The 144,179-nt window shown below is 39.3% G+C and overlaps 2 protein-coding genes across 8 annotated transcripts; both read right to left on the bottom strand.

Annotated features, from left to right (window-relative positions):
- Positions 1 to 37,950: 37,950 nt before the first annotated feature.
- fcho2 (FCH and mu domain containing endocytic adaptor 2) lies at positions 37,951 to 98,488 on the bottom strand. Of its 6 annotated transcripts, XM_088356059.1 has the most exons (29): positions 98,118 to 98,488; positions 87,658 to 87,749; positions 85,547 to 85,621; positions 85,336 to 85,477; positions 85,044 to 85,196; positions 84,722 to 84,826; positions 82,902 to 83,000; positions 76,898 to 76,994; positions 69,062 to 69,106; positions 68,914 to 68,983; positions 64,140 to 64,161; positions 63,875 to 63,931; positions 62,853 to 62,910; positions 60,681 to 60,856; positions 55,402 to 55,426; positions 54,686 to 54,725; positions 53,273 to 53,358; positions 50,604 to 51,008; positions 49,201 to 49,310; positions 48,977 to 49,103; positions 47,780 to 47,866; positions 47,533 to 47,592; positions 46,741 to 46,852; positions 45,573 to 45,728; positions 43,929 to 44,061; positions 43,653 to 43,852; positions 42,724 to 42,788; positions 40,160 to 40,324; positions 37,951 to 39,150 (listed from the first exon to the last, which is right to left on the bottom strand). In XM_088356059.1, the coding sequence occupies exons 1-29, from the start codon at positions 98,148 to 98,150 to the stop codon at positions 39,128 to 39,130; spliced, it is 3,018 nt and encodes a 1,005-aa protein (XP_088212185.1). In that variant the 5' UTR covers positions 98,151 to 98,488; the 3' UTR covers positions 37,951 to 39,127. The 6 variants fall into 6 exon arrangements, with proteins under 6 accessions (XP_088212185.1, XP_088212186.1, XP_088212187.1 ...); XM_088356060.1 differs by lacking the exon at positions 47,533 to 47,592; XM_088356061.1 differs by lacking the exon at positions 47,780 to 47,866.
- Positions 98,489 to 114,208: 15,720 nt separating this feature from the next.
- Positions 114,209 to 142,827, bottom strand: tnpo1 (transportin 1). 2 transcript variants are annotated; one of them, XM_088355361.1, is made up of 24 exons: positions 142,421 to 142,827; positions 137,877 to 137,952; positions 137,162 to 137,311; positions 136,973 to 137,079; positions 130,017 to 130,150; positions 129,823 to 129,904; positions 129,435 to 129,557; positions 126,323 to 126,441; positions 126,098 to 126,158; positions 124,944 to 125,115; positions 124,726 to 124,878; positions 123,534 to 123,759; positions 123,196 to 123,367; positions 122,568 to 122,654; positions 122,390 to 122,497; positions 122,016 to 122,174; positions 121,860 to 121,947; positions 121,682 to 121,780; positions 121,495 to 121,590; positions 118,761 to 118,836; positions 116,353 to 116,452; positions 116,198 to 116,272; positions 115,116 to 115,236; positions 114,209 to 115,033 (listed from the first exon to the last, which is right to left on the bottom strand). In XM_088355361.1, exons 1-23 carry the CDS (start codon positions 142,523 to 142,525, stop codon positions 115,129 to 115,131), a joined length of 2,676 nt encoding a protein of 891 aa, XP_088211487.1. In that variant the 5' UTR covers positions 142,526 to 142,827; the 3' UTR covers positions 114,209 to 115,033; positions 115,116 to 115,128. The 2 variants fall into 2 exon arrangements, 1 of the variants encoding a protein (XP_088211487.1); XR_015852996.1 differs by lacking the exons at positions 114,209 to 115,033; positions 115,116 to 115,236; positions 118,761 to 118,836.
- Between the last annotated feature and the right edge of the window lie 1,352 nt (positions 142,828 to 144,179).

The following is a 144,179-nucleotide window of genomic DNA, read 5'->3' as shown; positions in this document are numbered from 1 at the left end:
GAGTCCGTCTTTACCAGGGTCTCCTGCTAAATGTCTAAGATAGCATAAGTTTGGTATGTTGAAAATATGATACAGTGCTATTGGAAGACCAATGTAGTCGGCACTGTATTTGGTATTTCCACCCATCCAGCGTAATCCACAAAAGTGGGCTCAGGTCCTCCCTAGCCACTTTTTCCAGCTTAATCTCGTAATGGATCCTGAGGTGTTCCTGGCAAGCCAACTGAAAATCTTTCCACTGTGTCCTAGGTTTTCAAAGGGTCTTATGTCAATGTCTGATCCACAGAACACCTTTCCAGGTATAAACCAAATGCCAGGCTGATAGTTACCAGGTATTGAGACGCACAACATGCATCAGAAAAGCATTACAGCTTTTTTAGACCACATAAAAATGAAGCATCATTTGAAATCCGTACTGGTTTGAAGGACAAAAAAGAAGTTGGCCCACCGAGGTGTTACAAGCAAGGACGTACTGTAGAAAGTGTGTCAATTTGGCCACAAGACAAGGAAGGAGGTGTTATCCACCTGTCGCCCCCTTGAGGGAAATCCAGGGGGTAGTCAATCAAGGCATTATCACAAGGTAATCAGGATTGTAGTTGAGAAAGAATAATTGCGGGTATGATAAGGAATTAGAAGCCAGTTAAAGGTACAGATCAAGGATGTGAAACTTGGAGGATTCAGAAAGACATCAGGGTGGTATTAGGGGCATCTGAGGGCATCTGAGGGCATGCTGCGAGAAATCATCACCCAATCGTAATCCATTTTTTGAACAAGCTGTTGTTATCTATGTTAATCGCCTAGCCTATTACCATCCCTTGTTAGCATCTAACACTGAGCTCTCTGCGGCACAAGTCCTGGCTTGGAGAGACACTCACTAAGCACGGCACTGCTGGAACTTTACCGCATGGCACAGGGAGTGTGAGGGCTGGTGAATCGTTCATACTTAAGTGAATTTACCCGTAAGCGTCTGCACCCCACGCCTGTGAGCCACAAAGACCACATTTTATTGACTTTCATACGCTGGCAATCAGATCTGAAGTACAGGATGACAATTAGCCTCATTGTAACATTTTATGAGGATCATCGATATGGAGACTGCACGGGTGGTCTTGGGCAAGGGCCACACACACCCACATCTGCATCGATGTCCTGACACGCAAGTGAGAAACAAACCGGATATAAAGACATATCAAAAAGTGTTTTGCAAAGAATCAGTTATATAAAAACGCTGTTGTTGTTTGACCAGAGAACAGTTGTCATAGCAACAATTCAGGATTATTGAATAAATGTTTTGTACTATGTTTTTAATGTATACAATTTACTGGAACAGTGTACATGCAATATTAGCTACAGTCAGTCATTTAAATAAAAATTAAAAAATGAACAGACATGCGTACCAGAAGCTTTAAATGACCGCAGAGTCAACTTTTTTTAGGCTTCCCAGAAATAGACGCTAGTTTTTGGACTAAAAAGGCGTCTTTTACTTCTAGAGCCTTCTCCTTATAATACAGATATCTCATGGGTTTAGGGGCCCCTTTAGAACTTAAATCCTTTCTCTGGACTACAGTTTTATTTTCAAGACTGGACTAGAATATTACCTAAAGACTATGACCTTCTCTCTGGACTACAGACTTCCCTTGGGAGTAGAACTTTATTCACAGACAAGTACATTTCCTTGGGTTTTAACACTATGCAAGTACTAGGATATTTTCTCTGTAGTCCACGTTTTCTCTGTCTGGCCCATACACAGGACTAGGACTTTTTGGTATAATAGACTTCCCTTAGAAGTACAGTGGAACCTCGGTTTTCGAACGCCTCTCAGTTCGATCAAATCGGAATCCGACCAAAAATTTCGAAAAATTCTTGCGCCGCTGTTCGGTCAAAAAATCGGAGTTTGAACGCCAATAATGCGTGAGTGCGTATGCTAGGGTGCGATGCTGAGCGGTGCACGAGTGTAGATCGCTCTTTTTGTGACCAACTGTTTTCGCGTGCGGACGTGCTTCGTTTTGCTTTCTCTTTTAATATAGGTGTACGAAGTGTTTTAGGCCCTAATTATGCCTCCGAAGAAAGTCAGTGCAAGCAGCAAAGTTGCTAAAGGTGAAAAAAGAAAAGTAGTGAGTACAACTATTGCATTTAAGAAAGAAATAATAGCAAAATATGAAGGAGGTGTGCGAGTGTCTGATCTTGCCTGCGCCTTCTGCTTACCACCACAAAGGTAAGAAATCCTTTTCATAATTATTTTCTTCTTTTTTTTATTTTTACACGTTCATGTTAGCATAATCTTTCGTACGGAAGATTACGATAACGCAAACGTACGATTAGCCTGGGTTAGCTTTATGTTTACGTTTAACATTCAAGGTAAGCATTCATGGTGTTGGAACGGATTAAAACTATTTACATTATTTTCAATGGAAAAAAATGATTTCGGTGATCAAACAAATCGGTTTTCGAACAGGGTTCTGGAACGGATTATGGTCGAGAACCGAGGTTCTACTGTAGTGCTTGCTTTATGGACTACTACCTTCCTTTGTTTATTACACTCTAAAAGGACCAGGCTCTTTTCTCACAAGACCACATTTTCTTAGACTGACATCTACACAGGACCAGGACCTTCTCTTAGGAAAGTAGACTTCCTTCAGGACTAGGAAATGGTAGAATAGACCCCCTTAGAAGGAAGGCTTTCTTTATAGAGTAATACCTACCCATGTGTTTTTATATAGGGGCAGCACAGCGGCGCAGTGGTTAGCGCGTCTGTGGCACAGTTCTGGGGTCATGAGATCGAACCTCCTGTGTGGAGTTTGCATGTTCTCACCGTACTTGCGTGGGTTTCCTCCCGGCACTCCTATTTCCTCCCACATTCCAAAGACATGCATGTCAGGTGAATTGGCCGATCCACATTGTCCCTAGGTGTAAATGAGCGAGTGAATTGTCTGTCCCTGTGTGCCCTGCGACTGGCTGGCAACTAGTTCAGGGTGTCCCCTCCGCACTGCCCGAAGATAGCTGGGATAGGCTCCAGCACCTCGCGACCCTACTGAGGATAAGTGGTGCAGATAATGGATGGATGGATGGATGGGTTTTTACGTTGTCCAATGACTAGGATCTTTCTCTCTTGACAATGTTTTCTCAGACTACAACCAACACAGGACTATAGCCTTCTCTTGCATAGAGAATTAAAACAAGCTAAATGAAAATGACCCTATCTTGAAGCATTAGGGCTTTGGTTGATGAATTCACTTGTTCAGATGCTAACGAGGCTAACTTTGCCCCGTGTCCGGTTAAAAAATAAAATAAGACCCGAGTCTTCACGGTGTTGCACATGGAAAGCTCATAATGTACCATATTAGCGGTTTGTAGTCACATCGATGACTTTTACAGACACAACACGACTCGGCACTCACAAGGTTAGAGCATTTCTTTATGTGTGCGTGCCCCACACGCCCATGCACTTGCAAGCACGACACTCGCACATATGTATAATAAAATAAAAATATATATAGCGCAGTGGGACCCCGGTGGTCCGTGTCATGCACATTTGTAGCACATGCAGGCTGAGGTTTGGCACGGTTTCTGTCCAGACGGCAAACATCGCAAGACTTTCTTCTCATGTCGGACGCACGGAAGCGCCCGACATATCGTGGCCGCTTCAAGACAATGACAAAGGAAGCACATTTAGCCCCCATCTGTGCTAAATGTTTTAAAAGAGTTGAGTGCTAAGTCTCACCTGCTGCAAGACAGAATGTCAGGCGACCAGACTGTGTTTGTGTAACAAACAATAAGTGGATATGTATTATTACTAGTCTGAAGTTGTGGAAACAAATAGCAAACTAATGTACCTGTATACATATTGTACATGAAGTATCCATCCATCCATTATCTGCACTGCTTATCCACAGTAGGGTCACGAGAGGGGCTGGAGCCCATCCCAGCCTTCTTTGGGCAGTAGGCAGGGGACACCCTGAACCAGTCGCAGGGCACACAGGGGACTGGTAACTCGCTCATTCACACCCAGGGACAATTTGGACCGGCCAATCAACCTGACATGCATGTTTTTGGAACGTGGGAGGAAACCCATGCAAGCAGGGAGGAACATTCAAACACAGGAAGGCTGGTAGCTGGTTTTATCCCATGATCACAGAACGGTGCCGCAGATGCGCTAACCACTTGATATTTTCACCGCAAACTACAATTTCAAACTAATGTCTGGAAATATAAAAAAAGAACAAAGTTCAGCAAAACAAAACGAGCTGCAGATTGAAATAAGTCCACTCGATGTTGCCTTAGTCAGGTGCCTCTCACAAACACAGTACAGTGGAACCTCGGTTCTCGACCATAATCCGTTCCAGAACCCTGTTCGAAAACCGATTTGGTCGATCACCGAAAATCGTTTTTCCCATTAAAAGTAATGTAAAATCGTTTTAATCCGTTCCAACACCCTGAATGTTTACCAAGAACGTAAACATGAAGCTAACCCAGGCTAATCGTATGTTCGCATTAGCGTAATCTTCCGTGCTAAACATTACGCTAACATGAACATGTAAAAACAAAAAAGGACTATGAATAGATTTTCTTACCTTTGTGGTGGACGGTGGGGAGAGAAAAAACAGGTTGGAGTCAGGGTCAAAAAAGGCTTGCCTAGTGTAAACTGAGGTTCGCAGATGGACTGACAAAAGGGGACAGATAGGAGTGGGTTTAAATAAGGACAAAGAGCTAATCAGAGTCCGAGGCAGTTGGCGCCAAAGGAGCGGGCACAGGTGAAGCATATCGGTAATCATGACACCTCTACTCAGAAAAAGATGCACACAATGCAAAATCTAACCTACAGCAATGTCCGGATATTTTTCGACATCCCAAGGAAAATGTTCGTATCTACCGTTATTCGTAATTCGAACGGGCATAAGAAGGGGAACGTCTGTCCTTGCAAACTTTGAAAAACAGATCTTGAGTATTATGGCAGTACCCCAGTGATGCACCAACATTTCAAGAGAAAGCAAGTCAGACAGTTAAACGAAACCGAGTCTGACTTGTCTCTGTAAGATTCAAGTAACATTTGAGCCAATAAGGTTTTGATGACATGCATTGTTCATTTCATATGCGTATATTTCACTATAAAAGAGAGCTTAAGCGTTATGCCAGCCTGTGACAAACGTATGTTAGGGGCCTGTCACACAACATTTGCGGCTGAATCACGGCCAGAAATGTCTGCCTTTGAGGCGGACGCTATTGGACGCATTGAGTTCGCCATAAAGACGAGATACAGCGGTGCTCAACACGAGTTCGGAAATTCGCGCGCGGGTGGCAGCGCGAAATAGTTTTACCCTGCTCAATTCTTCAGGGCGCGGGTACACAGCCTTTCACGAGCGTATTGAGGCTGAACCACGGCCAGAAATTTCTGGCCGTGAAGCAGATGCCGTTGGGCGCTATCGGACGTTTAGAGACCGCCATATAGACGAGATAGAGCAGTGCTTTACTCGCGGTCGGAAATTTTCACGTGGTTGGCCGCGTTCAAAACTTTTGAGCTGCTCAAAAGTTTGAGCACGTGTTAAACCGCGTGCCGCACACGTGGTCAACACGAGGTAATGACGCAGAAATGACGCGGAACGACGTGCTCTGGCCGCGGCCAGGGCGTGCTTACACATGGGTAGGACGGGAAATTTCAGCGGGTAATCGTGGGTGGAGCATGGTAATAGCGTGTTCTGCGCCTGTATCGCGGTGTTATTACGTGAAATTAGCGTGTTACATGTGTGACAGTCAAATGCTTTTCTCCGCGTATAAACAGCGCGAATGCCGAGTTGTGCTTGTGACGTCAAGGGGGTGAACATGGATCCCCGTCAGCGTAGTTTCTCTTCATTTCGAATAAATCTTTCGGTGCATTCGCAATGGTCGCAGCAAGGTTTTAATGCTAGAACCTTAGCTTGGCCTTTTGGCTGAGAGCAAGAATCCCGGCACCTAAGCTTTGCAGCGTATTATGAACTTATCGATAATGGATAATGAATAAAGAAGGTAGGCCAATAACCCACAAGCCACACCCCCCCCGTCAGCATAGTGACCTCGTCTCAATCCATTTTTAATTCTTGACATTTCTTTTCAAGATAATAAAATAAAAATGATGCCATAGCTTGAATTCTTGATCTTCACCGGACTGTGTTTTGTGCGGTTGTGATTCCTACAGCCCGGTGCGGAGATTTGCATCCCTTCGCTACTACAACCACTTTAACCTCGATATATCTCACTTTTAGGGAATGTAATGGCGAATATATAACCTAAACCACTTCGTCTTGCATTTGTTGGAAATGTAATACAATTGAAACCATTCCGTCTTTGTTTTTGTTGTGAACGTAATCGAACGGTTAAATCCTCCCCCCCTCGCGTGAACGCGCATTCTGCTGCACTTTCAACGAAAGCGATCGTATTCTATATAAAACGCTTATTAAAACTATAAAGCGAGCTAATTATAACAATTGGGAGATCCTAGTCTATATAACGCGTTTTTTTAAACAATAAAGTGCGATCGTATTCTACAAAATGCGTTTGTTAACGTGGATGAAAAAGTCACGCGAGGGGGTGGGGCGGTGTGGGTGTTGCGTAGGAGTCGGATTTGGGCACAACACCGGCTCGGGAGCTTTTATACCCGTGGTCCACACGAGAAAATGACGCAGAAATGACGCGATGAGGAAGCGGAACAGTCGCCGGCGTCTTTTTTCCGGCCATACCACAGACGAACGGCGGGTTGTCAAATTTTGCGCATTTTCCATCCCGGGCAACCACGGGCAAAAAAAAACGCAAAATTTTAGCCGTGATTCAGCCGCAAATGTCTGTGTGACAGGCCCCTTAGATTAAATGCATGCAGTCCAGAGAACAAACTTCACTTGTTAAAACGTTAAAAATGGCAAATGTCAGTTGTTAAAACTGTTTGATTTGGAATTGTTGAGAATTGTTAAGTTCTTTTGTCAAAGACATTGCAGTTGACCACTGAATGTACGTCACAAAATGCAAACAATTGATTTTGTTACTATTCAAGTGCAGCTAATGATCCTGTTTTTTATTTACAGATATTGAAAATGCTTACTTAATTTTGATTTATTATTTATTTGCCTGTCCTTAAAAATGGGCAGAAGTTTAATTGTGGATCTATGTCTCTACTGTGCCTAATTGGTTTGTCCAATAAAATGTGTATTTTTCATTGAACCCAGTTTTCTTGTGTTATAATTTTCCACATATTTAAATCAACTTCATGCTAAATTAAAAAAAATAATAATAATAATAATAATCCGATTATTTGATTTGATTTACTCGTTTCAAAAGTCGGCAAATAGTCTACTCTCAAAATAGTCGTTAGTTGTATGGTGGTGTAACCTCCTCATTGGAAAGTGGAGTTAACCGTCTGCTAGCATGTATTAATAAAGCGGCTAAACAAGTATTGAGAAGTGAGGCAACCAGTTAAAAGTTGAAATAAGATGCTGATTTTATATTTTGAGACCATTAGTGAGTTTGTGTGCCTGTATACAAGCGACGAGTTATCCTTCACATGCCTACCCCTAGGGCTAATGTTTGATAACCCAAGATGTCAACAATTCCAAATAACTCTATTAAAAAGTCTTGTTGCAATCAGTTAATTGTATTTCCAAAAAAGTACCATATTTTTGAGAATACAAGGTGCACCTAAAAAAAACAAATTAGCTGGATATTTAAAAATGTGCCTTAAAATCAATCTGGTGCGCCTTGTGCATCGGAAAATACAGCGGATAAAACTGGAAATGCATGGCTACAATGAAATTATACAGCATATGGTAACTGTTCTGCCTTTGAGAAACATATAGAGGGGTCTTTAAATTCCTTCTTGTTGTTAACATGTTAATTGTACAAACACGCTTGTTACATTTCCAACAATGATAAAACATTCTTTTCATGACCAAAATGCAAAAATAACATTTTTTTTTCTTGTGTTTGAACAAATTTGAGAGATTTTCTAATAGTTTGTCATTTTTTATTGTGTGTGTTTAATCAAATAGCTATAATGTTTGCTTCACAATCTTTTGTGCCAGTGTGAGCTCACTGTTCTGCTTTTGAGAAACCTACAGACTGGTCTTTGAGTGCCCTCTTTTGGTTAACATGTTTTTGTTTTTTGCTAAAAGAAAAAAAAAGACAAACGCAGAACTTTGACGGCAGCACAGACGTATTGTCGTTGCGCTGCAAACCTGAGCCTTTTTGATGAGTGCCTCGGTCTAATCTTTTCGGTTTAATGCATTTAACCACAACTCTCTTCTTTTTCTTTGATCAGGAGAGTCCGATGGGTCCCTGTAAAACTCCAATTTAAGATAATTTAAGATCACTAATCTTTTTTTCTCCAATTCTGGCACACAAACACATGACATGACATTATAACACCGATATAGCAGAAACGGAAACTTGTTTTTTTTTCACAGTGACGTCACTCAAGAAAGGGTCTATAGTGCGGAAAATATGTTCCAATATATTGAGAGGACTATCAAAAATTATCTCCGAAAATTTGCTGTCCCTCAGTGGTATGTCTTTACTAGTGTCATTTCATCAACCCCCCAACTCAATCTCCCTCCAGACCCCCCTGACACCAACCGCCAGCCTTAATTGGCCTCCGTGGCGGACTGATGCGCCATCTTTTTGTGCGCTGTCTCTTTAGCGGCGATGTTACGAGCTAAATCTCCATTGTGCCGCCGTGTAATCTCTCCTGTCAAAGGAGAATATTCGCCGATTAGCACCCAGCCACCAAAGGCCCTGTGACAAGATTCCTCGGTGTGTCTGCGAAGGCCTCATTAAGCGCTAACAGAAGTCCATCAGAGCCACCCACACTAGCGGGACCTACGACCTATCACCCCTGACACCTGCAACTTTGCTCAAATTGGATCGGCTCATCTTTTTGGCCGCGTAGCACAAAACGAACGAAGGATATTATGAAACGCGAGCTTTTGTAATTAAGGAAAACACAATTTAATCTTTGAAGTGTTACACACCAAAAATTATCTTGGGAGCAAACAAAGGAGTCATTCGGTCCCACTTTTTAACTGTCAACCAGCTATACCACACAGTGGTGAGCTGTCATGGCCTTCAGGGCCTTCTCTTCTGGCCTGGAAAATATCTGAATCGTGTGATGTTCATTAAATTGTCCATGAATACTGACAGTATTAAACATTTCCAAATTGTCTGTCATTCCTTTTTCCTCGGTTGTGCTAAGATCATATTAAAGCATTTTAGCCATTATTTGTTGCCAGGGTCAGAAATCTAACCAGGGAAACAGTTTTGCAGGACCTGTGGCATAAGATAAATGATCAGGTTTTGCATCTAAAACGGACTGATTCATTCATAAATGGTTGTTGTATTAAATGGCGTTTACTTGAAATAATGCATTTCTGGTGAATACAGCGCACTTTGGAAATTCAATTTGTTTTTCTTTGGTGCACCTTATAGTCCCGAGTATACGGTACTTTAAAAAACTGTGAGTCATAATTGGCCTCAGCTCAATATAAAAAGTGAACTTAGTAAATGTTTTTCGTCTGCTGTACTCTTAATACCCTAAACCAGGGGTCGGGAACCTTTTTGACTCAAAGAGCCATAAAAGCAAAAAATATTAATTTTATTTTGGGAAAGAGCCACACCATATATTATGAGACAAATTTACTAAATTGCTAAACCGGCGCCCCAGACAAAAGCTAAGTCTTCAGCACATTTATTTTTGATGATTTGATCAAAATTATGAAAAGAGAATAATGCCAGAGCCCCTGTCCCAAATTCAACAAACATACCACTTTAAACTTGTCTCTTTCTTGCAATTACTCAAGATCGGTTAAACTCCTTTTGACCCTTTTTTTCATACATATTGGTTTCAAAACCAGATGCAAGCATTTATTTTGTAAAAACGTCACAACATTCTGAGAATAGGGAGCCTTATGTGCTTACCTTTGGCGAGAGATGGGAGGGAATGCTTGTACTTTTTGCATAGCTCCACCCATCCCTCCCACTCACCCAATCAAATGACTAAGTTCTCTTCCAGTGTTTTGGCATATTTACAGTTCTGTGGATTCATCATAAAGTATCTGAACACTGAACACAGATTATATAGTGAACTTTTAAATAAAGGATTCTTTAGCGTTGTACAGCCAAAACGAGTTTTTTTCCCCCCCTTTTTTTGTGTGACACCTTGACTGTAAATTGTAGTGAAAAATTTGCCCTATATATACTGCGAAGTGTTACCCTCGTGTTTAGCTTTGTTTTTGCTTTACGTGTACTTGAATAGGATTGACAACTCCGGTTTTGAACAAGATGGAGCAATTTTGCATGCAATCAAATTGGTCTCTGAGCCACAGATACTCATAGAAAGAGCCATATATGGCTCGCGAGCCATAGGTTCCCGACCCCTGCCCTAAACTAACAGTTGATATTAGGTACTAACAAAAAAAAAGCTTGCAAAAAGCATGAGTATATCTTTAGTCTTAAGGTTTTAATATTTAAAAGTGCATTTTCTTGGTTGATACTTATCAGCGGTGGGTCGTCAGGGCCTGCAATGCCTTCTGTGCTGGCCTAAAAATATCTGAATGATGCGATACGAATCAAATTTTGTCCATGTATAGTAAAAAAATCGAAATTGTCAGCTTTCTTTATTGCTTTTCCTCTGATTGAACTACTTCAAAATGTGTGCTTTCATATTTGAGCATTTAACTAATCAGATTTCAGCGAGTGACAGAAATCTACCTGGAGGCCTTTACTTTACTTTAACTATTTTGCAAACCTGCCATTTGAAATATTCAGTTTATTTATTTATTTTTGATTTTTTCATATTTCTACGTACTTGTTTATACGGTTGATATTCATTATTCTTTGTCTTACTGCTGTAACAAAATAAATTTCCCTGTTGTGGGACAAATAAAGGATTATCTTATCTTCTTATCTTACAATCAGTTCTGCAGGTCCTGTGGCCTAAAATAAGTGTCGATAAAGCTGTTGATTTTGCCAGTAAGATTCTGAGTTGGCACCAGTTCAACAGACTACGACTGCCTGGGGGCGGTAACGGAAGTATCACAACGAAAAAGCGAAGAAAATATTTCTGTGTCCACTTCTTCTGTCGAAGGGACATTTTTAGCCCTAACTAGAATAAAAGTGCATGCCAGAAATTCGACAGGACACGCTTCAGGTTTCAGCAATAGCTTCGATGGCGAAGAAAACAACTTCTTGATGGAACTGAAATGCACGGATAATCTGTGCGACAGACTAATCGCTGGCTTTTGTGGACATTAATGAAAAAATATTGGTGAGTAAAAAGTGGCTGAATTCCTAAATAATCCTGCCATTTTTTAGACTATTATTGATGCTTTTTTATACAGTATGTTTCGAAGCTGTAGCTGCAGTAGATTAGACAAGATTAGCAATCTACAACGACGTTGTCAACCGCTACAAGTGACAGAGACGATCCGGATTGGAGCCAAAATAGGCAAGACGAAATCAGTCTAACAAAAAATGAGGGTCTTTTTCATTTTTTTCTCTGTAACAAAAAAGTGTTAAACCGTATACGTGTTTGGGTAAACCGTATACGTTGACAGGTATGTCATTTGGTCGCTACCTGCGACTAGCACAACATTAGCAACTAGCTCTGCTTAAACAGGGATTCTCTCACTGGCTGTATTAGCATTAGCATTTAGAGGCAAAAAGTTAGCATTGACATCTAGCATTGCTTAATTGAAATATTGGCAAATGCAAATAACTCCTTGTGTTCAAATGTTATTTGCCTTGATTTTTGTCTGTTGCCATCCTGAACTAGCACATATTTAGCTTTAGCAGTTAGTTTTTAGCTGTAGTATTGTCTATCATTGCTTAAGTGGTGCTTAGCTGCGACTAGTACATTAGCAACTAGCATTAGCAGCTTCTTTCGCTTTCATTTTTGACCATTTGACTTTGACACCCCTGGTCTAGACAAATGGAGAAGATACTTCGGTATGAGCTCTGGAGTCAAAATGCTAATGTTAAACCTGACACAATTGTCTCACTCAAACTGAGATTTATTTATTTATTTTTTTAAACTTTTAAAGTCCAAAAATGAAATACATCACTTATTATGAATGGACCACCCGTGTTCAACCAACACAATTTCTTTTCTGGGCGAGGTTGTAATATCTTGCAGATGGGAGGGGACCCGGCCTGGCGGATCGGGGTTCGGGGGGATCGGAGAGGGGTCTTGGAAACGAGGCTGGTCAACTGGTCATTTCTAGCTACTCATTAACCACCTGGGATTGGCGTGTTTTGTCAGCTTTACTAGAGTTTTGGGTTTCAATCGGGCCGAAATCAAACACAGACGCAGAACACCCACTGAAACAAAGACACTTGTGTCTTTCAAGAGTCCTAATGAAAAATACAATTTGCACTGTTTACTAACGCTATAAGCTAACAAGAAAAGCATATTTACTGGTGCTTGTTTGTGTTTGGTATATAGTTCAATTTCTGTTGCAAATGGACACAATTCTACGAAAATTTTGTGCTATCTTTGTAGTTTTTTGGAACTGCTTCTGGAGGGGTTCATTTATGAGAAACAAGTCTTCCCAAAAATTGTTTTACTGACGGACATTAGCTATGGGGTTTGTTAAAGACATGAATAAAGGAAAGCGAGCAAGAAGGTAAGAAAGAGAACAATATAAAAGACAGAAAGCAAGAAAGAAAAAAAGACACAATATAGAAAGTTAGGTAGTTAAGTATGTAGGTGAGGAGATAGACCCCCAAAACAGACACTTCTAAGCAAAATGTGTCTTATTTTGTTGTAATTTACTTGAAGTAAAAAATAAAACACCTAAAAACAACTTAAACCTTGTAAAACTGGCCGGTTTCGGCACACATAATACAGGGAGTGCAGAATTATTAGGCAAATGAGTATTTTGACCACATCATCCTCTTTATGCATGTTGTCTTACTCCAAGCTGTATAGGCTCGAAAGCCTACTACCAATTAAGCATATCAGGTGATGTGCATCTCTGTAATGAGAAGGGGTGTGGTCTAATGACATCAACACCCTATATCAGGTGTGCATAATTATTAGGCAACTTACTTTCCTTTGGCAAAATGGGTCAGAAGAGGGACTTGACAGGCTCTGAAAAGTCAAAAATAGTGAGATATCTTGCAGAGGGATGCAGCACTCTTAAAATTGCCAAGCTTCTGAAGCGTGATCATCGAACAATCAAGCGTTACAATCAAAATAGTCAACAGGGTCGCAAGAAGCGTGTAGAAAAACCAAGGCGCAAAATAACTGCCCGTGAACTGAGAAAAGTCAAGCGTACAGCTGCCAAGATGCCACTTGCCACCAATTTTGCCATATTTCAGAGCTGCAACATCACTGGAGTGCCCAAAAGCACAAGGTGTGCAATACTCAGAGACATGGCCAAGGTAAGAAAGGCTGAAAAACGACCACCACTGAACAAGACACACAAGCTGAAACGTCAAGACTGGGCCAAGAAAAATCTCAAGACGGATTTTTCTAAGGTTTTATGGACTGATGAAATGAGAGTGAGTCTTGATGGGCCAGATGGATGGGCCCGTGGCTGGATCGGTAAAGGGCAGAGAGCTCCAGTCCGCCTCAGACGCCAGCAAGGTGGAGGTGGGGTACTGGTATGGGCTGGTATCATCAAAGATGAGCTTGTGGGGCCTTTTTGGGTTGAGGATGGACTCAAGCTCAACTCCCAGTCCTACTGCCAGTTTCTGGAAGACACCTTCTTCAAGCAGTGGTACAGGAAGAAGTCCGCATCCTTCAAGAAAAACATGATTTTCATGCAGGACAACGCTCCATCACACGCATCCAAGTACTCCACAGCGTGGCTGGCAAGAAAGGGTCTAAAAGAAGAGAAACTAATGACATGGCCTCCTTGTTCACCTGATCTGAACCCCATAGAGAACCTGTGGTCCCTCATCAAATGTGAGATTTACAAGGAGGGAAAACAGTACACCTCTCTGAACAGTGTCTGGGAGGCTGTGGTTGCTGCTGCACGCAATGTTGATCGTGAACAGATCAAAGCACTGACAGAATCCATGGATGGCAGGCTTTTGAGTGTCCTTGCAAAGAAAGGTGGCTATATTGGTCACTGATTTGCTTTTGTTTTGTTTTTGAATGTCAGAAATGTATATTTGTGAATGTTGAGCTGTTATATTGGTTTCCCTGATGAAAATAAATCATTGAAATGGGTATACATTTGTTTTTTGTTAAGTTGCCTAATAATTATGCACAGTAATAGTCACCTGCACACACAGATATCCTCCTAAAATAGCTAAAACTAAAAAAGCCCCACTCCAACTTCCAAAATATTCAGCTTTGATAATAATGAGACTTTTGGGTTCATTAAGAACATGGTTGTTGTTCAATAATAAAATTCATCCTCAAAAATACAACTTGCCTAATAATTCTGCACTCCCTGTAGCTGGCAGGGTTAAAGCTAGCATTAATTAAACTTTAACATCAGCGTGTCCACCTCACACCTGTCATGAATAGTTAGCATTTCTAATGCAAATGGGAGATTTTTCTTTACTAAAGGATCGGATGGAGACCATCTTATGACGTCAACAAACATTCCAATCGAATTTCTTTGATGTGAAGCAACACATACCGAGTAGCAGTTTACACGTTTGCGGATGAAAAACATCCGACTCGGTTTTATTTTGTTGTTTTCAGCTTCCTTCCTTGGCGGCCATGTTGGACTGAGGCCTTTGTGGCTTTGGCCTGTAATGTGTCTTTGATTTTTCTTGGTTTGGCTCTCACGCCGAAACCAAAGGATGCGAGCAATCGTGTTTTAAAATGAGGTCTGGCTTCCTCTTTGCCGAGGGCAACCGCAGGAGACACTCGTAACTCGCCGCAATTAGCTTAACAGTCACGAGAATCTGTCATTGTCTTATGAGTTGGCTTAAAATGTCCATTAAGTAGACATTTTTGAAGGTAGTTAAAATCAAAAAGCATTTAAACAAAATTATCTTGGGGATTAGAGTGTCACTTGCGGCTATGGCATGCACATGTCAGCCTAGGAGTGTTTTTTGTGTAGGCGTTAAAGGTGCACTGTGTAATATTTGACCACTAAATGTTGCTGTATTGTGTAGTGCAACCAAAAAACAAGTGCTAAAAGCACTATGAATATTACAGCTTACAGTTACTCAAGGTGACCAAACCGCACCATTTTTCTTCTCGTTTTTGGACACAGGTTTTACCGAAAAAAGAAAGGAAAGGATAAGAAAAAGAAGGAAAAGAATGGAAGAAAAAAAAAGACAAATAAGGAATAAAAGGGACACAACAACAAGAAAAAAAGAAATACAATCGAAGAAAATAAAAAGAATTGAAAGAAAAACAAACATAAAAAAACAAAAAAGGAAAGAATAAAGAATAAAGAAAAAAATAAAGGAAAAACAAGGGAAAACAAAGAAAGAAGAAAATAAAAAACAGCAAAAGGAAGAACATAAAGCAAAAGAGCAAACAAAAAAAGAGAAAAATAAGAAAATTAAAAATAAGAAAATGAAAAAAAACAAGAAGAAAAAAGCAAGTAAAAAGGAAAAATAGAAAAAAAAAGATAAAAGAACAATATAACAAATAAGAAATAAGGAAGTAAAGGAAAAAAAGGAAAAAACGGAAAAATAAAAAAGAAAATAAAAGGATACAAGAAAGAAAACAGAAGAACAAAAGAAAATAGAAAACAGGAAAGAAATGAAAATGAAGGAAAAGAAAGAAAATAGAAAGAAAATTAGGAGAAAAATCAAGAAAAAAAGAAGGAGAAAAAAGAAGAAAAAAATCAAGAAAAAAACCAAAATAAGAAAATGGAAAAAAAAAGTAAACACGAAAAATAAAAAATAAAAAAGAAGAAAAAGGTAATGAAAAACGAGAAAAAAAAGGAAAAAAAAAATAAAAAAAAAAAAAAATAAGGATAAATTAAACAAATGAATATTTTTTTACCACTAGGATGCATTACATAATGCACTCTGTCCATTGTAAAGCATTTCAACTATATCAGGTTGGGGATTGGAGCGCCACCGGTTGCTCTGAACTCATGTCAATCTGTAAGTGTATTTTTTTTGTGTAATCTTTAAAAAGAAAAAAAAGAAAAAGAAACGACTTCAGGTGTGGCCCAATAAAGTGCGTTTTTCCAAATAATTGTGTTGTAGGTGGTGACAGAGGCTAAGTTGTGCTCTTGTTTAAAAGGCTGCCATCAACACACATAATCTGTGGCCTGAGCCCATTGAAAGCCGGGTCTCGGGGGTTAATTCTCCCATCAGTCCACGTTTGAATCAACTCATGACTCACATCGAGATGAAAGCCGCCCAGGTCCTGCGGGGACCCCGCCCGAGCCGGGGCCCGAGCAGGAGCCCGATCCCGGGGCCCGATCCTGGCCGACCGGGGCGGATTATTGTATGTCGGACCTCCATCGGGACAGGCAAACTGAAAAGAAAAACAATAATTAGAGATAATTGCTTGTGTCCAAACACAACGTTTAAAGCCCCCCCACCTCCTCCCCTCCATGCATGTCCTTTCATGGCATGTGAGCTGGAATGAAAGGGACACAAACCTCCCCGACACACACACTATACAACCATCTCACACACAAACCCCCCGCCCTGTTTTGACAGCTGGGCAGGCGGACATAATTTGTGACAGCTGAACTGAAACGTCTTTAAGCGCAAGGGGAGAACAGCGACGTGATCTTCCCAGGAAAAGAGGTGGCCTCTTCGCATTGTTTCACCTCGAGAACAGAAGCCATAACATTTTGAAAATGGTAAGCATCAAAAGATCAAATCTAACTTGTACGGAGTTGTGTGTGTCTCAGGGAGTTGTCAAACCTTTCCGATTGGCTCTCAGCAATAGTTGAATGGGGTTAATGGATCAAGACCAAAACAGTGCATTTTATCTTTGTTGCTCCACATTGGCACACTTCAGCAGCCCACACAAAGAATGCCCCCCGCCGGAACCTGCTCCAACAAAAGTCGACTGGGATAATGGATCACGGCCACAACTGTGCATTTTAATTCAGGCGGGGCCACAACATCACGCCTCTTGACAAAAGTGCTTATTACTGGTCCCTGCTTGTAGCCATACAGGATTAGGGATAATGGATTGCCACCAAAACAGTGTATTTCATTTTAGGTGACACACAACCGTTCTTCAGCCTCCCGCCAGGCCCCTATTGTCAGCAATATATTACTGGTTGTATTATATCACAAACAAAACAGTGTATTTCGTTTTCGTTGCTCCACAATGGCACACGTCACAATGGCAAACTGAAATAAAAAGCACCCTGCCAGCCCCTGCTCCAACAAAAATCGACTAGGATAATGGAGTAGGGCCACAACTATGCACCACGATGGCACACTTCAGCGGCCAAAACTGAAAAAACAAATGCACCCTGTCGGTCCCTGCGCAAACAATAGTCGACTGGGGATAATGGATCACCTCCACAACTGTGCATTTAATTTCAGGTGGGCCACAACATCACACCTCTGACAAAAGTTCCTACTCCTGGTCCCTGCTAGTAGCAATATAGGATTAAGGATAATGGATTGTAACAAAAACAGTGTATTTCATTTTAGATGTGACAAATAAGCACTCTTTAGCGTCCAAATAGTCATTTAAAAAGTGCTCCACCGGCCCCAGCTCTCAGGAATATTTAACTGGGTATACGTGATCACGATTAAAACAGCATTTTTAATTTTAGGCGGGCCACAACGACACACCTCAGTGGCCCAAACCAGAAAAAAATGCACCCAGCTGGACCCTGCTCTAAGCAATAGTAAGCAGGATAATGGATCACAGTAACAACTTTGCTTTTCTTTCCAGAATGTGATGCCTCCAAACAGAAGTGCCTACCTTCAGTCCCTTCTCTCAGCAATATAGGATTGGGGTAATGAATTATGGCTGCACAAGTTCTGTTCATTTTAGGTGAAAAAAAAAGGCCCAACTGAAATCGACCATGCCGGCCCTCCTCACAGCAATAGTTGACTGGGGATAACGGATCGTATTGGGTGCGACACAACGGCCCGTTTCAGCGGCCTAAACCGAAAAAAAAAAAGTGCTCTGCCAGCCCCCATCCTCAGCAATGGTTGACTATGGATAATGGATCATGGCCCCCCCCAGAAAATCTATTAATTTTAGGTGCCCCACAATGTTCAGCAGCCGGAGCCGAAATAACGTGCACTCTGCTGGCCCGTTTTTTCAACAGTGCAGTTCATTTTAGACACACAACAATGAGAGATTTCAGGGGCCTAAACCCCCCAAAAATCCACTCAGCCCCTGTTCTCAGTAGTAGTCTTCTGGGGACAGTGGATTGTGGTCAAAACAGTGCCTTTCATTTCACGCAGCCCACAATGGCAACCTTCACCTTCCCAACTGGATAGAAAACGTGATTTGCCCCTGCCCTCAGAATAAGTTGGGCGGGGAAAATGGATTGTGGCCACAACAATGCATTTCATTTTCCCTTACATAGGTACCAATAGTTGGTCCCTGCTTGCAGAAGTGTAATGTTGGGGATAATGGCTCATGGCTTCACGAGTGTCACAAATTTTGGGTGGAAATAATGGCAAAAAAAAGCTGTGAGGCCTGACAGAAATGCACTCTGCAGCCTTGCTTGCGGCAGTTTTCAAACTGGGAAAATGGATCTCGGCCGCACGGGTACACTTCATTTAAAGCGGAAAGAACGGAAAAAGAGTCGCCACACAAAAATCAGACAAAAATCAGTGTGATACACAATTCAGATCATTATGGTGCATTATTGATTTTGTGTTCACTTAAAAAAAATCCCTTCAATGTGAATTCAGTCAGGCCTCTGAATGTGAACATGGTGTCATGGCGCCTTTGACACATTGGGTTAATTTGCTGCTCCCCGTGGTCGACCTTTGAACCTCCGGGGCCGAGAGAGCGAGACGGGCAGAATCATGTCATTCCGAGGAGCCTTGGGTCAAGGGTCACCGCGGAGATTCGGGCTATCCGGGCCCAAAAAAGAAAAAGAAAAAAACAGGACCACATGTGCTCTTATTAGTCATGTGTCGTTCGCGGACCAAACGGCTCTATGAACCGACTCTTGGAAGTAAAGGGCTGGAGCCGGCCCCCGCCAATATGAAGCCAGTTTTTCCACCATCTGCGAGCAAGGCAATGTAAAATTAAGTTTGTACGTTTGTGTGCTTGCCACCCAAGAAAAGGGGTAAGGAGTTCAAATATGACCACCATTTTTCACTGGCAGTCAGGTAGGTTACCCTAGATGTGAAAAATGCCATAAAAGCTGACTCAGCATTTTTCCCATAAATACATTCCACTCATCCAGGTCGGATCAACATTAAATATCAACTAGAAGGTAGACCGCTTATCAGGCGGGCCAATTCGACGGGTATCTGTATTTTTATGTATTCGACAAGCTGATTATTTAGGCTCAGCTACAGCCAAGCGTTTTTCTCCCTCTCTCTCCGTCCTTCTGTCTCACACGCTACCCACCGCAACCCCTCTTCTGATTGGATAAGCGACAAGGGGCAGAGCCACTGAAGCAGGAAGAATAAAGTTAGATTAGAATAAACAGCGACAGCTCTGCTAACTCCTGAGTCCAAACATGTCTGTGAAATAAGATCGCTGATAATACTGTATAGAGGGTTTAAGAAATCGATGGTGGAAAAGCGTCTGTGTGATTAAGAGATAGTGTAAAAAGTAGAGTTAACTTGTTTTAGGGAAAAACGTTCAGGTGGAGACTGATATATTAGCGGTCAACATTATCATTAGTTTGTCAATCAGGCTCTAAAACAGGAGTGCTAACACTTTTCAATTTGCTAACCTTGTTTAAATTTTGATGCACTTTTTCTTTTAAGTTGATTAAATTGGTTGTATTGACATTTTTATTTATTTATTGTCAAATTTGAGTTGCTGTTAAGGCTCGTTTAATTTCCGGCACTGTTAGTTTTTGGTTTAAGTAAAAGATTAGTCATGTTAGCTGTGTCAAAATTCTAATTTATTTACTGCGAAATGCTTCAGAGAGCTACTTAAGTTTTATTTGAATATAAACAAACATTCTTTGTTTCTTTTTGCATTTTTAAACATTCCATACGCCAATTTTCAAGGTTTTACAACAAATGAATATTCGCTCCGAATATGAGTTATTAGCCTCCTAACTACTAATACTAATATTTGGTATCTGTCCTGAAAAACCCAGATCCTTAGAAATGACCACCATCTTTCACAGGTAGATTACCTTAGATGTGAAAAATGCCCCCAAATAAATGATAACTTAGCACTTTGGGTTTTGTTGACTTTCCCAGAAAGACATTCCACTCTCTCAAGCGAGATTGACATTGAATATTAGTACCATCTTTACAGACATTCAGATAGGTTACCCCAGATGTGAAAACTTCAGAAAAAAGTGGACGTATGATTCTTTTTTTTTTTTAGATAATTAAATATTTTTATTTATCTTTCCTGTTTTTTTAGGGATAATGGGTTTCATGATTAGCTTTTTTTTACATAAAAAAATTAAAGTTTATTGTGTTTCATAGTTGTTGTTGCACTGAACACTACATACAGTATTTTGAAATTGACATTTTGTTTTGTGTTTTTCAGCGATTCTGAGATGCTTGTCATAAAGTTGCTTAATTTGAAAGGAGCTACAATTTCACTGTAGAGTGAACAGATAAATGCTATTATAATTTAGTAGATCATTTAAGTCGCATAAAAGTATTAATTTCGTGCATAATGTTCCATTATTATTGGTAATATACTGATAAAAGGGAACGTCTTAAACCTTCATTTTTCAAACATTGTTCGAGCTTCTTTATTCTTTTTTTTCTCTCGTTTTCTTTTTCCTTTTCTTTTTTGCTTCTTTTATTACCTGTTACCTTAGTGTTTTACTTCTTTTTTTATAGCCTTTTTAAAAAACAGCTTTTATTTGAGTTTTTTTCTTCTTTGTAATTTCTGCATCTTTTTTGTTGCTTTTTTCTTGTTTTTGTCTCTTTTATTTTCTTTCTTTATTCTTTTGTTTCTTAGTATTCCCAGATTTTGACTTATCCTTTTTTTTTCTTTTTTAATGAATTTTTTCTTTTTCTCTTTTTTAATCTTTTTTAAGCCATTTCATGCATAATGTTACATAATATTTTATGGATTAAAGCAGGGGTCTCCAGCATGGTGCACCCTAAGGATACCTGAGGTGCCTGCGTACCTGTTCTGAAAATAGCTCACCAGTGCTAGGTCATTGTGATTTTCTATTAACGGTCGTTTTAGTGGTTGACTGAGTCAATTTAAAGCCCCAGTGTGTAATATTTGACGACTAAATGGCACTGTATTGTCTAAAGCGAATCAAAAGCAGTGCCACAGAGCACAGTGTAGCAGCAAAGTGTCGGAATTCTACTATGTAAAGGAAATACAAATTTCCTGATATATGATTTGTTTTATAAATATTCACTTTGGTATAATAGTTATTATATTATAATAGTAGTATCTTTGCCTAGCATTTAAATGAATGTTTTTTTTTTTACAGAATGAATGTTTTTTTGAACCACTGGGAGGCCCCTGATATTACACACTTGCCCTTTAACCCCACTTCGAATAATTAACCTGGTAATTACATAGCAACAACATAGTAATAACATGATAAAAAAAAATTATCAGATATGCATATAAAATTGGGGGCCCCTTACACTAGTTAGTAACAAAAAGTGGATCAGCTTGATAAACGTTTGAGACCCCTGGATTAAGACAGCAAAAACAATGTGATGAGCCGTCAGTGAGTCGAGCCGAAAAAGCCAGTTCTCTGAAAAGAGCAGGAATTCCCATACTAGCTCCTACCTACAGACACATAGCAAGAAAAATAACTGGTGATTTTCCACCTTGAAATAATCCGGCCTCCTCTTGCTCACTCCCCTCTTCTTTCTCGCCAGTGCACTTCATTCAATCAAGTCACAAATCAACAACATCTTCATTCTTGATATTGGCAGCGACGGGAGTTTTCCCAGAGGTGGAATATTAATACAAACACAGGAATTTCTTCAACCTGAATAATTTCTCTGTGTTTACTTTTCTCGCTGGGCCCCTAATTTGTGTGAGAGGGGAAACGTTAGACTTACTGTTGCCTTCTGGGACACCTTGGAAATTTGAGAGCTTGTTCATCTGGGCCTGGAAGAGAATATATACCATGCTCTTTATCGTGTTGAAGAATCACACTTAATGTTTTGATCTATTGAACATTATTCATCACCCGCGAGCAAAGTGAGGGATGTGCTAATGTTTTCGTTTGGGATCGAAGTACAGTATGTCACAAAACTAAATACACCCGTCACATCGTTTTGACACAATGAAAAGAAGAATTTGAAAAAAAGACCATGTCTTACTGGAAAGATATCCTCTAGTCTGCTGAGACAAAGGACAATTTATTTGGCTCAGCCTGTGTGAAGCATCTGTGGCAGGAACCAGGTGAGGAGTACAAACATGTTTGTGTTGTACCATGTTTGTGTCAAGCATCGTGCTGGGGATGTCATTGTTTGGGGCTGCATGAGTGCAACATGCAATTGGGGGGTTGCATTTCATTAAAGGAATCTACAACTCAATCATGTAGTGTGAAATACTAAAGCAAGGAATGTTCCCCTCCCTCCAGAAACTGGGTCGCAGGGCGATGTTCCAGTCTGACAGTGACCCCAAATACACCTCTAAGATGACCAAGGCTTTTCTAAAAGGGGCTATGGGTAAAGGGAATGGACTAGCCAAGCATGTCTCCAGATCTAAACCCAATAGAACACCTTTGGGGCATCTACAAGCGGATGGTGCAGAAATAAAAGAGCTTGAATATCCCCCAGCTCAGTCATGTTGTCATGGAGGGGTGGAAGAGCATTCCAGCGGCAATCTCTGAGGCTCTCGTAAAATCCATGGCCAGGAGGATTAAGATGGTTCTGCCAAATCATACTGGCCACACAAAATATTGAACTTAAGGAACTTTTACTTTACGGTATACTCACTTTTATTACTAGGGGTTTAGCTACTAATGGCTATATTTTGAGTTTTTTTGTGGGGCAAAATAAATGTACACAGACTACCATTTTTTCATGTCTCAAAGCGATATTTCTTCAGTGTTGTTTAATTAAAGATAATGATTACATTTCTGCAGAAATGTGAGAGGTGTACTTGCTTTTGTGACATACTGTATGTATACTTTTTATTTTTCTTTCGTTGTATGTCTCTTTGCGTGTCTGTCTTTCACAGGCGGTCAGGTATGTTACCTTATATGTGAAAAATGCCCCCAAGAAAGCTGACAAAACACTTTTGGTTTTATTTATTCCCTGAGAGACATTCCACTCTCCCATTCCAGAACTACTTTAAATGTCATCAACAACTTTTGCAGATGGGTAGGTAGTTTACCCCTTATGTCAACACTGGTAAAAACAAAAAAAGCTGACTCAGCAATTTTGGTTTTGCTGACACGGCAATTTCCCAGAAAGACATTCAACTCTCTCCAAAAGAGAGCGACTGAGTCTAGAGTGAGACTAAAATCCTGAAATTGGGTTAGAAAAATGGTTTTGCCATTTTTGTTTTCTTATGATCTTAATATGTAAGAAAAATGAATTAAATCAATAATAAAATCCACTCAGAAAGAGCTTCATGAATAGTCAGTATGACTAGTAACTTTACATTTATTTGGTGAGGAAAATGCCCCACATTCAAAATACAGTAATTAGGCATTGAATTTATGTACAGTCTACAAAACACACCATTTGGCATAAAAACATACTAACAAACACTAACTAGCTCTACATGTTAGACTACCTCAATTCTCCCCTTAACAACCCCTACCGATTCCCAAAAAATATACATATTTCGTTCAAATTTAAACAAGAACAAAAACTTGACAAGACTAGTATTTTAGTCTACAACGCTTTATCGTGAAGCAAGACAGCCTTTGTGTGTGAAAAAAACGTTCAAACGATTGCATTAGATTTCCATTTTGGTTCAACTTGGCCGCTTCCGGTTTCATTAAAATGTTTATGTCTGTCATGGCCAGCATGGTCGCCTTGGCCTTGTGGGTTTTGCGGGGGCTGGCTCATTACACCTTTTCCGTTCTGTTATGCCCTGTCCTGTTTAGTTTGAATCGGAGGAAACCTGTACTTGCCCATTCTGAGTGTAAGAATGTTTTTGTTCTGTTTTTATCCTGGAGTTTTGGACGACTTTTATTTTGTTAAATAAAAGTTATGATTGTCAACGCAATTGAGTTCTCCCTTCCTACCTCCTGCCTCCGTTCTGGTCCGGTTCCACCTCGTGACAGAATGAGCCAGCCAACGTTTGAACTCAGCGGACGATCCCATCCGACTCCCGTGCCTGTCTGTCCGACCCCCCCTGCCGAGCGCCGAGTCTGATCCGTCCGACGCCGATGGCGCCTGCCTCTCCTCGTTCCTGCTTGTTCGGAGGAGGGAGCAGGGTAGCCCCAATCGAGAGCGTCGACCCATTCCAGGGTGCGAGGGGGGGTTTAGGGTATTGCCCCGGGAAGATTTGATGCCTGCCTGTTCGACTCTCCTGCCTGCCTGTTCGACTCTCCTGCCTGCCTGTTCGACTCTCCAGCCTGCCTGTTCGACTCTCCAGCCTGCCTGTTCGACTCTCCAGCCTGCCTGTTCGACTCTCCTGCCTGCCTGTCCGACTCCTGCCTGCCTGTCCGACTCTCCTGCCTGCCTGTCCGACTCTCCTGCCTGCCTGTCCGACTCCCCTGCCTGCCTGCCTGCCTGTCCGACTCTCCTGTTTTGCCTGTCCTGATTCTGTCCTGTCCTGATTCCGACTCTCCTGATTCCCTTGTTTACCTGTCCTGTTTGCCGGTTCTGATTCTGTCCTGTTTGCCGGTTCTGCCTGTCCTGTCTGGCTGTCTGTTTTCGCCTGTCCTGTCTGCCTGTCTGTTTTCGCCTGTCCAGTTTGCCCGCCGGACCCCCCCTGCCAAGCGCCGAGTCCGGTCGTCCGACGCCGATGGTGCCTGCCTCTCCCCGTTCCTGCGTGTTTGGAGGAGGGAGCGGGGTTGCCCCAATCAAGAGCGTCGACCCATTCCGACTCCGCTGCCGATCGCCTGTCCAACCCCCCCCCCCTGCCGAGTCCGATCTGTCCGACGCCGATGGCGCCTGCCTCTCCCCGTTCCTGCGTCTTCGGTGGAGGGAGCAGGGTTGCCCCAATCGAGAGCGTCGAACCATTCCGGGGCGCGAGGTAATAATTTTTCTTTTTGGGACCTCAGGAGCTGTCCCTTAAAGGGGGGGCTCTGTCATGGCCAGCATGGTCGCCTTGGCGACCGTCTGGCCCCGCCCCCTGGGCACCAGCTGAAGCAGATCAGCTAATTGCGTGTGTGCTACTTAAGGCTGGGTTGTGGGTTTTGCGGGGGCTGGCTTATTACACCTTTTCCGTTCTGTTATGCCCGGTCCTGTTTAGTTTGAGTCGGAGGAAACCTGTACTTGCCCATTCTGAGTGTAAGAATGTTTTTGTTCTGTTTTGTCCCGGAGTTTTGGACGTTTTTTGTTTTGTTAAATAAAAGTTACGATTGTCAACGCAATTGAGTTCTCCCTTCCTGCCTCCGTTCTGGTCCGGTTCCACCTCGTGACAATGTCTTTGCATTCGTTTTTTTTTCTTTTTCCCCCCGAAACATATGATGCTAAATTGGTGAAGGGTAACCAAAGCCAGCATCAATTGTTTGGACTTGCGAGATGAAGACGCGATTATAATAGCAATCCGTAGAAAAACCTTGCTTGGTATTGGAAAACTAAATCTCTCATTGACTTAATTTTGACTTCACCCAGTGACGGTGTGATTCACAAAGGACGAAAAACCCGATCTAGGTGAGCTTGGTTTCTTTTTCTCTAGTTTTAGTTAAGGTTCTTTTACCACTCGAAAAAAAATCCTTCTCTGTGATTCGAATGGCAAGGTACCCACTACCAAGACCAGGAAACTAACAAAGATCTGGTTCTTCATAGAACTTCACATCAAGGCTGTGGTAGGAATTGGATTATCCTCTATGTATCTATATTATCTATATCAGGTTTCACATGTGTCCCTTCAAAACGGTTGACAAATAAGGAGCAAAACGTGAGTTAGACGATGCCCTTGCAACATCTATTGCAGCCTGGTCATCCTAGAAGGAGGATTACCTCAGGTTTTGAGTTTTTCCTTGCCCTCATGTAGGTTTCAGATCAGGGGGATGCTGTCATAATAATCTGTAGTCAGTTATATTCTGAGATCTGTGCAGCTCTTTCAGACTTCTTGTGATTAAAGGCTATGCAAATATACATAACTTGACTTAACATTCTGGGGTCTGATCGTGTTTTGCGTGTAAAAGTACAATGTGCGGTAACATCTAATGCTTTTAATGTCAAAAGGTTGGCATGTATGATACTACTACAGGAATACTACAATAATTCTACAAGACTGAAAATTTAGTTCTTAAAAAAAGGGACTTAAAACGTTTTTTTACCTTAACGTTGAACAGAAAATATAAATACCCCAAAAAATTACGACAGAAATGGTACTGCAGAAATACTACTACAAAACACTACTAAAGAAATACCAGCCAAAATCAACTACAGTAATACTGTTAAAAAAATACATGAATATGCATTTTATAACAAGCTCATGTTGTTTTTAATATTTTGGATTGTTTCACGGGTAAAAATATGCACGATAACATCTGCTTTTTAATGTCAAAAGGTTGGCCTGTATACTGCTACAAAATACAACAAAAATAGAACAAAATGACTACAAAACTAGCAAATTTAGTGCTTAACAGGGATTTAATACATATAAAAACAGGGATATAATATATTATTTTGCTTCAATGTTGAAAAGAAAGATTAATACGACAAAAGTACTACAACCAATATACAACAGTAATACTTAGATTATTTATTCAAACAGGCATATGTTGTTTATTTAACACTCTGTATTATGTTTCACGCACATAAATAGATTGAACGATAACATCTACCACTTTTCTATGTCAAAAGTCGGAAAATACAAAAAATAATAATTACGTCTCGGAATTAAGTATGATTTGCAAAACAAAACAAAATAATAGAGTACAAAGTTTAATTTAAAAAAAAAAGGCAACAAAGTAATATATTTGTGAAATGAAAACATGACGGTCCCACAACAGATAACACGTGATACTTTCACGCAAAAGTATAACAAAAAGATTTCCTTTTACGATATTTGTTTATGTATATTTTTGTTACACAGAACAGTTTCACAGCTGCGACCGTTTAGTTTTATACTTTTTTCATCATTGTGCCTGGAATTGATTTGGCGAGCACAAACTCTTTGGCATGCACCCGGGAAAGGGAACATGACGTCACTTTAGGGCCACGTCGATTTTTAAATCTTGTTTTTTTGTAGTTTTATAATTTCTATACAAGTATTAAGAGAGGGAATGTTTTCTTTGTATCGATTAATAACGAGTTTATTTATTTCGATTAAGACGCAACATCTTGAAAGTAATTCAATTACACCCGAACGCCCCCCCCCCCCGCCCAAATAACACTAAATAACAGTAGAAGTAAAAATAATTTTAATTGATTAATTTTATTCAAAAAAACGAATACATTTATAATAATGTTTAAAAGTTTAGGATTTCGAACGACGTGTTTGTTAGTTGCACTTGTTGCGTTTACGAACCAACGTGGAAGCGGACGGAAGAAGTGCTGCGTCATCGTCAAAGGCGGCGAACATTTATATCAGAATAAATAATAACTTAAAACATATTCAATTGATGTCGACATATTCTTTTCTCCCTTTTGCTTCTTTGTGGTAAAAATGTTTTCCTTTCAAAGTTTTAGGATTCTTTTACGATTAAAAAAAATCAACAGTCGCAAATCTGTTTCGTGCGGAGGCTATTTTTGGTTTGTTTTTAAGAACATTTTAGTAACATTTTGAGGGGATTTAGTCTTTATACGCAGCCAACAAAAATATATTTCTCTAATCAGATTAAGTTTAAAGGTTTTTTTTTGCATAGCTAAGTATATTTGATTATTATATTCTTTTAATTAACAATATCGTGTCTTCAACGCTTTTGGATTACATTCATCAATTCATATACAATAAAAAACAAAAAAAAAAACAAATAAATAAGGCATTCAATCATGAACAATTCCTCTTTATGGATTCATCTTTGGAACTGTAAAATTTCTTTTTTTTTCTTTAGCCAAATGAGAGTGAACAAATTAATCACTTTAAATGAAATTAAGACAGCAGTAATCACATTACTCAAAAGTGTTGAAATAAGCCAGAAGGGACAGAAACGTAAAGAGTACATAGCCAACCAGCAATCAAGAATTAGAAACTACGCGGGTGTATGAGTGTGTGTGTTAAATAATGTAAACCAAATAAATAAAAATACATATTCTATGGAAAATTAAGAGAAAAATAAGGGAAGAAAATGTTAAATAAATAAATAAATAAATACCTTTTAAAAAGTACCGGTAATGTAGGAAGTTCTAATTACAAAACAACGAAAACTTTCCCAAATAAGAATACTGTGTATGAAAGGGTTGCCTAGACAAACAAACAAATAAATAGAGTATGTAGAAAAGAAAGAGAAAATGTAGGGAAGACTATTAAGGAATAAGTGATGAATATTAAAAAAAAACACCCAGCAAAAACAAGGAAGTCCAAATTTAGAAACATGCACCTTTGATCTGGTACTGTGATGAGCCACAACGTTCCGTGGCAGCACTAATTTATTATTCAGATAGTTAATGTAATTAAAGTCATTTCCAAATCCTAAATATGCAAAATGTGAGGAATTAGTACATTGTGTTTGGATAAAATGTTCTAGAGATAATAATGCCTTTTAAAGACAGCCTATCTCGTCTTTGACTTCCTGGGCTGTGACATCATGTGAGGAACACTGACACCCTAGTATGACAGTCACCACATTGGTTTACCTGTAAATTAGTTGACGAGGTTACAAGTGTTTTAAGCCAGGTTTTGGTAGTTTTGGTGGAATATACCTAGGTGTTGTGTTGCAGGTAGATGCAGTAAAGGGCAAGCAGCCAAAAAGGGGCTAACTGGCCAAAATGACACACGGAGAGCTAGCCCGGACTGATCAACAAAAGGAAGCCACGGCAGAAAAACGCAAGGCTGGCCGATTAAAAAAACGTGCGGTGAGCAACCAGGCTAACTGGGAACCAACAAAAAAAGCGGCAATGGCTACCCCGACAAATGCGAAACCGGGCCAGGAGAAAAAACAAGGTACACAGCAAAATTGGCGATAACCCCAAGCGAGTAAACAGCCAATGAGCGCCAAACTGGAGCCAACAAAACAGGAAAGCCTTCGGCAGCCCTGATGCTAATGGGGAGGTAGCTGGGGAAAAAAACCCACAAACAGATGGTCAAAATCGCCTACTTAAATGAAAAAGGCACGCACGGTGTAACAGTGGCAAGTAAACTTACCTCACACAACTCTGACAAAACAGTTACAAGGATCTCAGTGATTGGGTAAGCAAAGTTCAATTTTTTTCGGAGCAGAAATGAGCAGTTTGACATCACTCTTACAATCGCCGATTTTTCAGAGCTGCCTCACATGTTGTGTCAATTGGATTCACCATGTATAAAGTCTTGTCTTAACTTAATGACCTTACAGTTTTAGAGGAAACAAACCACATTGGTCAACATATTTGCGTCATTATGAGAGGGAACACTTGATATTTAATGCCTAGTTGAATAAAAATGGTATTTGGGAATACCTTTAAGGGCTAGAAGTGTTGAAAATTTCGACAGAGTATAAAAATCTTAAAGTGGTGAAAACATAAAAGTAAAACAATTACTAATAGACTTTAATAAGATTTCTGTCAGCGCTTCAAATGTATGCTTATTAAAAGCATACCTGTCAACCTGTACATTTTTGCCGTACAAAGTAGGTTTATTATGCATTTTAAGACGTGTACGACGTACAAGAAAATCTGTACAGAAAAACGCAAATTTGTCAATTATGGGTACCATCCGGTATACACCGACTATCACGAAATGGCAAATCAATCAAGTCAAACCAGTTCGAGTTGTGTAGTGCAAGGAAGTCCGTCTATTTTTAGAGGAGCGGCTTTTTCGGCTTAACTCATTAAAGAGAGCCGGCTCTCAAACGGCGCACTTGCTTTGATGCATTATATTACGAATTATTATGTTGTATAAAGAAGTTAAGAAAAAAAGGAGGTATAAAAGGAGAAAATGAAAAAAGACAGGTTTGTGGTTATCCCTTTAATCAGTATATTACCAACAATAATTTGATGCAGAAACTGAATTAATAATTTGAATAAGAAATGTATTATTCTACTTAATAATATTTGCATGTATTTTTTCCTTTGACAGTGAACAGGTACTTCATTTTTGAACTTTTTTGAACTTTTTTATAATAAACATCATTCATGTCGAGCAACTCAGTATCTCACAACAAAATGTTCATTCACAATATTTATGATATAACGAAGCACATGTACAATGTAACATGTTAAACTAAATAAATAAACATGTTTGAAAAAAAATGGTGTAAGATTATTTTGTATTTTGTAAGGGAAAACACGACAGTTTGTAAGGGCATGGAGCCCTGGAGGTTGACAGGTATGTAAAAGAAGTGTTTGACATTGAATTGTGTTTGAAGAGTTAGCCAAAGTGTAACGAAGCGTACCCCCTTCCGACGAACCTTCAATGGACCTGAAGCGAGCCGAACTCCTTCTTCCCGGTGTTTCTTTGCTTCCTCTTCAGTGCTCGACTTATCGAGCGACGCCAGGCCTTTCATGTGAGTTGCGAGGCCACTCAAACACGCAACATTCCCTCCGTGAGACGGTACTCGGCACGCTAGCAACACGCCAAAGACCTCTTATGTGCTGATCGACACACGCTGCACTTAATGCTAAAGGACCCCCCCCCCTAAATGTAAACAACCATCTGCTGTCTTGTGCGTGCATTCGTGAATTGTTCATATCGACACGGTTGACATGCAGACATGGTTTTCTTTGCATCGCATTTCCCGGTGGCCTAAAGTGCAACTATGTGTTTGTAGTGCACACGATGCGTCCATATGTGCCTAAAGACCCCCCAGAATGGATGCAATACACACTCCGTTTCAATTAGCAAAATCCAAATATTTATCAACTAGACTGTTCATCTCTCAACGAGTTGTGTGTTGAATTGATCCCCTAGGCCATTGATCCATTCGGCCTATGCTCATGGAGATAAAATACATCCAGAATAAGAAAATGTACATGATGGTTTATAATATTGAAATGTGTCACTGCTGTATGCATGCAGTCAAGAGAGGCAGGGGAGTCTCTGCCTCACCTGTCATCTTGGAAATTGAACATTGAAAATATATTAAATTGTTAAATGTATCCAGTTTTAAAGTTAATTCTCATTTAACCTCACCAGTTGTGGATTGATTTGCTTTTCATATTACATTATGAATATTATTAATATACTTACTATGTAACATATTACCGTTTTCCCTAGTTATACGTTAAAAACATTCATTTCTTCATTTATGGCTCCTCCGTGTTACGTGTCGAAGTGTCCTTGGGCAAGACACTGAATCCCTAATGCCCCCAATAAGCGGGGCGGCGACTTGCATGGCTGCTATTGGTGTGTGAGTGTGTGTGTGAATGGGCAAGTGTGAAGCACATTGTAAAGCGCTTTGGGAGGTCTTCATTGACTTGAAAAGCCCTATATAAATGCAAACCATTCACCATTTTACCTTTTATAAAATATACTATATATACATTAAAACCAAAGAACAAAACCTATTCCAGGCTCAACCATTTGTTTCCAAATAAAAGTACTGAACTTTATAAACACCATTTTTTTTCATAAGTATCTTCTGTACTGTCAAATTATAATTTTAAAAATAATCTTGCTGCTATACCATATTGCTCCATAGCGTTGAAAACGTCGACGAAATTGGGAAAACACAAATATGGCATATTAAAACTGCTTTTACCCTCCATTAGGATGAGGTACAACTCTATCGAAAGCATGTTCATCTACCTTTTGGTACTTTTGTTGACATGATGTCATGATAACCGATGTGAATCACCTGTGCCCGCTCATGTGGCGACAACTGCTGTAGGTTCTGATTGGCTCCCTGTGCCTACTTAAACCCAGCCCTGTCAATCCCCTGTTGTCAGTCCGTCTGCGAACCTCTGTTTGTACAAGGCAAGTCTTTTTTTGACCCTGATTCCCGCCTGTCCCGTTTTTGCTCCCGTTTGTCTCCGGCTATGACCTGTTTTGATCCTGATCGCGTCTGCTCTCCCGTCCCGGCTTACGACCTATTTTTGATCCAGACTACGTCTACTCTCCCGTCCTGGCTTCCGACTCGTTTCCGACCCCAACCACGCTTTGCTCTCCCAGTCCTGGCTACCGACCGTTTTTTCCGTCCCTGACACCGCCATCGCTCGCTACGGAAGATCCACTTCCGTGTTCGGATCACAATCCGAGTATGAGAGCGACTTGCTTCCCGCGTCCAGTGAGCATTGGATCGCAGGCGCTGCCCTTCATCTTTCTTTCAATAAAATTGTGAGAAAACGTTACACGATTGGGTCTACCCTGTGTGCTGGTCGTGGCACATGAAGGCTTTTAGAGAAATTTGAAATTGAGAAAAAAATATTGCGCGTACATAACGTAAGTTCATCTAGTGCTTTGTGTATGTTATGAAATGCAACATTATTAATGCACAGACACACTCAGGGGCGGGGCGACTCTTAAGCCAATCAGAATGCAGAACACAATGCACGTTGAAAAGCCCAAAGTAGCATAACTGCGAAAACCAAACCACGATACAGCAACAGATTATTGTATATCAAATCAGTTTCCAAGCAATGACTCGTAAAGTTTTTTTTTACTATTTATCTTTATTACTTAGTATTTATCCTGGAGTTCTATGTCAAATCTCGTTGCAGACAATAGTCACCAGGTTATCATCAATGACAATAAATAATTTTGCAATTTTTTTTTTAACCACTAGGAGAGGCTAAATAATACACAACATCCCCAAAAACAAAATTGTAGAATTTCTGTGGTTGCTGAACCCTTTTTGTTTTAAACAGATACCCTTTATCAGGGGTTGGCAACCCAATGTGTTGAAAAAGCCACATTGGACACCCCGAAAAAAAGAAAATCATGTTTGCCGCAAAAAAAAAAAGTTTTATATCTATATTGATTGAAAGCGTTAATAATGTTTGTGTAATGTTTATGTAATGTTTGTCCTCCTACATAAACCATAGAATTTTCCCTTATCAAACTTTTTTTTAAAAAAACGCTCCAGAGCTGCTTGTTGCTGACCCCTGCCTTCTACCAAGTAAATGTCAGGGAAATGTCAGGATTCAATCAAAAGCAGTTAGTTGTCTGCCAGTTTTACACTATTGATAGTTTGGTTGATTCTGCTAAATGACATGGTTCGCTGAGCGTGAGCAGACTTTTGCAAGCACACCATACAAGACGTCATTTTCTTTTGTTTTAGTAGTTAACAGAGCCGTTTTGAAAGGGCAGTAATTGGTATTAAGATGTGAGTACTTCTCAGTCATCCCCCCCTATCGCAGCATGCACTTACACACACACACACACACTTGCGCTTAGCATGACGAAATCGTATGTGACACGGCTCGGTGGACACGGCACGGAAGGGTCCACTTCCTCTCTCCGGGGTTGATGAGGAGGCGGCATCAGCGGCGGACCGGACATTTTTTAATGTGGTTCGTTTCCAAGAAGGATGTGACGGAGCTTCTGTGAGAACAATTACTGTGTAGGGTGAAGATTGGTCGACAGCAACTAGGTTGGTTGGTTTGTAACTGGTTCACAAGATTTGGTTGGCTGACTTTGCTATGGCTTCATTTAAGTGGTTGATTTAAGAACCAGTTGGATGGTATCAAGATGGCTCTGCTATACAGGCTACACTAATTGATTGTTTGGTCCACTTATTGGTTGACTAGTTTGCCAGTGGTAAACTGGCTGATTGATTAGCAAATTTGTTCAGGATAATTGCGTCTTGGAGGATTGGTTCGCGCACATTTTTTGTTGGCTAGTTGGTTTCTTACTCAGCCAACAGCTGACCAATTTGCTGACTCGTTTCTTTCTTAGCTTTGGTGAATGGGGAGTTGTTTAACCCAGTGATTTTCAACCACTGTCCCGCGACACACGAGTGTGCCGTGAGAGATCGTCAGGTGTGCCGTGAGAAATTATCCAATGTCACTTTTTAAAATTTGATTTTTTTAAAAACATTTATGAATCATTTTCTGCAAATATTATGTCCTATTCAAGTGTCTGTACTGTAAAAACTGGGGGTATCTTAAATTATATTGTAATTAAACATACTGCTCAGTGTCATTTTATAACATTTTAGGTTAGAAGTGTGCCGCAAAATTTTTACAATGAAAAGAACATGCCCTGGCTCAAAAAAGGTTGAAAAACACTATTGTTAGTGTCAATTGGAATAATATGTTGTTTTGCTACCTGGTTTGTTAGCTGGTTAGGTGTGAGCGGGCTTTGGTGTATGGGTTGGCCTACCAAGTGGTCTGAAAACAGACCGGTTATTAGACACTAACAGGGTATATTTGTAATGGGTGATCAGCAGTTTTGGGGTATTTTGGTGATGTATTGATTGGCTCATAAGTCATTTAGTTGATGCTTGTAAATTGGGTTAACAACCACATAGTTTTTTTGGTGTCAATTGTGGTGGTAGATTGTTTGACAAACTGGTTCAAGCTGGTTAGTTGTGACTGGGCAGTGTAGTTTTTGTAAGCTTAACAACTCGTTGTAAAAAGAACAGGTAAGTTAACACTGATACGTTGATTGTGATGGTTGATAATAATAGTTTTGGTGGATTCTGGTTTTATATCCCACCTTCTCCTGGTAAGCAAATCGACCCACTGCAATTTGCTTACCAGGAGAAGGTGGGAGTGGAGGATGCTATAGTATACATGTTACACCGATCCCTCTCTCACCTGGATAGGGCGAAGGGGGCTGTGAGGATTACATTTTTGGACTTCTCCAGTGCCTTCAATACCATACAGCCTCTGCTACTGAGTAGGAAACTGACAGAGATGGGAGTTAGCTCACACCTTGTAGAATGGATTACTGACTACCTGACAGGCAGACCCCAGTATGTGAAACAGGGGGGCTGTACATCGGACACTGTGGTTAGCAGCACAGGATCTCCGCAGGGGACCGTTCTCTCTCCGTTCCTATTCACTCTATATACAGTACATCGGACTTTAAGTACAACTCTGAGTCCTGCCATGTGCAAAAGTTTGCCGACGACACTGCGATCGTGGGATGTATCAGAAAAGGGCAGGAGGAGGAGTACAGGACATTGATTCAGGACTTTGTCCGATGGAGCGACGCAAACCACCTGCACCTAAACACCACCAAGATCAGAGAGATGGTGGTGGACTTCAGGAGAACCAGAACTCACCCGGTTCCTGTAACCATCAAGGGAGAATGTGTAGAATTTGTCCAGACCTACAAATACCTGGGTGTGCAGCTGGACAACAAACTGGACTGGACTGCCAACACAGAAGCTCTATGTAGGAAAGGGCAAAGCCGACTTTACTTCCTCAGAAGGCTGGCCTCCTTCAACATCTGGTAGGCAAAGAGCTGGACAGCCTAACAACAGTAGCTGAGAGACGAGCACTGAAAAAGCTGAGGTCAATCATGGACAATCCATCGCATCCACTACACAGCATTATCTCCAGACAGAAGAGCAGTTTCAGCGACAGACTGCTGTCACTGTCTTGTACTACGGACAGACTGAAGATATCTTTTCTTCCTCATGCCATGAGGCTCTTTAACTCCACCCGGCAGAGTTAAGGCCCACATTAAACCACACCACCTACATTGGATATTACCGAATCTTACTGCAATATGTATTCTGTGTAGCACTATTTAGTTACTCTATATAACACGCTACGGTGGGCATTTGCACGTCACACTGGGTATTTGTATATTGTATTCTTTTGGCTTATTATTGTACTGTTCTCAGCTCAGGGATGCTGCTGGAAATGTGAATTTCCCTTCGGGGATAAATAAAGTATCTATCTATCTATCTATATTTGTTGCCGATTAGTTGATGCTTGTGAATTGGTTTTAACAATCACTTTGTTTGGTGGTTAACGGTAATTGCAGTGACAGGTTGGTTTGCTAATTGGTTCAGTGGCTGGTTACTCGTGAGCCGGCTGTGTTGCATTAGTTAGCTTGCCAACAGGTTGGAAATGGACTGGTTAAGTGACACAGACAAGTTGTTGACTGTTTATTAACAGTTTTGGGGGATTTTGGTTATATATTGGTTGGCTCGTTAGTCGTTTAGTTGACACTTGTAGACTGGGTTAACAACCACGTGATTGAACATTTGTAGAAGTTTGTCTTCAGCTTCTGGCTCGCTAGTTTGTGGTACGGACAGTTGAGTTTTGGTGGAAAGTTGATGAGTTAAGGAATGGGTTGATGGTCAATGTAAGGTGATTTTGCATTGGGTGACTTGTGGCACTTTTGGCTGGTTGCTTGGTGAACTTGGGGGAAATTTAAAATTTGTGGCTTGACTGGCTAGAAGTTTAGACTTTGGTTCATTGATATCGTTGCTCATGCAACTGGTTAACTGCTGAGGCGATTGGTTGATTCATTCTTATCCAACATGTATTAGAGGTTTCTGTTGGATGGAACCTCATTTGGTTTATTAGTTGGCTGCGGGATTGGTTTGTTGGTTTTATGTTTATGACACCTGTATTAGCGATATTTAGAGATATTTTAACAGTCTTCTTGCCTTGTGGAAAATGTGACCCAGGCGGCTGCTGGGTCAGATTTATTCTGATGGGGTCCCACAGGGATGGGGAATCCGAGGTGGAGCAAGGAGTCCATATTCATGCAATTGAGTTACAGCGTCCTCTTGTTTGTCCAGATGGTTCTCTTCGGCGAGAGCAAACGGCCACATCAATTCTAAATGGTCCATAAAAGTCAGTGATGTGGTAGGGGTGGGGGTCCGAAGGAAACCTACGACTCCACCGAGCCTTTGGACAAACACGGACAACAAAGATGACGGAGACCCTCCTGGCATTCAGGTCGTCAAATCGACAACGGAGAACTAGGTTCAAAGTTGATTCCTTTAAATAGATGTTAAAGCTTTGTGGTTTTTGGAGTCGCTCCCGGCCGATCCAGTACAAATATCATGAAGGAAGTCAGTGTTGTCCTTCAAGATTAGTGTGAAACTGAAGTAATGTCAGTTTTCATCTTTCCTGTGGTATCCACAAGAGATTGTATTAAATGTAAGCATACTATTTCCATAAAGTTTACAAAAGGGAGTAGTGGTACGGATCACTAACTGTTAGATACGACGCACCCATGAACGGCTCTGGGCAGGGAGAAAAAAAAACATCACACCCAGGGGGTCTGAGGCTAAACACATGAATGGTTGAGTCCAGAACAGAAGTTCGAATGTTCATTCCTCGAAATCAATGAAGGACATTTTGCAGTGTTTTTTTTTTTAGAACATTCTTTCCTTGGGATTTTATGCAGTGCAAGTAAACCATATTGATCATGATGATATTTCATAAGAAATGTATATCAACAGGGCAGCACGGCGGCGCAGTGGTTAGCGCCTGTGCGGCACAGTTCTGAGGTCGTGGGAACCTCCTGAGTGGGTTCAAATCCAGCTCCCGGCCTTACTGTGCGGAGTTTGTATGTTCTCCCCGTGCTTGCGTGGGTTTCCTCCCACATTCCAAAAAACATGCATTTCAGGTGAATTGGCCGGTCCAAATTGTCCCTAGGTGTGAATGAGCGAATCAGTTGTCTGTCCCTGTGTGCCCTGCGATTGGCTGGCAACTAGTTCAGGGTGTCCCTGCCACTGCCCGGAGATGGCTGGGATGGGCTCCAGCCCCCCCCCCCCCGCGACCCTAATGAGGATAAGCGGTACGGCTAATGAGATAAGATGTATATCAACAAAGAACAATACAAAAGAAACTCAAATAATTGACACTAAGCCCTTTTGAGTAGTCATTCATATATTTGTATGTATTTATATATTACACATTTAATACAGGCACAGTGAGAATTCATTATGTAGAGAGAAAAGTGGCTGATATTTGTAAAAAAAAGAAAATAAAAGACAATTCATGAGATTCATTTACACAAATTTGCTTAAAAAACATCTGTTAAATACAATTGTAAAGAAAAAGTGACCAAACATAAAGGCTCGTAAATATGACGTATCTTTGTTTGTGTTTATTTTTGTTGTTACGGGCGAGCAAGAACCAGCTTGCTGCAAGTGGCGGTCACGGTTTTCAAAGGACAAATTTAATCAGGCTTTATTTTATTGTATTTCTTTTTTCAAGACAGATGAAGGTAGCTCTTGTCAAAATGTTAAATCCACGCGACACGCCTCCATTTTAAGTGTCCAATCGACAACTTGTGTTTTGTGTTAGTGTCTTCCTTTCAGCCTCTCTACAATATTGGGAAGCTAGCACTCAGGCACAATTTTGATTCTTGGCTGGATCAAACACAATTAATTGCAAAAAAAAAGAAGAAAACTTCAAGTTTCATTGAAAGGCTACAATTCATCTGGAGCAGTTTTAAAGCATTGCAACGCTTTTAGAGTTATTTATAAAACATTTAAAAAGGACGTTGACAAAAGAGCCCTGAAACCCAAAAGTGCGTTTCCCAAAACAACGCGCAGTTTTGCGAGGAGGCACTGAGGTCCTGATTATTTTGTCTTTCTTTCCTCACTCTTTCGTTTTGTGCTGAGAAACTCTTCCATCATTGCACGCCATCCACAATTAACTACAAAAAACTTTTTTTTTTTTAAACTTTTAGTATTTACACAGTGAGCAGATTTAGGGTGGAGTAAAAGCGACTGAAGAAGATTGTTAATGCATTTTTGTTTTTGTTTTGTTCTTCTGTCTCGCTTCATGATTTGAAATCTACACTAATGATTAGATTAAAAAATTCATGGAAGCAAAAAGAGCCGGCTAATTGTCTATGAAGTCGTCGTAAACTACTCGTACTATTCGAAGCTCACCTTTTGCTTTGCTTCTATTTTTCCATTAAACAGTGTTGAGTACTCAGTGCTGATTTATTGTAGTGATTCGCGTTGGCGGCAGGGGGTCCGGGGAAACATTTGTTTAAAGCAAGATGAGGAAATATTTTTTCCCGTCGGGAGCATCCTCAGCAATCTGCCATGTAGCGACCTGAGGAACAAAAAGAAAGGTCAACAATGTTTAGAAAACAACCAGACGAAAAGTTTTTTTAACTGTAAATTCTGGACTAAGAAACGCAACTGATTAAAACCCACATAAACATATTTAAGAACGGGACTCAGTTTTATCTTTGTAGGAGCTTCACTAGATTTTGAACCGTGGGCTTAAAGGCGGGTTGCATTATTTGAGGTGTCCTTAAAAATTCTAAATTTTTAAACACGTTTCCTCTTAAGTATGTATTAACAATGCTAAACGGAGTTTAAAGAGCCCCTTTTCCCCGCCACATCTATATAATTTTACCTTTTAGAAAGGTGTTCAGAGCAAACTCATTAGGAGGGAAGAATGGAGAATGGAGGGGTGAGGTGGTGGAGAGTGACGTTTGTAGCTCTGACCTCGCCGCCCGCTCTAATTTGCCTAGGTTACGCGTTTTCCGATCATGTGACCAACAAGATGGCGATTACTAAGGCGAGCATTATTTGATATGGCGCAAAAAAACAAGAATAAGGGCTGGGTCACACAATTGAGGCTGGTTTTTTTGGTCGTTGGAGGTTGCTGCTGTAATGGACCAAATTGCATTTGCTTGTCGTAGTTCCTCATGGATTAAAGGAAACTCCAGCAACCTGACATTCATGCCCAAGTGTAGCATTTTTGATTGATAACTTCCACTGCAGTTATATTCGGCTGTATAAATTGAGGACTAGATTTGTGGGTGCTTAAATCTAAATATTGTGAAGGAGTTGTAAATGTCAGGCATGAAAATGGGTCAGGGCTGTAATGTGAGTAGGGTGTGAAGGAAATACTGTCCTGTACTGTCAAATATTTTTCGACAAAAAATGTTCGTATGTACTGTTGTTTGTAACTCGAATGTGTGTAAGTAGGTGAGCGTATGTCTTGGCGTCTTTGTATTCGAGTATGTTGCTGCAAACATTTTTCTTTATGAAGTCCCCAACAGCAGCTTTATAACAACATCATATACAAATTAAATTGGTTGTGTCCTCACCTGTTCCGAACCTCTTCTTGCTTAGCGACAACCTGTAGCCGCTGCCCTGCAGTTCCATGTCAACACCCGACAGAGTTGTGCCTTCGCTCATAAACTGTACCGCCAATGTGGACGGGCTGGATGGGCCGTTTGAGACCTCGAACTTGGCTCGCAGGGAGCCAGCACCTGTGTCGGCAGGGTGGTAACAAAACACAAGAATGTCAGACGTCAAACAGGCAACTAAATTTTAATGTTTAAGGATCCTCTAATAAAGTGGTTCTAAATGGGACTGGCTTCAGGACCCATCATTCCCCCCTAGTAACAAGCTGTGACACAAATCAAGAAAAAAAAATCCACTTCTCCAATTTAGTGAATGAAATAATTGTCACGCCCCTAAAACTGCTTTTAAAAACCCATATAATAAAATAAATTAAATATTAATAACACTCGGACTAACCAACAATATTTATTAAATTATCTAGAAAATAGAGATCAATATACTGGTAAAAAGATAAAAAGATAACATTTTTGAACCATTTACATTACATTTCAGCAGAGCTTTAACAGCAGTTGTACACCATTTTCGTATTTCGAAATAATTTCCTCGTTGCTGTCACTGTTTTCCACTTTTCCTTCCCATTATCACTAACTTTCTTGGGACCCATTATTATGGCGAGAAAAAAAGAAACAATCACAATGAAACGAGATATGGGACCCTTTGAACACAATTGAGACGGATTTGATTAACTGAACAGGAAGATCGGGCAGGGAATTATCACCATGTACTGTAAAGGTCTGTAATTGGCCCGCTATTTTTCTTCTTCTTAGCGTTAATTTGCAAAGGCAAAAGTATGCGACCCACAGGAAATGGGTCTGCGACCCACTTTTGGCTCCCAACCCACCAGTTGAAAAACCTGCTCTAATATGCACTATTCTCCGACCGATCTCATTTTGCCCATTTAGGCCAGAATTCAGATTGTCTTTATCATTGGTAGCAGATGACAACGTTATAATAGATTGCTAATATCGCCCTAGTAAACCAGAAAATGTGTATTAATCATTTTTAATTTCTGAACTAATCTTATAGAAAGCTATAAATTGTTTGAATACTAGGGCAGACCAGACCAGACCAGACCCACAGATTTTCATGTGCCTGGTATTAGAGGTCGACCGATTATCGGCACCGATATTTGGGAATCTTACGGATATCAGTATCGGCTTTTCGATTAATTCAATTGGCCGATTGAATATATTTAAGTAAGAGGTGCCTGCGAGAGATTTGCTTTGAAGCCGAGTTATTCTCTCATTTCCTCCTCCTCTAAAAAAGGAGTGCCCACACTTTTCAATTTGCCTGATCCATTGAAATTTCCATGCACTTTTGGTTTTAAGTTAATTTGAGTCATGTTGGTTATATTGACATTTTTATTTACTGGTATTTAGTTATTTTTAACCCCAATTTTTTATGTACCTTTTTACGAGTTGCGGTTAAGCCTAAATTCATTTCCTGCACCATTATTTTTTGGTTTAAGTGAAAGATTAGTCATGTTAGTTGGGTTAAAAATGATAATTTATTTATTGTAAAACCTATTAAAATATTTCTTTGAATTTACAACATAATCTCTTTTTTTGCATTATTAAAAAATCCTTAGGCTGATTTTTACATATATACAGCAAATGGATCTTGGCTCTAAATATCGGTTATGGGCAGCCTCTTAATTCTAATAATCGGTATAGGCCCTGAAAGACCCATATTCGTCAATCCCTACTTTGTATCTTTGTTAAAAAAACGTTTCTTAGTCTTGAACTTTTCCATGAAATGCACTTAATTTCTGACTACTTTTTTGAGTCTTCCAAAATAAGTGTTTTGTCTCAAATCTATAGTATCGGTTAGTCTAAGAATTACATAACAGCATTATCTTTTCAGTAAAAGGGTAAACTAACTAAAAACTCTTTCTGCGGTTAACGTAACTGACTTTTAAAAGTGGCCCATCCTAGCTATCTTCGGGCAGTGGCCAGGGGACACCCTGAACTGGTCGCAAGGCACACAGAGACAGACAACTAACTTGCTAACTCACACCTAGGGACAATTTGGACCGGCCAATTAACCTGACATGCATGTTTTTGGAATGTGGGAGGAAACCGGAGTGCCCGGAGGAAACCAGCATGAGGAGAACATGCAAACTCCACACAGGAAGGTTCGATCTCGTGACCTCAGAACTGTGCCTCAGATGCGCTAACCACTGCGCTGCCGTGCTGTCTCTTCTGATTTTATTATATTGTTTACTGTTTATTTTGTTGCACTTTAAGTTTAGTATTGCTGGTGAGGTGCGACAAATAGTACAAGTTTCTATAACGCGACTACCTGTCTGTTCTTCTCTATTCAACGGACTTGAACACTGCTCAGAAAATTGCAAATTATTTGACAAACAGCAACTTATTTTTAAAGATACGGAAATAGTTACCTTCCCTGGTAACTAGTTACTTTTAATATAGAGTAACTCAGTTACTACGTAGTGAGTAGCTATAACTAATATGTTTTTCCAAGTAACATGCCAAACACTGGATTTTGGAAAAAAAAAACCTACCTTCATTTTCAGACTTTTCTGAAATGTCATTCAGCTTCCAGAGACATTTATTCTGCTCCGCGTTCCTGTAAGGACAAAAATTTAAATTCTTCATTACGCGTTTATCCCGGAGTGCCATATTCAATCTTGTAAACAATGTTTACTACGTTGTTAATAATGACAGTAAAGAAAATTATACTTCTCCAATTGTCAAAAAATGAAGTCTTAAAACCTTAGAGTAGTGGTCTGCAATCTTTTCTGGACTAAACATCTGTCCAATGTCTTACAATATTGTTGCAGCCGGGCCCCATAACGACATAGTAATGATAGCAATAATAAAACTATAATCCTATAACCACAGTGTATTCACTAGATTCCTAAGGATTTAGATGACATACAAAGAGGCATTATGTTTTATCTCATTATCACACCATTTTTACTCACAGTACCATGTGGAATATAAGGACGGAGAGAGGGGAGGGAGAGAGAGGTAGACGTCATTTTTGGCTGAACTCTTTCCCACAATACTATATTACATCGTTGTACAACGTATTACAGTGAGTGAAAAAGTGGGATGATGAGATAAACTCTTATACCTTTTCCCAAGTCATGTATAATCCCAGTGGTCTTAGTGGTCAGGATTTGGTGCTCTCACAGCCAAGATCTGGGTTTGATTCCTGTGGTATCCAATGCTGAGCAAAAGTGGTCAGCAGTATTTGTCGACTAATAGATCACTGCTATAATATGGAAATATACAGTATTACCGCAAAACCTTGTGAATAACGTGCACCCAAACTGAGTTTTTGGGGGCAAAAACAAACAAAAAAAAAGCGTGTATACACGGATACATTTCCGGTATCAAACAACCTACAGCACAGTACTGGTCCACGGCCTAGTGGTTGCTGACCACTGCCTAAAAGGACTAAAGGACAATAAACCGAGCAACCCACCAGAGGGCATTGGGCAGGGACTGCATGCTGGTGACGCCTCCGTCTACGGGCACCAAAATCTGCAGGTTGCAAAGTGAGCCAGGTGACGCCATGGACTCTGGATTGTAGCGGTAGTCCACTCGTAGGTCCGTGGCACCCGGTGTGCACTTCCAGTACACGGCCAGGTTGAGCGGCGTGGAGCGGATGCCGTCAGATTGCACCTGAACGCAACAAAAAGGTCGCTCAATTCAACTGGTTTCATGACAGCTGCGTTTTTATGCGATCGGCATTCCTGACCTGGTACTTGAGGATGTCCACGTTGTAGTAAGAGGCGCCGGGGTTTTGCTCCGAGGCTTTCCTGAGGTAGGCGGTCAGAGCTTGCATGTTGAACCAGAAGTCCTTGGACTCGGAGTCACCCTGGGATGGATCACTGCACGAGAGGAAAAGCGGGCACGGAATAATCGTTGGCTCAATTATTCATTTCTCCCTCACATCTCCGCCCGTTTCGCCTTTGTGCGCGAAGCTCCCGTTGTGTCCTACCGGCTTCTAAATCATGGATTCCGTTTGATTCAATTAGTCCAGTGGAGGTGAAAGCAGGGAGCGAATGATTCGAATACCAGAGCGAGTGGAATTGAAGACCTCGCTATAGCTAAATGCGACTGCCAGGAGGGAGTGCATACAAAATGCAAAGCAGCATAAATGGTTTTTTCATGCATGTATAGTTTTCATATAAAGTAGTGTACTGATGTTGTCAGTCTACAACTGATATTATTGCTGGTGCCTGATTTAATTCCCATTGCTTGAATGGACCTTTTTTTGTGGGATACTTCCTTTTGTTTTTCGCTGATGGTTTCATTCACTTTGATGAATTGTCCATTTTGATTGTTTTTCAACATTTTCCCATATTTGTTTTTTAAATTATATATTGTGAGAATATTGAAGGCTAGAGTTTGATAAAATATTGTCATTAAAATGACCTGTTAGGTAAATCTATATGTAATACACTGCCAATAAATAGCTCTGATAGAGTGGTGGGTTAAATTTTGCTTCAGGGGCATCTGTGGCTCGCTTTCCGTTTAAAATCAACTGAAAAGAGTATTAAAATAGATATTTCCTTCTAATAAATTTGTTCTATATCATTGCTGTAATGTAGTAAAAAAATCATATAAAAAACACTGATTTCCTCAAAAATGAATATGGGGATTTTTTTATTTTTACTACAAAAGCGACAGATTTAAAAACAATTACTCTTTAAATTATGCTTTGATAAAGCATTAACAGACAATTTAGATAATGAGTGAAGAAAAACATATTTCAGCCGAAAAAAAATTGAACAGGAAACCATTTTTCTTTATATCACCATTGCGAATACATCTTGTGAATTTAGAGATGGGATTAGACTGCTGTTCAATACAGATAATGACATTTTCTAAGAACTCAATTATATCAACTATTTGTCTTTTTTCAAAAACATAAATGCCTAAACAATATGCCAATGTTGATTGACTGATTTATGTGATCTGATTGATTATTTAACAATGTTCTGAAGAAAAAAACTTTTGTGGTTATCCTTTGGAACTGACAAAAAAACTGAGATTACTTTCTTGTCTGTTCTCGTTCATGTTACTACAATTTCCACATGAACGTACTAAAATGCTGTATATGTCACATAATGGAATAAAATACTTTTTTTCCTCTATACAGAAAAAGCAGCCTGACCGCAAACAGGGACACACTCTAAACGCAGCAGACATCCAATAAAGCCGCCAGCCGTGCACGCATGCTGGAAAATAGTTCAACAGTTTAATGACATGTTTAGTCCCGCTTGCTAATTCAATTGAATTATATCCCACACCCCCACCCCAAATAAGCATTTCCCCACGGATCATCGCTGTCCAAATTCACATTCCACTGAAGACCTTGCTTCCAAAAAAGGGTTACCTGAAGAGGACCTGCTCGTTAGGAAGGAGGTGTTCCAGCCGGCCGGTGTTCTTCAACTTGAAATTGAGCACGGCTGGCGAGGGGTTGCTTGTGAAGACCTTGATGATGCCCGACGGGAAAGACAGCGTCATGTCGCCTGTGATCTTTACAATGCACCTGGTGGAAAGAGCATTTAAGGGGGGTTATAATTACCATATTTTCCGCCATATAAGGTGCACTTTATTATAAGGCTTACCCCCTCAAATTTTTTTTTGTGATATATTTTTTTATACAAAAGGCGCACTGGACTGTTAGCTGCATGAAACAGACTATAGTAAAAGCTACTGTGTAGACTTAAGGGTATAGATTAGTCCATTGATTGATCAGTCGATACATGTCGCTGATTAATATATATCGCAAAACAGTTTTCAGCGGGAATCGAACCCAGCTAGCAGCGGAAAGGGCGCCGTCATTTCACCATTAGACTGCTAGTGGTGCAGATGACAGACAAAAACGGACTAGAGCAGGTGTCAGAAACCTTTTTGACCCAAAGAGCCATGAAAGCAAAATATTTAGATTTTTCTTTTTAAAGAGAGCCACACGATATGTTTAAGACAAAATTAAACAAAACAGCCAAATCCGCTCTCCAGACAAAAGCAAATTATTTTTTTGCATTTCATTTCACTGTGTGATGTTTGATTATTTCGTAAAATCCCGCAAAATATAATAATGATGTTAGCATGTGTACCATAGTAATAATAATATATGGTAGTACTTAAAATTAGTCACCCTCCTGCAGTTACTTAAGACTGTTGAGACTTATTGTGACTGTCATTTTTGTCATAGTTAGGGTTTCAAAACAAAATGCAAAGTTATTTAATAAAAATCACACAAAATACTGCAAACAAGAAGAATACCAACGTATTTACCTTCAGCGCAGATGGGGGAAGGGAATGTGTGCGCTATGTATACATAGCTATGTCTCCAAATTTCTAAACCTAGGTTGTTATATAGAATGACTGAGCTTGGTTGGGTTTGATGCATCTACTTATATGCTTGGTGAAATATGCCATTGACTTATCCTTGACTAAATCAATAGCGCTAAATTTCAATTTCGCCGAAATAGCCAATAAAATGCTTCACATGTTTTCCTGTGTCCTAAACTACTGCAGGAAGTGACAAGACTTACTTGGTGGGGTCGGCTCCTTTAAAGTAAGCATTGACCGACTCTGTGAAGGCCACAGCAATGGGCAGAGCATCCTGGGACGCCAGCGTCACAGGGCTAGGACCTCGGGACGTGCCTGGATAACCACAAAATAAAGATGACAATAAATAAGAGCGAAGGGCTCAGCTCATTGTTGACTTGGCAGCAGGGTGGAACTTTGGAGGACGGCTCATGTCAAAAGGATCATATGACAAACAAGCATCAAATTGTTAGGAACAAAGTTTGGTTATATGCAGTTAATCTTTTTTTCTATCTACCTTTGGAACAGAAGATCAGTCTTTTGTTAGAAACCCATCACTCATACACATAACTACAATTTACATAGATAAAAGTTCCTTATTCAATGCCGGTCCACTTAAAGTTAATAGAAATTGAAGTCATTGTTTCTACTGTGACGACAATATAAACAATGTTGCCACGTCAGTAAAGGAACTTCAATGACACAAGGCTACCATTGACTACCAATTACTATTTATTTGAAAACTAAGTTGTTAATGTGAACTGTGCATGTCATGCTTTGCAAATATATTCATCAGTCTTTTTGGAAACAATCACGCTCAAACAATGCTTGAGTAGGAAATGCTTGCCATTAAGATGGGAGGATGCAAACAAGTCATTTGTTAAAGATTAGTAGTGGATGCTGTCGAAAAGTCATAAAGAAGGATACATTACAACCACTACAATAAGAAAAATGAGAATATTATGGTAATGATAGCACAAAGATTAGTATTAGATATTGGAGGTCTTCCTGGATACCTGCTGGTGTTTCACAGCGCCTCTCAAACGTTGGCAGCTTGGAAACAAACATGTCGTCCTCTTTCATTAAAAGAAGGAAAGGCAGATGTAACAAATGTGAAGATAGAGACATACACACTACTACATTTTGTTTATTAAGATGGACTTTTAAAATCAAACACAGCAGATTGCATAGAATGTGCTGCATTTGAGCACAAGGGTGTGGGTAACAGATTATAGAAGGAGAGTTTGGGAACGGGGAACTCACTTTGGCTAAGAGGGAAGAAAGAAGGAAAACAAGACGAAGGACATGAGAAGACTTCCGACACACGGACAGGAACAATGTGATCAGGGCCTGAGAGACAAGGAAGAGAAGGAGCAAAGGAGGAGAAAAATAATTCAGGTAGAAAGAACAGTTAAAGGAAAAACACACTGGTAAAATATATAAGGTAATAACAATGATGGGTGGAGGAAAGACAGCACGGACAGATACAGTGCTAACAATTTTTTTGAGAATTTCGGTATGGATGTTTTTTTTTTTTTTTAACTAAAATCTTGCTCGTTATACATAATCTAGTGCAAGAGCAGTCCCAGAGGCTAGCACGAAAGACTACTTACCAGCTCGTGACTGCTTACCTCCAAAATACAGAATAGAAATTGCGCTGTAAGAACCTTTGTGTGTATGCCCATTAAAGTAATAATAGCTTAAACTTCCCCTTGCTCCTCTTATCAATGATTGCAAATATTCCTTCTTAAGCGATGCTAAACCTTTCAAACACAATGAGGCCCCCATTTATTCACAGTAAGACAGGCTATGCGGAATACCGCGACAATATTAGAAATCTATGATGACGTTTGACGTTAAACTTTTTTTTCCCTTTATGAAGATTACTAATCTTATGTACACAATGTGAAATGATCAAAAACACATAAAAAACTGGGAAAACTTACAAGTTGACGTGCATGCAAATTCTTTGACTCCTTCTTGCAACCGCTACCCGCTTCCTCCCAGGACGTGCACACATTCGTAATGCTCATTCTCAACTTGCATGTTATTTTGATGATAACATCTTATTTACCTTATTACTGTTATTTTTATTAGTTGGTGAATGATTTTTAATGATTAGGAGGATGAGTTTTATAGCTATCTGGGGTTCACTTGTATGCTTTTGGGATGACGGAAGTGGACCAATTAGTTTTTAATTATTTAATTTTGGGAAAATTCACTAGTTACAAGAGCAGTCTGAGCTATGAACACGATCTAGGAATGAATTAACTCGTAAGAAGTAGATCTAAAGAGAAGAAAGATTGATGACAAGTTGAAACACTTAAATTAAAGAAATAATGAAGAAATAAATGGAGAGTAAAAAGTAAAAAGAAAGGAAGAAAAAAAGGAAAACCAAAGGGTCGAGCAATAACAATGGCGCGTTCATGGGCAGAGGAGAAAGCGGCGTTGACTCCTTACCAACAGTGGGCGTGTTTGCGGTGCTGAGTGAGGCGTTCGACGACAACGAGGACGAGCTCTCAGCGCGGGCCAATGGCACGGGCGGCGGACTAGCGCCAGACAATTTGGGAGGACTAAAGGGTCTCGCCTGGAGAAAAAACAAAAGAGCATAAAAACCCCAACATTGATGAAAGTAAAACCAGCGTCCAACTTGTCGATTTAATTGCCCAATTGATTTTCCTCACAATTTCATTGATACCGCTGAGTTTTCCAGAGGGGAGTTTCGGCCTAGAAGAAGGACGGGGAGGCGGCACCAGTGCACCTGCCGTCAATGGTGTGGAAGGACGGTTAGAAGCTATGCAAAGCAAAAAAACAAAACAAAAAAAGGTGCTAAGTGCGACAGTAATTTCTTGTGTGGCCAAAGCAATGATTACATCAACTCATTCCAAGTACATCTAACACGCAAATATGAAAAAAAAAAAACAGGCAATTACAAACAAATAATAGTTTATCAAATCACATTGTAAAGAAAAACAGGCGGCATGTCAAAAAAGTCAAGTAAAGATGCACAAAACTAGAAGTTCACACGAGTTGAAATTTCAGGCAAAATGAAAACGTGTGAAAATTAAAAAAAGACATACATTGAGGAGAAAATAAGGGAATATATTGAACCAGCCACAATATAAATCATACAAACACTGATGCACGAAAAATAAATGAAAAATGAAAATACAACAAATAAAACACACAAAAAAGCACGCTGCATAAGACTTTTTACTGACAGGTAATGCTGCTTTTTGTGATTGTATTTTTCTTTTTTTACTCACAAATATTGATACAATTGAGAACAAAGAAATAATAATTTTAATGAGCAAATTCATTTTCTTAACCGAACTCTATGCAGTGGACCAATTGAAAAAAAAAAAAACTACTATATACCGTTTCAGGATATAAAAGAATAGAAAAAAATAAAAGATATAAAATATAAAGCTACTCCAAACATCTAGCGTGCCGTGCATTCTTAATACCGCATTTATTTGTGTACAACGCGCACTACATAATTTTTTATTACAAACTGGTATGAAATGTTACATATGTTTCTCAGCATTGTAAGTGACTAACGGTATTAGTTTCGTACGGCCATCGCTAAAAATATTTTTTAACATCGTAAACTAACAATACAATACCACTGTCAAATTTACAATGTATTTATTGAATGTCCTTCCAAGTCAGATTCATCACCAGTTGCACCAAAGAGATGTTCCCTTGTCACGCTTTTTTGCATTTGATTATATATTTCAGGGCGACATTCTGTTTTCTCCATTCCCTGGTACCGTAAATAAAAAAAAAGTGTGATAATGAAATAAACTCTAATGCCTTTTGGTATGTCATCTTTATCACTGGTGGTCTAGTGGTTAGGATTCGGCATTCACAGGGCCGCGACTCTGGTTCTATTCCCTTTGCATCTACTGTTTTGCGATTGTGGTCAGCAATATTTTTTGACTGATCGATCATAGCACAAATACAGTAATAAACCTAGGTATAACGCGCACCCAAATTATGAGTTGTTTTTAAAGTTTAAAAAAATGTGCGTTATACACAAATAAATATAGTACTCGAAAGTCAAGCATCGGGTTTTGAAAGTTACCCGGCAGTATTTGCACCACCCCATCGCTCAACCCGAAGAAAGTGTCGGAAAACCCTTGGACGGATTTTCCGTAGGGGTCGGCCAAGTCTTCTGAAAAGAAGCGGTTCGCCCTGCCTGGTGGACGTCGGCCAGGGGCCATCTTGTCCCCGAAGGCCACCCAATGATTCTGGGACCAGACCACTTTGACGACGCCGTCTCCTCCGCCCGATGAGTCCTGGAACCTCTCGGCTGGTTCCGGTGGAAGTGTGACAGGGGCGCTGTGGGCCCGCACGTGGGGCGGCCGGAGCGTTTTGAAAGACATTTCTGGCTGATCCCACAGGGACGATGCAGACGACGAAAACGGCGAAGCGTCTTTGGAGCACTCGGCCAAAGGGGGCGAACCCTCTGGTGGCAACGATGTCACCACTGAGGGTTTTTGAATCCAGAGCACAAATTACAGGTAGAAAAAGTCTAGACACACACCCTATAGCACATAACCAAGAATAAACTTTTTACACCAGGGGTCACCAACGTGGTAACCGCAATCACCATGCGGTGCCTTGAAAACACCCGAGTAGCCCACAGAAAAGTTCTGAAAATATGGATGAGTGATTGAAATTTTATTAAAAATTTGATTTATAACTAGCATGATGTTTCTGTGGTTGACTGAACCTACTTTAACCCTGCTCCTAATAATTACGACCTGGTAATAACATAATAATAATAACATGATAAGTTCTTGTTTTAAAAATGAATATCAAACCGATAGCTTTTTAGGCTAACAAAAAGTAGCTCTCAGCTTAAAAAAGGTTGGTGACCCCTGTTTTATACAATACACTGCTTAAAAAGCATTTTTGTGCGCACACATATTTATACAGCAATGGGCCTGGTTAGGATTTAGTGTCTTGCCCAAAGTAAAGAGGGGTTGTAAATAGGGTCTTCAAGTGCAAGTTTATTAAGGGGTGTAGCGTTTTCCAAAAAAACAAGTCAGGTTAAACAGGAGTAAGCAAGTGCATACTTGCCACAATTTAAAATTAACTCCATAAAGTTTGGCTTTTTTGCCATGTAACAGGATCTTGAAGGTTTTTTTAAATACAAAACCACACAAATGTGGCCATGTTGACTAGATTTCCCACTTGCGTTGTATTTTAGCAACCAATAAGGGAAATGATGGCATGAAAGCATTACTTTTGTCTAATGAAGCGCCTCAACTTACTACAATACGGAAGTATTATAAAGAATTCTCTGGATAAGGGTATTCTATTTTACAAACCTAACCATCGCTGTTTGGTAAAATTTTAACTATTACCAAGTTTCCTTTAGGATATTTACTCAATTTTTTTCTGACTTTGCTTTGCAATGTTCCTTCTTTTTGCTACATATAATAATGATTTCAAGTCAGATAATTGCGCTCATGAAGTTCGATTTTTTATAATTTGACTATATCTAACTTTTATCATGGGTAATATTTTTTCCCATTAATCTTTTATGTGCAAACAATTAGATTTTATAATTCACGACATGATTTTTTTCTTTGTTTTTAGGTCGACAAAGCTTTTTGGAAAATAGAATTTATTCTCGCTTTACAAGGTATTGGTACTCAAAAACCAGCAAAATGAGTACAGTATTAACCTTTTTGAACAATTTTAGTTATTACCTATTTTTATTGTTTATGTTTACTACGTTTTGTATATTGTTACCCAATAGAACATCTATTGCAGCCTGGTCATTCTTGAAGGGGGTGACCTCCTGTGTGGCCCCTTCTCAAGGTTTTTTTTGTTTACCTCATGCTGAGGGTTTCAGTTTTTCAAGCCCGCATACAGGTTTCAGATCAGGGGGTGTTGTAATTGTGGCATAAACTGTCCTTTGAGACTTTTTTAGGATTAAGGGCTACACCAGGGGTGGCCAACCCGGTCTTCGAGAGCCACGCTTTTCCGCCTTTTTTTCCAATTATTATTCCTTTACACTGTATATTCTCAATTTTAAAAAAAAGACAATTTACCTGATTAAAAAGGTTTGAAAAACAAACAAATTAGAATGAAATATTACCAATAATAACCACAACATTTAGCACACTGTCAAACCAGGGTGACTATTAATTAAAAATAAAACTTAGTTGGGGGGTTTAAATGGCTGGCTATTACCTGATGTTGCAATTGACTCTTGTGTCAGAAAAGACGAAGAGAGCACAATACAGGATAAGTCTGATGAAATCAAAACCAAAAATACAAATCATTTTCTCAAAATCAGAAGTAGTCAAAACGGAAGGAGAAATAAATGAATCATGAGGACTATGATGGAAGAACTTAATCGCCCGATGCTCATTTTGACTTTGAAGCTCTGACAGTAACGAGACGGTGTTTGACAACACCCATGCCGGGGGGGGGGGCCGCTCAACTCGACCCAGACGAGGTGCCAATTAGCGCTGGATTATGGCTTGAGTTTAGGCGGCGGGTCAGCATTAATGTCACGCCTCTACACGCCATGGCACGGAAAGGCCGCCACGCTCACAAAGCACGCTTAGATATCATGCATGTGAATTGACAGAAGTGATTGCAAAATAAAATAAAAATAAAACAACAACAAAAAGCTATTTTAAATTCTTTGACATTAAGTCTTGTTAGGCAGGAGTGTTCCTGCGGGTAACCACAACTTGGTAGACGTATAAAAGAATGTCAATGTTTGCATACCTGCGGACATGGTCCCGGGTTGGGAGGAAGCTGCTGTCATGAAGGGGCCAAGCGGATCCAGGGACAGTAGGTCGTTGTTGGTCAGTCTGTGACACACAAATGAAAAGTCACGTTTCAAACAAAACTTCCAAAACTAAATCGGTTGGCTAAAAGTTATTTGATCTCGCTCAATGAGAGGCTACATTAGCAGGATTTGTGACTAATCTTTCGTTAATGTATATTTTTCTATACCATTGTTTTTCAACCAGTGTGCCAGGGGAAAATAGTTTACCGTGAGAGATTGTGTAGTGCGTGCAGGACATTGCCCAAATTTACATTTCTAAGTTAGCGTGCCATTGTTCAGTACATATGCTTTCTTTTAGTGATCAACTGTGTAAATGTAGTATTTATCCATATCGATAGGTAGCAGCAGATTTCTATTTTTTTTATATATACTAATCTATTCATGAGGTAGTACTGGGAAATATATTCAATAAATTATTTTATTTGTTGAAGCTGTTTAGGATTGAAAAAAAAACAATAATACAACAAATAAAGTAAAAACCTTGCACTTCACGATTTTGCTCATTATAATTATTATTTTGTCAGTTTAAAAGAAAAGTTAGAATGTAGTGAAACATAATATTGACTGATCATTTTTGCTCATTTTAAGTAGTATTTTTGCTATTTTTCAGAAAAAAACAACAACAAAAAATCAACAAAAAAAAACAACAAAACAATGTAAAATGTTACTGCATATAGTAAATATATTATAATTTGTTTTAGGAACTGTCGCTCTCATGCAATCTCTGTACACATTTTTACATATTAGATATTATTTTTTTCTTGATGTTCAGTATGTTTTGTGCACTGTTACCCAATACTAAATCTATTGCATCCTGGTCATCCTGGAAGGGGCATTATCCCTTGTGAGGCCCCTTCTTAAGGTTTCTTATTTTCCTCATTTTGAGGTTTTTGAAATTTCCCTTGCCCGCGGGTTGGTTTAAGATCAGGGAATGGTGTAATTGTAACCTGTGCAGTCCTTTGAGACATTTTGTGATTAAGGGATATACAAATAAATGTGACTTGACTTGACTGACTTCCTAAGCCACAGTGACCACAAATGATTAAAAAACATAATATTGTCAATTAAGACAAGATGATAATTTAAGATTTAAAACCACACAAAACCTTAAACTGGTGCCAGGAATTATTTATAAATATTTCTCATGAAAAAGATTGAGAAACGCTAGCTATACAATGCATTGACTTATCAATGTAGATATTCTTATCAAATAATTAATAATTTTAATTTAAGATTGAAAATATCAATCATCTAAATTGATAACAATCAGATTTATAATTAACATTTTTAATGAGTGTTAATAATAAACTTTTTTTTTTTTTTAATAGAAAATAGGCTGTGCTACTTACTCATATGAAGCTAGTACTCGAGATTTTAACAGCTCGTCACCTGTGGGCAAAAAATGAACAGGTATCAGCCAAAACATCGAGTTTAAACATTTACATTTTAAAGTGTACAAAAGATATCAGTGTTGTTGAGGCGTGCGGGTCAGTGGAAAAGAATTTGGGGGCTAAGTAGGTTGGGTTTGAATGTGGTGAAAACACATACTCACTGTGACGGACAATAAAATGATATGATTGAAGGGAAAATTGGTTTGAGAAAAAAAATGTCGATAAAAAATGCTGTTTATTATTCTGGAGTCAGGGTGAGTTCTTAAAAAACTATCAATGGGTTTGACCTTTGACGAACATTTGCTCAAAAGCTCAGCTAATAGAAGCACAACCCTGTGGGAAATGCTCAAAAATAGGCACAAAAAAATCCCCTTTAAAAAAATAGTTTGTGCTTTTCCAGAGGCACCCACCAGAGCAAGGGCAGATAACCCAAGCAGGAGCCCAAGACACTGAGGTATTATTTTAAATCCAAGCGGATGATTTGGCAATTAATCTCCCTTTTGTGCCGGCGGGAAGCAAACAAACGCAGACGCCGACAGCTATTTTCCTTTTTCCCGGGGATGTGTTAATCTTGGCTTGGCTTTCTGAGCGACTTCTATGAAAAACAAGCATCGAGGAAAAATGCACTAGGAGGGGTGGGGTAGGGACGTTAGTGAGGTGGTGGAAGTACTTACTGGATTGGTTCCTCCGCATTTGGCCCTGGAAAAGGAAAAGCACAAATTTGGAACTTTGTGAAAAATAAAGAAAAAGAGAAAAAGAAAAAAATATAACTAATGTGTCTGTCTATATGGCCAAGGTGTTACCAATAGTTATTCTTTTAAAAATACTTTTGCAAAAAAAGGATATCTATTTACTAATTACTTTGTCATTCTTGAGATAAATTCTGCAATGCGAGTGTATACAACATTTTAAAAGCACAGATTGCAATTGAAGAAAATTGCATAATACTCATTGTTTTACAAAAATAATAGTACCATATCATTTTTTATTCAAACAGAAATATCCAAAATACCACCATTCATGCATCATCTATGTAACTTTTTTTTAATGCATACAGCATTTTGTATTACTAAATGTGCATTTGTTTAAAAAAATAGGTATTACATTTGCCTTTATTAGCTTTGATGAAAGTAGCAGCAAATCTTTAATTAGGAAACAGGTGATATTAATAAGATTTCTATTGCCATTATATTCAAATATTTTAAAAATATTAACACTTTTGCATCAAAATTATGTATTGTTCCCTATGATCATGTGTGTCACATGGAATAGAATAGAGTGGCGAACAAATTTGGAGGGCTTCTTCTTTCAGTGCTAAAGTAAGACAAAGGAAAAAAGATAAGAATGTAAAAAAAAAAAAACCCAACAAAACATATATAGATATAATATACAAGATATTCATGATATATATGATATATAATAAATATAATAAACCATAAACAAGAACTATATGTTTCTGTATGTAAATTATTTTGGCATTTGAATTCCTCTTAAGTCACAATGCTGCATTTATTTTTGTGTATTCAAAATTCCACAAATTCTACCTTTTGAAATATTAATTATATTTATTTTTGTTATTGTGTTTTCTCTGATACAGCAAAAATGTGCAGTACAACTAAACTTTAAAAACATGCGTTGTTATTTTTCTGCACACACACATTAAAGGGCACTAAATGATATACGGCAATATAAGTCACAAGTGAAGCATCAATAAATACGTATGACCTCAGTCCGGCATTCCCGAGGTTTTTAAGAGCTGAACTATATCGTGACCTTGTGCTTTTTTCCCCACCTGCCCAGTATGAACCGTTAAAACAATGCTTTTAAGTGCTTGAAAAAGTTGGAAATAATTACTCCCAATGGTTTGGGACGTTCCTGCATCGGAGCGAATGGGCTAGTAAATCACATTTGATGTTGTTGGAAGCAACAGGGTGTCAGAGGATTGGACGCTGTGCAGTGACCATCATTCATGGATTACTAGACAAACGCGTAAATCTGCACAGTCAGGCTGCGTAACACAAGATCCTCTCCACTACTCTCCCGAGTATATATGTGTGTGTATGTGTGTGACAAAGGAGCAACAAGGAGGCTTTGAGGAATAGAAAAACATGCGATGTTCCGTCCCACCCGGCGCTACGCGGCAAATGGGTTCAATTACAGCTCTCCTCAGTGACCACACACACACACACACACACACACACACACACACACACACACACACACACACACACACACACACACACACACACACAAACACACACACACACACACACACGTAAATAGAAAAAAGAGGTGGAGGGAGAGCCAAACAGGAGGTAGAGGAAAAAAGAGACATTTCAATAATTGACACCAGACGATGCAATTGTGTCAGCAACTGAGAGGATGATGGATGGCGACTTAAATGGGAAAACCTCCTGTCAGTGTAAACAGGAAGTGACACGGGCAAGCGTGCAGGCATTACTGCACAGGTGACATATTTATAGCCAAGCAGAAAAAAATAAATTGATAAGTGATGATTATCGGTGCCCGCACAATAGAACCATAGGTCAGAAGACCAGACACAATTGGAGACAACAAATGTAAGCTCAAATTATGAGAGGCACCCAAAAGACGAATATTAGCCATAAATTTTAACGTGCACCTTATTATCCTGTGCTCCTTACATACAGACAAAATTGGTAACACGTTACCATATTTGTGCACTAACAACAATTGCATAACAATGGTGGCAACAGGGATAACCACCAGGCTGCTAAGACCATGGATGATTGATGATTATGAATCTGATGCTGGTCATGACGAGGAGAACGCCAATCCTATCCAATAGACCCCAAGGGATACAGACGACACAAGAAAAGGCATTTGGTCTTACTAAGCAAAGTGACAACACTTTGAATATGTGCGGCTATAAGTTTATTTATATTTTTCAGGACAACCGAATTTCTTCCCACAATGCTTTTTGCTTCATTCATTTCAGAATCTCGACTGCAAGTTGGCTGTACCACGGACTGGTGTTCTGCCAAAACGTCCTATACTACCGTGGCCTGACCTGACAGCAGCAATAGTTTTAATAATCAAGTAGAACCAGCAACACTGAAACTCAGAATTATTGCCAACATAACTTTGATAGATGATCTAAAACGAGGGTTGGCATGGATACTTTCAATGCAAGATTACCATAGTCAACAAACACCATGCTCGAATGCTACCAAAGAAAAACACACCAAGCTTAAAAGCTACGGCAGAAAATGGTATTAGTAAGTAGAGAAAGACTCAAAAGAGACAAAAAAATCGTACTCACCGCTTTCAAATGCACAAATACTAATTACTTTGTGCGCATGCACACTGGGCATTAGACGTCTTGATGGGTGGGAATGATGTCTGTCAATATTCTCTTTGCCCAGGCCAATAATAACATTAACAATTTGGTACTATGGCTAAAAGTAGTGTGATGATGAGATACAATCCAATGCCTTACCATGAGTGGTCTGTTTTCCTTGTAGTCTTTTGGATTAAATCCAGCACACTCTAAACCGTGATTGGGGTTCGATTCCTGTCATCAAATACTGCTGAATTGTATGCAATTGTGATCAGTGGTATATTCTGACTGATCAATTTTTATTTTCTGTGCAATCCTAGCCCTTACAGTGGTTTCAATTCCATGCGCCTTACGGTCCAGTGCGCCTTATATGTGAAAAAAATATCACAAAAGACTATTATTTAGGGGTGTGCCTTATAATCCGGCGTGCCTGATAGTGTGGAAAATACGGTAAATCTAATCTTTTTGGTTGCCAAACCAGGAAACTACAACATAGACCAAAATCTTCCAGGAAAGATGCTTTAAACGCAACATCTCAGGTTTGTGTGTGTGAGGCCAAGCAGAGAGGTGAACATCAAAGACCATGCATGCCCTTTTTTTGCCACGCCAAGCTTGGCACGCAAACACAGTTGGCTTGAATTTTTAATGATTGTGCTTATTTTCAGAGAGAGTGAGGTCGTGCGCGTGTGATAGAGGGACAGCGTCAGTTGCAAAATATTATATTCCTTAAAGTGCATGCGGAATATAATAGTTATTTTGGGGAATAGAAGAAAATACAAAAAAAAAAAATAGTTTAAATCTACAATGAACAATAATTGAACACAGCAGGATAAAAGTAGTTTTTACCAAATAGAACTGTGCTATTATTACATTTTAGTAGTCAACAAATATGTTATCGGGCTTTAAAACTAAATGTTTTTGCAAGATGCTTTTGCAATTCTTTATCGAAAAACATGCCTGAAAATCCACGGGCCAAATACGTCAGTCTTATTAATTCAGCCTGCCAAACAAAAATGATAAAATATAATGATAGTATAATACATTAATAGCATGATTGCTCACTTTAGGGCCATATTGAGATTTTGGCCTAAATCATCTTCCCATAGAAAGCCGCACAAGTACCCAAGTGGGTCAACCAATAATATTGCAGACAACAAAACAAACAGCATTTTTGCCAAACTCATGAACTTGACTTAGATATTTTTTTCTCTTGAGACAAACATTCTCCCTAAAAATGACATTGTTATTAGCGTAACAGGAGAACAAAACGTTAAAAAAAGGCGCTACAAATAAAAAATACTAAAAAATTAAGTTTAGGTTATACATGAGGTTTTACGGTAATATAGTACCATATTTGTGTAATGACTGATCAATCGAAAAATATCTCAAACCACAATCATAAAGTATTGTGATGCAAAAGAAATCAAACCAGGGTCACGGAGGTGAGAGCGGAGAATCCTAACTACGAGTAACTAGATATCATTGGTAGAGGTGACGTATTCAACAACGTTCGTCACCTACGATGCTTAGTTTGAGCTTTTAAATGGTGAAACAAAATGTAATACCAATTTTTGAATAAAAAATAGGGGTGCACGTCATAAATACATTAGTAAACACAGTATATGTGTTTTGCAATTCTACTGTATCAAAAACATGCCTATAAATAGAGGATTTTAATTCTCTCATCATCAAATTTTTACACATTAAAAGTTGGAAGTCATTGAGTATGCCAAGAAATAAATATAATAACTATTAAATGACACAGTGGCCTTTTTTCCATTTCAACAGATACATGTAAAACATAGATATAAGGTGATTCATTTTTAAAACTTCTGTTTATTTTTTGTACTAGAAATATTCAAAATATTTTAAGAATTCACATTTTAGAATCTATTTGTTTCTTGCAACACGTAGTTTGAGGATTCTGTTATGTGAATAATTAAAAACCTGCAACATATTTTTTTTTTAAATCTAGGGCTGCTGGTTGCATGAAAACATGTTTGCCTTATAGAAACTGGTGGTAAACTGATGGTACATTTTTTTCTGAAATAATTCAAGAAATATTAGCTCCAAATCCCCAAGTCAAAGTAATACATTCTGGAAAATGTATGCAAACACTGTATTTAACTTTGTGGCTACAAAGTGTGTGGCTGAGGGGGGTAATGCAATCATCTAAAGCCGCATGTGACTCACGAGCTAATTCTCAGGCTCTGGTTAAGTATAAAAATAAAAGCCTTGAAAGGCTAGGAATGTCACTGGCGATCTGGTGTCAAGCGTGACTAAACCATTCCACTGTTGCCCTCTAGCGTTACTAAACGGTATCGTTTTTTCTGTTTCCCTCAAAAGTCCAATGATTAACAAGGGCAGAATTATTCTGATTACAGTACTGTACTTACAAATGTAAAACCTCTGACATAAAAATTAAAGCCACTTTATAAATATTTGTGAGTAAAATAAATGAAAAATTTCAACAGGAATTACTGTATTGGACCTGCTGTGGCAGTGCATAAGATACAGAAGTGGATCAGTGTAGTCACATTTTTATTTTCTAATTTATTTTTCTCAATCAATGAGAATCAAAAAAATTAACCTTTGGGCCGGGAAAAGACTTTCTGTTTGCATTTAGGGACGTACCGAGGTAGATGGTGATAAGACGATGTTGCCAATGGAGGCCTTGAGCTCGTCGATGGTGGCGCGGTTTTGGTGCGTGCCGTTATTGGGTTGCACGGGTTTGATCTCCACATGGAACTTGCGAGGCTCATCCTCGTCCTCAGAATCACTGGAGGAGTAGAAGGAATTCTCTTTGGCATGTTCATGCTTTCTCGTTAAGGAAGTGACAAGAGAAAAACAATAAAACAAGCAAGGACATCGACAAAGGCATGATAGAAGCTAAATTATAAGGGCTATTCATATTATATATACAGTGGTACCTCTTCTTACAAATTTAATTTGTTCTGGGAGTAGCTTTATAACCTGAAAACTTAGTAGGTAGAGACACATTTTGTATGTAAATGCACTAATAATAATATACTGATAAATCATAAAAGAGCGTCAGAACATGAAACAAACACATGTTAAAATTAGATTACCGAACATAAACCGTGAGTGAGGCACATAATGTAAAAAAAACGAAATGAATAAAATATAATGAAAATATAATGCTTTTTTGCCTCACGTGTATTGAAAAACGGATACAATGACGTCTGCCTTTTCCGGCTTTTGACAATCAGTCGGAAATGCGGAAGGCAGACGTAGCAATAGCCAGACTTGTCAACACTATTTCTGGGTGATTCCTTTTTACAAACTCCAAGGCTTCATGCAATTTCGCAAAAGTGTCTTTCATTTGGGCTGAATGAAGTAGGGCTACGTCCTCTTCCCTGCTATCGTGCCAGAAAACCTCCTTGTCTGTAAACTCTGAACTATGACGGTGACACGAAGAGTATGCTGGGAGAACGTATGCACACTGGTTGCCAGGAAGAATTGAAGCGATAGCCAATTTGTTGACCTCAGTGATAGTCTGGGAGCGGCAAATGGCAGCGCGGTACTGTACTGTCTTTTGACTTCGCAACTAGAGGCAGTCTAACTAACTTGTCTCTCTAATGTAGAGAAATTCATAAGTAGAGGTAACACACACACACACACACACACACACACACACACACACACACACACACACACACACACACACACACACACACACACATATTTATATATGTATAATTTAAGGGTATTGTAATTTCTTATGTTGTCGATCAATGTTAACATGAAGAAAAAGTCCAAGAAAAGGTATTTTAGTCAATTAAATTTTGTATGACAAGCAAGTCTTTGAACAACGTCACGGTTCGTACGCCTTTTCAATGGCAAAATTTAAGCACTTCTTAACGACTTTCATATTAAATTCCTCCAATACCATTAAAAGAAGAAATCCAAAGTGAATCATGTATTTTGCAGATCCCCAAATATATCTGCAATTTACATAAGCTATTTTTAATCTTGCGTGGGCATTTATCAAGACACACAAATTAAAGATTCTGAGTAAATCACAAATGTATTTGTGGATCTTAACAAAACAATTTTGGTACAAATCTTTCCCCATATAATAGTTGGGTGAAAATGATCTTCACATCACAATTTACCACTGGGAAACGCTACCTTATTTTTTACATCATCCATAAAAATTGTCTGCAATACACAAACCCTGCACATGTTCGCATTTCATTGTGCCCTGTATAGATGTAGCATGCGTGATCCGTAGGGGGCGATGGTGTTTCATAGGACGTTAATGACGAGGGAAAAAGAAATGCAATAGTGAAGTGAAGCCACCAGAGGAGGCGTGTCATCCTTATTAAACAGACTTGTTTTATGTTTCTTCATTTGATGCCTATTGATTCAGAATGCCGAGAAACATGGCAACAATTCCAAGCATTTATAAGATATACAGCCACAATCCGGGCAATTTTATAACCTTGAAAACACAACATTAAAATTCAAGCATTTTCAGGGATTTCAAGCACCCGTACAAACCCTGACACAGCTAACAAAAATGCAAATGTCAGTTCACAAAACTGAATCCAATAGCTAAGTTCTGTGTTAAATAACCAAATTGATAAACATTTGCTTTCATGTGGTCTCTAACACCCTCTGGCGAACAAATTGGGAACTGCAGCTACTGACCACCAACCACTCCAAGCTGCCGAATCCAATCTACTATTGGCTGGGCAACGCTTGGCAATTTTGCTTGTCTATTCTAAAGGGACTTAAAACACATTTTGAAAGAATAAGTAAAAACAGAAAGTTAAAGGATATCATTCTCTAAGGATTCTGGTCGGATGCAGAAGCCCTCGTCGTCGACTTGTGGAACATTCTGGGAGAAGCAAATGGAGATCAATTAGTACTGACAAATGTGTTTGTTCCAATTCACAAGGGTAAGTTTTTGCCAAATGGAAGTCAAACATTTGGCTGTTGTAAAACATATTCGTCCCTGGGTTCATACACCCTTTTCTTGGCCAAACTCAAGTACTTTTTAAACACTTTCAAAAGCAATTTTCTAATTTCTCCAGTATCATTAAAAGAAGAAATCCGATGAGAATCATGTATTTGGCAGAACCAGAAATATATCTGCAATTTCTCATATGGGATTTTTAAACCTCTGTGTGCATTTATCAAAAAACATGATTTTTAGATGTAAAATAAATCGAAAAAATATTTGTGGATCTTTACAATATCTGTGTAAATATTTTTGAGACACATCACTCCCCATACATGTGTTGGGTAAAAATATAATATGTAGCTTACATTTTCAGTTGCAGGAATTTATTCTCATAAGGATTTACCACTGAGAAACGCTACCTTAATTTTTTGCAAGTCCCATAATAAATATCCATAATCGACAATTAATCCTTGCACTACTGTAGGCGGCGATGACGCTTCACAGGACAATGCCATACGAACTACTGCTAGCTGCAATTATTCACGAGCGAAGAAGAAATGGAATGGCAAAGCCACCAGAGAGAAGTGTTGATGTCATTTTAAAGCAAACTTATTGTGAGAAATGGCAACAATTTCAAGCATTTATAAGCATTTCACTCAAAAGGCAAGCACTTTTAAATCCTTGAAAAACTAAACATTAAAGTTCAAGCATTTTCAATGATTCCAAGCGCACACACGAACCATGTATATGTACGAACTGTGACTTGTAAAATAGAGAGCTGCATGGAGAGCGGGAGAGAGAGCAAGAGAGAGATTGAGAGCAAGCCCGAGAGAGAGAGAGAGAGAGAGAGAAAGAGAGAGAGTGCATGAGTGTTATTTGTGTGTATCTGCTTGCTTACGGCGTTCTGAATGTCTATGGCCCCGTAGTATCCGGGGGGAGCGCCGTTGGCAGCGTTCTAGGAGCATAAACAAAGACAAGCGGAATGAATGAATGAGCAAATCTGCAAAACAAACAAGAGGGAAGCGGGGAGAGTGAGGCAGACAGTGAGAGAGAAGCAGTCACATGTTGGAGTAGTACGACGCGACACCAATTGAGCAACTCCCCCGCTGCTCGACATGGACTGCGACGACAACAAAACAGGGAAGAAGAACCCGTTTACTCACACTTTCTGCCTCTGTTGATTCCCTGCAAGACAAAAGGGACACGGCACCGTGACAAAACGCTCTTTATTGTCACGCTTCGCATTGACATTTTTAAAAAGTGAACATTTTTCCCAGGCTTGGGATATAAAACTTGATTTGTTTTATTTAATATTTCCTTTCACAGATCAGTCATATCACGTTTTTTTTCCTTTCTTTGTTAAACCTACCAAAACTGTTTGGAAATACTTATCGTCTTTAAGGGTGTTAACCTCATGCGAAATTAGCATTTTAAACAAAATTGGTTTTCGATAAAAAGGCTAAAAACTGTTAGATTTTGAAAACAATAGCTCTATTTCGTCTCTTAACGGCCAGAGGCGGTGCTTCAAGCACGGAATTTCACCTTTGTTCATGCAGAGTTCGAAAAACGAATCCCAAAAATTAGGCACTGAATTGAACCTGTCTAATTAGGAATGTCTAAAAATTCCAGTCTCTTTACAGGTGCGCTACCTTTTTATCTTCTTGCGTGAAGGGTACATACCGCTTGAAGGAATTGGCATTTTTGCCATCACTACTGCTATTAGCCCCTAGATGGTTTTTTCGGAAGTGCGCGTTATTTTGCCCTCCTAAACGCCTCATGGGATTTGCCGCCGTTGCAACTTGGTTTCTGGCTGGTCTTTGCCTCCCCTCAGATTGACAATGTGACCTTTTGTTTTTTTCGCCGCATGTCGCAGTTGTTTTGATTCTTCCCGGCGTAGCTTCCCGCCATTTTTGGGGCGACTGGGTCTGATCTCGGTGTATGTCCCCTTTACTTTCCCCAGGTTCTTTGGTCCAGCCGAGGCTTCTCAGTGGGGTTCGTTTCTTGAGTCCCTCGTGACTACGTTAGCATTAGTCATTCCGTGCTTGACGCACCGCCTCTGGCGGTCAGGAGGGACTAAATAGAACGAAAGTTATGAATGTAACCACGGTTCTATGAGTTCCGTACGATCGCCAGATCAACTTCTCACTTGGAATCCTCGTGTTCATGCAAAAAGATTCTGAAGGTAGCGCACCTGTAATGAGACTGGGGTTTATAGACATTCCAAATGAGACAGCCGCGATGGAGTGATTCATTTTTGGTATGCATTTCTCAAACTGCCGTGATTCCGTGATTGAGGCACTGCCTTTGGCGATCATGCAGGACTCATAAAACTATAGTTACATTGGCATCTTTCGTTGCACTTAATTTATCCTATTTTTTTAATTAGTATTGATAAGGTTCCACATTGTCTATTATACATTGTAATAGCCATTTAGCAATCTGTTTTGAGTTTGCCACTTACTGTATGCTTGTGATCATTATTTTTTTCTTTTCTTTTGGTGCTACTTAAAACATTAATTAGGATGAATTTATTTACAATAACCATGTATCCATCCACTTTCTTTCCCTTATCGGGGGTCGGGTCGCAGAGGCAGCTGCCTCAGCAGGGAAGCTGCCTTAGCAGGGAACCTTAACCTCCCTATCCCCAGCCACTTCATCCAGCTCATCCGGCTGGATCCCGAGGCCTTCCCAAGCCAGCCTAGAGACGTAGTCTCTCCAGCGTGTCCTGGGTCGTACCCGGGGCCTCCTGCCAGAGGGACACCTGGATGATTTCCCGAGGCATCCAGGAGGCATCCTTATCAGATGCCCAAACCACCTCTCAATGCGGAAAAAACTCAGTTCTACACTGTTTTCCTCCCTATCTCTAAGGGAGAGCCTAGCCACACTGCGAAGGAAACTCATTTCAGCTGCTTGTTTTTGGGATCTTGTTCTTTCGGTCATGACACACAGTTCATGACCAAAGATGAGGGTAGGAACGTTGATCAACCGGTAAATCTGGAGCTTTGCTTTTCAAATCAGCTCTTTTTCACCACACAGGGTCCGCATGACGGCAGATGCCGCACCCTTTGGGGGGTGCTGATTTTCATGCTGGCTCAACTCAGCTGCTAACTGCGCCATTGAGAGCTGAAGATCACGGCCCGAGGAAGCCAACAGCAGCACATCATCTGCAAATAGCAGAGATTAAATGCTTGGGCTTCCTGGTGGAGTCCAACTCCAAATGGGAAGCAATCAGACTTACTGCGGGAATTGCTGACCAAACTCTGGCACAGAGCATACAGGTACCGCACAGCCCTGATAAGACTGTGCAGAACCCCACAGGCTGATAAGACTGTGCAGTACCCCACATAACCAAAGCACTCACCACAGGACTATCCCAGGAACACTGTCAAATGCCTTCTTCAAGTCCACAAAACACATGTAGACCGGAAAGGCAAAATCCCAAGCACCCTCGAGGACCCTTAGTTGTGTGGAGAGCTGGACCACTGTTCGATGGCCCGGACCAAAACCACACCGCTTCTCTGGAATCAGAGATTCAACATCCTGAGAGACCCTCCTTTTTAGCACCCCCGAAACGACCTTACCAGGAGAGGCTGAGAAGTGTGATTCACCTGTAGTTGGAACACATTCTGCAGTCCCCCTTCTTGAAAAGGGGGACCACCACCCCAGTCTGCCAGTCCAGAGTTACTGTCCCTAATGTCCACACAATGATACAGACCATTATATGCCCACAATATCAAGAGCCCCAATGATCTCTGAGCGGATCTTGTCAACCCCTGGAGCCTTACCACGGAGGAGCTCTTTGACCACCTCAGTGACTTCAATAACAGAGACATGAGAGCCCTCCTCTGAGTCCTCAGGCTCAAACACACCCTCCAAGGACCCCAAGAAAGGTGGGTAATCTGAACTGCTGTTTGATGCGTAAGCACATACAACAGTCAGGACCCGCTCCCCCACCGGTAGGCGGAGAGAGGCTACCCTCTTGTCCTCTGGGGTGAACCCCAAGGTACAGGCGCTAAGCCATGGGGCAACTAATATGCCCACACTAGCTCTGCCCGTCTTTTTACATTGTGTGCCTCTCATTAGTTGTGATTGCTTCAGCGAAGCAGGAACAACTATTATAATCCCCAGAGATCTTTTTATTATTATTATTATATCTATCTTCCGCCGAAATTTAACGGGTATCTCCTCCCAGAGCTTTTGGAGTTACCCACCGATTCATGTACCAAAAATTCCATCCCGACCGGGACTCTTCTGGGTTGTCTTCTGACGAAAAAAAGTCCCCATCCGCTCTAATGTATTTTGAGAGTCTCCCATCGGGAATACATGGGCCTATTCATTTCTATGGGTAGTCATGGAAACGAGGGCTTTTTCAGAGGGTTGTCATAGTAAGCAGGGACTGTTCAGGGTGGCTTGAGGGGGCCCGACCCACATTACCTTTAACCATGGGTAAATGGTGAATTCCAAAGAGTGGATGCTAGCGAGAGGATGCTAACAGCTATGTGCGCCGCTAGCAAAGTGTTGGGCTGGGATAGCCAGCCCAAACATTAGCGCAAGCTAGCTGTAAACACTGTTGGTGATCAGTTGGGCTGGCATAGCCAGCCTGAGTATTAGCGATGAGAGGTTGATGCTATGCTTACTCATGCTAGCAGTAACAACTGTTGGTGACAAGTTGGGCTGGCAAAGCCAGCCCAAGTTTTCGCTCAAGCGAGCTGTAAACACTGTCAGCAATGGGTTGGGCTGGCTGTATTAGCGCAAGCTAGCTGTAAACACTGTCGGCAATGCTAACTTCTTCATAGTAAAAATTTTTGGTAATGGCAATATTTTATCGATTTCATATTTAGAAATTATGCTAATGGATATATGTTGACGAGTTATGCTAATGGATACCTGTTAAAAAGTGATTTTAACTATTTAATGCTAACTTCATTGTAAAAAAAATTGGTAATGGCTATATTTTAACAACTTCATATTTACAAACTATGCTAATGGGTACATGTTGATGAGTTATGCTAATGGGTACATGCTAAAAAGTGATGCTAACAGCTAAATGCGGAGTCCCCCCACAGAACCAAGTACAAAATGACAGAAACATCTCTCTGAGTTAAAAACTTTATGCTAACTCATAATGCTAAAAACCAGGGTTATATATACATACCTGGATCATCTTCCAGATCAATCACAACTCTTACAATTGCTGCTGGAATTGTCTAGTTTTATATTTATTGTGCAGTAATCTAATTCTAACATGTATTTGTTTCATTTTCTGAAGCTCTTTCATAATGTATTAAAAAAAAGTATGCTGTACTTTTGGAACCGATTAGCGCATTTCCATTCAAAATGTGACTCTACTTACAAAGTTTTCAGGTTATGAATCTAATCCATGATCAAATTAAATTTGTAAGTAGCTGTGCCGCTGTATTGTGTAGTGCAATAAAACACAACAAATAATACAAACTACGGAAAATCAAAGTGACCAAACTAATATTACATTATTTGCCCAGCCTTGTCAGACTTCTCCAGCATCCAAACATAAGGTTTATTGTTTTGGGGGGTAACCGTAGCAGAAAAATCTTTTTAGCTCACTCTAGGCGAGGCTCATCTTATGTAAAATAAATACAAATATCTCAACCAATGAGTATCTAGAAAAATGCACGTTTATATCATGGTTCAGGTATTTTTGCTTTCAATTGAAATCAATATTGTTTTTGTGAGTGAATCAAGATTTATTTTACCACTAGGCACGAAATAAGACAGAATACGCCTTAACAAGGTCTAAAGAGTTGGAATTTCTTATCGACGTATTAGTAGTTTAAATAATTCAGAAAATGTGTTTGTAACTGGATTTTGAGTTAAATCAATCCGTCAGCAGCAAAATGAAACTTTGAGGTCAATCAATAGTGGATGAATGGAATGACTTTTTTTTTACGCTTAACTTACGTGGAGTCTGTGTCTTTGTCTTTCCTGCGTCCTGGGATGCCAAATGGCTTTCTTCTCCTCGGTTTGGCACCTTTGACAAAACAAAGTGTAGTCAATAAAAAATGAACCCAAACATATGTTAATAAAGAATGTCAAGTAATTTTTCTACCTTCAGTTGCAATGGCTGGATTACATTCTTCAAATTCAATGAGCCCTGATAAAAAAGGGGAAAAAAATCTTTTGGGCTTCATTAAGCACACAAAGGGTCAACGAGTGGCCCCTGTGAACACTGCAAATGTACATCACGCAAGAATCGCACACACATACACACTTGGGTCATGTACACAGAACACGCAGACACACAAGGAAATTGACGTGCAGCGCAGAGTGTACGCAAACAGGGCAGAGCTGATCCCATGGGGCAGACCGGGTCAATGACTGAGTCAAACGCATGTCTGGTGGCTGCGCTGGCAAACACAAACACCAAAAAGACTCAAATGATGACTCACAATGTTTTTAAATGCTTTTATGAATATTTAAGTATCTCTCAAAAATATAAAACAAATACTTTATTTGACACAATTGTTCAGAGGGCTTTAAAAGAGCTGAAAGGAATTTGCAGCCACTGTCAAGCTCTTTATGATTAGCGTGCAAGTTCGTGCATTTCTTAGGCACGCTTGAATAAACGTTTTTCTTCCCAACCATCTTGGGGTTAGAGTTGGTGTTTGGACAGATAAGCGCAGTGGGGAAAAAAATCACAAGGGCTCTTTGAACTGGGTATCTTTAACATATACTTAAGGGAGTTAACGGAATTTAAAACTTTGTTACTCTCTGCCGTCATCTCCTGGCCCAAAGTTATGATTGCAGCATTGGTCAGCTCATTCATGAGGCACGTGCGAGAACGTGCATTTCCTGGACTCACTCGAATTAACACTTAATTAATTAATTAATTAACTAACATAATTCACTTCTTTAATTTTCTTGAGGTTTGGGTTGGCGTTTGGACTTTACTAGAAGCAGGCCTTTTCTTACTTTCACCATTTTAATGCTACACTGACGAAAAAAATAGTGGGACTAGCATGATGTCAGTGTCCAGAACTTCCGCCAGCCCCTTTTCCTCGAACAAAATGGCTTACGCCCCAAACAACTCTGCTAAAAGTAAGATAAAAGAAGATAGTTGCGCTGGGAAGAAAACGCATAAAGGCTCTTTCAACTGAGTTGGGCATGGATAACACAAACTTAAAATAGAACATATTTAACTTTTTAAGCAACCCTAAAACGTCGCACACACATTTAACTCGGTGCTGAAGACTGGTCTAGATGTCATAAGTGCATCTGAGAGAAGTAGTTTGATTGAAAATAGGCGTTGTTTTTACTACAAGTTTTTTTCCCAAGAAGTCAGATTAGTTGTATTACCTATAACATAAAATTATACAAAAGTATAACCAGATACAGTCAAAATGCACTTGTTCAACAATATTTGTCTGACTGCTTATGTTGTTTTTTTGGTGTTAGTTTTAACATAGCAGACATGTAGGATTAATTGATTTAGTTATGCGTTGCAACAGAGGACACGCAAGGTTTGTTAACCCTATTAGAATAAGACAAACAAGTCCAAGATTACATGCGAGCAAGCGTTTAAAGCCACACGGACAAAGCAGCTCAGGAGGATTATTAGGATGCCCTTTTTGACTTATCTCAGCTGGAGGTTGCAATAACGATAATAGAGACTTGTTCATAATTACAGTTTCAAATACACTGGGTAGTAGATGTTACTATTAACATAGAACATGAATACATCTCAGTATCACTGGAACTGACATTGTAAAAAAAGAGTGGATCTCCATGTATGCGGCAAGCTACACAGATACCAAAAAAAAACAAACAAAAAACGGTCAAAGTTGACTATTTTATTTCTCTTTTTTGATTGAAGTCGGAAAGGAATTGATTGTTTTATCATCCAGATCTCCAGATTATGCACTGGGATTAGCCTTTGGTTTGGTTTGTTTGAAACTTGATTGTGTTCAGTCCCTGAGCTAGGACATTTGCAACGGACACTATGACGTCAGTTCTTCACCAGCAGGGGCACCCCTGGATGAGATGTCTATCCCATGAAATAGATGAGCACAGGTGGATTCAATCATTTTTTGTGCTTGTTTTTTTTTCAAATAAATGAAAATAAATTACAGATAAATTAAATGGATAGTAATAAATAACAGATAATAAAGTCGTTCAACAACTATACATATATACTATACAAGCTCTTTAACCTTCCGTATACATATTAAACTATCAGAATGCACTATGCAAATCAGTGTTTCTGGCACCGTGGGTAAGGATAGTATGATAATGATGAAAGCTCGAATGCCTTATTGTATATTATTTGCACCACTGGTGGTAAAATGTAGGTGACATTTCGCCACGATCCGGTTAGATTCCTGTGCAAACAATGTTTTGCAATTTCAATCAGCAATCCTTATTGACTAATTAATCACTCCACTATTGTATGCCATAAGTGTATAAAGAGCCCAAATGTTTTACACAAATTAACACAGTAGCTTGTACTGTAGTCCCAATTGTATGCACCTTACAGTCTGGTGTGCCATATGTATAAAAATATATGACAAAAGCCCATTTTTTTGGGGGTGGGGTGGGGTGGGGTGTGGGTGCTTATATTCCAATGCCTTAGTGTGGAAAATATAGTAATCAAATTCAAATACAATAAAGACTTACCGAATTTACATTATTAATTATAGTACCACAATACGATGTATTTTATATAGATAAAAAAGATGACAATTTGCCAAGACAGTAATTATGCAAACAATGCAGGTCTAGGTGTTCACAGGCGGAAATATCAGGTTCAAAATGGCTCCACCATGCCAAAACAAGGTATTAAAACCTAACACCCCAAATAAAACTCACGTATAAAGCAGAAAAGTTAAGTTACTGTCAGGCTACAACAGTTTCTATGCGTGAACAAGGTCTTAAAGACAGGAAGTGCGTTTTGCAATCAGAGCAGATACTTGAAGAGGCAGCGCCCTACGGCAAGGCGGCATGATACGCTAACGCGCCTTGACCTGGAAAGAACAAAAGCCGGCAATGTTTTCACTCCCAGCATATACATTAGCAGAGTCGTCCGCGACTGCCGTCCTCTGGGGTAGTGGTGGAAAGGAGGGGTAGGAAGGGTGCTTTGTGGAGGTTGGGCTCCATTGATGCATTGTTTGGCGTGTCGCAGCGCCCCGATGTGAAGCGCATGCAAGCAGGCGAGTCACGAGAAGAACCCATCACGCCAAGTGAAGTGGATAAAGTACACCGATGACTGATCTACTCTAATGTGCAATATCGGCCCTTAACTGCTGGAATATACACACACAATAGCTGCAAGAATAACTATGTACTGTGTGTGTGTGTGTGTGTGTGTGTGTGTGTGTGTAGGTGTGTGTGGTGGTTCATGCCAATCAAAACACAATTGACATTCAAGAATAGCACATCACACGGGAGGGCGGACAGACGCTGAAATCAAACTCATCGGGACATTGAACTGACGGGTTAGACGCTCCTATGTATGTGTGCGTGTGAGTATTCTAATAATTCCGGTGAATAGTATTGACCTGGTCGACACAGGAACATATTTGAAATAAACACGTGAGGGTTTAGGCATAGGTACACAAGTCCCGTATTTTTGTAGGTAATATTACCGAGCACCTATTCACATGAATTGATTACAACTAATGTTAATTCCAAAATGTCTCAATTCAATTCATACTTATTTGGAAAAATTACATGTAAAATGAATACATCACAGCATCACTGGAACTGACATTGTAAAAAAACAGTGGATCACCAGGTTAGCAGCAAGCTACACAGATACCAAAGAATAGGCCAAAGTTGACCATTTTATTTCTCTTTTTTGATTGAAGTTGGAAAGGAATCAAGTGTTTTATCATCCAGATCTCTGTATTATCCATTGGGATTTTTTTTTAAAAAATTGTTTGTTTTTGGTTTTTGGTAACAAAGAATATTTGAAATGGACACATCTGTCTCATCTACCACATGGTAGATAATTTTTCTGATTTAACAAAATATTAGATCAACATTGGAAAAAAAATCTTAATATTAATCAAATGGGAATATTTTCGAAATACATCAAAATGTACAAAACAATCTACTTCTGCTATCAATCTCTGGTAGAAAAGATAATTTTGTATATTTTAATGATGATTTATCTTATTTTATTACAGAAGAGAGATCAAATGTCTTAAAATATAAATATGTGCACAGAATAAAAAAAGAAATTTGTAAATAAAAAAATATACCTGAAATGTGCCAAGGTTTTTAAATGTGTGGATGGATGGGAGGTGGTTGGGTTTGATCAGGCTTTATTTAATTGTAACGGTTTTCGAGATGGTGGATGACACTACCATTGGCTAGATTTTTGAGGATGCTTAAAAATTTTGAATTGACATCAATAAAGTGTTTGTACTGCGATTGGCTGGCAACCAGTTCAGGGTGTCCCCTGCCCACTGCCCGATGATTGCTGGGATGGCCTCCAGCACCCCCGCGACCCTACTGAGGATAAGCGGTGCAGCTGATGAGATGAGATGAGAACGTGTATGTAGCGTGGTCCTGGATAAAGATATTATTCTGGCAATATAATACAAAAAAAGAATACAAACACTTAGCACACAAATGCCAAAAGAATACAATTACAAATTGACTAATCCATCAAGGTCAATTACATTTAGAGTTGCTGTAAGGAATTTTGAACATTCTTACTCGCTGCTGCCATAACTGATTTGTGTCATCATTGCCGCCTCTGTCAAGCTGTTTGCGTGGCGTGTGCAAGTACATGCATTTCTTAGAGGTGGTCAAATAAACTTTTCTTTTTTTTCTCTTTTGGGGGTTTGGGTTGGTTTATGGACTGTACTGAAAATGGGCCTTTACTTACTTTCATCATTTTCATGCTACACTAACAAAAAACAAAAAAAAACAGGAACCAGCATTAAATCACTCCTCATCCTCCCATTCCTGCTTTTAAATGCGTTCCGCCTCGAACACCTTTGTTAAAAGTAAGATAGAGGTGTATAATGGTGGTATAAAATAATGAGGGCTCTTAAAACTCAGTTGGGCATTGTTAACACATACATAATATAGAAAGTATTCTCTTTTGAACTTTTTTAAGACACCTCAAACGACAAACCCTACCTTTAAACATGGATCTCGAAAATTGAGCAACGACACTGGCAATGGATTTACCTGAATGAAGTAAAGCCTTGAATAGCATATGCCATTAACGTTATAAAAGTCCCACAAAAACAAAAACAAAAGCAGATATGTAGTTTTTCGACAAAGTGTTTAAGAATCTCCAAAAACAACTTTTGTTGATCTAGGGAAATGTGTTTCCTTTCTTTAGGACTTGGCAGGCAATCAAGTGTAAGCAGCGGATGCTCTCCCTGTACCCCAACCCTTTCAAATCACATATGCTTGGCATGGCATTGTAGGGGTGGGTCAGTCGGGTGGGTGGATGGATACTGAAAAAGGGGAAGGGGTAGGGTGGTGGTGGCAGAGTTTGCGTGTCTGGCCCACTTCCAGTTGACAGCTCAGCTGGATATCGTTGAACACTCCAAACGTGCACTTCCCCCTGCCGCCCACCTCGCAGCGTGTCACTTTGGGATCGTTTCCCCAATAAAAAGTTTATTCAACCTCGCTAGCACGCTCGGTTAAGCGGGGGCAGGCAAAGTCTTGCCTACAGGCTACATGCTCCGATCTTTATTACGGACTATCGCAACCAGACAAAAATATTTAAATGTGGCTCTAGCAATTACTAACTATATTATAGGTCCTGTGACCCAAGAGAGGGTCATTGGTTTAGAAAACAGATGGATGGATATTATAGCTCATGCCCCTAACTATAGGCTATCATGTTAGTCACACTGCTAACATAATTGTTTCTAAATTAAATTTGCATTATAATACTTCACCACTAGACGGCCAAATAATTTTACGTTAGTATATCAAACTGTATTTGTGCGATCAAAGTATATCGCTGACCACAATCGCAAAACATTGGATGCATGCGGAATTTAACCCAGGTCACGGCAGTGAGAGCGGCAAATCCCAACCGCTGGACCACCAGTGATATAGATGACATACAAAAAAAAGCATTCATTTCTATCTCATTAGCACACTTTTTTATTCACGGTAACAGAGAGGGTTGTTAGAGGATGGAGAAAACAGAAAGTTCTCCTAAAAGATATAAATAAACTCAAAAGAGCACGACATGGGAAACAACTCTTTTGTGTCTGAATGAGTCTGATGAATGTGACTTTGAAGGACATTAAATAAATACATTTTAAATTGTATTTTTGTCGCTTATAGTGCTTATTTTCAGAGGTGAAAAGGTGGAACAAAATTTGATTTTTAATCAAAAACTAGGAGTGGGCGTTCAACACAAGTGTTCATTATAGACGAATAAATACGGTTAGCCATCAAACTCAAATAGCATAGTAGTATTCATTCTCATTGAGATTTGATATTTTCCAGCTGAATTTATATTTATAAAATGTACGGATTATAATAGAGTTGGTTAATTACTTATAATGAAGAACATATTTTCAAATATTCAGATAATTATGTAGATCAGCTACTTTATTACAGGTGTGTTTGTTCTTTTATCTTCTACAAAAATATCTTAAATATTGTTTACTTTAAATAAAGAAAATTTGGTCAAATTTCAAAACAGATATAGAAAGCTTATTTATCTATTTTAACTGAATCCAAAGAAAAAAATAATAACAACTTGCCGATCTTAAATAATTGATGTTTTATCAGCTACATTACCATGAATATTACAATAAAAAGATGGGATGAAGAATATTTGTCTGTAATAAAATTAATAAAAGGCACTCTCTGTTCTAAAAAGGCCCCTTCACATCATATTGGCAATAGGTTATTTTTCTGAAAGGCTGCAGGGAAAAGGCTAATAAACAGCTCAGTGCAGGCCGAATCTTATGCCCTATTATTCCTTAATACTCAATTAATGCTGCTGTCCAAACAAATGAAGGCCACCATTCGGCTTGCTGCAGTGTTTGAACGTACAAGAAAGGATGCAGGAGGGAGGGTCACGCATTGTTTACACACAAACCACAGAGGTGAGCCGCCTGCATGCCTGACGTAATGCCACGCATGAGTGGAGATGAGGCGAACGCTGGGGTTGTTCAACGAGGGGGGGCGTAGACGTAACATCCCTCAGGGGCTTTAAATACTCACACGCAACGCATTTGAAGATGATTAGCATTTAGTCCACAGATTTTGCCTTCAATAGAAAGCATGTCACAAGAAGGTGAGTTTAGGGGCTGGGGGATCATGTGTGCGGGAGTTCTGGCTTATTATTATTGTGTGCAAAGTTTACACAAGAGTCATTGTTGAGCTTTGACCTCGTCGAAAAGCTCTGTTGTGCCCGCTTAAGTCAAAGCCCACCATGTGACGCATGCTTACTGGAATGCCGAGCCTTGCCTACCTTTACAGCAGATTATCATGATCGACTGTGATGGCCGCTTGGCCGCGGTCTAATTGCCCAGCTCTTTAGCGCCGCCGCCCACAGGGGCGCCTTTGTTTACACGCAACTGACCCGATTGTTATTATTATTAAGACAAAATGCACGCTCCCCGAGTAAGAGTGGTTGACGGGTCTGCATTACAGTGCTGGAGATTTAGAATCAAGGCCTTCTTTACAAGTCAACCAAAGCTTTGTGTGTGGGTTTTCCAGGCATGCTGGCATCCTCCCACGTTTTTAAAATATAAAGCCCATCACACGCTGAATCACAAGACCGGAGCACAATTGGAGTTGACCATTGTAGTAAATTTAGAGGTATAGACTTTTTGTTTTATGATGAAACACAGGAACAAGAAGAAGGGAATATTGAGGAATAGTGGATATTGAGAAAGGTTGTGGCCAGAGTAAAAAACAAACAAACAAAAAAACATGTCAACAACTGGCTTACCTGGTCTTTCCTTGCCAGTTCCTTTGCTTTCAGCCAGTTTCTGTATCAGGCTCTCCACTGAGGTGTTCTCTACATTCTTTACAAATTCATTGTGAACCTGCACGATCAAAAAGACATCAGAATACATAAATTAAATGTGACCATCTCAGTCAAAAGGCAAAATAAGTGAGTTTTTTTAACATATGACAGAATGTTATACTGCAGTTGATTATGCCTGAGTCTGCTACGGAACCACATACGCAAAAAATAAAATACAGGTAGTAGATTAAATGAAAAATATATACATAAAAATTCAATAGGAAATTAAAAAAATAACAAGTGAGATCATGCAGTTGCAAAGGTTTGCACTCTTTTTTATGATGCTGTGTTTGCCCAAATTAATGCTATATTTGAGTCACCATTATAAGTGCCTATGATTACCTCCTGATAAACTTTGTATCTTTTCCTTGACCTCCTGACGGATTTATAAACATATCACATTTTCTTACATGATGAAAAATTGGAGTATTAAATAGTTTCTCTATTAAGTATGTGTCAACACCGCCCAACTGAGTTCAAAGAGACATTATACTATATTTTCCACTGCACTTATCTGCTTTTATCTTGGATTTATCAGACCTGCTCGGGGCGGAGCGCATTACATTCGGGGAAAGTGTGCTGTATGCTCGCCCCTGCAGGTTTTTTATTTGTATTTCTATTTGTTAGTGTAGGATGAAAACGGTTAAAGTAAAGGGGCTGATTCTCTGGTAAAGTCTGAACGCAAACCCAAACCCCAAAAAGGTGAAGAAAGTTTATTCCAATGTGTCTAAGAAATGCAAGTATTTGCACGTGCATCTTGAATGACCTGACTGAGGCTGCAATTATGACTTTAAGCCAGGAGATGGCGACAGAGAGAAGTTCCAAATTCTGTACAGCTCCTTTAAGATATTTTTCTTTTCTTTTTTTATAAAAGGATAGCTTCAAAGTGCCATAGCAAGGCACGGTGCACCCACATCAAAGGGAATATTTTTCCACAGTCGCCCCCCTGTGGGCAAGGGAGACAACGCAGTGTGGTGCCGTTTGTTTACAGAGCGGATGCTCAGAGGGAGTTGGAAAAGCGTAAACCAGCGGAAACCGTCTGTGTGCCGTGTCAACGCTGCGCCATTTAGATGTGCGTGATATACTGTACGAATGATTCTCGCAAAAACACACGCACTCAGACATACACATACACACACATGCCCAGAAGGTACCATGGAGAGGTGGAGTGCATTAGCTTTGCGAGTAGAGCATGTTACGGGGGGTGGTGAGGTGTACTGTGTTGATGGAGGTGGGGGCAGAGAGGTTGCATGCTCACGCAAGCTGTCAGGTGCTGCTGCCATGAGGAGGTCGTGCACGCACACACTGAAACACAAACACACTCATTGAGGCATTTGCCCACATGCATCTCGCTTTAAGGCATCCTCAATCTCACACACAAGCTCACTTACAAAAACAAACAGAGCACGCACACTGACAGATACACCTGTCACACACACACATAAAATGAAATACAAAACACACACTGCCCTTTTCCCACTTCTGCCCATTAAAAATGTTTTTCCCCTCTGTATCATCCCCCCTCACACATTCTTTCTCTTCTCATGCTTTTACGCTGAGCTGGAAATGTACTTGAGCGTTAGTGTGACTTCACATCACTCGATTGGTGGTGTGTATCATTATATTTGCCAAACTGCCAAAGAGTGTACGTTCTCATGCATGCGTCATTATCGATGGGTCACATTCACCTGCCATCCAGGCCACCAAAAACAAAACGATTTTGGATCCGGACTCAGACTATTTTTAGATTACCGTATTTTCTAGATTATAGGGCATACCTAAAAAAAACACAGAATGGCCAGAAACTTGAAAGTGTGCCTTGGATGAAATGGGAAATGCATAGTTGCAAACAAATAAAGCTGCATACAGTAACTGCTCTGCCTTTGAGAAACATATAGAGTGGTCCTAGGGTGCCTTCTTGCGGCTACCATGTTAATTGTACAAACATGCTTCTTACATTTCAACTAATGATGAAAAGAGTTTTTGTAAAAACCCAAATGCAACCCAATTGTCTATGCAATTTTCAGGGATCTGATGACTTTTAATCCAATATTTTTTAGTGATTTAATTGAATACTTTAAAAAAAATAAATATAAATAATGTCTGGTTCACAGTATATTGTGCCAGTGTGAGGTCACTGTTCTGCCTTTGAAGGACATGTAGAGTGATCTTGGAGCGCCCTCTTTTTAACATGTTAACATGTAAAATACTTGTTGCTAAAAGGAAAGAAATAAAGATGCTGAGGTTTGACGGCAACACAGACGAAGACATTCGAAGGCTTGTTGCAAATCCTTTTCTGTTGTTGCACGTTGTTTACTAGCTGTCTGGCTGCCAAAATAGAGATACTTTGGAGTGAGGACAGCGCAGTAACCATTAATTAAACATGTTCAAAGTAAATTTGCCAGTAAATTAGGAGCAGAATTACAAAAATTACCAAAAAGTAAAACCTTGTCTTGTTTTTGGGGTGGCCGATAAATTATTTGAGTGTTAAGTTCTTTAATGTGATATAAAAAATATGAACGATTGTTCATGGTGTAGAGCAAATAGGCCCAGCACAAAAATGACTACCACATTCCTCTTTTTCCCATGTTATTTTTTTTTCTTTTCCACAAACAAAAACTGAACAGTTACAGTTGCCCAGTTCGAATAACTCAGAACTTTGGAATGGATGGAACGACTGCGTCCCCTTTTGGACAGTTCCTGAACGTACCAATTCGCAATGTACCATAATGATATCTGATAACACGAAGTATTGAATGTAATGAAAACATCCAAGACTGTATTGATAAAATAATGTTCTCGGCGAATATATTTATGTCGATTGAAGGGACATTCTCAAGTACGGAACATTATGCAAATTTCCCACTTCTTTGGCTTTCTAACAAGTTTATCAACTTCAAACACCATCATCCGATTCTGGTGCTATCAGATATCTGAGACCGCGCCCAAAGAGGCATGATCTAGTCGAGCGTCACTGGTCCATATAAAAAGAACTGGTTGAGCGATAGTCATCTATCTTTTTTTACCTGCGTGACTGATCGCACACCACAGCCTGCACTGCGGCCTTGAAGTCAGCACTTGGGCCATACGTTGCGACCATCCAGAGCACGAGACCAAATCTCTTCATGACGACAAATAAGGTGACAGTTTCAAATGTAACCCCATGTTTGCTGGTTCTTGGGAATGAGCGAGTTTTTTTTCTCTACAAGGGAATCTCCCCAAATCGGCTAGCATTATATCGGGAAACTTTCCTATTGTGCTAGTAACATCCAGACTTTTAGCGGGCGAAAACTCCCACAATTTATGGCGCTTGCACCCCCCCCTGTTTTTTCTATCATTTAATAAATTGTGTGTTCTATTTCAATCGGCCTGGTTCGTTGATTCCATTTTGGGGGGAGTAGTAATTCATATCAGAACTCCAAGAACTCAAAGTCATAACATAAACAAATTTTTTATCAGTGTAGAAATTTCTAGCATCCTTTGGGGAAAAGAAAGGTGCATGGTGAGCTCAAGCAATACTTAGAAGCAAATTTGTTAAGTGATTGGAGTAAAGAAATATTGTTTCAATCCTAACGATTTTCAAAATAAAGCTAGAAAAACCCCTACAATAGGATTCATTTCAGTTTGGACTCGCGAATGTCTATGTCTGTTGTTTGAAATAGCTATTCCCAGTGTTAAGCCCAAGTAAACATTTGCTCAGCTAGTCAGCACGCTTGCTGCAGGCTACGATGACTCAGTGCAATATTGCAAACTGTGACTATGAGCTCAAGCTTTAGTCGCTCGCTTAAGACAATTTTTCACCAGACCACAGAGGCCACTTTGAAATGTTGGGGCTTGGAAACGGTCAGGCCTCAGTTTTTAAAAACAAGTAGCACCACCGTCCATCATACCAACAGCGGCGTGGCGTTAAGTAGCCTGCGGCGGCCTGTCGCCACACATTCTTTCCAACTTATTTGCCCCCTCAGCTGCAGGCAGCCACACGAGGCTCTCAGTGGACTTGAGCGCCTCGAGGAGGAAACTGGCGGAGTCAAATGTTTTTTGATCTTGTGTGGAATTACAAAAGCGTATTTGAGGCACACTGAAAAAAAATTGATGATTGCGAAAAGAATCCAATTAGATTTTTTTCCTGAAGATAAAAGTAAAACATTTTTACATAAGGGCGGCAGTAGTTCAGGAGGTAGAGCGCTCGTCTTGGGATCAAGGGATCCCAGTTCGAATCCCGGCTTGTCCGTGTTACATGTCGAAGTGTCCTTGGGTAAGACACTGAACCCCTAATACCCCCAATAAGCAGGTTAGCGTCTTACATGGCTGCAATACAAGGCTGCTATTGGGAAATGTGAAGCACACTGTAAAGCGCTTTGGGAAGTCATTGACTTGAAAAGGGCTATATAAATGCAGATCATTTCATTTCACATTTACATGGATTTTACAATGAATTATTAAGTAGTATTGTGGAAAAAGGTTCTCATAACTTACTACTATGGTATACCCTTACCTTTCATGGAAAAATAGATGTAAAGATACATTAAAATGTTGTATACATTTTGTGTTGAAATTCTTTCTCAATTGATTTTAAAATTTTGCATTTACTTTTTCAAAATTGCTGAATTTTCACATTATATCATGAATATCATTACTATAGTTAGTATGGATGATTACTGAACGTCTGCAGGTGCAGAATGAGGGAAGCAACTTTCTTGCCTCAGGGCAGAGGGCGATAATGGAGTATAACCCGATCCAAAAAGAGCAGACAATAGACTTAATTTTCAAGGTAAAGGTGGGCTGGGTAGTTTGAGGTGTCCTCTAAAAATGGAAGCCACATTTGTATGTGTTAATAATGCCCAACTGCTGTTAAAGAGCTCTTATGCTTTATTTTTCATTATGTCTATCTGCTTTTAGCTACCTTTTGACATGGTAGCCGCAAGAGGGCACACTAGGACCATTCTATGTTTCTCAAAGGCAGATACCTGTTCAGGGCAGAACAAATCCCCCAAAAGATAAAGAAAAACAAAAAACAAAGAAGAGTTTGTTCGAGCACGTCTGGGAAATGCAAGAAAAACATTTGTTATTCTGCTGCCATCTCCTGGCTAAAAGTCATGATTGCAGTCTTAAGTTTTCAAACGCTGCACTCCACTTTAAAGGTAAGACAATACAAGTTTTTTTCTATGCTACAGTTTATATATTGCTTTCTTGCACTGCCAATCAAATGATGAGTAAGATATATGTTCATTTATTTCATATCTGGCGGCTTCACCAGGCACGAGTCTCACCGCACGTCACTGTAATACGTCATATTAAAGTAAAATTAAAACTATTCTCAAAAGGTCAGAACCCTTCGAGAATTAAACCAAATTACTCAACCCCCCCAAAAAAATCATTGTATTTTCATCTTTAAAAACTGCACTTCTCAAAGAAAAAAAAGCCAATAATCTTATATTTTGGGGAAAAAATACCACATCTATTTTGAAGTAAAAACATGTTTAAAAAAGGTTTATGCATTATAAAAAACAATTAAAGATTTTTAAAATATGATTCTATTTCTGAAAATATATAATTATCTCATCAGTGAAAGCATAAAATTCAGAAAATGGTGTTTTAATTTGCTGCGGAGTTGAGTGCCCCTTAGTGGACGACACAAAAACTGCAGTATCGTGTGCATTTTCCCGCTGTGTCTGCTTCTGAACTGAATCGTAAAAAATGGGAAACAACTGGAAACTATGCTGGAAGCATGACAGAGGTGTTTTAGATGGGTTTTGATCACAATTTAATTATCAGGCCGGAAAGTGCATTTCCTGTTTCCCAGTTCAACGATTAGTAAGATCAAAGTCCGCACTAATTGATATGACGCCCAGTGAACTCCAGTCAGGTTGACATTTACCTCCGCCTGCTGGAATGTTCTAGGGCTCGGATGTATGCGTGAACTCACCTCTCCTATTTGGACGTGCGTTTCATCCACGGATTGGGAGTACAACCGGATGATGTCCTTCATGTGGATGATGTGACTTTCTTCGATGTCTTGGAATTTCTGCACCAAAAACATGGGACAATTAATACTTTTTTACAATTTAGTAAAACAGTTATAGGTTTTTGTTTTCTTTTTCCAGGATTAATGACTATCAAAATGTTTAATGTGGTTGCACATTAAACCAACATTTGTAGTCCGTGCCAGGGGTGACCAATGGGGTGCCTGCGGTATTAGGTAGCCCCCTAAAAACATCTCACAGCCCACCGTGGACTACTTCAGAAAATAGGTCACCAGCGATGGGTCATTTTGATTTTCTAGGAATTGCTTTCCCAATTTTCATGATGTTTTAGTGGTTGACTGAGCCTATTTTAACCCCACTTCTAATAATAGCAACACGGTAATAACATAGTGATAACATAGTAAAAATATTTTAATAACTGGGGTTGCAGCGCTTGGTCGACATTGTCGACTAAAATTGATAATAGAAATAGTCGACAATGAGATCTCTAAGTGCATTTGTCACCTCAAGACCGCAGGAGGGACCCACCTAATGCCTCCACCAGAGTCTAACCCACCCTGCGAGCGAACGAATCAAGTGGCCCAAGATGGGTGATCCTAGGGAATGGTACCAACTAGACCAGAGGCGTGTTCAGGAGAGTGATCAGACATGTAGTCTCTTGATAATCGCTTGCCGCGCACTGCTGAACGTTTTGTAATCGCTCACTGTGATTGCCTTACTGATCCAAAATGGCCGACGACAGTACAATGGATTTCGTTCTACAGCTTGCTTTGAGCGAGTTGGCTGATATGAGCGACAGTTCGCATATTGACACAGTTAAGGTTATCCTAAACGCAGTGGAAGGGTCATACCTGTCTTTGCATTGTTCACAAACATTACCAGGCAATGTAAGACGATATATTACATCGCCAACAGCACTCGTCAGGGTGAGATCCTCCATCTTCTGCACTGTCGACGCCATGTTGGAAATCAAAGTAAGCGGTCTTTCTCCCGTGATTACTCGGGCACGCGAGCGCTCAATAATCACTGGCCGTTCAGAAGCTAGCGATAGCTCGCGATAGCAATCACTCACTCTCCTGAACACGCCTCTGGATCTCGACCAAATGCTGTGCAGAAAGTCAGTGGTCGGTGGGTGGGTGGATCCCTAACCACTAGGCTCGTAGGGGCACCATTTCCAGTCGTGCGTCATGGGCAAGAACAGCCTGGTGGGGCCCATCCCTCTCCATCCTAACCGGGGACCTTTGGCGTGTTAGTCAGTACTCTCACAATAATAAAATACAATCTGGCACAGAGGAAATGAAGTTTAACATAAAAGCTGTACACCAACCAATCAGAGGAGGCCGAGAAATCTATGGCCAGAGGGGAGAAATCAAATCAGTCAATAAACAGTTAGGCCGACGAAAGGCAGCAACAAAGATTTGACGAATCAATTTTGGGAGCATCTCCGACGACGCTGAAGAGCAGAAAGAATTTGGAATGAAGGCTATGGAGAACAAAAGGGCTAAGTTAACCAAAGACCACTTCCATTTCACCAGAACACTGCTGGTTGAAACAAAATCTCGACCAGCCCTAGAGATGTTGTGGAAGTGTTCTTGAGAATCCAGGTGTAGTCAGAACCTCTTGCATGACTGCAAGGGGAAAGGGTGGCAAGCTTGGTGGTTCCCATTCGAGGTCCACTATAGAAGATTCAAAAAAGTTGGTAACCCCTGGTTTAGGCCATTACGACAAACTTCAAGGGGAAAGTCTCCTTAAAATAGAATACCTGTGCAGTTTCTTCCATCTTGAGTTCGAAATCAGACTTGGCATAGGCATATTTCTCCACGTATGACTTGTAGGTTTCAGTGGCTTTTTTGGCTTTTAATCCCGCCTGAAAAGAATAGATAAAGTAGTTAGTTTACACAAACCTAACACAATTAGATTTCCAATCACCAAATATAACATGTTTCCGTTTAACTGGATTCTTACAATGTACCATAATGTTGGATAAAACACTGAAACAATTAAAACTGGAAAAATTCTATTGAATTAAATATTTTACAAGTCCGTTTTAAACAGGATAAAGCTAATTAAGATTCTTGTCCTACCTTGTCTACTTCTCTCTGGTTTGCGCCTTCCTTGCGCAGCCGCTCTTGCTCCACAGTTTTGGCATTGTAGTTCTCCTTTGACTTCTGCAGGGCCTGCCCTGTGCTCTGGATGTTCTGCACGGCTTCCAAGGTGGAGGCAACCTCTTCTTTTGTCTAACAATCACCATAACAATTAGATCATTGAGAGGAGGTGAACATTTCACCATAATTTCAGAGTGTCTGCACTTGCTGTTGTTGATCTATGTTAAACTAAAGACTGATCACACTCTCAAAACTAGTGCTTTCCAATCACCTTCTTGTGTGCTTTGGCCTGCTCCTCCACATACTTGTGCACGTCTTTGATGAGTTCCTGTAGCTTGCGCACCAGCTCCATGTGGCACATGGCCAGCTTCTCTGTTGAGCCCTTAAACAACTCCCATACCGGCGCAAATGTCCTAAAGTCAAGAGTCCTGTTAATGGATGTCATTATAAGTTCACCTCTCTAAAAAGTGTACATGACTCACCCAAGCTGTGAAAAGTTCCCTGCAGTCTTAACGAGCTTGGTCATGGACCTGGCGTAGGCTTCTTCAATGACACTCCTGCAAGAATAGAAAAATGTTAAAAAAAAAAAAAAAAAAAAAACTTCAAATAACACGTATTGAATGTGACTTCCATCCATCTCATCCATTATCTTCTGCTTATCCGGGGTTGGGTCGCGGGCGCAGCAGCCTTAACAGGGAAGACCAGACTTCCATATTCCCAGCCACATACTCTAGCTCATCCGATGGGATCCCAAGGCGTTCCCAGGCCAGCCTAGAGACATAGTCTCTCCAGTGTGTGCTGGGTCGTCCCCAGGACCTGCTGCCGGTGGGACATGCCCGGAACACCTCTCGAGGGAGGCATCTAGGAGGCATCGTTAGCAGATGCCCGAGCCACCCGAACTGGCTCCTCTCAATGCGGAGAAGCAGTGGCTCTAAACAGAGTCACTCCCGGATGACTGAGCCTCTCACCTTATCTTTAAGGAAGAGCCCAGCCACCCTGCGAAGGAAACTAATTTCAGCCACTTGTAACCGGGATCGTGTTCTTTCGGTCATAACCCACAGTTCATGACCATAGGTGAGGGTAGGAACGTAGATCGACCGGTAGATCGAAAGCTTTGCCTTTCAGCTCAGCAACCCTCTTCACCACAACGGACCGGTACAGGGTCCGCATGACAGCAGACACTGAACCGACCCATTTGTCGAACTCTCGTTCCATCCTACCCTCACTCGTGAACATGACCCCAAGATACTTGAACTCCTCCACCTGGGGCAAGATATTATCCCCAACCCGGAGGGAGCATGCCACCCTTTTCCAGCTGAGTAACATGGTCTTGGACTTATAGATGCTGATCTTCATCCCGACCGCTTTACACTCACACAGCTGCGAATCGCTCCAGAGAGAGCTGAAGATCACGGCCTGAGGAAGCCAACAGCACCACATCATCTGCAAACAGCAGTGATGCAATGCTGAGGCCCCCAAACCGGACTCCTTCGCCTAGAAATTCTGTCCATAAAAGTTATGAACAGAAACGGTGACAAAGGGTAGCCCTGGCGCAGTACAACTCAGCCTGGAAACCAATCCGACTTACTGCCGGCAATGCAGACCAGGCTCTGTCACCGGGCATACAGGGACCGCACAGCCCTTGAATGTGACTTGCATTTCATAAATTCAAGTCAATAGACATGATGGGGTTTTGAAACTGCAAACTCAACATTGCCACCAGAGGGAGACAAAATACAACATTCATGTTTCTAAGCTTGGTTTTACATAACAATTAAAATCTTACATGCAATGTTCATTAAATTTAATGAATATATGGCAGTTATTTCATAATCAATAACTAATCATTTTATTTCACATATTTTTATTTATTTTAATGCTTTTATGTAAATCAGAATGTTTACTTGTACATTTTGTCTGTCATTTAAAAATATTCACATTTATTTTAGTTCACATAGTCATAATATCCCTTAACGACTTAAAGGACAATATTATTTTATATAATATAATTATTTGGAAAGACCATCTTGTTTTATTATTGATGCATTTTTTGTGACGTTCAGAATATCATAGATAGTACGATTAATTGGTTACTTTCTACTATTATTGCAATATTGTTTTGAACACAATAATGTAAAACTGTATATATAATTAAAGATTTAGAACATACATTTCATTTTTATGTTTGGCTTTGAGTCTAAAATCCAACTGTATGTTACAGCTGTGAAGCATTATTGCAGGATACATAAGAAGATAATAGAAAAGGAAAATTATATTACACCACACCACAGTGTAAAATGCTTATTTTATATTACATGATATACTATTATAAAAGTAAAAGTGTTCTCATAGTACTAGAAAAACAAGTTAAAACGCCCGATCATTTTATTGATATAATCCCATTTTTTTTGTTTTGCTAAAAATAATTATTTTATTGTATTGTAAGAAAAATAATATTGCTAGACAACAAAATTGTCTGCTAATGGTACAAGAACATTTTACCTGGAAAATTTAATTGTTACCTTTTTTTACAACTTTATTTTTTTAGTGTTGCTTAGGTGTCCCGAATGATTTGAAAAATATTGATATTTACCTTTCCCTTATAAAGTCGGTCAGCTCCTTGGAGGAAATCTGTCCATGCTTCATGTTGTGGTACAGAACATCAAAGCCATTGTTTTTGTCACCCTGTCAAAACAGTGGAAAGATGTGAAGAAAGTCACTTGGCCAGCGTTCAACTCTTTATTGCCAATAGGTTTTCTACCACTTCAAATTCTTGAAATTGACCCAGATTTAGCCCCGAGTCAAGCTAGCCGTCAGCCTGCATGATAGCGAGAAGTGTGCATTCTTGCTGCTTGGCAATGGCATCAGCTTGTTCAAGCATTTCAAAAATGCAAGCCCTTTCTGGATAATTCAAAATATTGTTTTGCCTTGTTTAATAACTGTATACAAGTGCAGGTAGGGATAAGTAAGAGTATTTAGTCTATCAAGGTTTGATCAAATAAACATTCAGCATCCTTCATTATATAGTTAAAAGAATGCATCATGCTCATTTGGCTAATGTGAAATTGGTTATTGGGGCCTTTTCACCCACAAACTAGAAAGAGTTGTCCTTATTTTTAAGAAGAGATTAATTGTTCGATTTACCGCCATTCTCTCAGTTACTATACATGCACGAGACACAACCTCAGCAAGCGTCCTCATTCTTGCAGCTTTATTTCCTTGTTCCTGTACGTACAATCCCAGTCAGCACTTTGACATGGCCAACAACATTCCCACACAACCACCGATTTTACCGAACTTCTTCAAAAGTTCCCTGCCTTGCACTTGACTTAAGAGAAGGGTACTGTAAGAAAACAGGTTTGGTGGTTTTTGTTGCCCGCAGCTACAAGAATGGCATAAACACATGTGTGATGTGTTGAAAATAGAAAATGATCAGCAAGTGCAGTCCACATATAACCCTCAGATGAGCAACAACAATAAATGGGGGTTACCATACTCACTAAGAAACAAGTCAGTAGATTTTCTGGTTAAGGGCAAGTCAACAAACTTGACTGCCATACCCTGTTCAAACACCTCGACAAACACACGTCAAAAATGAACTTACATTGAGACTGCAAACTGAATCTAATATGACATTGTTCCATGAGATTCTTGAGGAATCTGACGGAACAGACACATATTTTGAAATGTATGTTAGTAACTGGCTCCCTGGGTTGAATTATAGAAAATATTGTGTTCATGAATCAGAACACACGGTGCTTGAAAGGGAAGTGATGAAAATAGGCAACAAAGGGAAGAGAGTGAGACAAATAAACACAATCACATGGTATGGCATATCAATGAAAGCAAATACAAAGACAGGAAAGGTTTTCTGGGTGTGTTTAAAAGAAGAACAAACTATTTTACTTTGCTGGTTTGAACTTGCGTGTTAATAATTTTAAGACTAGATATTTGCCATACGTTCACTATTATTACGAAAAGAACTTAAAACCTAGGCCAGTCTCCAAGCAATACCTTGTACCGTAAAATTCAGACTATAAGCCGCAATTTTTTTCCCAAACTCACAACCCTGCAGCTTATGCAATGATGCGGCTTGTTTATGCATTAAAGGTAAGAGTGGGACACGTGGAATATTTGTGTCAAGAAAGACGCAAGTTAATGTAACATCGCGCTTTGGGCATGAATAAAACTAGCATGAACAGACTCTCATCATGGAAATGGTGTCAATGGAAAAGGGAGTGCTAACTACCATATTGGGAATAATTTTACTAGTCTGTTTATTTGTTAACATAAATAATGCCAAACGAACGGATTACAAAAAACAATGTCCAATGAAGCAAAAATGTTCAAGGCGGATTCCTATTCATCTGTCGGAATTATCGTGTGTTTTGGAGTAAATATTTTACACGGTCGTATTCTATGGATTGCCCTTGATGTAACAAAGGCATTTTAGCGGAAATTCAATGAAGATGAAGATGGCCAGGGGACGTAATGCTGAGTTACCTAGGCTTTATAGTTTTCAGGTATCTTGTTTCCAACTGATTGTGATGACTATATTTATTTTAAATGGTCATTATATCTTGAAACCCAAGAGTTTAAGCCTTTCAATGATATGATGCATGACATATTTCAGTGACTGGTGACATCATGCAGACACGTATTTGTTTATCAAAAGTCTGGTGGCCTAATGGCGGACCGTTAGAATGTAAAGGAGTGAAGGTCATATATATTTTAAAAACTCTTTCTGTGTACCGTCGTTCTTTGTAAATATTTCATGTGGGCATATGCGGCTTATATTCAGCTGCAGCTTATGTATGTACAAAATGTTTTTTCCTTTTACAATGTACTGGCTGCGGCTTATAATCAAGTGCACCTTGTAGTCCGAATTTTACAGTAATTATTTTTGCCTATTTATCCTGACATTCTTTAAGCACTTTTTTTCTTTTCTGTGTTTATTACATGTTTTTCTTGTTCATGCTGGAGTGTCATGTCTAATCTTATTGCAAAAAGTGTTTACTACATTGTTATAAATGACAATCAAGACTATTCTATTTTAACTCCGTATTAGACCAACTGTGGTAATTTTTGTGTATTGCAAAATTAAAACTGAGTTGTAAGCCACAGAAACCGACAAAAAAAATTTTTGCACCACTGCAATGGATTCAAAGAAGTGGGTTTTGCAGACTAAGATACTTGTTACAAATCTTTTATTTGGATTTAAACATGGTTTCACTCCACTTTCCCTTTTAAGAAACAGGGAACTGAGGTCAAGTCAAGTCATGTTTATTTGTATAGCCCTTAATCACAAAGAGTCTCAAAGGGCTGCACAAACCACAAATTATTGCAAACCACAGACTATTATGACACCATCCCCTGATATAAAACCTACATGAGGGCAAGGAAAAACTCAAAAACTTCAACATGAGGAAAATGAAGAAACCTTGAGAAGGGACCGCACATGAAGTTATCCACCTTCCAGGATGACCAGGCTGCAGAGGATTTTGCAATAACAAATAATAAACAGATGTTGTCAACATAAGGTCTAAAGTAAAGAGAGCGTGCAAGCTTAAGGTGCAGTAACAGTTAAAAAAATGTAGGGATTTTTGTAATCATCTAGGCATAGGTGCCAAATGAATGATGCAGAGAAAGCTTTACCATTTCTCTTGTAAACTCAGATGGATTATTAGGTGGGCAGAAAAGCCAAACAACAAAGTTGTGCTTGGTCCCGTACCAAAAAAAAAATGCAGGAATACATTTTAAATCATATTGGGTGCAGGAAATTGATTTTCATTTTAATGGCCCGGCGGGCAGATAAGTCGGCGTGGCATGAACAGAACTCTTGCTACGATAACCCTCAAAGCTCTTCTAATGCTGAGTTTAAGGCCAGAGAATTCTTGACGAAGACGTCTGAGGCTGCAGTTCCTATCGATCGCAAGAAGGTGCAGAATGTATCACAGGCAGGCTAAGTGGAGTTTTATTTGGTCGTTTCATGTCCAGCCAGCCAGCCAGCAAATAGAGGCGGGAATGTTCAGGTAAGTGCACTGGAAAAAAACTGAAGCCCAAATGGGATTTGTGTGCTGCAGGCAGACTTGTGTAGACTTAAAATTTGCAACATTCATCGAGCCAAAGCATATGTTTTCATAATTATATAAAAAGCAACACTATGCAAAATTCCCAATACTTTGTTTTGATAGTCATTGTATTTGTGGACTGAGAATTAAGCAGTTCCACCTTCTGCTGTTGAGTGACCTTGACATCATAGTTGCAAATGTCAAAACTCACTTGTTCGAGAATTAGTTGAACAAAATTGGCAGTGCCCTGAGATGGATGCAAATGGTTTGTGTAGTCTGCATAATATGTTTATGATGTAAGTGCAGTCCCACTACAGTGCTGTTGCGCACTTCTACCGGAACAGAAGCTTAAATCTATATGGCCAAGGACTAAGGTTTCAGAAGAATGGGTGATTCTCAAGTCAGACATTGGTTTTTAATTATTTTGTAGAACTCATATAAAAACACAATATCATTCAAAATGCCATTGGTGTGTGGCTGCACATAGAACTTTTGGGAAATTACAATTTTAGCCACTGAATTGTCCCAGAAAACTTCTACCCCAATCCCAAAATAATAAATTTCCTAACTTGTGACGGGGTAAAAGCTAAACACTTTAAAAATGGGAGTGCTTATGCTTAGACCACTGTTAACTAACAACAAAAAACTTTTTTTTTCAGAACTCTCCTGGAAAATTCCCTGTTTAACACACACCTTACACAAAGGGAAGTGAATCAAGTTTTGGTGTACTCGGTATAAGGGCTTATTCAATAAACACACACAAAAAAACAACAAAACTTAGTTTCTTTGTTGTGGTTCTTTGAATACACAGTTGCACAAGTTCCTGTCCAACTTCCTCCTGAGATAGAGACATGATGAAATGCATCCCGTTGTTTTTGTGAAGCGTTTTAATTGTGAAATTCGCAAAAATGAACTGTGTGAGGAGCGTTAGACAAACACAACGCAGATTGTTGCAAGTGAAAGCAGAGAAGTAATATGAACGATGGCGTTGTCTCCGTCAACTCTTAGCTCATCCAGAATGGACATTCTTTATTTCCCGTGGCATTTAAAGGCTAAACTAAGCTAAATCTTGGAATAAAAGGGAATTGCCGAAGCCAGTACTTTATAAATCTGGGGGGCACCAGGTATTTACTCCAGCAAAAGCTATTAATGAATGGTCTTGTTCAAAAGCAATGTCAACATCAGTCTCCAATGGACATTCACTCCAACTCATTTTTAGGTTAACAGAATATCATAGATATGTTTAAGCCAGGTCTGATGATCTTCTGGCTCACAATACATTTCTGTGTGTGTGCAAGTCTCTAGGTCATTCCTATAAAAAGTTGTGATTTTTAAAAAATAAATTCAACCAAATTATCCCTCTGGCCGCTAAAAGGCAGGAAAGAATATACTCGTTCTTTAGTAGGCCCAGCCTAGCAGTTTTATGCAAAACTAAAACTTGTCTCACGTGTACTTTTTATTAGTTTCAAACTAAAATGACAATTAAGACAAAAATTATATTTTGTTATAGCTCCCACTTGAGTTTTTATAGCATGATGAGTTTGTGCAGGTGTAAAATTGCATTGCATTCATTAAAATAATGTAGTAAACACATTCAATGTCAAACATGACAGTCATGTTTCCTCTGTTTGTGAATATATGTGTTATGTTTAGAAGGGAACCTTGTTATCCATGATTATTATGTGTAGGGTAGGCTACTGAAGTATGCATTTTATGTTATACTGAAAAACTTCGTTAAGATAAAAATTCAAAGTAGTCTTTTTTGATATTTTTTTTACTGTTCTGGCCCACCTGAGAACAGAAAGTCTTGATCCAACCCCAGAGCCAAACTGAGTTTGACATCCCTGGTGTCGGAGGACCTCTGCAGTCTTTTTTTGTATCAAATTGAAAACCCGTTACCTTATTTCCCATGCAAGTATCTGTGATGTTTATTTGTGTGCAGGGGAATTGGTTGATGATTTGCAGCCTAAGCAAAAGTAAACGTACGCCTCGCCGGGTGCCAATGTGTGTGTGCACGTGGCGCATGTTAAACACACAGCTGATCTTTGCCATCACTGGATTCTCTTGTGGTTGAGGCACAAAGGGCAGACTGAAAGAGTCACAAGTTTCCTCTCAGTGTAGTTCACTGCCGAGTTCAGATTAGCGATTGCAGTGTCGATTGACACCAAAAGGATAGATCTGTGGTCTAAATGAATTAACTCATCATAACTCATCTAAAAACGTTTTCAACTGCACATATTTGTACATAGTCTAACCCAAGAACCAAGAAGGCATAAATGGCTCTTTTCACAATTACTTGTGGCTCAGAGCGGAAACAGAGTATGCGCAATTATAAACTGCATTGCTACATGCAAACCCGGATGTTGCACGTCAAAAGCCAGGACAACAGTGAATACATGGAAGATTTGGTCCAGTATACATAGGGCAAAGTCTTAACTACAGCTTACAATCAAGGTGTCACACCAACAGACCCCATCTTTTTTGCACAGGTAAAGAATCCTTGATAAGGAAGCTCATTGCACAATCTATGTTGAGAGACTTTATGACGAAAACACACAGAACAAACTGTAAAAACCCCAAAAAACTCGAGCAAAGTACCTAGAGCAATTTGAATGGGTGACTGGTTGGAATGGGCGGAGCTATACACACAGCGCACTGCTTTTTCCCTCGCCCAGTTCTGTCTGCACAAAGGTAAATACTGTACATTGGTATCCCCGTTTGCAGTATTACGTGACATCTTCACAAAAGAACTTTGTTCGCACCTTGTTTGTAAATAAATAAAATCAAGACAAGAATGACAGTCAAAATGAGCCTCAACACTTCAATAACTGTTGGAAGGAGTAAAATTTTAGGTGGTATATTTATATTCAAGCGGACACTGGCTTTGGCATTATTATTCAAAATATTTTATCAAATCATCAAATGTCAGACAGTGAAATAAAATGTGCTGAAGAATTAGCATTTGTCTGGAGAGAAGGTTTGGCGGTTTTGTTGAAGTTTATCTGAAAATGTATTGTGTGGCTCTCTCAAAAAATATCAAAATATTTTTGCTTTGAAGGCTCTTTTGGTCAAAAATGTTCCCGATCCCTGGTCTAACCTGTAAAAAATATTGATTTCAAAAAGGGAAGTAGAAGTAATATATAATGAGATTAATTATCTTCTTGTTGACACTGTCAAATAAATTAGGATTATGGCTGTTCAAAAAAACCCAATAACACTTAAATGAGTGTTGGACGGGGGGTGGGGGTGGAGTGTTCACGGCGTTAGAGATAAGGTTGCATGGACAGGTGCTTGAAGAAGTTGAAAGCTTTAGGTACTTGGGTTGTGATGTGGATGCAGTTGGTGGAATGGAGTCTGAGGTATTGCACAGAGTGAATCAAGGAAGCAAGGTTTTGGGTGCTCTGAGGAGAGTGATGAGCAACAAGAGTATGAGTATGGATGTTAAAAGGGGACTGTATGAGAGTGTGATTGTGCCAACTGTGTTGTATGGTGCAGGACTTGGAGCCGGAACGCAGATTTGAGAAGGAAATTAAATGTTTTTGAGATGAAGTGTTTGAGTAGTATGTTAGAAGTGACAAGTTTGGATAGATTGAGAAATGAAATTGTGAGAGACAGAACTGGAGTAGTAGTGGAACTGAGCAAGCGTGTGGACAAGAGAGTACTCGGTTGGTTTGGACACATGGAGAGGATGGATGAGGACCGAATGTTGAAGACGATCTACAGAGCAGAAGTAAATGGAAGGAGACCAAGAGGAAGGCCGCGATTGACGTGGATGGATGGTTTTATGAGTGCACTGCAGGAAAGAGGTCTAAATATAATGTAAGCTAGAGCTCTTCTTGGTGATAGGAATGAGTGGAGAAGTGTTGTGAAAGAATAGTGGGATATTTGGACGCGTTCTAAGGTATGGGCAGGGCACTCGTATGATGCGGCAGGGGCAAACCAGTGAAAGCTGTCGAGCCCTGCTGTTGAACAGAAGAGTGTGTTGTGTCACCCTGACCCGAGTGACATGGTCGCTTTCTTGTGTCCCGTTTCATCTGGAGGGGCGAAAGCATGACCAATTTGGATGTCGAGGTGCTTAACTTGTTTGGGTGTTTGGGCATTTGGGTTGGCCATGGTCCCAAAATTTTTGTGTGTGTTTTTTTGCTTCTTTTTACCTTTTAATTTTTTTATTTTCTTGATTTTTGTATGTTTTCTTGCTGTCGGTCACCCCTCTCGAGGGATATGACCAGGGTAGATAGAAAGATAGAAGAAATATATTACAATTATATTACAATCATTCTAAAGAGCTGTAAAGTGTTTGTTTGTGATAATAATAATAATACATAGTATTTCGGAGCTGGGTTCAAATCCAGCTCCACACTTCCTGTGCGGAGTTTGTATGTTCTCCCCGTGCTTGCGTGGGTTTCCTCCGGGCACTCCGGTTTCCTCCCACATTCCAAAAACATGCATTTCAGGTGAATTGGCCGGTCCAAATTGTCCCTAGGTGTGAATGAGCAAGTGAGTTGTCTGTCCCCGTGTGCCCTGCGATTGGCTGGCAACCAGTTCAGGATGTCCCCTGCCCACTGCCCGATGATTGCTGGGATGGGCTGCAGCACCCCTGCAACCCTACTGAGGATAAGCGGTGTAGCTAATGAGATGAGATGAGTATTTCGGAGCGCCTTCCCGGTCACCCAAGGTTGCTGTACATATGAGTAAGACACAACAATAAACAAAGAGTAAGACAAGCAAGTAATAAATAGCCAATAAAAAACATTATAGTTAAAAGGGGCGGTGTGTGAGCCATATTGTCAAGAATGGGCAACTCTGAGGGTGAGTATGTGATGGGATGAATTCTAACCCAAGAAACTTCATGCAACAGGCTCCCTCAGGGCAGTACATCACTATCCTTGTTCAATTACAGCATTATTGCATTAAAAGTCTGACTTTATTTCTCATAAACTATAATCTACAACGTGATTGAGGACTCATCTGACCACGGCCATCACACTACGCTACACGTACATTAAAACAAGCACACAAGACTGTGAAAAATAAATATCGTGCCAATTTATTGAAAAATGCATGTTCATATATTATTTCTTCACGCTTACATTTTGTAAAATGTCGATGCTGATGTCATTGCGTTATTTTTGTTGCACTATTTTATGATGCACTTACAACTTAAGCCGTTCCACAAGCACTATGTTGTAAATATTGCAATTCTAATGTTGTTTACATTTTATTTTTCTCTCTTATAAGTATTTTATTTCATGTTCAATCTGAAGTGCCACATCTCCTCTCGTCGTAAACAATGAACACTAAGTTGTTATCAGTGAAAAATGCAATTCTCTTCAATGTAGTGTATGAGTTTACGATAGTAAAGTCACAGCTTAGAAGTTTGGACTCTCGTCATTAAAAAAGTAAGGCATTTAATTGATTAAAAAAATAGGACTTAATAGGTAATGAGGTGGGCAGCACGGCGGCGCAGTGGTTAGCGCTTGTGCGGCACAGTTCATGTCATGGGAACCTCCTGCGTGGGTTCAAATCCAGCTCCAGACTTCCTGTGCGGAGTTTGTATGTTCTCCCTGTGCTTGCGTGGGTTTCCTCCGGGCACTCCGGTTTCCTCCCACATTCCAAAAACATACATTTCAGGTGAATTGGCCGGTCCAAATTGTCCCTAGGTGTGAATGAGCGAGTGAGTTGTCTGTCCCCGTGTGCCCAGCGATTGGCTGGCAACAAGTTCAGGGTGTCCCCTGCCCACTGCCTGGAGATGGCTGGGATGGGCTCCAGCCCCCCCGCGACCCTAATGAGGATTAGCGGTACGGCTAATGAAATGAGATGAGGTAATGAGGTGTCTTTTTTTTTTAGGGAATTTTTTTTTGCAACACAAAGTATGATTTGATCACAATTTAAATGAGTTTCAGATAACTATATCATATAATAACCAAGAATTTCTAGCATCATAAAACATCTCTAGTAAATAATGCACGCATAGGCATGTATTTGATTGACTATTAGCCACTACCTTTAAAAGGACAGGGAGTATTTTATTTAGCACCTCCTAGTGATTAAAAAACGCTATATTGATTTCAATAGGAAACATGGGAGAAGGGAAAAATGATCATATGCATGTCAATTTTTTTTCAAGCACTCATAGATCGAACAATTTGTATTTAAGACGAGCCTCACCTCAAAAATAAAAAGAGAAGGGAGCAGTTTGGTCACAATGGGTATCCGTAGTTTGTATTTTTCTTTGCGCATTTCAGCACTCATTTTCAGTTGCATTGCACCATACAGTGACGAGGAATTATAATGGTATTAGTCACTAGACTTATTCAAGACATTTAAATAAGTTTTTTTTAAAAAGAGACATAACTGTTTATGAATGTATTATAAAAATATGATATCGAGTGTAAGGCGGGCCTCTACTTGTTTGAGCTAGCATAGCCACGTCAAATCATGTTGTTGATCAAACAACCTTTGGACAGTAAAAAGAAAACATTTCACACCACGAAACAGTCACTTTCATGATAAATATTGCCACTGGAAAATTGTTCAAGTAGGCAAAAAACTGCGTTTAGAATCCAAAAGATAACTTTCCAAACATCTGGCCTCTCACTAAAACTTTACGGAAGAAAAATGACGCGTTAAGACCCCCCTCCTCCGCCCCAGTAGCTTCGATTGACAACTGCAGCAACCAATGGCATCTTGTAAGCACTCCCAAGAAAATAGCAATAGCCAATCAGCAACGTTAAAGGAACCAGAGGGCGTATAGTTTATGAATTTTCAAGATAGGTGGTCTCCTGCTATACTCTCAAAGGCCCTAATAAATTTCGGCATTTACTAAATAAAACATAATAGTGACACCGTGAAGTTGATAACTAACAACTCTGGGGTACTTCCACGTGGGAACTTAAAAAAAATAGTAAAGCAATGTAAGGTGAACACGAGACAAGACGTTGTAAAGACCCGGTGTTAACACTCCCGTAACGAGACAACCTACCCAGAAATTGTCCACGAAATAGGGCGTTATCATCTTGTAGTCCTCGTCCTCTTCGCCGCGGCGAAACTTCAGATTTTCATTAAAAAAGGAAAGGTTAGATTTATCCACAGCGAGATCCTTCTTGTTTCTGCCGTCTAGTGCTTCGTTTCCCTCTCACCCTCCCTCCGCCCCGTCTTGTCCCGTCAAGGTTCGCTCGCCTCCTTCTCTTCTTTTTTTCCTCCTCCTTCTCCAGCCGACCAAACTCCACCTCCACTCCAAGCGCCCGCCTGTTTATCCACAAGTGTCTGGCTATTCCCAGTCCGCCAACAAACAACGGAGTGGAACCGCTAGGCGGACCCGACCAGGAGGAAATCGCTCTGCCAATGGCGGCCGAGAAATGAAACATACAGAAACTAAAGGCCAGTAAAGGCAACATCAAAAGTTGCCTTCATAGACATCTCGTAAATTGGAAAACACATTCAGGGACACTATGGAAACGAAAAGCTGTAAACCTTGATGGAAACAGCTAGTGGTCAAATAATACACACTGTCTCTTTAAAAAAGGACCTCAGCACATACAATTAAAAATGTTTTTTTACCAAATCTCATAGTTTTTTTTCGTTAGTTTTTAGTACAAAAATTTACAATTGTACCAATAGATAGCGCTAATTCTGTCCCAATAGCACATTTTCCATCAGATTAATTCTACAAATAAAGCTAATCTTCATTAACATATTTCTTGTACTATAACAGAATAAAAATTGCGCAGAAGTTAAGATTTATTAAAACTATTAAAATCAAATTAGATCTTACTTTATATTGACACTTTTGCCCTCTCATAAATTAACGCATTTTTTACCTTATTTTATCGCATCTTTGTAATATTATGGCCTATTTCTTTCCCAATATTAGGATTTTACTCCTGATAAATTACAGGATTTTCATAAAATATACTTTTTTTTGAAAAAATTAAATTAAGTTTTCCTAAATTTTATTCAGTTTTGCTGATTGTCGTGTTTAATAATAATTGTGTGCCTTAGTTCAATAAAAGTTGGAGAAACACTGTCTTTGAAGGGACTGTGTGTATTATTTGACCACTAAAAGTTGCTGTGTTGTTGCAGCGGAAAACAAGTGCTTAAAATGACAAGGAAGAATAAAATGTATGAAAACTCAAAGTGACCAAAACACAACAATTTGCTTCGATTTTATTTTTACAAAGCTTTTTTGAAGTTTTGGGGTACACGTAGAAACAAGATAGTAGACAATTATGTCAGCAGCTCCTTTTAAGTCGAGTCATGTTTATTTGTATAGCCCTTGATCACAAGAAGTCTCAAAGGGCTGAACAGACCATAAACTATTACAGCCGACTTACTATTATTACACCATCCCCTGATCTAAAACCTACATGAGGGCAAGGAAAAAATCAAAAAGTCAATAGGAGGAAGATGAGGAAGCCTTACCACACATGAGGTTTTACCAATTCCAGGATGACCACTCTGCAATGGATGTTGCAATACACGACATTGTCAACATGAAACATAGGCCATTCATAAACTATGAAATATAAATGTGTTTTAGGCCTCAATTTAAACAATTCCACTGAGGTTGCAGATCGAATCTCAGAGGGCGTAGCGATTCACAGCCCCAGGGCCCGAATGGAAGACGCTCTTGAACCTGCGGATCTCTTCTTGGCTCTTGGGATCACTAGTGCACGGGTATTTTCCAAGCAGGAACACAGGGGGAAATTAAATCTGAAAGATATGACGGGGCAAGTCCATGCATACATTTGTATAATACCAACGGAACCGTAAAAATCACGTCTTATGCTGACAGGCAGCCAATGCTGGTTAGCTAAAATTGGGGTAATGTGATCAAACTTTCTTGTCTTTATTTAAAGCCTTGCAGCAGGATTTTGGGAGACCGGAGAGTAGTACATTACAGTAATCAAAACGGGAGGTAACAAATGCATGAATTATAATCTCCGCACCCGATTGAGACAGCATAGGGCGAAGATGGAAAGAAGCTGTTCTAGTAATATTCTTAACTTGTGTTTGAAAGGACAGATTGGGGTCAAATATGACACCTAATTTTTGGGCTGAGTCACTCTGTGTGACATTGCATTTGTCACTATTCAGATCATTGTTTGAGAACGAGTCCTGGCATTTAGATGGACTAATAATTAACATTTCGGGGTTGAAGCGCAAAAAGTTAGGTGACATCAATCTTTTTATTTCAGTGAGGCAGGAGTCCAAATGTCCACAATTAAGGTTAGGTGAGGGTCATGTTATTTATGTCTATTACTGTATATGCTCATTTCTACACCTGCATGTTTTCAAAAACTGCCGATCTCTAGCACAGTTCATGTATTTTCAATATTAAATCAAGTAAATTTTGTTTCTTTGAACAAGTGCTTTTTCTACCACTAGAAGACGCTAAAAACACTACCTTTAATTTTAGGAACATGACAACAGTATGATAATAGTAGTAATAAACAAATTACATCATTCTTTCAAAACCAAATTAAATCCTTTATTAAGTATTCATTAGTTCTAACATATGGTACTCTTTTTAGCAAATAGAATTATTTTCATCTAATTAAAATGAATTCCCATAATTAAGGACAAATTTCCCATTAACATATTTACTCACAATAACAATTCTGGAATTTTCTTTGAGTAACATTTATAGTAAAAAAAAAAAACTACCTACCCGACTTCAAATTACATCTTACTTTAAAAGGGGCAGTTTTCACCTCTTATCCAATTTATTTTGGAAATATTAAATTCACTTTTTGTGAATTTCTATATTTTTGCTAATGTGCCGCCAAGAAGAAAACTCCGTCCTTAAGTAAATTGGTAAGTAAGTGAAGAATATCAATTTAAATTAATAATAATATATACAATGGAGGGCAACACGGCGGCGCAGTGGTTAGTGCGTGTGCGGCACAGTTCTGAGGTCATGAGATCGAATCTCCTGAAAGGAGTTTGTATGTTCTCCCAGTGCTTGCGTGGGTTTCCTCCCACATTCCAAAAACATGCATGTCAGGTTAATTGGCTGGTCCAAATTGTCCCAAGGTGCGATTGAGCGAGCGAATTGTCTGTCCCTGTGTGCCCTGCGACTGGCTGGCAACCAGTTCAGGGTGTCCCCTACCTACTGCCCGAAGATAGCTGGGATGGGCTCCAGCAACCCCGACTGAGGATAAGCGGTGCAGATAATGGATGGATGGATGGATGGGGGTTTTGGGGTTTTTAAGGGTTATTGATCTATCTTCGTTATTCATTATCCATTATCCGTTATCGGTCAGTTCATAATACGCTACAAAGCCTAGGAGCCGGGACACTTACTCTCAGCCAAAAGGCCAAGCTAAGGTCCTAGTCCTAAAGCCATGCTGCGATCATTGCGAATGCACCGTTCCCGGAGGTACTGCAATACCGGGCCGATGCGTGGAGTGGACAGAGCAAGCTCCATCTCCGAAATGCAAAAATCAAAGATGGTGACTTCATAAGTACTACAAAGCGCAAGGAAGAATATGGATGGATGGATTTTTTTTTTGGTTTGAACAAATTTATTGACACTAAAAACAGAAAACAATCGTGACAATCTCAACAGCAATTAAGCACATTCACAATATTATATTCCAATATTACGTTTTTAACAGCAAACACAAAGTGAGGTTTGAACAAACCTTCTCGAAAATCAAACATATTCACAATTTCATTATATAACATCTTTGTTAGTGTCAATAGATCCGTCCAGGCCAAAGTCGATTGTCCTCGGTCTGAACAAATCCACCGACACCAACAGCAGCAAAACACAGCCATCAAGCATATTCACATTTTTTTTATATTTGACAATATGACGTGACGATATGACGTTTTAACATTTTTTCCTGACATTTTCAACATCAATTAAACAATTTCAGAGTTATTTTCTTTTAACAGTAGTTAACCAGCGTGTAAAAGGCAATACTATTGTGCAAGGGCATAGCTCTGCCATCCCACCCTCCCAAGCAGCATTCTTCCAGTCCTCTGTGTGGGTCCTTTCCATTCTGCGTGGGTCCTCTCCCTTCTGGGTTCCACAACCCAGGCCGTTGCTGTCGGGACTCCCACAGTGTAGCTCCGGCTCCCCCCTCCGGGTGGGTACAGACGAGTCTTCTTTATGGCTGCGTCCTAGGCCCGCCGCTCGCAGATTGTATGGTATCTGCAGCCATTTGGAGCACAGCCACGGGGGGGATCTGCCTGCACCTCCATACCAGCAGGTTTCTGGAGGTCCAGATGGCGTCCTTGATGGCGGCAAGAGTGAGCCAGTCCCTGGCAAAGTCGTTCCGATGCCTCCTCGACCGACTCACCCCGTAAAGCACGTACTGTGCATCAGGGACCTCTCCTGCTGGCAAGTCCGGGAACTTTCCTAGTTGTTCGGCCATTGTCCACAAGACCTTGGCAGCGCTGCACTCACAAAAAAGGTGCCTCACCGACTCCTGGGCGCCACAGCCAGGTCGAGGGCACGTCGAAGTCGCTGACATTCCTCGGTGGTGCATTACGGCTCTGACTGGGAGAACTTCATGAGCCACCATCCATGACAAGTCTCGTAGTCTGTTTGGGAGGGCAGGATGATTCACGTTGCTCCAAACCGTTGTGGATTCGCCAAACGCAAGCCCCCGCACAGGGCTTACTGTAGCTCGCTCTTGCACAATAGCAATAAGGGCCCTGTGGTTTTGTAAAGTGTGACATTCTTGTGTCTCCAAATCAAACTTCTTCAAAAAATCCCGGATAAAGAGATGTGTTGGTGGCAAGTTAAACGAAACTGGAATCAAACGATTGTCTGGTACAAGCTTTAGCTTCCGCAAATATGATCCCATCCAAAAACGGGTCATTGCTTGACTTTTCGGGTTGTTGGGTGGGCCCACAGCGTTTTGGAAGTGGAGAGAGACATATTTGCTTCCCAGGAAAAGCTGGAGGTCAGGCACTCCTTTCCCCCCTTTTTCCTTTTTCTTTTTCATTGTATCTCTTTTTATCCTTTCCCACTTTGAGCCCCAGACAAAGCGAAAGATGGCTCGGTCCATTTGTAACAGCACGTTTCTTTTAGGCATAAAAATTAAACTGATTGACAAAAGCATTGGGAGGATGATCGCTTTGATGATTAGGACCTTCCCCTCTATTGTCAGTTTTCTTAGTGACCAAAAAACAAGTTTTTGCTTAACTTTCCTTGTCACGTCATCCCAGTTGGTCTCGCCTCCTCCATCCGCATTGAATTTTATCCCTAGGATTTTCTGGTCTGTCTTTAACACCATCAGCGGGAGTCCTGCCTTTTCTGTCTCTTTCCACATTCCATAAAACTTCACTTGTGATTTTTCTCTATTTAGCCTTGACCCAGACGCCCTCCCAAACAGGTCAGTCAAGTCAAGGGCTCTTTCAACAGATGCGCGGTCAGTACACAAAATATTAAAATCATCCATGTACAAAACACACTTGGTAATTTGTCCCCCACTTCCTGGGATATTGATGCCTTCGACAAATCTATCTTTTCTTAACATTTGTGCCAAAGGTTCAATGCAAAGAACATAGAGAAGGGGAGACATAGGGCAACCTTGACGTACACCGCAGTTGATCTCGATTGCTTCCGATAAATTCCCGTTAATCATGAATTTGCTGTAGATGTCTCGGTATAGCAGTCCTACCCAATTGATGTATTTTTGGGGAAAACCACATTTTTGCAATACCCTGAAAAGGTATTGGTGCGAGACTCGATCAAAGGCTTTTTCAAAGTCTAGGTTTAGGACCGCTAGTCGCATGTTTCTGTCTCTTGCATAACAAATGGTGTCACGGATCAGCATGAGACTGTCGCTGATCTTCCTTCCCACAATGGCACAGGTTTGGTCTGGATCAACCAAGTCTCCCAAGACAACAGACATTCGTGTTGCTAGAAGCTTGCTGAAAATTTTACAGTCCACGTTTAAAAGCGTTATGGGTCGCCAGTTTTTTAAGTCAATTTTGTCTCCTTTTTTGTGCAATAGAGTAACTATCCCGATTCTGAAACTGTCTGGCATATGGTCTCGACTGGAAAATTCGTTAAAAACAGTTAACAGATCTGGTGCTAAAATATCCCAAAAAGTCCGGTAAAATTCGAGGTTGAGTCCGTCCTCCCCGGGTGATTTGCCTTTTTTCATAGTCTTTATGCAATCATTCAGTTGGTCTTGGGTAAAGTCCGATGTTAAAAAGGGGTCTTGACGCACTGATCTTGAAATATGATCTAATACATGCCCCATTTCATTCTCATATGTTTCTTTCTTTTCAAATAATTTTTTGTAGTAGTCTTCGACCAATCTGGTTATTTTACTACATTCCTTTGTTATTTGCCCGTTTTCGTTTTGAAGTTTAAAAATCCCCTCATTTTTGCCCATAATTTTTTTTAAAAAGTAGCGTGTACATTTTTCCCCTTCTTCTATTTCTCTTTCTCTGCTTCTTATTATGATGCCTTTGCTCTTTATTTCCGCCAAAGCGTTTAGTTCTTGTTTGATCTCTTTGATTTCATCATTAAAGTCCATCCCCTTTTCTGTTAGGATGAAATAGCGTTGGAGTCTTCTTTGTAGTCCCGACATGCGTTTCATCTCTTTGAGTTTCTTGTTTTTCCCTGCATTTTTAAAAAAGGTCTGTGTTCGTTTCTTTGTCATTTCCCACCATTGTGCTCGTGAATCATACGAGTCTTGAAGGGTCTGCCAGTCTTTGTACAGCTCCCTGTATTGTGCGGCTAGAGCCTCATCCTCCAGCAGGGAGCAGTTTAACTTCCACAAACCCTTCCCAACAGTCATACCTGAAGGAAATGAGAAAGAGCAGGACAGTAGCAAGTGATCCGAAAAAAAAAACTGGAATTAATCTTGCATCACTCTGTGCTAAACCCCTCGTAAATATGTAGTCTATTCGAGAGGCTCTGGCATTGTCACTACTGAACCAGGTGAAGCCCTCCTCTCCTGGATGTATGGATTTGAAACAGTCCACCAGTTTAAATGTCCGGCACATGTCTTGTAATAAAGTTGATGTTTTATCTACTTTAAACTCCTCATCATTCCTCTTTCTATCCTTCCTACTTAGGATGCAATTAAAATCTCCTCCCACGATTAGTGGTTGATGGCCTAGCATATGCGACTGGATGTCCTCTAAAAGTTCGTACCTGAGTTGTCTGTCGGCATGGCCGTATATGTTAATGAGGTTAAAATCATTCCCTATATAAGAAAGTCTTGCTAAGATTGCGCGTCCGTCTCTTATCACAGTACTCCCCTTTATGATGAGTTGAGGGTTGTTTATTAAAATGGCTACCCCATCGTTACGGTTTTCATTCGAGCCACTCCATAATGACGGATATGGCCAAATCTCTTCCCACTGTTTATAATTTTTTAGAAAGGGGATGCAGCATTCCTGTAGTAAAAACACATCCGTTCTGATAGTTTTTAAGAACGATAAAACACTGTGAGCCTTAACCTTTGATCTCACACTTCTCACATTGATAGTAGAGAATGTAATGTTCATAATTGTTGTTAAAGTATTTAAACTAGTTAGACAAAACCGGGGGATCTGAGTCCATTCTTTGGTGATCATCGAGATCATCGAGAGTGTCACCTGTGTCAGACACATCACAATGGATAGCAAGTACAAACTCACACAAACAATATTGTCACATTATCGTGTAAACGATTTATTGGAACAATGTACAGAGTCAAGCAATGGTAACCAGTCACACACTCATCAATGTTGACCTACAAATATTACAAAAACAGTACAATATATATTCTTTGCATGATTCAAAATATTTGGCAGCCCCAAAATTGTTTTATTTCAGAAGCTCTTTTCATTAATGTATTTTAAAGGCGTGTCTTCTAAATTAGGTGGGCACAAAGTATGTTTTTCCTGGAATTAGTCGATTGATGCATTTTGTTAAGATATTTTAATAATCATTATAATACATAACTTAGTTCATTTAAAGCAATAATATGCAGCAATGGCTCTTGACTATTTGATCTAAAGGCTTAGTTGCATTGTCTTTGTTTACTCAAGTGAGTAGAGCGCATGAGAGTGACATAGTACATTTTCTATGGGAACTTAGTACACTTAATATTCTATTCCGAGAGGAAAAAAAAAACAAGCCCACACAAAATAAATTTGCAACCTAATTAGGGGTCATTTCTAAGCCACCAGTTTTGCATGAGAAGTCGTTTGAGATGTAAATCATACTTGCTCTCATATTTAGTATCATACTCTTACATGTGCAGAACTATATTCTCATACGGACGCACGCATACCCGTGCACACACACTACTATACTCTCATCCACACTGCTATATTCTCTCACACAGTCTCTGTAAAGAAAGTAAAATACACAGAAAAATGACAAATAAATCCATTGTTGTAGTACACAGCTTTCTTTGTCCCAGAGGAACTATTTGGTAAACCTTTCCATTTATTAAATGCAAAAGCATCAGCCAAATTTCATGGGGTATGGTAGTATGTGTGTGAAAGTATAGTAGTGTGTGTATGAAAGTAGAGTACACACTCTACTTACTCATACACACTACTATACTTTCTCACGCTTACTATTGTACTCGTACTATGTAGTAGTCTGTGTGAGTATAGCAGTGTGTGTATGAGAGTAATGTGCACACACTATTCTCTCACACACACTTTCCTATACGACTATATTCTATGAGAGTATAGTTCACACATTACTACAGGGAGTGCAGAATTATTGGGCAAATGAGTATTTTGACCACATCATCCTCTTTATGCATGTTGTCTTACTCCAAGCTGTATAGGCTCGAAAGCCTACTACCAATTAAGCATATCAGGTGATGTGCATCTCTGTAATGAAAAGGGGTGTGGTCTAATGACATCAACACCCTATATCAGGTGTGCATAATTATTAGGCAACTTCCTTTCCTTTGGCAAAATGGGTCAGAAGAGGGACTTGACAGGCTCTGAAAAGTCAAAAATAGTGAGATATCTTGCAGAGGGATGCAGCACTCTTAAAATTGCCAAGCTTCTGAAGTGTGATCATCGAACAATCAAGCGTTACATTCAAAATAGTCAACAGGGTCGCAAGAAGCGTGTAGAAAAACCAGAGGTGGGGTACTGGTATGGGCTGGTATCATCAAAGATGAGCTTGTGGGGCCTTTTCGGGTTGAGGATGGACTCAAGCTCAACTCCCAGTCCTACTGCCAGTTTCTGGAAGACACCTTCTTCAAGCAGTGGTACAGGAAGAAGTCCGCATCCTTCAAGAAAAACATGATTTTCATGCAGGACAACGCTCCATCACACGCATCCAAGTACTCCACAGCGTGGCTGGCAAGAAAGGGTCTAAAAGAAGAAAAACTAATGACATGGCCTCCTTGTTCACCTGATCTGAACCCCATAGAGAACCTGTGGTCCCTCATCAAATGTGAGATTTACAAGGAGGGAAAACAGTACACCTCTCTGAACAGTGTCTGGGAGGCTGTGGTTGCTGCTGCACGCAATGTTGATCGTGAACAGATCAAAGCACTGACAGAATCCATGGATGGCAGGCTTTTGAGTGTCCTTGCAAAGAAAGGTGGCTATATTGGTCACTGATTTGTTTTTGTTTTGTTTTTGAATGTCAGAAATGTATATTTGTGAATGTTGAGCTGTTATATTGGTTTCCCTGATGAAAATAAATAATTGAAATGGGTATACATGTGTTTTTTGTTAAGTTGCCTAATAATTATGCACAGTAATAGTCACCTGCACACACAGATATCCTCCTAAAATAGCTAAAACTAAAAAAGCCCCACTCCAACTTCCAAAATATTCAGCTTTGATATTAATGAGACTTTTGGGTTCATTAAGAACATGGTTGTTGTTCAATAATAAAATTAATCCTCAAAAATACAACTTGCCTAATAATTCTGCACTCCCTGTAGTTTCCTTTGAGTTATTACTTCCTTTGTCAAGCTAATGGACCAGGGGTATGCCACATGGTGACCACGGGCACTCGGTAGCCCCTTAAGAACACCTGAGTACCCCGCTGACAGGGTCTAAAAATAGCTCACTAGTTATAGATCGTTGTGATTTTCTAGGAAATCTGATTTCTAAGTGGCATGCTTTTTTTCAATGGTTGGCTCAGTCCACTTTACGCAACTTCTAATAATTACAAGCTGAATATAACAATGAAAACATAGTAACAACATGAGAAGTCGTCATTTTAGAAATGTATATCAAACTGGGAGTAACTTTCAGCTTCAAAAAGGTTGGTGAACCCTCAACCCTTTTTGAACCAAGGTCCACTTTTATTTATAAAAAAAGTTCCGAGGCACACAGTCGAAAATGTTTGAAAATGAAGTTATGTCAAATATTTCACTGTACTACCTCAAAAGCAGATAATTAGTATAAAAAAAGAAGAAGATAATGCTTAAAATAAAAAAGAATGCTGTGCTTCATCTATGTTTTTATTTTTACAGTGCAATCTTAAACCACTGTCAAACAAATTAAGTTATTAAATGTACTGTGCTACCTCATGAGCAGATAATTAGTATATAAACGTTTTTTGTTAAGTTGCCTAATAATTATGCACAGTAATAGTCACCTGCACACACAGATATCCTCCTAAAATAGCTAAAACTAAAAAAGCCCCACTCCAACTTCCAAAATATTCAGCTTTGATATTAATGAGACTTTTGGGTTCATTAAGAACATGGTTGTTGTTCAATAATAAAATTAATCCTCAAAAATACAACTTGCCTAATAATTCTGCACTCCCTGTATATTCCCTCACATTTTACTCTCATGCACACACTACTGTTTCTACACAAATAATGCTATACTCTCTCACACATACTATTATACTCTCCTACACACAGGATGTAACCCGTAGCAGGTGTATGAGAATATAGCAGCGCCTGCACGAGAATATAGTGGTTTGTGAGAGAGAATAGCAGTAGCCCTGTGACAGCATAGTAGTGAATGAATGAGAGTACTGTATAGTACTATATGTGAGCGTAACAGTATGTGTGTGAGAATAGTAGTGCGTGTATGAGAGTATGGTAATATAATAGTATGTGTAAGAATATAGTGGTGTTTATGCATGGGTATGACTGTGTCTGTGTGCGAGTATGATGTTATATGAGAGCGCAAGTATGATTTACTTTTTTAACGGCCTCTTGTTTTTGAATCACTGATGCCAGGATTATGTTAACCAAGGGTGGCACAAAATATTTTTCCACCTCTGCCTGCTTGAAATAAACGCTTTTTGACAATGTGTTCGAGGATGGCAGTGGAGCTTTAGAAAATACATTCACATTTGTAAAGCTTCATAGAAAGGTTAAGTTATTATTTTACACACTATCAAATCACATTTTCATCATGTTTGACTTTACATGAAATAAGTGCGATTTCCAATTGCACTTGTGTACACGAGTAGGAAAATTTATATTCAGCAAATATCTATACATTTATTTGGATAAAATGAAATTCCTATGAAATAAGTTCATTCTTCTACAATATTTACCATTTTCTGAAAATTAGGGCTTTGTCATGAAGTATGAAGAATGACCATTCCTTTGTTTACGGATATAATTTCAAAAACATATCTCCAGATGAGTAATTTATAGCTACATGACTATTTAAATGGAATTAAAGAAAAAACAAGAGATTCAGTTTATTTAAATTGACTAATCATTATAAATGTTAGTTATTTGTTAAAAGTTACAGTTGTACTTTTCTTAATAAAATCTAACTAGTATAGTTGCAATCTGACTTCATTTGCAGCCATTTTATGATTTGATGTAGTTATTACTGGTCAGATTTTAAATTGTTTTTTATAAAGGTACAACTAAAATTTGTGTCAAACTAAAAATTGTTAAATGGGAACTATTTTCAAACTCAGGGGTTAATGCTTGTAAAATTATCAAGTTTGTCCAAATTCTTAAAGGGACCTTGTGTATTAATTAGCGCTTCCAAGTGGTAAAAAAACAAAAACAATAAATGTAATCTAATCTAAATCTATCTCAACTACTTTAATGACCCGAATTTGTACGTTTGTATGCGACTTGTAGGCTCCGAAACAGCAGAAACGATACTCTGGAAAATTTACACAGTTGTAGCTTAGGCCTCAGCGAGTGTCTTTAGCTAGGTTTGTGTCAAGGCACCTACAATAAATACTAATAAACATCTGCTTTAGAGCTGACATGATTGTCCACCATCTTGGGTACCCTAAGAAACCTCCCCAAAAAAGGCTGGGCCAAAAAAGTAAGAAAATTGGTGCAGTTTGCTCACTTTGAATATCCATAATTTGTATTCCTCCTTGTGAATTGTAGCACAACATCATACAGCAACATCTAGTGATAAAAGTATCACACAGTGACCCTTTAAGTCCCGAAAATGTTTTTGTTTGTTACTTTTGAGAACTTTTAACTTCATGCATTTATTTATGAATTTGTCCATAGCGAGTTAGTCTTTGAAAACTAACCTTTGAAATAAAACAAGTGTGAATCTTTATCTCAGTGGTTTGCACAAGAAAATGGGCAGGCTACATAAATCTAAAATAAAACCAGAAAACACAAATGACCTGAGGATCACATGTAAAACTCATATTCAAGTAGTGAAATAGACATGACAACACACATCACATATAAAGCAGCGACCACGACACTCGGAATGTGACGGACAAAAAGTGAACATGAGGATCGGCCTAGGGGTATTCCATAGCGTGCTGCTGTGAACCTCTAAAGTCCAACGCTCCCTAGATGGGACTGTTTGGATTGAGTACTGAAATTAGGGTTAACATAACCAGTAGGAGCTGTGGATTACATCAATCACAAGGCACACATGAACAAATGACTCTTAACATCTAGTTGTAATTTAGTCTTTAAAGCTCTAAAGATAACTTTTGGCAAGAGAAGGACTGGTTCCCGCTCCAATTCAGGGCACACTGAGAAATTAACATTCATGGGGAGTTAAGAGTAGGGCCCGAGCCATTTATCGGGTTAATTGACATTCATATTACGTCACAACTAGCACGGCTCAAAGGGATGATGTGATGAGCAGGAAATTACCAACTCTTGGTGGAATCATTTGCTTGCCCTTAACAAAGAAGTGGAAAGGGGAAGCTAGACAGCACACAGTGGGTAGGTGAAAGGGGTTGTAATGGGATTAGGGTTTACACATCCCCTTGCCCTCTAGCGATTAAAATATTAATATTTTCCTGGTAGTAAAAATTGCCTTAGCTGTAACCATTGAGGAAACCTAAAACAATTACAATTGATTATTCATAAAACTAAAAATAGGGATATTATTCAGTTGCTCTCTGGACTGTTCACTAGTCAAGCCACAAGGCACACAGACAGGTTTACAAAGCAATTTTTTAGAGATTATTATGAATATTTTGAGACTATTCATAACTTTAAAAATTTGTTGCATCTCTTCCACAGAGGCACAATACTGGTCACATTTAAAGGGAAATTACAGGAATAAGATCGGTGTAGGCCCGGTTAAAAACACTGTTAGTAATACTGAATTTGCAGAATACGGGTTTAAGAAACAAAATTTATCAGTTTTCAAACAAAAAATCCCTTGGGCAACCAATCAGTTTGGCTTCAGAAAAATTATTGGTTCAAATATTAAATCAAAATGTCATGTTTAGACTTGGAATCAAATACAGTATTACTTTGAGGATATTAAAGTTATACTAACCATATGATCATTTACTTATTGATCAAATTTGTGAATTTTAAAGTCCTTACTAAATCTGTCAAATACGCAATTCTACATTCACTTATTACATGTAAGAATGCTTTTCGCAAACATTCGGTTGTTTAAGTTCGCACTGAAAAACAAAAATGTATGCAATGGCCCACAGGACATTTCTATTCTTGTATGACCACACAAAAAACGTTTGGTTTTAAATTGGAAACAAAAATTGTACTAAATCCTAACACAATTCCGTGTTGGACTTTAGAGGTTCAATTGTTGTTGGGTTTTTATATTTAGTGGCCCCTAAACATACAAAATTTATTCCAGAATAAAACTCGTACGTAGAAGTTCTCGTATCTTTAACAAATTTTCCCAGTAAGAAATAATTAAAAACCAATGAATCAGTTCCCATGCTCGTTTACCTTAAATAGCTATAAAAATATCTTCCTGATCACTAAAAACTCACTGAAATAGTAATCGTAAATAAAAATTTTGTAGTAAGTCGGCAGTTATTAATGGGAGGTGTATACATGCTAGTAGAGGAGTGAGGGACCACAAGACGGCTGGACTCTAAACTAGAGCATTGGTTCTCAACTAGTTTGACTTCAGAACTCACCATACTACCTGAATTGCAAATGTATTCACGTTTTTTTGAACGGAAAATAAGAGTGTCAACTCACACTTGCAGGGCATAATTACTATCTAGTGTTAAAACAATTCTTTTTTATTTCTTAGCATTATTTTTGCCAAGGCAAAGACTTGTGTCACACTGTAAACTGATCCACGATCCAATTTTAGGTTCCGACCCACCAGTTGAGAAACACAGGTCTAGAGTACTCTGCCTTCTAGTTGGTAGCACCTGAAAATTTTCGTATCTTGGATTTTCTCTCGTATGTCCGGCAAGATTTTTCCAATGTCTCGAATTTCTAGTAACTAGAGTAGCTCACATGAAGAGGGGCCAATGTAATTTCTTTGTTACAAAATGAAATCACATTTTGTGTGTGTGTGTGTGTAAAAAAACAAAGAAATAGCAGCATCACTTTACATAAGAATTTTGAAGCTAAACTTTTTACTCCGGCCAGCAGAGGTGGGAAAGGGGGAAATGCAAACAATTGTTGATTTTACACCAGGCTGTTTTAAAACACATTTGACTTTCACAGTATTTCCACACAGAGGAGAAGGGAAAGGGGAAACGCTTCAGCAAACTGACAACATAACATAGTCCGAAGTCCCAGTGTTCAAAGACATTTTACCACCCCTCTGTTATTTCAAGATGCCTCCAACATGCACGAGACAACAGCAAAACAGTCCCTTCACAATAAAATGACAATTAGGAAGCATCTTCCACCGGTCATGCACAGTAGACGACAAATAAGATCAGACTACTTGAAGAAAGACGCTTTTGGAAAAAGATCGCAGTTATGTTGTAATTTATAGCTTATCCAAAATTAGCCAAACTCTTTTGGAACGCGAGCGTTAGGGAATCGGAATGGTACGACAAAAGCAGTAATTTTACATACTAATGTTACTCTTATTGCAACCAATGTCATTTGTTATTCAATAAAATCGGTAATATATCGTTATTTCCAGTTTAAAATCACAATTACAACCCATGAAATGCCCCTACTCCCATAAAATTACCATAATTATTTTAAACACACTTTTCGTAGATTAAATACTTTGTTATTGTAATCGTATGGCTGTATTTCACTAAAATTCACATTTTAAAAGGGCTTATTCACATCAAATCACCACTTTACCACAGGTACAAATGTCGACATAAAATTACTTTTTATAAAAGTACAGGTTTTAGCAAAACTACACCACCCCCCTTTAAATGGAAAACTATTTGGCTTATTTGGCATTTTATACTTGTAAAAAAACATGTTTTCTCATTATTTAACTAGTTTATCATAAGACAAATTCAATTACGACCTCCTTGTAAACCAGGGATCACCAAAATAAGGCCCATGGGTCGTATCAGGCCTGCCGATCGATTTAATCTAGCCCACGAGACAATGCTGAGAAGCATGAGAAAAAAATGAGCTGCTTCTAGTCAAACAATGACTTGCAGTTTTTAATATGTCCACTGGATGTCGGCTAAGCATGCAATAAAACACTTCTGAAATAGCCCATTTGCATTGAATTTTTCAATGCAAATTATCAAATTTAGTGCTTAAAATATTATTATTATTATATATTGTTGCTAGGCTCCAGCACCCCCGCAACCCTACTGAGGAAAAGTGGTGCATATATAGGATGGATGGATATTATGTTGCGATTAGTCTAAAAGTCTTATTAGAAAATGAACAAAGTTATTTGTATAAATCAAAATCATTGAATGAAATGGTCTCTCCATAACTAAATAGAAAATGAAACACAACCTGTGAATGTTAATGCAAGAGACAAAATTAGATTGGCTTATGTCATATAGTTTCATTATGTATTGCCGAGGTATCGATTTTAAAACCCTTCACCAGCAATGCACATACAAAGAAGTAAATACATCAATTGCCTGTTATTTTCTCCAGCCCAGCCGTGTGCAAATTTTATCCGACCGATGCTGACCCCTGTTGTAAATTGACCATTTATATTCAATTACAACTACGTTTATGAAAATCGAGACATACAAATTTAAAAATGTTGCCTTCTCTTTAAATACAATTGTCATCGATATACATTTATCATCGTGACATTTTTTTGTAGAATTTGTTTTGACTTGTTTTTTACAGTGCAATTTCATCTTAAGACAAAATGTGCGTCAAAATCTTACTTTGGTTAAATTACAGCTATTCTCGTAAAATTCCAATTTACCCCCACGTTTATTCCCATTGTATTTACACCTAATTTGGGGTCATTCTGCATTTTCTACCATTAAGGAAAATCAATCACTTCAATGCAATCCCATGCGTGAACTCTTTGTTTAAACATTGGGGTCCGAGTTCTGCTTAATTAACCAAAAACAGCAGAGTTTGCAGAGCCTCAAACATAAATAACGAGCACGTGATTGTGAAAGGTGACTTGGGATTTTCTTTTTATGCCCTTGTTACACTTATTACCCCGAATCGACGCTAGTCCGCCGGGGGTATACAACCCTCCCACCCCGTCCCGCCCCGCCAGGTGGAGGAGAAAGCGGCACCGATGCATGTTCCTCCTCCCCCGTCAGGTAGATCTTTCCCCTTCATGAAGGGTGTGGTGTTCCCTGGGTAAAATATGTTGCCCATGTGGTTTCCTAACATTAAAGACCTGTATGTAAACAAGAAAACATGTTTATGAATAAATAGAAATCCTCTATGAATTTCATTTGTTCATGAGCTGGCAAACTAACCCCCCCATCTCTTTTAGACCCCGTAGAATGTGGCGAGGCGTTCTTTAAGTGGCATTGGGAACTGGTCAGAGAATTGCCTCCAGTTCTCCTCGCCCACCTGATTCTTAAATCCCTGAAGGATCTGAAATTAGAAACACAAAAATACATTTAAATCTTGAGGCACAAAAGAAAATAGCTAACACAAGTGGCCAAAAATGACCACTTAAATATATTATCCGGAGTATACTCCTAAGAACTCAAATTTGGTCAGAAATTTTAAAAGTGCGCCTTGTAACCTATACGACAAAATCCGATTGACACGATTGGAAATATATATTGTATTTATATGCGTGCGTTACTATATTTGTATATAGCTCTGCATTGTCCTCAAGGATAAAAAAAATTTCACAGACACTGACAGGTAAACACGAAACAAGTACAAATACGAACAATACATAGGACATCACACATGCAGATGTGTAGGTAAAATTGTTAGACAGTCAAGTGCCGCAATAGCAGAAAAGTTCTAAGCTTTTACTGACGCAAAAAAATAGGTGGGAGTGACAGAGAAAGCAGAGTTTGCAGATGATGTGGAGTCTTTGCTGGGAACGCTTAAGGGCATGTGTGACATGTTGATCAAAGGTGAGTTGACTGTCCAGTTTGAGTCCCAGATATTAGAAAAGAGAGACACATTCAACTGTTCTTTTTTGTGTATAGTAGCAAGTGCCAATTCCAGAGTAAGTTGTTGGGTGTGGATCAGTAATTCCTTTGTCTTGTCTGCATTAAGATCAAGAAATTTGTCAGGGCACCCCTTGGTGATGTGGATAACAGACTGGTGGTAAGGAGTTACGGTGTTACTGCCCTTGAGGAGTGCAAGAAGGGCAGTGTCGTCAGAATATTTCAAGTATGAAATAATAAAAGGTTTGTACTTTGAAAATTTTGACTATTGCTGGACTTTTTGGGACCAAGCCCCGCACAAAACAAGAGATTACATTTATGGTCAATAAACAAAATTCAACTTTGAGAACAGAAACACATTAAAATGGTACATAAAGTATTAGAAGTTAAATACTTTTTTACTTGTACAAAGAAAAAGTTATTACCTTATAGAACATATCTCGCAAATCATCCTTGGGGTTGACCCAAGACGCCACCGCGTCACAGAAGAAGATAAAATCCTTGTTAAAAAAATAAAAAAGAAGATTTAAGGCTACTGGCTTATATTTCCACAATCTTCAAATTTGTTTTAAAATCTCACCTGCACAACTCCTCCTGGGTTGACGCTGATCATGGTGCATATTCCTCGGAAAGCAGAGTCTTTTTCTTCGTTGTCTCTTATATTCCGCAGGGAGGTGCACCTGCGGACAGGCACCGCAGCTTTTAACAAAAAGGCCCCATTACATCTTGCTGACTCCCTCACTTAGGTTTTAATTTTAACATTTTATATCATCTTAGCGCAACAATAATTTTGTTATCTTTGTTAGAAGATTAACTGTAATCATCGGTACCTAAGCATAGGTAGTGAAGCAGCAGTTGAGATGGATGCCCATTTTAGCGGAATTGTTGCCAACTTAACCTAAATCCCGGTAGCACATCTTAGCTATAATGATTAAATTACGGTCTTTCTACAAAACATTTGCCATCACTTTAGACTTGTGACAATTTACAAATGTAAATAATGTTTGTGGACTGAAATTGCCCTAAAGGAACAGTGTGTAGTATTTGATAACTAGATATTTTGGCTAATTGTGTAGTACAACCAAAAAAGAGTGATAAAAACCGCAAAGAAGACTAACGACAAAGACTCAAAGTGACCAAACCATTCCCCCCCCCAGGTTTTTGATCTTTGGTTACCTGTAGCAGCAAAATGATGAACAATTGTGTCAGCTCCCTCTAAGCAATGTTCATGTCATGTAAATTAAATGCAAATGTATCAACCTAAAACTATAAAAATGCACACTTATATGATAGTTTATGTATTTTTCTTATTCTTTTAAATCAATGTTGATTTTATGTAATGAATGCAGTAATTTTATTACTGCAGTGGCGCTAACAAATACACACTCTCCCTCAAAAAACAAAAACATAATAGCCAATCAAAATAAATGACCAAAATCAAAAGCCGTGAAAATGTTTCGCACACAGAAAAAGTAAAAATCTCAGCTAGTGTTATCCAAATTAGATTTAGCCAATTACATTTTGTATTTTAATTGTTTTACGTTTATTACAATAGGGATGATTTGCTACATTTTCAAACAATAAGTATTCCATTCTTTAGTACGTCCCAATTTCAAATGCAAAAACCATATTTTCTTTAGATTTATATTTTCCCCCAAAAAGTTGAGTATAGCAAATTTCCTTTTAAGTATCTGAAATTTGAATACAGCATATTTAGGTATATAAAACTAAAATTCATTTTCTAGTACTTACCATTTATCACCCATTTGCTTATGCAAAACATCTTTAGAACACACAATGGTACTCCCTATACATAGTAAACTCATACAGTTCTAAGAACCATATTTATTTGGGTATAACGTGCAGTTTTTATACTTAGAAAAAAAAAATCAGAGAAGATTGGATGCAACGGGAATCTAACCCAGGTTGCGGCAGTGAGAGAGCCAAATTCTTATCTTTAACATTTCTCAGTGATGACATATAAAAAGGCATTACATTTTATCTCATTATATCACTATTTCAATCATGGAACCAGAGACAAATGTTACAAAATAGAGAAAACAGACAGTTCGTCCTGAAAAATATAAAGCAAATACGCACTACCGGGGAAACAACCCTGGTGTATTTGATGATGAATCGAACTTTGAAGAAAATTTAATACATTGTAGATTTTATGTTGGTATTGTGTTTAGTTTATGTTGTCAATAAATTATTTTTATCAAAGCTGCATGTATTTAACAAAGTTTGTCACTTATAATGCTTAGTTTGAGCTGAGAAAATGTTAAACAACATTTCATACTGGTTTTTATTCAGACATTCACGGTTTGTGTTGTACTCGAGTTCATGTTATACAGGGATAAATGCGGTACATGTTGTTCATTTATTTATATAGTTATTTATTAACCCTTAGTTACCGCAAATCCAACTCTTCACACTCAAACTCACTAAATTAACAGCCAAATGGAAAGACTTAAAATCCTAACCTCCACAGTAAATGAAATAAACATAATGGCTGTAATGGGCTTCCATACTCCAGTTAAAAAAAATATTTGCCTTGGTACAGAGCAATTGTAATCATTGAAAAAGATAATTTCCCTAAAACTGGAAATATTGCGGTTGCTTTGAATAAACATGGCAGCCGAGATAGAAAGTGGGATATTACCATTGCAACAAGGCCCAATCTGTCCCCCCCATTTGGCCATCAGATATCATGTGACCGCCTAAAATATTTTTTTCTGCACGTTAATAGCAATGACAGACAACAAAAAATTAACAACTAAACAAACTGTGTCACCACTGAGGTGGCAAAAAAAATAAAATACAAAAAGCATCTAAAACAGCACGGGGTTAGTCACATGATTTGCAAATGATTACAAAACTCAACACAATAAATTAAAAACATTTTTAAAACGAGAGTTACAGCAAGGAGAAAGAAGAGCAACAGAGAAAAGATGAATGAGTTTAAAAAAAAGTTTGAATAATACACACCAGGGTCTTATAAACTGCTGTAGCATGGGTGCCACCTCTTGAGGACAAACGTAACCAAGACGACCAATTGTTATTGCTACGGTAACGCAACCACGGTTACACACCACCAAACGCCAACCAAGACATGAGCAATGAAGAGGAGGGGAGAGGGGAGTGGGGAGGAGAAAAAAATAAAGAAAAAACATACAACTCAGAGACATAAAAATCAACAGAATCTGTGCATGATCATAAAAAACACATTTCACTTGGTGTCGGCTGTTAACACACTACTGCCCCCTGCAGTCGAGGAGGGTAGAAAGCAAAAAATAAGACATACAAAACACGTTTAAGGGAGAGCACTTTGACAAGTTGGACAAAGACAGTTGTAAAGACTTTCTTTTAAACTGAAATTTGTTAAAGGAGACACATTATGTCCACCGCCAACTAAATTTCAAACAGTTTGCTACCATTTTTTGTCCAAATAACTTGAGAGTTAAGAACCCACATTTTAGTCCTTTTCATCAATTGCACATCCATGTGAACGACAATATTGAATTATCATGGTTACATTTGAGTAAGTCGTTTCAAGCCATGCATTGTTGTTATGCTTTGGTGCAGAACGAACTGATCAGCCACAAAGACAATTCTTTACAGATGAATTTCTTACAAATGGAATATTTAATGAGCACAGTCTCTGAAAACAGTATTTTCAAATAAACGCTATTAAAAAAATACCATAATATGTCCCCTTTAAATGTCTTGACTCATGCCTCACAAGCACATTTCTCCCTTAAACTCAACAATGTTAATAGTACACAACAGACAGAAGTGTGTGTGTGGTTGTGTGTGTGCGCATTGTTTTGTTTGTCTGTTTTGTCACTGTTGTTGCTGCTGCTGCCGCTCTTTTTGGAACCGAAATGAAAACATGACTCCAACTAGATGGAGAAACTATCCAGGCGCAGCGGGTTGGTATGAGGCAAAGAGGAAAGGAGGAAAGGAAGAGGAGTGATAACCTATCTTTAAGAAGACACAGAACTATGCAACATTCTCAGTAAAACAAACAGGCATATTTTAGGAATATGTCCAATGTCTCATGCAGAAAGCAGATGTGAATGCTCTTTTTGCCAACTTCTGGTTAAGTGCAGGATTGTCTGGGGTGCGGAAGACAGTCACCGCTGTTGAACTGAAGCTTAAAGGACAGTGGATGCACCTTGCAAAAAACTTTGGGTGAGTTTATGTCTTTGAACCAAGTGTGCTAATCAGAATTTTTCACTCACACATTTAGTTTCTTAAGTCTTTATTATTTGCTGTATTATTTTAATTACTATATATTGATTTTTTTTCTTATTAATTTTTAATATTGTTTTCTATTTTGAATATTATTTTGTGTAAAATAAAGAGGAAAAAAAGCTCTTTGAGAACAGTCAAATGATTAAATGGACATTTTCTTGCATAAAAGCCGTTATGGCCCAACATTACCCAGACCTTAACTCCAGCGCCTCCCCAGTAAACCGAGTTGGAGACCCCTGCTTTACACCCTACCAAGTAATTGAAGTTAGCAAGCAAAAGGCCAACACAACAAGCAAAAGGGCGCCGAACAACAGTAGCTAGCACCAACTCACTGAACGGCTAAGAAGGACTGCAACTGAGATAAGTTAACGAAAACTACCAAAAGCAAAGCAGCATTAAACAAGCGACGGGAGCATGAATCACAGGACTCAGCTGTGGAATGTAAGCAGCAAATTTGACACAAATTATAACTACCACCTGGGGCTAACTTGTGCAGTATATTAGCAAGTTTTTTTTTTTTTTTTAAATATGATTACTGCCATTATCGGGTATGCTATTGATATTATGAGGACAACTAGATGAAATCGAAAGTCAGCAGGCGTTCTGGAGTGGACTGCCTTCATCTTTGGAGGTTACGGCAAAAATTATATTTCAACAGCGGCTGGAATCGCTTCTTAGAATGTTAAACTCCAACTCTGCCAATCATTCCCCATTAAAGATTATATTTGCTTCTTTGGTGGGGTGGCAAAGTATCATACAAATCCTGCACCAAACATGATTTGTCATCAATTGGCAGATAAGCACTGACATTTAAAAAGAAAAGCAACAATAAAGTGACAGCAAACAAACAGCAACACATGTACACAATTCCTCTTTTATGTACACTTTGCTCTTGCGTTTTTTTCCCCACACCAGTCTTTCAATATCCACAAGAGCAAAGTGTAAGCTTTAACAGTCTATAATGTGTGTGTTTGTGTGCTTGCAGCAAATGACTGGTTGAACAAATGTGTGCTTCCTGGTAACGTTTAACTGCATGCTTGACTCAAGTGTCCTTTTGTACGTTAGCTTTTAACTCGGAACTAATAATTTCCAAGCACTGGAAATTATTACATTTCAATTAACTATGTCATTTAACATCTTTGTTACTCTATCAATGCCTGTTAGATACTGTTTAGCCACACGCTAGATGTGGAATGTGGAATCAGCCGTTAAAATTTAAACAACAGAGTAAAAAATGATCTGGACAGGCCCATTATAGTCAACAGAAATCTCCTTTACGTGTATTTTGGTTCAGTACAGTTTTTAAGTCACTGGTCTGATTTTCATTGGTTCAACTGTGTGCATACTTACAGGAAGCCAGAAGAACCAGTACAGTTCATGGACTGGTGAGTGGCAAATGTGTGTTTGTAAATGTGTGAGGGGCGGCCGATCTGGCCCCCAGCTCATTACCGCCACAGTGTGGTACCTGTGTTTTCCAGAAGAGTCTTTGGTGTATTGGGCCTGTTAATGATCTCTACCAGCTGGTGCAGCACCACAGCAACATACGGCTGCATTTCAGGCCCTTGACAAAAAAACGCAACAAAAAATAAAATCTGGCATTCATTTTTGTGTTTTTCTGAAAAAAGGAATATTGCCAATTATGTTGCACTCACCCATTTGTATGGCTATCTCTCCTATTGCCCAGGTTGCATTGTTGCACACAGATATAAACTCTGGGTTCAAATTAGTGCCCAGTATAGGCATAAAGTCAGCTGTATGAAAGGAAAGAGGTAAAATGACAATCAGCTTCACACATTTGCTCCCAAATTCATCTAGCTGAGAAAAACATACCAATGCACGGTTTAACATGCTGGAAACACGCCTTGGTCAAATCGCCCAGCAGAGCGAAAGAACTTTGCCGTACTTCGGGCATTTTGTCCTAAAGCATAGAAAAATATAAAGATAAAGTTAATAATGTGACATTTGAGTGCCGTAAAGGTCCCTTACCTGCATGCACTGGTACATGAGGGTGAGGATGTTGCTGCGGGCAACCAGTTGCTCAATAGTGCCTCCTAAACCTTCAGCCAGGCTGCTGAGGAGATCCAAAGCCACGATCATAAAATCTTTATCCGGTGCTTCATACTGCTCTGGCTGTGACTGGTAGAGCTAGTGGAAGGCAAAGTACAGAAAAAGAAAAATTGTTTCTAATAGAGACGTCTTTTGAAACACAGCTTTGTTACATGTTCTTTTCTTCATAATTGATTACAATTGCACCTTGCTATTCATTAAAATTTTAGGGACAATCAAGCATCAATACTTTTGAACCCTGACACAATCTCACAGGATAACTTGACCTGTGACTTTGTGCTACGCTCACTCACCATGGCTTGAGCAAGGGTCTTCTGGACCAGGTTTACACATCGCTGGTACACAGGCTCGCAGTAGGGTAGGAAGCCACTCTGAAGTGCTGTAGCTACAGACGACAGACACTAAAAGGGAGAAAGACGTGGTTGGACCGAAATACCCTCGTAAATGGGTGCAAAACCTGTTGTTACTCACTTCTAACAAAGGGAAGAGGTCTTTGTCTTCATCCTTCAGTTGGTTCCACTTCTCAATCAGAGGAGGCATCAACATCTGGATGTACTCCTGTGACAAGGGTGTATAGGTGGAATCTTCGCATAGTTGTATTGCAAATAATATTGCTAGGATAGATTTAATCGGCGAATCCCAATTGACATCTTAATCCCTAATTTATGCTTCATTTTGCCTCTTTTAAATATTGGCGTTGACCCTAACACACCAAATTGATTGCTCACTGGTAACCTTGAAATAAGGTAAAGTAAAACTGATACTATTTACTACAACTTCAAAAATGTATATTTATGCTATATTTAAGTAGTTGCTGGTAATTTACATGAAATGCACTGTTTAGGGAAATTTTACTTTCACATAATGACATATGCAACAATTGTTGATAAAATGTATTATTTAATGTGCTGTTTTTCTATCTTTTTAATGTTCACCGTATTAACAAGAATGCAACTTTAATACAACAATAATTTAACTTTTGATATACCTAAATTGTACCTTGCCCTACTTCAAATAGACCATTTGTCCCCCATTTAATTGATATATTGATTTATATATGGATTGTAAACCTAGCCAGAGACACACACAGAAGACATACCGGTTTATTCAGATGGTGCCCTACAGAGTCAGCAAGGGTTCCGATGGCATCGTAAAGAATAAGAAGGTTCTTGTGCTGGTACTTGTTGAATGCGAACACCAGCGTGTCGAGAATGAACGCCAGGTAGGGTACTAGTTCTGTGCAGGCCTCCTCCTCCAAGGTGGCAAAGGCGCTGGCCAACGGAGATATGAAGAGAGTGAGAAACTTTTGAGGTTAAGTGAATAGAAAAATGACTTTTTTATGAGGACTTATTGAATTGTATTCAATATTAAGCATTCGATTATGACAAATAACAATTGAATTAATCTTAACAAACCAATATATTAAATCCATCTTACCTACAAGCAGCTTCCTGCACGCGCTTGTTGCTGTCTAGAATGCGCTTGAGGAGCTCGGTCATGAGAGGCTTCAGGTAGATGTCAGGGGGCTGGCTGACCACCCAGTGGGCGTAGCGACTCAGCGTCCAGCAAGTGATGGAACGCACAAGTGCCTTCTTGTCTGACAAACACTGGACCAGGTGTGGAATCAGCTCGGGGAGATAAGGAATCATTCCCTGCATGCAGCCTAAAAACAAAATGTATGAAACATATAAAAATGGTTAATGTGAAAATATATTTTAGGATTCAAAAGTGGCTATATTTGTCATAAAGTACTAGATATAAAGCAAATGCTGCAGTTTGTCAAAGTAATTTTGATGCAATGTTGTAGGGGTCTGTTGAAATTCCGAATGGTTGCACTTCCGTCCTTTTTTTTTGGAACACATCTCCTGGCCTAAGTCATAATTGTAGCTCATTTATGATGTGCTCACAAGTACATGAATTTCTTAGAAGCACTCAAATCAAGTCTTATTTTTTTTCTTTTTCTTGGGGCTTGAGATGCGTTTGTACTGCATTTGAAGCAGGCCTTTTCTTTCAGCATTTTAATGCCACACTAATCAATAGAAGAAAAAAAAAAACACGACGATGAGCAGGATATCACCCTTCACTCTCCAGCATTTACCCTCTTCCCCCATTCCTCATACCTAATGTGTTTTGCCTCGAACAGCTCTGCTAAAAATAAGTTAAAAGCAGATGGGCACGGTGGGAAAAAAACAAAAGGGCCCTTTGAACTTGGGCATTATAACCACCTATTTATAGAGAAAATATTTACCTTGAAACCTTTTAAGGACACATCAAACTATGCACCCCAAAGCTCAGTTTTTGTTGACCAAGTTTTACTTTGAGCATCACCTCAAAAAAAGAAATATTTTCACACCAAAATCCCCTTGGAACTAATGTGAAAGAAAAAAAGGAAAGATTTCCTATTTCAACAACGACAACAAAAAGAATCAAATTAACCTTTGTGCTAAGTTTTACCCAAGCAAGCCTTTAAGCTGGAAACATATTCGATCTATTCTAGAAACACCTACATTTCTCTTTCAGACATGAAGGCCTTTCTATCTATGTATCTATCTACCCTGGTTATATCCCTCGAGAGGGGTGACCGACAGAAAGACAACCACATACACAAACACAAAGAAAAGAAAATTACCTTCAGCGATGGCTCCTAGCACTAGTATGCCTGACTCCTTAATGACCCACTCAGGATGGAAAAGTAGTTCTTTGAGAAGCGGCAGAATTTGGAGCAAAAGGTCATCCCGGAACACGTTGGCCAGGATGTCCAGGGCCGCCGCCGAACATTTACCTGGAAAAAACCCCAGTTGATGTCAATGCCAAATCACACCACCAATCAACCCATCGAGGACTCACGCAGGTTCCAATCAGAGATCGTGTCGTCATCATCATCAAGATCGTCATCGTCCTCATCTTGATCTTCGATGCCATCACCCTCGTGTTGCTGAGCGACCGTGCGGGAGCGGTGAAAGCGAGGGCGGATGTCTTGCTCGTTGTCTGGGATGGCTTCATCTTCCTCAATGTCACCCTAGTTTTTGTTGTCGTATTTTTTGCGGCAAAAGTGAGTCATAGGAAACGAGGAGAGGTGTTCAAACATTTTTCTCCAAAGGAAACAGAGACATCAAGGACACAAGTGTGACATTTTTCTCCTATTTATTTGTTCATATTTTGTTGTTCACAAACCACGCAAAAATAAAAAAAATATATCTTTCCATAGGGTTAGTTACACCTAGAAGTAAGATTTTAAGCCCAAACCAGAGTACAAAACTGAACCAAATTTTGGCCTGGGTCAGGCCTAAAATGTCAATCATTATGTTTGGGTCGGGCTGGGCTTCTCTCACTGCCTTTTTTTTAATTATCCACCCGTCATTGTTTTTTTTGTCTCTCTCTCTCTCTCTCTTAAAGTGACGCACCAGATTCATAGGGATGCACCACTGCTGTGGTTTATGGCCCAATTTTCAACTTGTCAAAATTATGTATGGCCTTAAAATTTTCCCGTCAACTTTTAAAAGATCCATAATTGCTAGAAAATTATTGTAACCTCTGCAAATACACATTTGAAATACATTTTCCATATTTTACAAAAAAACAAAACATCTTAAAATAGCCTCAATCTCTAAAATAATTAAAATATGTGCCTGTGGAATATAATATTAAGTGATGATGATTTTGTGTTAGAACTATTTTTCCTCCATTTTAAAAGGAGAATTTATGCAGTTTTCCATTTTCAGAATATGCTGTGGGTGTCATATGGACCCGGGCCATAATATGGACACACTGGCTTTAGAGTATACAAATTACAGTCCTGGTAGTAAACTAGGATAAAATGTACCCTCTTTAATAAAACATACTCATACTAACATATAATGAGTATATCAGTCATTCAAGTTTATAGCTAGATAGCAATCATTTTGCAAACATGTTTACTCATCTTTCTCTAAGTGGTCTAAATGTTAAGTGTAGGGTTCACAGGTCATTGCACGTTCAGACATGAAGCCTCATCAACTGACCTTGAGCATGATGATGTCAATCTCAGAGTACTTCATTCCGTTGACTAGCACCGGTGTGAGCCTGAGGCAGGAATAGAAAGAAAAACGAGCAAGGCTGTCCATTAATCACCAGAAAAGGCGGCAAATTAATGTGAATGATGTTTACTGTTGAGGTTAAATGTCATGGTTGTTAATCAGCAGTCAGGGTCTGAGGACAAGGCCTACTGCTCATCAAGTGTTTCTTACTTGGACAAGTGTCCGCCCAGCACCTCCTTGCACACTGGCTGCTCAGCCAATGTCAACCAGAACTCGCAGGCCTCCAATGCCACGTTTTCGTCATGGTCCTGCGTCCTCTGGAGCATGTACTGCAACCAAAGGCAAAAAAATTGTTACCACGAAATTATTCAAATAATAAAAGGTACAGAGTTCATCCACCTTTTTCATGGACAAATTAAACTAATTACTAAGTACTTTTACAAAGCCAATTTTTCGATTTCAGTAGCAAAAAGAAAAAAAATCATGTACTTTGCAGATTCAAAAATATATCTGCTAGGCAAGTCAAGTCATTAATCACAAAATCTTAAAAGACTGACATATGAGATTTTAAATCTTGCATATGCATTCATCAAGAACTATGTTTTTAGCAAATTGTAAATATATATGTGGATTTAAACAATATGTGTGGAAATATTATTGAGACAAATCTCTTCCCATGTATAGTGACAACAAAAAGTATTTGCCCCCTACCTGATTTCTATTATTTGAAAACTTTAATTCGAACATTAAAATAAAAACAGAACAAAAACAATAACTCAACAACAAAATAATGTTATATAACATGTTCGAAAAGGGGTAGTAAGAAGCAGATGATTATTTTCCCTACCCCTTCATCTTCCCTATTAAATACACCAATGATAATAACAAAAATAGAAATAATATTAATAATAACAGTTATGATACAACAATAGCAACAATAACAACAAAGTTAACCATAGTTGTAGACGCACTATTCCCAATCTCTCGTATCACTCATACCCCATTTTTTTCATCACTGTATTCCGCCAGTAATGTTTTTTGTATTTAAATATGAACAAGTGAATAGTTGGACATTGTTTGATCTAGTTTTTTGCATACTGGTCACTCAAAAAGATTTCAAATCATCAAACCAATGGTAATATCACACAGAGACAACCCAAGGAATTACAAAATGCAGTTTTGAAATGTTGATTCATTTATTAGGGCACAAAAAAATCTAGGTCTGTCTGGCCCCATGTGAAAAAATAATTGCCCGTTAAACCTAAGAGCGAGTGAAGGCCACTTTTGGCAGCGAAAACAGTAATTGTTTACGACAATTAGTAATGAGCCTTTAACAACACTGTAGAGGAATTTTGGCCCACACTTTGCCATATTTGAGTTTTTTTTTTGCATAAACTGCCCGTTTAATGTCAATGAGATTTAAATCCGGACTTTGACTTGGCCACTCCAGTACCTTCATTTTGGGTTTTGTTAGCCATTCAGAAGTGGACTTGCTGGTGGGTTTCAGATCAGAAAATTTGCTTTTGCACATGGGTTTTGATCTTTGTCATGCTTTATTAATGGAATCAACATTTCAAATGCATTTTGTGTTTCCTTTTGTTGTCTCTGTGAGATATTAAAATTGGTTTGATGATTTGAAACCTTTGCGAGTGATAAAAACACAGAATTCAGGAAGGCGGCACATACTTTTTTACAGCACTGTAGGTGTTGGGTAAATTTGGGTAATATGAAGCTTACGTTCTCAGTTGCCAGAAGTTCATCCCATTAGAATGTACCACTGGAAAACGCCAACTACATTTTTTCCATGGCTCATAATTGATACATAATCCTTGGATGAATACATATTTCAAATTGCCCCCATTTAGGTGCAACATGCACCTGTCCTCTTGTTCGAGACTTGTAGAAGCACAGACGCTTCATAGTACAATGCCATACCAACTAAACCCGCAGCCATTTATCACACAGGAAGAAATGCAATGGCAAAATAAAGCCACCAGAGAGCAGTGTCAGCAGACTTGTTGTAAAACATCGCAACAAGTTCAAGCATTTACAACCACCTCACCCAAAAGTCAACCACATTATAATTGTTTCAAGCACCCTTATCAACCCTGAAAATATCACACAATTTATTTCTGTAGTTGCCCAGCACACGAAAGGACCCCGGTTCGAGACAGGGTGGAAACTTTTGTTGGCCTGGAGAATGATGGCTGTCACCAGGCTGTACTTGCCCAAGACACCAGGAAATGGTGGCTCTACAACCCCAGGGGTTAAGGGATCCAATACAAACACAAAAATAATGTGTCTAGCATTAATCATGTAGGAAGAAAAACTCTGAATGTATTGTATTATTTTTTAGCTTTATATATTCTATTTTGCAGTTCATTTATATGGATTTTGATTGATCAGTCCAAAGGGAAATTAGAGAAACACAGGGAAAAAAGTTTCTTAGAAGTTAGTTTCTTTTAATGACTACGGTCTATTTTTAAAAAAAAAATACAAGAAAATCAAATCAATAAATAAAGTAACCATTTGTGGCAGGAGACAATAGAAACTGTGTCAAGGAGGAGAAAAGGAAAAAGTGGTAAATCTATTTCTCTAGCATTGACCCTATTGATTACCTTTAAAATTGGGTTGATTAATCCACTTTTTTTTGTTTGTGTTGTCTGGTGGCTGTAAGGAGTTGTGCTAAAATCACAAAAAAGAATACAAACTACAGACACTCAAAGTAACAAAGGTGCATCATTTTTGTCTATTTTTTTTTTGCCAAACATTTCTTAATTTATTTGGTTTTCTGGCACCAGTAGCAGCAAGATAGTGGATTATCATTTCAGCTACCCCTCGGTTAGTCTCATGTTATGGAAATAAATAAATAAAATACATTTCTCGTCCCATTAGTATTTAAAAAAACATGCCTTTAATTGTAGTTCGTGTATTTTTGCAATTTTTTTAAATCAGTATTGATTTTTTTAATGAATAATGTTTTTTGCCACTAGGAGGGGCTGGATAATACATTCTGTCCTTTTAGGTCAAGTGTGATTGTACTAAAGCTCAAAGCTGCATAGTGACACAAAAATGCTAGACAATGTCACCAAATAACAAATGCACATTTTCATTCATGATAACTCGAGTTGCTCAAAATGTTGAAATGTAATATTTTCCCTTTTATAAGCATTGATCCTTTTTCACAGCCCTTTTAACAACGTGTTTCACATTGTTTAATTTGCAAGCAAGAAGGACATTGATCCAACTTTCCTCATCTAATTTGCTAGAAAAGTTGACGAACAATTCACCCACTCAAAATTTGTGTCTATGCGTCACTCACCTCGATGATGCTGTGCATATGTGGCAGAAGTCGGTCCAGGCGCACTTCCAGCAGCATGACAAGTGCTCGGCACACATTCTTGCGCACCTCGGCCTCTTCGTCAGTGGCCAGAGCAAACAGGTTCTGCAGAAATTGTAAAGGAGGGCTCCTTTTAAAAAAAATGGTAAGGAATAAGCACAAACACATTCTAAAATTTTAATTTTGAATGGCTTACACGTGTGCAGAAATACCAGTCCATTGCGCCAAAGTTAATCAAATCATTTTAAGGGAACATAACCGACATGAAATGAAAACATACTTTCATCATCTCTTACTACTGGGCCCTACAAAGCCGTCTCACGTGACTTCACACAAACCAAGGATCATGAGAGAAGGCGGTCAAACTTGCCTCAACAAACGCGTCAATGTGCAGCATGAGGGCCTGAGTCCTGCTGATGATGAATTGATTCACGCAGGCGATTGCATGAGACCTGAGTAGACACAAAGCACAACAAAACGTCAGTCGCATGTTTTTCTGGAGGCAGGCCAGCTTTTAAAGCGGTCCATGAGTGATCTGATGAAAACAAAGATGGCTTTATTAACCTTATCTTGGGGCTGCTGTGCTTAAAAAACTGCAAAAACTTAGGAATCATGATATTGAGGGGACGATCCAGCATCTCACTATCCAGGACCTCAGCTGAGTCCTCGCAGATTTTCTGCAAGGCTCCGAAGGCCCCCTAAACAACAAGGAAACACTTTAAAGCTTCGGTTTTGGCAATTGAGGCAATACAAAAACACCAATTAATGGTATTTGTTATGGATAGAATCATGCATGGTCATCAATATTAAGGGAAAAGTGATTACCTGCCTCTTTCATTAAAGCTTTTTGCAAAAAATAAGCATTTATTTGATAACAAATGTTGATTTGTAGGAGTTACCATTAAAAAAAAAATCCTTGTAATCACGCAAGTTTTACATCTGAATAGGAAAATGTCAAAGACGGCAGCCGAAACACTGAGCAAATTTTCTGCAGTGTTTTGCACCAACTACACTTGTATCTATTGCCACGGCTGCTGGTTTTCTTTTGCATAACTTACACAAAATTTTGCACAAAACGGTTGCACGAGAAGATCAAACTACATGTACACTACATCTGCTAACTCATACCAACTATCATCATTTTGTAAACCAGTTACTATACTACGTAGCTATTTAGACCAAGGATCTCCAATGTGGTGCCCGCGGACACCAGGGTGCCCCCTAAGAACAACTGAGGTGCCCACGGACCTGTTCTAAAAGTTGCCCACCAGTGCTGATGTTGTTGTGATTTTCTAGTAAAAAAATGTTTTAGTGGTTGACGGAGTCCATTTAACCATACTTTGTGTAATTACCCTGGTAATAACATAGTAACAACATAGTTATAGCACGATAAGTTGTCATTTTAGAAAAACATATCAAACTGGGTGCCCTTTGTGCTAATTATCAAGAAAAAGTAGCTCAGCTTGAAAAAGGTTGAAGGACCCTGACTGACTGTTGGAAAATAGGGGCATTTGGAAAAGATGCATCAAAAAGGCAAAAAGTGAAACAATTTTGGACGAATACAATACTTCAAAAAGATCCACAGCGAAAAAAAAAAAAACTTTTTGAAAATAGAGAAACATTCTATCCCTTACAAACACTTTAACCACATCCATGGATGCTAATGCAACAGGCCGCAGACAGTCGTGCACGGCAACGAGTTCCTGTGATAACTGTTGCCATGGCAGCGCTGTAATTTGGAAAAACGACACAAATTGTGAAGGATATTGAAATAATGAATAGGTAATAGTGGGACTCTAAGTGATTAAGCTAAAAAGTGGGTGCGATCTCAGACGCATTCCATTGATGCCAAAATTGACCTTAGAGCCCATCGTAAAATGCAACCTAACCCAAGCATGGTGACAAGGAATACGAGTATTTTTGTTATTTATGTAGCTCATAATTGCTAATCGAACTAAAAGCAGCTATGCAACAAAGCTATCAGAACAAAAGTCATTCATTTTTAATCATAGACTTACAACACCCTTAAAATACATTTCACAATGTGCTTCAAATCAAATATATAAAGTGAGAATTATAAAACACGTTGAACCTGGGCTGGATCAGTTTACACTGGTCCACGGGCATCGTAACCAACGAGTGGATTCTCAATCTAAATATATCCACAGTCACCTGCTTGGCTTTTTATAGAGATGACGGGTGGGCGGCGCACAAGTGCTGCTTAGGTAAAGGCTTAACCCTTAGAACCCTAATGGGGGTGTCACAAGGACCAGACAAGTGGAATCGACATTGGAAAGCTTTTTCAGGGATGATCCAGGGAAAGTTCATTGCATTTTTGGAAATGTCTTTTGATTGTAACACAATAAAAGCAGAGAAAAAGCTTCAGAGGGTCAGTGTGAAACACCTTTGGTTATGTTCGAGTCATGAATTGAAAACAAAACACAACAGAACATGAACCTCTCCAAGTGTCTTTGCACAAGAGAAACACAACCACGCAGACATTTTAATGACAACTTTCCCATTAGCAACTAAGAGGCTTTGATGCGTCCAAGCTGCTTTCTAAAATCACAGTTCATCTTATGAGGAGTTGCTACATTTGCTGCCACATTATAAGCTTTGCACACGTTGCGATTCTTAGCCATGACCTAAATCTCATCTTGAGAATAAGCTTCATCGGCTGGATGGCACATGTCATTTTAAAGATGACGACATTTCTCTGCGCTGTTGTATAAATGTAAAATAGTGACATGTCTGAGCTCTAAAACAGCTAATAATGAATCAACCGTTGCTCATAGCAGATGTTTTATTTTACCCCTAGATACAATTAAACGACTTAAGAGGCTTTTGAATTGAGCCAGCAAGAGAATTGAAAACTCTTTAAAATTGAAAAAAATTAACAGATCAGGAAAAAAATATAAAGTATAAGTAATTCATTTTTAACAGTGTGCCAAAACAGTCTTCAAACTGGGCCATGTGACATTCTGAGAAGAAATTCCACAATGAATAATTGTGGAATTGCGTCTGTCGCTCCAGCTGAGAGATGTTTATCCCGCTGGTGGGATGCAATCCAGACGTTGCTTTTGTTGCAGAGCAAACTCTCATTCTACTCCACACTAATAAAATACAGACCCAACACAACTTCTTGCCACATGATGAAAAGAGCAGTATTTACTCATCCATAATCACACAAGTTTATGTCATGGTCAGAGTCTAAATCTTCCTGAAAGAGGACACCAACAATGACCTAACTTATGAAATTGTTGCATCAATGTTCATCTAAAGTTCAGTGCTTCTCAACAATTTTCTGTCATGCATCCCGGCCTAGGAATAAGTATACCTCTCACATCCTGCCATGTGTGAGTGCAATTGCCCCTTGGTGTCCTGGAGGTGCAGTGGCACTTTATTCTAGGACAGATAAAAATAAGAAAAACTTAAGAGGTCAAATGTGACCCCATTGACAAAGCCTCACGCACCCCCAGGAGCTCCTACTCAACTATTTGAGAACCGCACAGAGAAGCTCTGATGTGATGACGTAACTATTGATAAGTCTTCATTATCACCCACTTGTCTTGTATACTCATGTTGCATTCCATAAAAGTGGAAGTGGGAGTTTTCCAACCTTTGACCAGTATATCAACATATCATTCGAATGACACTCAAGGTGGGAGGTCCTAGTTGCGAAGTAAGGGTACAAATCCTTTCTCCGACTTTGTTTCAAGGACATCACACCTCAAGTGTCAGTCAAGTTACACATTTCTGGTTGGAGGTTGGAAAACTCCGACCTCCCACTTTTCTTAGAACACTGTGAGGTTGTAGCTGGTACCATTTTAATGGGATAAAACAGATTTCCGAATGTTCTTCTATGCAGCAATAGAATAAGGTCTGAAAATGACCCCAATTACCTTTGAGGTTAACCAGAATAATTCCCAAACTATATTATGGGGGCTTTTTAAGGGTTATTGATCTATCTTCGTTATTCATTATCCATTATCCGTTATCGGTCAGTTCATAATACGCTACAAAGCCTAGGAGACGGGACACTTACTCTCAGCCAAAAGGCCAAGCTAAGGTCCTAGCCTAAAGCTTTTATGTTGCATGGGTTTACACCTTTTTGTTATTGTAGATTATGGACTAAAAAAAAAACAAATATTAACCTCTGGGGTGGCCATTTTGAGAGTTGGCGACAAGTGAAAATGACATTCATGATCACTCAGTTTTAGCTATGGAGATTCGGAGGTTCGGTAGGGTAATGTCCTGCTTTAAACGAGATTTCCCCTAGCCTTTTCCAACCACCAACTCTGCCAACTCGAGGAAAGACCCACAATTCATGCACAGGACGTGACCAGACTCTCCAGCTGGATAATGAAGATTTGAAAACCGAAAGTGTTTATTTGTAATCAAAAGACTGCATATGTGTGTCATGTTTCATGCCCAGAGATTTATTTCATTGTGTGTGCAAATAAAATTGCACCTATTATCAATTATTCCACTACACGCACAACTTTGTTTTAAAAATCATCAACAGGATTTCAACTGGTCACAGGACACGCCTCCGGTGACTGACATTACCAGCCTTTAAAAGAGAGGAGCGAAGGCCTTTTTGCCTCTTTCTCCACACGCATCTTCCTGAAAAGGGAGATCAGAGCAGGGGCCTGGTTGGCCTTTGCCCCCTCTGACCACGGGGAGATGAAAAAGGCTAGATCGAGAGCAGGCCCCTCAGCGAGGAAGCCTTCCACACGCCAATCACAAGGCCTGGTTTACCCTTGCATGAGTCCCTTTCTTTTGGGCCGCCATGAAATCCGCAAGATCAACTTCCAAAATAGAAAGTTCCGGCCTTCTCCATGGACCATGCAGCCTTCCATAGTCTTTAGAGGAACCTATATATTCTTTTTCCATGTGTTTCTCTCATTTCTTTTTGGGACTGATCAATCATTATCCATATCAATGAACTGCAAAATAGAAAATTTAAAGCTAAAAAAAAAAAATACAATATATTCAGAGTATTTCTTACTTCATTATAAATGATAAACACAATGTTGTGTGTGTGTGTGTGTGTTGGATCCCTACGACCATAGTGGTTAAGGCTTAACCACTATGGTCGTAGGGGCACGATTTCCTGTGGTGGGTCTTGGGTAAGCACAGCCTAGTGTCGCCCGTCCCTCCCCAGGCAAACAAATGTTTCAGCCTGGTCTTGTACCAGGGACACAATATGAGGCGATTTTGACATAATTTGTGTGAGAAACCATGAGCACAACTTGATGGCCAAAACGGTAACCACCGAATTAGAATCTGGACCAACTAGATATAATTTAGAGCAATTTTCTGTACATATTGTTGTTAACAAAGATCTAATGACCAATTTCATCATCATACCTTGACACAATCTCACACAAAAATGGCTATCCAAGAGAAGGGGAAAAACAGGTGAATTCTCCTTCTTAAACCATATAATACAAACACGATATCAATCAAATTCTGTGTTTGGACTAGTGGTGGCCCAAACTAAATATTATCAATAGGAAATACTTGAGGCCAGGGGTCTCAAACTTACGGCCCAGGGGACAATAACGGTCGGCAGGGTGATAGTTTGAGGCCCTAGCCTTAATATAAAAGTCTAAAGGGACATTATGCATTTTTAAGCGCCTCCTGGTGAGAAAAATATAATTTATTAAAAATGCATAGTTATTTAAAAAATAAGTGAAAATAGATGAAGTTTTTAAATACTCATCGGTAGAGAAATTTGCATTTATCTAACATCATTAGCCTCACTTAGATGATGCTGAGATCATTGTTGACCATCTTGCTGCTACAGGTACTACCAAAAACAAAAAAATATCTTTTTTTCCCCCTTGTCTTTTGTATTTTTTCCCTTTTTTATTTTTTTTCCTTTAATAGTTCTTTGCAAAAGGCTGGGCAAAGAAATAAAAAATGTCACTTTAAGTCTCTGTAGTTTGTCTTCTTTTTTTTAGCATTCGTTTTTGGTTGCACAGCACAATAATGACACATTTAGTGGTTACATAATACACACTGTGCCTTTGATGAAGTGCTCTAGTACGGAAAATATGGATTCATTTGTTACCAATTCATTTATTTTCACATCAATTCTTTTTGAATTTTTAGTTGTCATTTTGTGTAGCATTTTAAAAAAAGCTATTTGAGAACGGTGGATTTTTTGTTGAATCAGATTTTCTTGGGGAAAAGCCAATCCGGCCCAGTCTCACCCAGACGCTAGCTCCGGCTTCCATCAAGTCAATTCAGTTTGAGACCCCTGCTTTAGGTTGACTTCCACTTTAAAACGGCAGACATCTGTTAAGTTTCTGTAATCAGTTCTGATACTTTTCTGTGGAGCTACTTTTAATAAGAAATTGAACCCATCTTTTAAGGATCGAGTTTTCAGAAATTAGTCAGTTGTTGAATGACGATAAGCCTTTGAAATATTGACAAATAACAAGCAATCACAAAGCAGCATTCATGTATTTGGATTTAAACAATTAACATATCAACATTTTAGTAGTTGGCTAAAAGTCGGCTCACTGAATTTCAATTAAAATCACTGTTTTTTGTTTAACAACACTCCTTACAAATTGAATTAACTGATAATTAACTCATCTCACTCAACTTCAAATGAGGATTTTAAATAAAGATGTTAAGAAATAGCTGACAAATTGGACATAAAAACGCAAATAGAAAAAGCCCACTGTGTTGAATCAACCACAAAAAAGGTCGACACAAATTTCTACCTCAAAACTCGACTTTGATAAATCTATGTCCAAAATCTTTCCACCCTACTACCTAATTACTGGTAAACCTAATTAATGATTCCGATAAAAGTTAATGTTAGTGTAAAGCAATACTTCTCAGTGGGAATCTGTCAGGAAGGCGGTGGTGTGTGTGACTCCAGGGAACTTCTTTTTAGATTATCCCAGAATTAGGTGCAATTGAATGTCCACTACACTAGGGGGCAGTGACTATCTCAGTGGTAGCGTGTATTGTTTACATCAAGCAGAGTATAAACATTGAGGATGAAGTGTAGACACGAAGTGTAGCCGACCCTCAAGTGACTCCGTGAAGATAATATTTAACACGGATGCGGAGACAGTAGAAGACAGACAGGGTAAGAGACAAAAAAAAAAAAAAGTCTCCTCCTGTAGCACTTCACTGCAACCTTGGAGGGAAAAGGGCTAAAAACGATATGCTTGCTATGTTAGAAAATGTTGACAGCGGACAGCACACAGCCAAATAAATTGTCATTTAAAGACACTACAACCCAATCACGCTGAGGAGAGGCTTGACTTTTCCTTTAGATAAAACGTGCCAAAGGCGTAGATTTGGTATAGACAAAGGTGATGTGTTACCATCAATATAGGGCAATCTTTTTTTGTCCCCACCAATTGTGATCACTTAAACATTTTTTAAATAAATAAATAGCTCTTGGGAGGCAGGAAAGGTTTTTTTTCTTTCGAGGGGGGACCTGGCAGAAAATAATTGAGAATCACTGGTGTGAAGTCTCGGCATCTAACCTCACACGTGTTGTAGTCTCCAGAATCCAGAAGCTGGCACAGTTTCGGCAAAACCTCCGGCCAATTTTGCAGCTTTCCCTTGGATGCAATTGTGGTGATCAGAATACCTGTTTGGCAGGAAGATTCAAAAAATAATATTGCGCATTGCAGCACCAGCTAATTATTTTGCCCTGACATAAAACAACCTACCAATAGTGGCACGGATGAGCGGTGAGGGGTCCCCAATATTATTGAGGCACTCATTCTTGATAAAGTCAGACACTCCATGGGGGAAATTCTGGTAGTGAGCTTTCACATTGTTCTTCAGTATTAGGCCGCTCAGAGAGCGAGTGGGCTCGTCTTAGGGAAAAAACAGAATAGATTAATTGTAGAGTGGACTTAAAATGAAACAGGTCTTACTGACGGCTTATAGATATTGCATACATGCTGTAATGAAATAATTGCACCGGTTAAATGAAATTCTTAAATATAAGTATTAAGTTCTGCAAAAAATGTTTTTCTTGGCTTTTCAGTCTTATGCTGTTAAAAGGGCACGGAGGTGAACGCAGAAAGGAACCTATTGAGCTAAAAAAAAAATCACTTAAGTGAATACTCGATAACATGATACAACAAATATGAGACTAAATAAGTAAATAATGGCAAATGTCTTGATGATGCGGGGATGTAGGTCATCTATCGTGCAGACAGAGGAGTGGCGGGATGAGTGCTGCCAGGAATGGGGTTTAAAATTAGAGTGACCCATATTCCCCCCCCCCGAGTGCCTCATCATCTGCGGCCCACGGGTCGGCCAAGTCACGGACGGCCATTGGGGCGCTTACGTAAAAACAAAAAGTAAAAAAAAAAGAATGATGACATAGTCCAGTGCATAGATGCATCGAGGAACACAACAGTCACACACACTTACCCTCTGATTTGAGCTTGGTCAGAACAAATATCAAGTAGTTATTAAAATCAGGAAACTGGTTCAGCTGCTCCAGTCTCTGCAGGGAAAGTGGTTCAGGAAGAATGCGGGACCAAACAAAAAAAGTCTTTGTATATATTAACACTCGCAGTACGTGTCTTGGGTCACGTTACATCATCTGATTGAGACCACTGCACAGATGCAAACTGATGTCTTGTAATTTATTGATACTATGTATCTAGGCTAGCCTGGGAAATATCCAAGAGTAAAAAAATATATTGAAACTAAACAAGACATATTTTGGTCTTCTTTTTCTCTTTTGCTCATGTCATGGGTTCAGAACAGGTGACAATGTTCATGTTATGGACAAGATTATATTCATATTTACATGTTCCATTATGACTTTAGAGAGTCAAGCACTCCTTCGCTTTACAAAAACAAACAGGAAAGTTGCCTTCCAGGAGAAGATTTAAATATCAATCAAGATATTTTTGTCTTGGCTTACATTTGGGGGTTTGGTGGGTATTTACATCCTCGGTAGGTAATAATTCTATCTCATCATTGCTCTTTTTCCCCTTTTGTTATTGTATTATTAAAAGTAGTCAATAATCTGTACAGCCCTTTGAGACTTCTTGTGATTAAGGGCTATACAAATAAACTTGACTTGAAAGTACCCACAAACAGACAACAGCACACAAAATCTAATATAAGTTTAACCTGGAATCCCAGCCGACGTTTGCTGAAGATATTAAAGATATGAAACACCCTGGAGCACTACCAAATTGTGACTGGGATAGAGAAAAATCAATATCAGAGCTGATGACTCAGTCGGAACAGGTCATTTCAGTCAAGCATGAAAGCTTTCTTATCCACAACAAGGACGTTGTTTTAATAAGTAAATAAGCTCAGTTAAGTTCAGCAGTTGAGAACCCAATTAAAAAAAGCTCTTATGAAGAAATGGGATTGTTTAGAGTTGCCTTTTTTTCTCCTTGGTGGGAAAAAAAGAGCCATTTTTCTTTAGTTACTGATGTGACTGATTGTGGAAGATTTTCCATTTTAACATGTATTGCGAATAATTATGGACATTATCCAACTCCCCCCAACTACTTTTAAGATAGGAAATTTACTCAGATCTATAAAATCAACACAGAGAAACAGAAAACTCAAATACACTTGTGACTAACCTTAAATATATGGCATAAAGCTAGCAGTTTTTCAGTCATTCCCAAAACAAATTAAAACTGAAGGCAAGTACTGTTTTGGCTTAAATCATTTTTTAATTTATCTTATGAACTGCCTAACCTCATGAGTTTATTCTATAAAGAAATGTTAACCTGGCGGTAGGACTCAGGATGAACTATTAACATAATTTGACTCAGGGAAATTACGTTTCAAAAAAGTGAGGGGCAGAGAATAAAAATATTGACTCAAAGTTTTTTGTACCATTAGAAGGCACTGAATATTACACACTGTCCCTTTGAATGAGTTTTTACACAGTGGTCGGCCATATTGTGGAATAATTCATCTAAGAATGCTGCAATAATAAGAAGTTCATACAGAGTCGACAGACTCAACGATAGCCATTGCTATTTTTAGTAGTGGAGATTACAAGACCCCGGTAGGCCGCCGGGACAGTAAATAACAAGAGGAAACCCTGCAAATGTCTCACACCACCTAAAATTATGATAATACAGGGAGTGCAGAATTATTATGCAAATGAGTATTTTGACCACATCATCCTCTTTATGCATGTTTTCTTACTCCAAGCTGTATAGGCTCGAAAGCCTACTACCAATTAGGCATATCAGGTGATGTGCATCTCTGTAATGAGAAGGGGTGTGGTCTAATGACATCAACACCCTATATCAGGTGTGCATAATTATTAGGCAACTTCCTTTCCTTTGGCAAAATGGGTCAGAAGAGGGACTTGACAGACTCTGAAAAGTCAAAAATAGTGAGATATCTTGCAGAGGGATGCAGCACTCTTAAAATTGCCAAGCTTCTGAAGCGTGATCATCGAACAATCAAGCGTTACATTCAAAATAGTCAACAGGGTCGCAAGAAGCGTGTAGAAAAACTAAGGCGCAAAATAACTGCCCGTGAACTGAGAAAAGTCAAGCGTACAGCTGCCAAGATGCCACTTGCCACCAGTTTTGCCATATTTCAGAGCTGCAACATCACTGGAGTGCCCAAAATCACAAGGTGTGCAATACTCAGAGACATGGCCAAGGTAAGAAAGGCTGAAAAACGACCACCACTGAACAAGACACACAAGCTGAAACGTCAAGACTGGGCCAAGAAAAATCTCAAGACGGATTTTTCTAAGGTTTTATGGACTGATGAAATGAGAGTGAGTCTTGATGGGCCAGATGGATGGGCCCGTGGCTGGATCGGTAAAGGGCATAGAGCTCCAGTCCGCCTCAGACGCCAGCAAGGTGGAGGTGGGGTACTGGTATGGGCTGGTATCATCAAAGATGAGCTTGTGGGGCCTTTTCGGGTTGAGGATGGACTCAAGCTCAACTCCCAGTCCTACTGCCAGTTTCTGGACACCTTCTTCAAGCAGTGGTACAGGAAGAAGTCCGCATCCTTCAAGAAAAACATGATTTTCATGCAGGACAACGCTTCATCACACGCATCCAAGTACTCCACAGCGTGGCTGGCAAGAAAGGGTCTAAAAGAAGAAAAACTAATGGCATGGCCTCCTTGTTCACCTGATCTGAACCCCATAGAGAACCTGTGGTCCCTCATCAAATGTGAGATTTACAAGGAGGGAAAACAGTACACCTCTCTGAACAGTGTCTGGGAGGCTGTGGTTGCTGCTGCACGCAATGTTGATCGTGAACAGATCAAAGCACTGACAGAATCCATGGATGGCAGGCTTTTGAGTGTCCTTGCAAAGAAAGGTGGCTATATTGGTCACTGATTTGTTTTTGTTTTGTTTTTGAATGTCAGAAATGTATATTTGTGAATGTTGAGCTGTTATATTGGTTTCCCTGATGAAAATAAATAATTGAAATGGGTATACATGTGTTTTTTGTTAAGTTGCCTAATAATTATGCACAGTAATAGTCACCTGCACACACAGATATCCTCCTAAAATAGCTAAAACTAAAAAAGCCCCACTCCAACTTCCAAAATATTCAGCTTTGATATTAATGAGACTTTTGGGTTCATTAAGAACATGGTTGTTGTTCAATAATAAAATTAATCCTCAAAAATACAACTTGCCTAATAATTCTGCACTCCCTGTAGTTTCCTTTGAGTTATTACTTCCTTTGTCAAGCTAATGGACCAGGGGTATGCCACATGGTGACCACGGGCACTCGGTAGCCCCTTAAGAACACCTGAGTACCCCGCTGACAGGGTCTAAAAATAGCTCACTAGTTATAGATCGTTGTGATTTTCTAGGAAATCTGATTTCTAAGTGGCATGCTTTTTTTCAATGGTTGGCTCAGTCCACTTTACGCAACTTCTAATAATTACAAGCTGAATATAACAATGAAAACATAGTAACATCATGAGAAGTCGTCATTTTAGAAATGTATATCAAACTGGGAGTAACTTTCAGCTTCAAAAAGGTTGGTGAACCCTCAACCCTTTTTGAACCAAGGTCCACTTTTATTTATAAAAAAAGTTCCGAGGCACACAGTCGAAAATGTTTGAAAATGAAGTTATGTCAAATATTTCACTGTACTACCTCAAAAGCAGATAATTAGTATAAAAAAAGAAGAAGATAATGCTTAAAATAAAAAAGAATGCTGTGCTTCATCTATGTTTTTATTTTTACAGTGCAATCTTAAACCACTGTCAAACAAATTAAGTTATTAAATGTACTGTGCTACCTCATGAGCAGATAATTAGTATATAAAAGTATATACAAATCTACTGCCACATATTGATATGGATGACTGTTACAGTTCCTTGTCTGAAGATAGCAAAAATACTAAATAATGGCCTGATTTTTTTGAAAGATAAAATTGGGCAAATTCCAGCAGCACACTAGACAAGGTCTCACGGAACACTAGTGTGCCCCGGCCCACTGGTTGAAAATACTAGAATAGAAGCTTGATAGGAGAAGGCACTACCTGCTATTCCTATCGGTTGAGAAAGTTGTGGTATATTTGACCTGGGCCCTCATACGACATCTCAGTTATTATAATAACGATGTTTAAAACTGGTAATCTACATCCCAAGCGTATTAATCTTCCAAATAAAAAATATGATAGCCCAATCATCCAGAATTACTTTTTGTTTTGTTTTCTCATCAGTGGCACACAGATGTGGAGGAACCAACAATTGAGTTATCGTGAAATGAACACACCCCTGCTTGAGTGATGTACAGATGTTAACATTAAGACTACCTGCAAATCAAATCACGTTTTGCCCTTCACTGTATGGGATGCAAACAACGTAGATACGACGCTACATTGCATGGTGTACTGCTGTATGCGTAATAAAAATCTTGGCAAACAAAAGAAAATAACAACAATAGGTCATAACAAACCGGTTAGCATGTTCTTGCGCTAACAGAAGGCAAAAAAGGATACTTGCTGTACAGATCTCTGCGTGGATGTATCTGGTGACTGGGATTCCTTGAGCAGCTGTAAAATCTGCTGGAGCCCTTGCTCGTCTGGCTTCCACGCACACTCCATATTTGTTATGATCGCAGATTTTTGAGGGCAACACAGCGCCGAGCTAGCAAGAGGATTTACCCAGCATGAACGACACAAGAGGCGGGGACAACACGCTCGACAAGCGCCCCGGGGATATCGGGCGAACGGGGCGGGGAGGTTATTCTCCGCTTATCCAAGGTACTCGAACGGGACTGGGTGTCCCCTGAGGAAGAAGAGAAGAAGCGTGACTGTAGTGTCCGACATTGGTCTGTCAAGAGGGACACATCCGCGCGAGGGTGCGAGCCATTCGGCCGACTGAGTGATTAACAAGAGGGCCGTGCGCGCTTCAGTCGCATTTTAAGTGGCTTGACTAGACAAATGACAGGCGGCTCCATGGTCCTAGTGCGAGCCCTTTTTTTCTTTGGCACGTGACGTCACGTCGCCTTCTCGGGCAGAATGAGAGCCATGACAGACAGCAGGAAGTACAGACCCTGCCTTACTTACGAACGAGATAGGTTCCGGACGATCATTCGTATGTTGAATTTGTTTGTAAGTTGCTCCAGTGCTATATTTTGTATGGAATGTATGTTCAAGGTTTATAGAAGTACTGTATGTGTAAGGCTTGTATAAGTGACCTGCATTGTTTTGAAACTGAGAAATAAACGTTTAATTAAAATAATATGCTCTGTAACATTATAGACCAGGCTGAATGATAAAGCATAGTACTGAAAAACAAAGCTACACATTGGTTGTTGACATTCTGTGGTCTGTGAAGCCCTTTGAGTCTTCTTGTGATTGAGAGACATACAAATAAACATGCCTTGACTTGACTATAAAGATAAATAAAGTTAAATTTAACTTACTTTTGGAAGAGTTAGGCGACATCCTTCTCAGTGGTAAAATGTGTACGAAAAAGCGATCCAACCATTTTCTCAACCGCATCAAGCTTTCTTATTCCACTTTCATTTCAAAAGAAACGACTCGCCTCTTCTTTAAGCTTTACACCAACCATATTGAATGGATGCGCGAGATATGAAACAATAGAAACGTCAAAGTTCTTAGTGTCCTAGAGATACAGTGCAGTGTGTATACACACAAACCAGGAAGTAGAAGCCTGTATTTCTCCTTCAGGCCGGATGCTGGGTGACCTCTCACAGAACCACACGGCGGAAAGAAGCACTACAGTACTGTCCTCTACTCGGATAAAGGTGCACACAATACAAAATCTAACTTAGAGCAATGTCCGGATATTTTTCGCTATCCCAAAAAATATGTTCGTATGTTCATAACTCTGTTTGTAAGTAGGGTAACGTCTGTATTTGAGCACAAGGCAGTTGAGTTGAACTAAGTACCAATAAACACCACAGAAAAACATAACCACTAATTTCTTCCATGGTGATTAATTCCTGTGTAGTGGGCAAGTTTCAATGCCCAATTAGAAATTGTATCCCATTTAATGAAGACAGAAGACAGCAATGATTATTTGCAGTTAAATGACTGGACTGGAATATGCTGAGGCACAACTCTAACAGGCTGGCAGCCCTCAAGTATTCCAGGATTTACAGCGAACATTTTTTACACGGTACGTTTGATGTATTTCCGAGCAATTTTATGTTAAGTAGGTACAAGTTACATCCAAGACACTTAATATAATATAATATAATATAATATAATATAATATAATATAATATAA

Source organism: Urocampus carinirostris, chromosome 16 (assembly GCF_059441175.1).
Source record: "Urocampus carinirostris isolate Australia breed hairy pipefish chromosome 16, RoL_Ucar_1.0, whole genome shotgun sequence".
Lineage (NCBI taxonomy): Eukaryota > Metazoa > Chordata > Actinopteri > Syngnathiformes > Syngnathidae > Urocampus > Urocampus carinirostris.
This window is presented reverse-complemented; position numbering and strand designations above follow the sequence as displayed.

Excerpts from the sequence above, each read along its gene's own strand:
- fcho2 (XM_088356059.1), bottom strand. The coding sequence starts at position 98,150 with ATGATAACGCCCTATTTCGTGGACAATTTCTGG. Across the intron at positions 84,827-85,043 it reads ACCAGAGAGAAGTAGACAAG|GCGGGATTAAAAGCCAAAAA; the intron begins GTAGGACAAGAA and ends TATTCTTTTCAG. Across the intron at positions 69,107-76,897 it reads AACTGGCAAGGAAAGACCAG|GGCTCATTGAATTTGAAGAA; the intron begins GTAAGCCAGTTG and ends CTTTTTTATCAG.
- tnpo1 (XM_088355361.1), bottom strand. The coding sequence starts at position 142,525 with ATGGAGTGTGCGTGGAAGCCAGACGAGCAAGGGCTCCAGCAGATTTTA. Across the intron at positions 137,953-142,420 it reads CGCAGAGATCTGTACAGCAA|AGACTGGAGCAGCTGAACCA; the intron begins GTATCCTTTTTT and ends CTTTCCCTGCAG. Across the intron at positions 126,442-129,434 it reads ATATGCACAGCATCATCGAG|TACATGCTCCAGAGGACGCA; the intron begins GTGAGTGACGCA and ends CTTTGGTTGCAG.